Below are 142,582 nucleotides of genomic sequence, written 5' to 3'. Positions count from 1 at the left end.
TACGTTTCGTCATCTCCCGGGAAAGATCTCCCGTTCTTTCGTATTTCCCGCGCAAGAAACTCCGACGACCGCAAGTCAAAAACGACCTTTGACACAGTTTCGCTACCGGAGGATCTCTCGATCATTGGAAAATCGGATGAAATTGAGCTCGTATTCCGCTCTCCAACGCTCAACCAATACTCACCCCTGTACACTCTCGCTCTCTCTTTCTCTCTATGTATGTGTGTGTGTGTGTGTATAGCTTTCTCTCTCGGATACCAATGTAATCACGACGAAACGATACGCGCGACGAAACCAGAGTTCAGGATAAAGTGCACGAGAAAAGAGAAGGAAAAAGCGCGTACGTTTCACATACCGACTAACTATAAGTTAATTGTCGCAAACTCTGCAACTTCTTCGTTAAATATTTTCTATTTTGTACTTTTTTCTCCATTCTCTTTCTGTATATATATATATATATATATATATATATATATATATATATATATGTATATATATACCTTTTTTTTTTCGGGCACATTTTTTCCAACCCGACGTTCCATCGGAATTTTTCAGCCGCTGAAGTTAAGTTGTTTATTATTCGTGAAACGACGCGAGAGGAATGAAACGAAATAAAATAAACAAGAGATAAAGTGAACAAGAGAAACATAGAGAGAGAGAGAGAGAGAGAGAGAGAGAGAGAGAGAGATGAGAAGGTGAAAACACGCGCTTAATTGGTAATAGACATTAACGTTGCACGTACGCGAGAGAAGCTAGGTATCGTGCGTGGTCGCGTTTAACGAGTTTTCTCATGTAAAAAAAAAAAAAAATGAAAAAAAGGAGAAGAGTGAGAGTGAGACAGAGAGCGAGAGGGAGAGAGAGAGAGAGAGAGAAATAAAAAGAGAAAAAGGAAGCAAAAGCGCACGATGCCGAGAGTAACGCGCGTTTAATAAACTTTCAAGTTAACGGAGCTATCGCTAGTCTTTACGGTCGACGTTGTTAATGAATACGTCATCTTCGTATCGTCTTCGTTATCATAAGTAATAAGCCGTTTCGATCTTCAGCATCCATCTCGTATTCCCTCTTTCTTTCTCTCTCTTTCTTTCTCCCATATCCTTCCTAAGAGTCGTACGCACACAGTTTACGGTTCTCTTTCCCTCTTTCTAAGATTTCCTTTGAACTCAACATCGCGATCCATCGGTCAATCCTTTCCATCCCTTTCGATATGTACCCTCTCTCTTACGCTCGAGAGAACGAGCACGTTACTCGTTTCGCGTAGGAATCCTACCCAGAAGAGGGAAAGAAAAAAATATTGCATTACCTTCTACGCTAATAGTTTCCTTTGATGGGCCATCAGCGCTTGCCTTTAATCTAGGCGGCCACAAAGAAACCTCCGTCTCTCTCTGTTTCTCTTCTATCTATCCTCGTGCTATCTCGTTTCTTTCCCTTGTCGCGCTTCTACACCGTCTTTTTCGATAGAACGAGTAGAATAGTGAGCGCAGGCTGCGGGGGGTAGTGAGCGGAGTGTAGGGTGAGCTGGGGTGGGGTGGGGAGAGGATAAGGGAGGAGATGGGGATTAACGAAAGAGAAAAAGAGAAGGGAAGAGGAAATGGATAGGGTACCGCACGCATCGGTCGTGTTCTGTGACGTGGCACGTACGCAGTTGCGGTAGCGAACGCACCAACGATAGTGGCAGTAAAAGAGAAAAGAGAAAAGGAGAAAGAGTAAAAAGAGAGAAAAAGAGAAAGAGAGTTATCGCGTAGGTCGTCGTCGACCAGCAGCGAAGGGTAGCTGGGCCGAAGGGGAAAAAGAGAAAGGAAGAGAGAGAAAGAGAGAGAGAGAGAGAGAGGAAAGAGATAGAAAAAGACAGAATCGTTCTAAAAATGCGAATTCGCCTCGACACCGCGATCCTCTATGTTTTACACAGTCGAAGGTCTGTTCTCCTCTTTTTCGCGTGCCTCGCCTTCTCCACTTCCGTCATTCAGCCTCGGCACCCTCTCTTTGCCTCGCTAACTCTTTTTCTCTCTCTTTTTCTCTATCTCTATCTCCCTCTGTCTTTCTGTTTCTCCGATCCTCTCGCGCGATGCTCCGACTCTCTCTCTCTCTGTCTCTGTCTCTGTCTCTGTCTCTGTCTCTCTCTCTGTCCCTCTTCTTTTCCTTCCCTCCGGCACGAGGCTTCCCTCCTTTTCTCCCTTAACCAAGCGACTACCTTTGGCTTCGAGCAAAGAGGAAATGAAAGCGAAACTGTTCGGAGCGGTGCTCTCACCCTCTTTCGTACGCTCGCTCGCTCTCCAATACCTTCTCTCTACCTACGCAACCACATCGAAAGAGGAAGAGAGAGAAAGAGACAGATAGAGCAAGTGGCGTTTGTATCTGTGTTCGTGCGTACGCGCACTTCTCCGTTGTCCCCCTTTTCCTCCTCGTCGGGCACCATTCCCCCTCGTGCCACCCTTCTAATTTTTCCACCCCTTTCACTAAAATTAAAATCAATAGTAGCACCACGTGCCTGGGGACCCTGCCAGAAACACCGCGCCGCCCTCGACAGCCGCCACCGCCACCACCACCGCCTCCCTTCGATCCCTCAAACTGCTTTAAAATAGTGCCCTCTACGTCCTCGATTATCCTCGATTTTTATATCCACCGCGTTCTCAAAACGATGTACTCTAATCGATACATACATCTATCCATACATATTCCTCGAGAGTCAACGCGGAATACATCGAATATTCGAATAAATCGGCCTCGGGTCGGGTTGAAAGTCATAGATTTAAAGAGTAGACTTTCGTAACTGTTACTCGCGAAACTCGTAGAAAAATGCGCGATCATACTTTACAAATCCGTCTTAAATTGATCTAGTATCAGAGTCAGAGTAGGCGCGAATCGCAACGATCGGTAGTAAGCCGGTTCGCTAGCCGGTTCGCACGGCCCGTTGAATTAACCCTTCGTCACGGATAATCGAGGTAACTCGTGTCGTGAACCGGAAGCGGAAGCCCTCCATCGAGGGCTGAGCCTCCCTCCTCGAAGTGTCGGACGAGTAACAGGTAAGGTTCAATCCGCGGTTAAAGCATACAGGTGGCCGAACACGCTATCCTTTTACGCGTACGTGTGCGTCCTCCTATACACGTGTTAGTGTCTACGTATAGAAGCATTCGAGAAGCGTAAACTCGTGTGTTTGCGAAGTGGGACGAGGGAGGAGGGCGAAGGACGAGGGAAACCCTGCGGAGAGGAGAAAGTCGGATAAGGAGCGACGATCTTCTCGTTTCGTTTTGGTCCTGTTGCCGAGGCGGACCCATCGAAAGTACCACCCTCCCACTCTCCTTAAACACATCCACATCGACCTCCCTTCTCGAACGTACCTACGCTGGGATTCAACCGAAGGGGTGGAGAAGACATCGAGCGAACAGAATTCGTTCTCCTCCCTTAAGATCGGCAACCTCGTTTGTCCTGTTTGTAAACAGAACGTCCACTATAGGGAGAAGTTACAGGAAGGGCTAATTTTTCTTTCACGATTACGGGGACCCATGGAAATAGTGAAACGTACAAGTTACGTAATCATCGTAATATTCATTATATATTGAAGGTAATGGACGTTCTCGGAATAAAAAAAAGATTTCTCATATACATATATATATATAGAGAGAGAGAGAGAGAGAAAGAGAGTAAGAAAGAGAGAAAGAGAGAAAGCTCGAGATTTAAATCGCGATCTTTGTTCGTAAAGTTTCTTTGATCGGAAAACGTAGAAAGGGAATAAGGATAAAGGGAGGAAAAAGGGGTTGGACGCGTGCGCGCAGACGCACCGCGCGACTCTAAGTGGAAGGCTTCGCTTCTAATTCATATCTTCACTTTTAAGCCTAAAAGCAACGTACACCGCTTTTAGCCTTAAAAGTGAGACAAGAATAAGGGGGTTAGATTTCAAACGCCGTGCACGCAGGAGAAGTACTCTCGTTGGCTGCACGAGTGCACTTGCGGTACTTCTAAATGAAACTTCTCCGAAAGTGTGCAAAGCGCCGTATATTTCAGCATGCATTTTCTAAAGGGTAGCGCATATTTTTCCTCTATGAACGTTATCCTCTTTTCGTACATTGTCGTTCGGATCGTCTTGCGCTCTTTCTTTCTTTTTCTCTATCTATCTCCATCTCTCTCTCTCTCTCTCTCTCTCTTCTCTGTCTCTCTCTTTCATTCCCTCTTTTTTTCGCGAAGAGCATTATCGCTCCGAAGGGAACAAATAATTCGCAGAAAATGCTAGAGTAGCGAGATAAAGCGAATTCTCGGTCGAGAGTGTAACAACGTGTGTCTCGTGTGACGATTGAACGTCGAGCGACTCGATGCAACCAGAGGAAGGAGAGAGAAAGAGAGAGAGAAAGAGAGAGGGAGGGAGATAGAGAGAGAGAGAGAAAGAGAGAGAGAGAGAGAGAGAGAGAGAGAGACTCGGATCGTCGAACTTCCGACTTAGATACGAAGCGAACGGTGACACGTTTGCTCGATAATACAGGCTCGATGTGTCGATATCACGGTCACGGTTCATCGTAACTGTTGCGCTTCGTTAATAAGGTCAATTAGAATAATGGACACGAAGCGTGATTCAAAACTGCGTAAGGGCGTAGGGTTGTTATCGGCGAGCGTGCGAGAATAATGATTACGCGTAAATTCGAGCACCGTACGATTTAGTTTACATAACGTATGAGAGATCATCAACGAGTGGATAAAAAAAAAATAGAAAAAAGAAAAAAAGAAAAAATAACAAAACAAAACAAAACAAAAAAGGAAGTAGAAAAATATATCGAAACGTATAGCGACGATAAAATGTTCGTTGAAAATAAACAATGGGTCGTGACTTTTATACGTCCTGTTATTTCATGACTCTCAACGAGATCTATCTGTATCGAATTCTAAATCTCTGCGGTCTCGCGCTTTAGAATCTTTCGAAAAATAATTCACATTAGAAGACTAACAAACCTAATCAATATAATCGTCCTAATACATGTTCCCGCAAACTTTGCAAGATTATTCTACGCTACTATACGAATGATCATAATTAATAATACTAATGATGACAATACAAATAATAAAAATGAACAAAACAAAATAAATAAAACAGAGAAAACAAAACGAAAGAAAAACGATAGAACGACATTGCAACCAAAGTGAGAAGCGGAAGATTGAATGACGAGGAAGAGGAGGGAAAGAAAAAAAAAGGAAAAAATGGAGGGGAGGAAAAAAAGAAAAAGAGAAAAGTGCTCCTCGATAAGCGTCCGCGACTATCTCGCGCGCAGTAATAAAACGCGTGGGCGCCAACAGTAAAAGCGGGATGGAACGTGGCATCGGTTTGATGTTACAAGAAAATGTAACCGTTGCCCCGCGGCCCGTACTTTTCAACTGCCCTCCCAACTTTCCTCTCTCACCCTCCTTCATCTCTTCTTCCTTCTCTTCTACGTTACCACCTTCTCCCTCTTCTCCCTTTCTGCCCTCTACGGCATAGTGAAACTTCGTGGCAGCCCCACTGCCCTCGCTCTTTCTCCCTCTTCCGTACACACTCTCTCTCTCTCTCTCTCTCTCTCTCTCTCTCTCTCTCTCTTTCTCTCTCATACTCCCCTCTGCCCACCACCCTTCAGCCGTGTATATTCCTGGATACAAGCGCGCTGCCCCCACCAACGTCGTCGTCACATCGCGATGGTGGTATTGATTTAAAAGTACATTCGTGTTTTCATAATGCTGTATCTGTACCGAGAGCCAAGCACTCCCCTCGGCCTCCCCCCCTTTTCCCGCCCTCCTTGCTTCCCTCGAACCACCACTTTCCTTCCTTCCTTCTTACTCTCTTTCTCTTCTCCTCCCTTAACCGTACGATCCCTACCACTACCACCCGTACCGGCCGTGCAAAGATACAACTAGGAATCCCATCCCCCTTTTTCTACCTCTTCCATCCGACTATCAAGAATCGCACAGACGGCACAATCGAATCTGCGCTAATCCGTTCGCCCGATAACTCGATGCTCGCAGATTGACCGCGTAAAAGAGAGAAAGAGAGAGAACGAGAAAGAGAGAGATAGAGATAAAGAGTATCGATGTTTCTACGTTCAACGTGAATTTTACATAGACCCCCCCAACGTCGATGAACGTCGACCAATCTTTTCAAATCGAGTAACGATCTTGCGTAACGAGACTATTTCGTTAGAATTAGGAAGAAAATTGAGGGGGGAATGATTTCCTACGTATGCAAATCTCGATTTAACCAAGTACTTCGATTGTCCCTGTAATAATTAATTTTTAAAAGAGGAAATGGTAGATACTGAAAAATTTGTGGAGAATTTGAAGTGGCAACAAAAAGATATATGTAGAAACACGTTTGAAACCGGTTTTCGATCCGGTGAATCGAGGGTAAGTCAGTGACAGATTGTATTACGTGCTCGAATGGACACCTTGTAAATTTATTATTACTAATCATTCGTTCATCGAACAGAAGAGCGAAAAAGTTCTTTTTCGATTTGTTGAACGTTCGTCATTTTACCAATAGGAGAATCGTTGAACGGGAACTCGGAAACGGTAACGAGATAGATTAACGGCTATGATATTCAAGTCTCGCTAGATCCCGATGCAAAACACTTTAACTTGATAAACAATCAGGATAAATAGATCTCTTCGAACGAATAGATTCAACTATTTAAAATCTAGTCGAACAAAAAGATTAAGAAATTAAGGAATTACTATCGCGTTATCCCGAAGGATAAAATCGTATTTTAAAAGCAAAATAATTAATGAATTTCTATTTTTGGAAAGTATTACGCGCACTTAGAAAATGTAGGAAATAAAAAATTATCATAGAAATTAGTAAAAGAAAAATTCAAATAAAGCGAGAGAAGAAGACCGATACGTGCATATGTAAAGATAGGTATCTTCGTCCGTATCTATATATACATAAACATATATGTGTGTGCGCGTGTGTGTATATGTATCTATAGATATTTATAGATATATAGATACCGAGTTTCGAGAGTTTATCGGCGCTCGTCTTACTTCGCGAGAGAGCACCTGCTCGTTTTTTGCAATCGGCTTTAATAAACAGCAATTACGGACCTGCATGCTGCTCCCCTCGGCTGCGTCCCTCTTTCTACTCGACGTGCCGCTTTTATTCGCTTGACTTTCGTGCTGCGACAAATAAATGTTGCAATCACGAGAAATCGACGAACGCAGTTCGGAAAGATCCAGCAGGCAAGATTATACAACGGATAGTACCGCGAGAGAGATGTATTATCTTGAGAAACATTGACGGCCGTTAAGTAATAGACGTTAACTGTACTGTGGGACATATAATAGATCAAATATATGAAACTTTCTAATCATCGTTCATAAACATAAAAGAATATTCGAATTTGACATCCGCTCGGCGATCGAGAAAAGGGTGAGAAAGAGAGAGAGAGAAATAGGGAAAGAGAGAGAGCAGTCGTTCGGCAGCCCCTCCCTTGTATGATCAAGGAGGGTTGTTCGTTGCTGGGCATTGGTGCTCCCGGAGTGGCGGAAAAATGGTGGGGATGTATGGGCGGTTTTTACTATTGATTACCGAATTAAAAACGCGCATGCATAATTCAGTGATATTGTCGACTTACAGATATTCGCGCGGAGAGTCGCCACCGTCGGTTTTAAAACAACCCCTTTTGGAATTTGATGATCCATCGTCAGATGGAGCTTTCCTAGTGTATTTCCAACCCCTCGATAGATGACGCCTGTGGACGTCGAAACTAAACGGAGATACTTAACTACCCTGTAAACTACTCTTTCGATCGTGAGGATGAAGGGTGTGACATAGAAGAGGGTTGATTTTATCCGAACAGTAATGTTACCGACATGGAGATACCGTTTGTAGTTAAACTCGAAGTATAACGTGATAATAACAAGACATTGGTCTGTCTTTTTGTCTCTCTCTCTCTCTCTCTCTCTCTCTCTCGCTCTCTCTTTCTGTCCTTCTCTCTCTTTTTTCTTGTTACTTTTTACCATAGAAAAGCATTACTCTGTTCGCGCAGCTAAACGTAGTCGTTCGTATCGTTCTTTTCAAAGCGACTCGTTACGGGAACGAAGCAAAGAATTCGTACGAGAGAACGTGCCCTCGGGACAAATACTTGGCGAATTCTAAGGCTACCTCGTGCGAGGAAAGGTGAATACCGTGACCTGCCATGCCGTACGCTGTTTTGGCGACGGGCCAGATGTTACGCCAAACTATCTGGCCCATTCTCCGCTAACTACTTCTTGTTTTTTTCCCCTTCTTTTTTCTCTTTTTTTTTCTTTCTTCCTTCTTCATTCTTCTTTCTTCTTCCGTGAGTTGATCGCTCCGTTCGCTAATTTAAAAAAATATAACGTAGGGATAGCTTATTTTGGAAAGGATTGGGACACGATAATCGGTATATATGGACGTACCCGTTTTTGGAGTTACTCTCCAAATGAAACGTGTGCTTGTATTTGGCCGGAGGAAAAAAAAATCGAATGTCGTATGTGCAAGTCCCTCTCTCTCTCTCTCTCTCTCTCTCTCTCTCTCTCTCTCTCTCTCTCTCTCTCTCTCTCTCTCTGTTTCTCTTTAATCTTCTTGCTTTTCTTTCGCTCTCGATCGTTCAACGACACCCAAGAAAGCTGGCGCGACGGGTGCAACGCGCGATAAGGATATGAAACGTAGGGAATGAAATGCCAGAGAGGTTTCGTACGTGTCACCGCGACTGACGCGTGGCCAACGATCGGTATTATTATGGAGAAACCGAAAATGACGAGGCGGTGCCGGGCCCGCTCTGGCCAACGCACCTTTCTTATCCTTTCTTTTCCTCTCTTTCTTTTTCTTTTTCTGTCTGTCTGTCTCTCTGTCTGTCTGTCTGTCTGTCCGTCCGTCCGTCCGTCCGTCCATCCGTCTATCTGTCTGTCCCTTTCTCTCTCGACTCTCCAATGTTATCGCTCGTACTCCCGAAGAAACGATCTTGTGCGAACGCGATTTATTTCTTCCGTAGAAAGAAGCTTAGGAGAAAAGGGAAAGAAGAAACGTTCGACGGCACTCAAACGAAACTGCTAAAACGTGGATGGAATTTATCTCGACGATCGTTCGCTCTTGCAAATTTTTGTATTCTTTTTTTAATTTTTTTTAGTTTTCCCCCCCTCTCTCTCTCTCTCTCTCTCTTTGTTTCTTATTTCCATTTCTTCGATTCCGATAGTGACACGGATGTTAACGGACGTTCACGGGCACACTTTGTCTTTTCCTTATTATATAATAGTTTACAACAATCGTTATAAAATGCAACGGGGAAAAGTTAGCCTCGAATCGTTTGACGCTTCTTCTGCAAAATCAGGTTATGGAAATGAACGAACCGCGTATGCATCCGCGACGTGGCCGCATTAAAGAGCTATTGAATTCAAAGTAAATCACTTAGCATTGACTTTACTAAGCGGGCTCAAGCTTTTTCTTCCTCTTGATTATTAAACAACCCGATACGTTCTAAAATATTTGATTCGCGTTCGCGTAATGTCTACTGCGTTGTGTCGTTCTTATTCGACATTGAAAAATATTTAGAACGAAGGTATTTATACGTACCTATACGTACGTGTGTACATACCGCATAAATACCGAAATAAATAGAAACAGAACAGAAAGACCGAAGATAATCTCAAGGAGAGATCTCTGAAGCGATGAAAAACACGTTAGTCACGTGCCGCTTGGCTAGACGCGGCCTAGACTTACGTTAGACGGCATGTTTATTAGATGGCATGCTTAGGTCAAGGTTGCTACGGTCGAAGAACGGCAACCAGTCACGCTAGTTTCCAACACACGTTAGAATAAACGTAAACCTTCACCTGCTGCCACGTCTACTATTTTACAAATGTCGTCGAAACCATGAATAATTTTCTATATAATTATATAAATACGTGTTATTTTATATTAATGTAATCTTATTAATAACTAAATTCTCAACTCTCGTTTCAACGTTCAACGAGCTGACCTAACGCGTATACGCATGAACGTATAACATTGTAACGTTTCCGGGAGCACGCAGAAAGACTATTAAACGTTATCCTTTGACATCTCGCCGAGCTAGAGAAATTCGGCAAAAGTCAAAAGGACAATTGTATACGACCGCCTTTCCTCGCTACGAACGATGGGACATACATAGGTTTTGCATAACGAGGTCGTTGGTATTCGCTTGTCTTTGTCTACCATCGCGACTTTCGGAAAGGAAATACCTCTTGTTCTTGTTCTTTTTTTCTTTCCTTGTTTTTTAATTTCTTTTTTATCTCTCCGTTTCGTTTTATCCTTCCGGTGACACTTTTATTCCTTTTTCTAAGCCATAATTTGGGCTTGGTCGATAAAAAAGAAAAGGGCATCGATTAGAAGGAAATAAAAAAAGGAAAGAAAAGAAAAGAAAAATCGATCGAAGATCGACGAGTCGCAAAAAAGTCAAAACTCTTAGGACGTATTTCGTCTCGTTCTATTTGACGAAACTAAGGGAAAAGAGAACAGCCAATAGAAAGAGCGGAAGATGGGCGAACGAGCGAACGAACGACGAGCGAACGAGCGTGCGCGCGCGCGCGCACACGTTTTCGTACGGTCGTCTCTCCGTGGTGGACCCGTGCCAAAGGCTACTGACCCTGACCCAAGGGGCATTGCTCCTATATGGTGCGTCTCTCCGTTCCTTTTCTGTTAGATCGGCACACCGAGCCGCAAGTTAGTCACGATGATGATGAGGTAGTACCTACCATCCGGAGATGTTCGATAGAAAAATCAACCTTGGATCTTCCCACTCGCATTATTATTTCGTTTATAAATGTTTATAAATGTTTCCGATTATTATTTCGTTCGAAAATATTTCTTCCGTTCCATCTGTTTCTCTCTCTGTCTCACTTTTTTTTACTCTTACTTTCGAAACAGCTAACTAAGTGCACGTAAAGGAATGTATTGTATGACGAATGATTAACATATAAATGTTAATAATGTTAATAATATACAACATAATAATAATATACAATATAAAACGCAAAGAGATATTAAAATCGTAGAGTGAATTTTGATCGTCGTATTATACGCATTTGTTACACTCTGTTTGTTAAATTAATGTCAGTATCAGATAGACTCTGAGCTATCGAGGATACGCTTCGAATAGAGGGTGAGTCGAGTTCGCATATCGAATAAAATGAAAGGGGCAGTAATCCTCGAGTGAAGAAACTCGAAGGAAAATGCACAAATCTGATAAACGATCAAAAGTTTCCCGTCACAACCAACTACAAAGTATAGAAGATTTAAAAGGCTCTCGTGTGAACACGCGAGGCGCCATGAAAAAACCAAAGGCAAAGGGCTCTTCCTGTTGTTTTTAATTAGATTTCACGAATAGCCTTATCCATCTACGGTATCTCAAGTACCATGAGAGAAGTGGAAATAAACCGGATGGACGTGTCCTTATCCGAGTTCTCGACGTTAAGGCGGTCGAAACGTACGAGTCAAAATTCGCGAATAAAAATCGGCAAGCTTAGATGTACAGCGAATTGAAACATTAACGGGTCACGTCTAAGCAACAACGTTACACGACGTGCATCGATTGTTACAATCGCTAACGGTATGCGCCAAATTCAAAAGTCAGCCTGTTCCACGTAACATCATTCCATTTAATACATGATATTATCAAAAAATATGTAACAAGAAAATGGAACGTGCGATAAGATTGAAACGTAATTTACTCGTTTACATTAAAATTACTTCGTAACCTCTAATGAACGCCTGTTATGAACTTAGATTGAAGTGAAAGAAGAAAAAAAAAGAAACGGGAATGGGGGGAGAGAGAGAGAGGAAGAGGGAGAGAGAGAAAGAGATCGTTTCGTTCCGTTCCGTTCCGTAAAAGGATCGACTAAGGTCCGTTCCTCTCGTATCTTCGTTCGCGAGAACTCATCCCATCCTCTCGATCCCTCAGCCAACACCCCCTCTGCCCCGATCACCCTCCCCTTCAGCGAGCATCACGAGAACGCGTACTACGGCCAACGAGAAAAGGATACCACGTAGACGAGTTTTGCCGGTGTCCCATATTCCAGGCCTTTCACCTTTGCTTCGCATCGACGGTTCGAAACTTCCAAGACGATGCTCGGCCGGTCTTAGGTGTGCAATATTTTGCGAACTCGTTCTGCTCAAACGAGATTGAACCGAATCCGAGGACGGACTAAACCCGAATGAACGTAAAGCATTATTTGCGATCGAAGCGAACGTATATACAAATCCTAAGATAAAGGTAATGATATTTCTAAGAAAAGAAAAACGTAAATATTTCCTTACTGTTTTTCTATGTTAACGTGTTTCTAAGAAAAATACGTATCGTAACCTCGAACTCAATTACAAAGTAACAATAGAGAACGTTCGGAAGAGATAAACTCGGTGTAGGTAAATATTTACGTCGCCAGTGGAGTGGGAGCAATCATCGCCGCAATGAACGATAATATTTTTTTAAGTTAAAAAATGATGGACCATTTGTTCGATAGATAATAACGAGCGTTAGATACCAGTATGGATACACGGTGAAGAGTTCTTTTGTCATCCACATCATCGTCATTCGGAGATTACAGCGAGAGGTTGCAGACGGTCAAGCCACGACGTCGCCGAACGCTCGGCAGATATTTGCTCGCTCTAATTCGGCCTTGAGTCTAATACTCGTCATTGACCAGTGGTCGTAGACCTCGGCGAACGTTCGTTTCGCGAGAGCCTCGTTCGCCGGTTAGAAGAAACCACAGAACGGACGACGTTCCAATATGTATGTATGTATGTACGTATGTGTGTATGTACCTACTTAGATACTGATATATACATACATACATATATACCTACGTTATACATATATGCTAAAAGAATAACAGCCGAGCCAGTTCTGCGCTACCTGCCGTTCGTTTGTTCATTCGTTTGAGAAAGACAGAGAGAGAGAGAGAGAGAGAGAGAGAGACTTATCGAAACGACGAGACCATTTTTCCTCCCTTTGTATCGGATCCTTCTCGATCTTTTTCTCAACGGTCCGTGGACGGTCAACGTTTAATCTCGAAAACAATGGATCGTCTTTCAAGAACGTACAATCTATTCAAGATCGAAGAGGTCTTCTTCTTCTTTGCCAAAACGCGTACGTTTCGTTTATCTTTTTCTGTGATGACGCAGAGAGTTGGCAAGAAAGAGAAAGAGAGAGGTCATCGGAGCACTTCCATTTTGGCGAACAAAGTGGAGGATCTGCCGACTCTGAGGACAAATAGTTTTCTCGCCCACTCGTGGCGAACACGTAGGCAGCTCGGCGTTGTCGTCGACGCTAGTTCAAGGTTCCTATCACAGACGGAAGTCTGGCCAGCTGTCTCTCTCTCTCTCTCTCTCTCTCTTTCTCTGTCTCTTTCTTTCTTTCTGTCTCTAGTGTGTCTCGAATATCATTAGCCGAGCACGAAGGCCAGGAAGAAGGGTGGAAGGGGAGGTGTTGGAGGTGGTGCGTTGGAAATGAAGGAGAGGAGAGGAGAACCGACGGTGGCTCCTCAAACTACTCTTCTCACTCTGTACTCGCGCACTCGTCGACTCGTTGGGACATAAAGAGACGCCTTGTCCGTGTTTCGGCGGGCGCGATAGCGCGTTAGACGACGTCTGCACGGTAACATAGGTTAGTGACACGACGAAGGTCACCGGTAGAGAGGATTACGATAGAGAGAACGAGAGAGAGAGAAGCCCAAGCTCTCGCGATTCTCGTAGGCAACGCACGCGCGTTAGAGAACGCGACGACGCAACGACGCCCGGAGAGCGTATTTAGAAAGCGCGAGATCGCAAGATCACCGGGCGTGGCGATCGAATGCAGATGTCGATTACGATGTTAAAGATACGATCTCGAGCTTTTTTACATCTCTCGTCGGGAGAATGTTTGCAGAAAATTTATCCTCCTCTTTCGGCATCGTTCGAGTTTTCTCTAAGGACAAAAGATAAAACAGAGAAAAAAGGAAAAGAAAAGAAAAAGAAAAGAATTTCCAAGGCTTGGAATTAATGACGTCATTTGTAAACGTCTTCGCTGTAAACGTCTTTCGCTTCGAAGAAAGATATACGTGTACGATTATCTATACCTCGATATATGTATGTAGTATCTACCACTTTAAATTAATCGATTGCGAATTAATCGCGCAAATGAAACGAAAAATAAATGAAGCGTTCTTATTTGTGATAACGACATCCGGAGCTAGACATTACTCATGTGGCTTCTTTTCCATTGCCTCTACTCGAGGCGTGTACCCTTCTAATCGAGTCCTTTTTGTCTTTTGTTAGCAGGTAACAGACGGTGGAAGGACATTCTTCGTCTAGGACTAGACACCGTTAGATCTTCCAGACGGTTGGAACGTCGGAAAGAGAGAGGGAAAAAGAGAAAGACAGAGAGAAAGAAAGAGAGAAAGCGAGAAAGAATAGACGGCCTTGGTTGCTCGATCGAAGAAGACTAACTTTATCTGTCGATTTTTATCAACAAACATTTTATTTATTACCCGTAAAATAAATTTAAAGTTACGTTTGTCTCTTCGGTGTATTATAATTTCATAAGACGATATAACGATTATCATTTTCATGTATTTGTAAGAGCATATTGGTTTTTATCCAAACACACGCATATACTATACCAGCAAAGTAATAAACGTCGAGAAGTATCGCGATAAAAGGCGCGCGCAGGCAGCGGGCTGCTATTAGAAAGAGTCTCGTCGATGTTGCCAGAAGGCCTTAATTCGCCTGCAAATTATGTACGTCGACGGAGAAACGTTGGCGACGCATTAAAATCATTTTAACGACGCGCTCCTTTTCTACATCTTTTGTTCGGGGCAGCCAAGGTCGACGACATAAGCGCGTGTGCGCTCGTACACTCAACACTCGCACGATCAAACACTCGCACGTACACGCGCTCTCATAGCGATAGAGAAAAGAGAGAAAGAGAGAAAGAGAGAGAAGGGAGTCGAGCATTATTTCGTAATTCGGATTACACTGTGAGACCGTTAGGAGTTACAGACGGTCAAAGCACGGCAAAGACGTCGTCGCTGAAAGATAGGACGTGGAGGATTCTAGCAACCTTGACTTTTCGTTCCTAACGCTCTTACAACACGCGTTTGAATCTTCGAGGCTCCTTATTATTCCGAACGGATTGCGCAACGCGACGTCCTTTCGATTTTGGCGCGCCGAGAAAAAACGAGTCGCGTCGACTCGCTCCACCGGAAGTCTATCTATCGAAACGAGTTTTCGTTTTTCTTTCTTTTTTCTTTCCTTTTTTTTGTTTTGTTTTGGATTTTTTGTTATTTATATCTTCTTCTTTTTTATAACGCTCACAGAAATGACCGTAACTATTCTAACTCTTACGTGAGGTCATCGTGAAATTGTTTCATCGTCATATCGTGGATCATAGAAAAAGAAAAAGAGAAAACAAAAAAGAACAGAAATAAATTCTTTAATCCATTCGAGTGAAATTCATTACGGAGCACGTGCATTCGATCGAGAAAAGCATCGAAAGTCACGTAATCGCGTTAGAATCATTTTCTCTTTTTTAAATACGTATGTATTCTCATATCGAGGGATAAATTTAATTTTTTTTTTCTTTTGAAAACTACTCGACAAACTCGCGCTGCTGCTAGTTTCACGCTATAACGATTCTCGACGAATTCGCCGAAACGCACTTCGACCAGATGCATATATAAATGCAGCAATTACGCTTCGAGCGCAACGTCTAGACGGATTAAAGTAAACAGGATGTCTCGTTCCACTCGCAGCGAGAGCCCCTTCCTAGACGAAACGCCGACACGTTCGTCGTACCCGATCCACATATATGTGCCGAGCTTTATCGCTTTGCGGTTACGTTATCGTCTCGTTCGACGGAAGAGGAGAACGTACAAAAATTCGTCATGATTTTTGGTGAAATAGAAACTACGAAAATCGTAAAAAAGATCGGCAAGAATTGAGGCATAAAAAATAACGATAAAGATATTAAAAGGTTCCTTTATCTCCGATATTGTTAACATCATTATTATAATTATCATTATTATTCATTTTGTTTTGATTTCAATATCGTCAATATCGATCGTTGATGCGTGCCTTGATCACGACATCCTGGCGTAAATTATGATCGAACTTAAGAGACGACGGCAAACTCAAAGTTATTCATATTCGTTTCTAAAATTAATCGGCACAATTTAGCATAACTATATTTGCCACGTCATGAAACTGTTCCCTCCCTCTTGAACTTCCTCGTTTCGAAACGAAGAAAAACGATCAGGGTCGATGTTTCGATCGTTCGCCATTAATGAAGGCATCAACATTTTTTCGATCGTATGGAATGAAATCACAAAGGGAAGGAAAAAAGGATGATGCACGGAGTGCATCATGCGTAAGCGCACTCGTGCATGAAGGTTCGCCTTTCCGTTGAACTTGGCCGACTTCTCCGATGCACGCCGTGCCTATCCCCTACCATCGTACGTCCTCGTTTTCTCCTTCTAACGCACGTTCACGGTCAGACCCAAGCGTAACTCGCTTCGCTTTCTAACGCTTCGTTTAAATGGGGGGACTGTGCCAGTCTGGCGAGACACGTTATGAGGCAACACAAACACACACACATACATAAGTAAATGCATATACATATATACACATATATATATATATGTATATACACATGTATATACGTAGCATTATACGATATACACGTTCTTCTAATCTTTTCATCCAAACACATTGTACCAACGTTTCTATTAGAAACAAGAAGTCTTTGAAGAACGAGAAATCTCTTGGTTCGTTATTCAAGGTCGATTCAACGTAATTCCTAATATTAGCTAACGAAAAGTATTTGTGCTACTATGAATGTTAGAAGGCCAAGTCGAACTTGACCGCGTTTGCTCGTCTCTCTTATTGTTAGACCATAGTTTCGCTCGTAAATCCGTCGAAGGACGATCTATCGCTTCCGTAGCGACTCTCAGGGCCGCGTCTCGTCTTCTAACAACGAGATTCATTACCAAGGCCTAGACTCCGCACAAACACGTTCTCGACGTAAAGCAGACGCGATCCAGACACTAGCCAGACGCACAGAGAGGCTTCCTAACCGCCGGAAGTTTCGTCGAACGATTATTATAGTGAAATTTAGATTTTACAAACTGTGTGTGTATATATATATATATATACATTCAACGTATACCCCGAACTGATAAATGAGATAGGCTGCGTAATTTATTAATTATTAATCATTAATAGACGTTTTATAGATTAATTTTTAATTGGATATTACAAGATCTCGTTTTTTTCCCACGTATACGAAAAGATTTTATATCATTTATCATAATGATCGAGAAGAAAAAAAGAGCTAGGAAATATCAACACCAAAGATCGGATCGTATTATTCGAATAAATTTGAATTTGAAAATGAAGCCTCCTTTTATTTTATGGTCGTTCAAAATCACGCGTAGAATCTTCCGCATAGCATTTTTTGATATTTCTGAATCGGCTGGTCAGTCCAATTTAAAAACTTAGGTTTGTCCTGAGCCGTGCTATAATCCAGTACCCGCTATGGTATTTACCGTTAATACAAGACACGTTGTGGTATACCGAGGTGATATTATGCGAACGTTTCTCGTATAATACCCGCGAGCTATCCGAGAGGTCAGCGGAACGAAGATCAAGATGGCCCGTTACGATATTCGCAACAGCTTTTGTTCGACGATCGTCCTCGCTCTCTCGCGAATTCTCATCGATTTGACGCTGAATGAAGAATTACAAGATCGTCTTATCGTCGTCTTTCTTATCGCGAAACGTACGAGAACTCTACCGGATTTCGTTGGATTAAAAAGAGATTACAAAGGTTCTTCGCCAAAAAACAAAAAAAGAAAGAGGAAATGAGAAGAAAAAATGCAAAAAAAATCGTCCATTTATATCCGATCGTTGTTAAACAGAGCGATGCAAATCGCACGAAGTATAATAATATAATAATAAGTATTTTTATTCGTATATAATTGATGGGACGCATATGTAAGAGAAAAGAATTTCCTAAACCACGACGATGGCCATGGTTCCCGGGTTACATCCCCTACTATATTTATTTCCGCCGCGGTTTACAACGCGGGTCAAGTGAATTCGCTTAAAACGAATCAACGTATCACGCTCGACTGGTCGTTTCGAGAGTCGCACGCATAAATGTTACATGAGCGAACCCGAGAAACTGGCATTAATAATTTAAGTGTCGCAACGGAAGGACCGGCTTTTACTACATATGTATTTTTTTTTTATTGTTCCGAGGGGCGAAGAGAGAAGAAGAGAAGGGTAGGGTAGAAGGGTCATGAACTAATAAACATCAAAGAAATATTCTAGAAGGTAATGCTCTTTTCAAATTTGATCATTCGCTTTGGGTAACTTTTATGAAAATCATTTTCGATTGTACCAACTATATTTTTTGATCGCAATATGTGTTTATCATCGCTCGTACTTTATGTCTTCAAGATCGACAGCATCCGCTGCAATTCGAAACGTCATTCGTAACATAGTACTCGTTGAAATAATATTGACATAGTGCTGGCGAACGGAACAGTGGGCTCCTTGTGACTTCTAACGAAACGATAAGTTAATCTCTATCATAGTCTGTAAATACAAGTACCGGCAAATAAACGGGCGCTCTTATCGTTTCGTAGCGACGTCGGGTGACGATAACTTGCCCGATGCATTCTTTCGCGCTAACGAGAACCTAATTTCGCAGTTGTCGCTTATCGATTTTATCGTCATCTCCGTCGCCGTTGTCACTGTCGTCACATCGCTGTCGTTCATCAAGATAGACAAGGAAAAAAAAAAAGAAATATTTTAAAATATTTCTTTTACAGAATAGAACGAATTCTCTCCGTTTCGTTTCATCGCTCTTGATCCTCGCTGACGTATCCTCGGCTTTCTCGTTTGTGAGAAATTTAGGTTTGTGGCAATTAAGAAAGCGGACGATATTGCGCGAGAAATAAAGATAGAAATATAGATAGAAGGAAAGAGAGAAAGAGAGAGAAAGAAAAGGAGTGAGAGCAAGCCGACGTGTTTAGCTCGAGCGCATTTATTTCGCATACTCGTGGAGTACAAGGCGTAGCAATTTTATCGGAGCCGGTGGCATCGTGCACCAGCGATCCAGTAAAATATGACAGGACCATAATCACGCTCGCGCGAGCAGAGAGAGAGAGAGAAAGAGAGAGATAAAAAGAGGGAGAAAGAGAGAGGGAGCGAGAGGGAAGAAGGAGGGAAAGGTAGAGAAAGCTGCACCTAGCTCGGTCCCAAGCTTCTTGTTTCGGCCCATTGCTCGGCCCAACTCTCTTACGTCTCCCCTCCGATAGCCCTCGGTCCTCTTTCCTACACAGCCAGATTTCTTTCGTCTCTCTTTTCTCTTCTACGTTCCCCCCGTCTCCTCATCCTCCTTCTCCCTTACTACTACTACCTCTTCTTTTTCGCCTTCTCTTTCTTCTTCTTCTTCTTCTTCTTCTTCTTCTTCTTCTACTACTACTACTACTCTACTACTACTACTACTACTACTACTACTGCTCCTACTACTACTACTACTACTACTCCCCTCCGTGTTCGAAAGATCCTTTTTCTCTTTCGTCACGTTTCGTGCCATCGCGGCACGACCGCAGAGTTGCATTTCCGTCATGCACGCTTCGTGAATCCTACCGAAAAGACTGCGATTTCTTCGACCGCGTACACACCACCTCCCAACCTTCCTTGCCATACCTTGCCTCACCTTACCTTCCTCTTTTCTTTTACTAGCGGAAACAGAAGGAGAGGAGAACCTCTCGGCTCGATCGCTTACTTAATCTTTTTGCTCTCTCTCTCTCTCTCTCTTTCTCTCTCTCTTTCTCTTTCTTTCTTTCTCTCTACCTCTCTTGTGCATGTATACATGCATAGGAGCGAGTATACGTGCAAATATCTATCTAGAATATCTACCTATGTGTATTTTTCTTTTATTCTTCTACAATTGCACAACGTTTCTAGATCTTCGAATGAGATTAAAAAACATCAGCCGATGCATCTACGAGGCTTAAAGTGTTTAGATAATGTCAAGACAAGTTTACAAAGAACGAGATTCCTCGAGATCGTGCCAAGTAGATAGCAACGGCGACACTACGATATCTATCGCGTTGGAAATTTGTTTTTTCATCGAATACGAGAAGAAGGAAGAAGGAAGAAGTAGTAGAATTTAGAAATAGAAGGTAGAAGTAGAAGAAGAAGAAGAAAAATAAAGAGAAACTTCGTTCTCCGTAGAATCGGAGATGGTCCTTTCTAAGACCCCTCCCTTCACCTCAGTCCACTCCTCTTTTCCCTTCGATGTCTCTTTATTCATCTTCCTCTCGCTCCGATCGGCCCTTCCTCGCGTCGCGATTCTTATCCCTTCTTTAGTGGTGAGCAAAGAAGTTGTCTCTCGGTTCCCAAGTCGAGTTATGCCTACAAGAGAGAGAACAACTACCGCGAAATAGCCGACTATCCGAAGGGGCCGCCGGTAAATAACTATAATTTCTTTCGGAACCAGCTACATTCGGGGGTTGAGTAGGCCGAGAAAGAAAGAAGGGGAGGGGCGGAGAGAGAAAGAGAGGAGGAGAAAGAGAGAAAGAAAGAAAGAGAGAAGACAGATAGAAAGAAGGGGAGAGGGGAAGGTAGAAACGAAGGAGGAGGAGGAGGAGGAGGAGGAGGAGGAGGAGAAGGAGGAAAAGAAGACGAAGAAGAAGAAGAAGAAGCGAGGTTAGGTCCGCGGGGCTGACCAGATGAAGTAGAAAGTGGAGGGGATGAAAGCGGGCCCAACCGAGTGCATCGACCCTTACTCTTAGGTCAACTACCCCACGAACGGACGAACGAACGAAACCGCGGACGAACGAGTGAGCTCTCGCGCGCACATGCACGGACAACGAACACGCGAACGAACGGCAGAGGTGCAGACGTATGTACGAACTCGTAGAATGGACAGACGAACCGAGAAACTCGAAGGAGAGACGTGTAACGTGCATCGGAGTAAGGTATATATCTACAAGAGAGAATAAGAAGCGCGTGATACCCGAATGCGAATACCGTTGCTCCGGCGCGATACTAAGAAAAATCTACCGTCTTCGAAGGGAAGGCATCTCGCGAAAGGTGCCGAGGGGGTTGGTGCGATCGCAAATGCGATGCGAGCTGATGTAAGAAGAGAGAGGGAGGAAGGGTGGGAGAGAGAAAGAGAAAGAGACAGAGAGAACAGGCCTTATAGGAGTTACGAAGAAGATCTTTCGATCATAAATCAAATGCCACGCAACGACTCGCGCTATCTCGCCGTTGCAATAAGTTTTCAATAAGAGATAATGCACGTTAGTCGATCCATTCCAAATCAATCGATCTCCCCAATGATGAGAGAGAGAGAGAGAGAGAGTTTTGCTTTTCGGTGATGACGAAAGAATAAAAAAATGTTTCCTTCGAATTCCTTTGAAGCCACGCTTCAAAGATTTCGAAGAGGATAATGTTACCTATTAACACGAACATCGACTTTCAAGGATACGCTTGTATTTAAATATTAGTATCTCTTACGAAAATTGTTATACATATAGCACCGTTCTCTCTCTCTCTTTCAAACTCTCTTCCAACTTGTTGAATTATACATGCTGCGAGTTTACATCTCGCTTTGAAAAAGATTCCTCGGCGATCTTCTACATGATCCATCGAATCAAATCGATCTCCACGAATTCCGTTGACGGCAGAAATTCCGACTAAAGTTTCGCGGCAGATCGTCGTTCCTTAATTTCACCTCCGGAAGAAAGTACGCTCGAAATACACGAGTAAAGGCAATCACCAGTCGTAACGGTAGTAACGTAACAAGAGAACGTTGATTGGGACGATTCGGAGAGATGCAGCAACAGGTACCCACATTCGAGAATACAAAATGCATACAATCGTATACGTAGTACTTTCTCGCGTCGGGAATGAATCGCTCAAGAGAAACAATCGCGATAACGTTATTTATCTCTCGCTCTGGCGTTGTGGCCTTCAAATTCAAATTAAGAGGAACGAGAATTCTCGATGCAAAACGGCTAATTTGCCTTTCACGACTGTAGCGAACAAGAGAATTCGCGCAGTAGCCCGCAGCACTACGGTCTTCCGTGCATCGACGAAAATCGACGAAGAAACCGGCAAAGATCGAGGTTACTGCCCCGAACTTTCTAATATCGCATGCCCGCCAGTTCGACTTTATTGCATTGGTACAGCGCGTCCAATGTTGCCAGCGGGCAACGGTGCTTTGCAACGAAATTTTCGAAAGCCACTATGACTTTTGACAGGAAGATAATCGGGAGTGCTGCGTGCATACATAAAGATAATATTGTATGCATACATACATATATAATTCGGAGCGTAAATTAGAAATTAGGACGGCAGAGTCGATACTCTCGTTTTTATCGTTGCCACGAGTGTTACGTCGGTGCTATCGAAGAGAACAGAATAGAGGGGTGGAGGAGAAACAGCAGAGCAGTAATCGCGAAGCGTCAGATACCGGATGAAGGTTATAAATAAGCCGTTTCGACGACGGCATCCATCCGTCGCCTATGCAAATGAAAGAACTACGATCGGATCGACGAGCTCCATCTAATTATTCACTTTCTAGACGCCCTTCTTCCCCTCTTGCTCCGCCATAACTATCGATCGAGAAGTAGGCCACCAAAGGGGAGAAAGAAAGAAAGAAATAAAGAAACAGGCATAAGAAAAAAAAGAAGAAGACGTATATAACACGGTTGATTGCTAGAAACGTCATTACTCATGTTGTCATTTTATTAAAGCATTTGTTACGATAGAAGCTTACTCTTGGGAACTTTCGAACAAACGACGTGCCCGTGTTTACGCCGTACGGAGCTAATCTTTCCGTTTCGAAATCATCTCGTTTCTTCATCTATTCGATTTTAAAGTAAAAAAGAAGAAACGAAACTTCGCGAAAAATAACGATAACTATCTATTTGTCTGTCTCCACCAATCGTTTCTTTCGTCGAACTAATAATGCGCAAAAAGGCAGATTCGCTTCTCCAACGGACGAGCTCTCTCGTGCAACAGTGAAACGAAGTTAAAAATAACGATGCTGCTGGTTGTACCACTTTCCAGAGTTATTTCAATCGCCCGTAGTAGTGGTAGTCGTAGTTTACTTCTTTTTTTCGCGGATTGTACGAATTTAAAAACGTCGATCGGACGTATGTAATATCTAATAATATATATGCATCTACATATACATATGTGTATGTGTGTGGAGCATAAGCCGAGACCATTGTGAAACTCTCCGATTGGGTCGTAACGCGATAGGTCATCGCGAATCAAATCGCATATAGAAAACCGATATATTGTAAAAGAATGCAAAGAAAAATGTCGACGTGGCGAGCGACGAAATCTAAACCGTCGAAAATCGTGGAGGGAACGTAGAGTCCGCGCGCACGGCCTCACCACGAAGGAGGAGGAGAAGAGGAGGAGGAGGAGGAGGAGAAAGAAGAAGAAGAAGAAGAAGAAGAAGCAGAAGAAGAAGAAGAAGAAGCAGAAGAAGAAGAAGAAGAAGAAGAAGAAGCAGAAGAAGAAGAAGAAGAAGAAGAAGAAGAAGAAGAAGAGGTGAAGGAGGAGGAAAGGAAAGGAAAGGAAAGGAAAGGAAAGGAGTGGAGAGGAGAGGAGAGGAGGGAGGGTAGGAGCAAAAAAGCAAAGTGGAATCGGGCACACGCGGTTCGTGCAGACGGTTAAGGTCTAACGCAATTGCAGTTTGCCTCGTGGCTGCGTGCAGCGCGCGGTGTTGAAGGGGGTAGGCGAGGGGAAGAAGGCGGGGTGGCGGCGGGGGCTGGAGCGCAGCGCAGTGACGGCAGCATAGGGGCAATAGAGGGCAACGCACCCGGTCAGCCTTGGCATGAATTGAGTCTAGCAACGCGAAAGTGAGGTTAGCCGATGCAGTTGCGCCGGCCAGATAGTCCTCTCTTTTGCAAAAGGGCGTATCTCCAGAATATTTCTGCTCGCTTCGATACCACCGCACTTTCCCTTCTCCCACCTTTCTTTTTCGTCTTTCTTCGTTCTCCCTTCATCATCATCATCATCATCATCATCATCATCATCATCATCATCATCATCTTCTTCTTCTTCTTCTTCTTCATCTTCATCATCATCATTATCATCATCATCATCGTCATCATCATCATCATCTTCTTCTTCTTCTTCTTCTTTTTCTTCTTGTTTTTTCTTTTTCTTTTTTCGCGTCGATGAAAATTCAATTTCCTCTACTTTTATATCCTTGTTTTAGACTCAACTTCCCTAATCTTTGAAATAGCAATTCTCTTTCCTCATCTTCAAAGTAGCAATTCTATTTTCTCATCTTCGAAATAGTAATCCTCTTTTCTTCAGTCGATTCTCCACCACATAGCATTTCCATGTTACGTTTTCTATTTTCCCAGATACTCTTTCAGTGATCGTTATCTTTTTTATCGTGACGATCTATGTACTACGTATATATATATATATATATATATATATATATATATATATATATATATATTGGTTGAAGAAAGAAACGGACATCGCGTCCGTGTTCCGAGAAACGCCTTACGATACGTAAACTGCAATTTATGAGACTGCAATTGAACGACATATGTTAATTCCCGAGTCGTACGGGTCAACGGTCTACCTTCGATCAGTCAAAATAAAAATAAAAAAAGGGAGAAGAAAAGAGAAAAAAGAAAAAAGAAGAAGAAGAAAAAGAAGGAGAAGGAGAAAAAATAAACGATGTACTTCATTCTTGATATAATATGAAATATCATATTTAAATCGCATTTAAATCGAAGATTTCGACAAGATTAGTTAGAATCGAGATCGAGAATCAAAAGCACAAAGGAGTTGAAGAGATTAATTCTTCTTTTAATAAAAATATAGAGGATGGAAATAGAAAAGTGTATATATATATATATACACACACACACACACACACACACACATACACATATATATATATTTATGTATGTATGTACATATGTGCAATTCACGCGAGCAAGAATATATCCGATGTTCTTTTGCGAACGAGCGAGTACCGTTGCACGCGCTCTTCCTTCTTCGACGGTGCAACGAGAGGGGAATGCAGTCGTGGTAAAAGCAGACGGAAAGATAGATAGGGAGAAAGAGGGAAAAAGAGGAAGAGAGAGAGAGAAAAAGAGCGAGGTAGCGTGGGGGAAGTGTAGGACGCGTCGAGCGGGATTGGAGAAGACGAAAAGCGCAGCACAGGGTGGGGATCGCAGGCTGCTTTTGAAAAAACCGCGAAGCTTTAAGAAGGCACGCCATGCTCCCCACCACCGAGTACTACGCAGGCAACTAGCGCCCGACATAGACAAGCGCCGCGTTTTCCTATTACTCTTACAAATAGTTTCGCGTACGGTGATGATAGTTTTCCGATAGTCGTGCTGAACTTTACACCAAGTATCGTGTTTTTAATCATAGAAATCTTTTCGCTTACATAGAAATTTTTATATGATTTTTCTTTTTATATTTTTTTCATTAACATCTATATGTATATATATATATATATATATATATATATATATATATATATACATATTTATTATAATATGCCCTTTTTTATCATTAGGATCATTAGAATGGTCGAGTACGACGATCATTTGCGGAAAATTCTATTTCGCGATATCTTATATAGTACAATAAAAATTATATAGTTTCGATTTAATGGAGAATATTTTCTTAAATTTTTGATATATTTCCTTGATATCGATGTTCTTGATATCAATCGTTGATAATCCTTTACTTGTATAAATTCTTTTCTAATTCTCGCGAACGCGAACTTAGAAATCGATAAACGTGTGAATCGTATAAGTGTATAAACGTATTAACGTGTTGTAAATGAATAAGTGCATACGACGCGTTTATTGCAAAAGTGTGAGAAAAACATGCACGGATATTCGGTTAGAATAATGTTTTTCAAGCTATTGAGAAAGTGTATCTTTCTAAATAGAACGTCCTTCTCCGCTAAAATTCGTGAAGAACGAGGGGAAGGTATCGTTTGAAAATAGTTCGCGCAAGAATCGTGCCTGAAACGAGGACGAGGATATTTATCTCATACGATTTTAACGGATTATTTCATCTTTCCGAGCATCGCGAGTACGGTCAATAGGTAATTTAGTTATTTATTTAACGTTATCATTCCTACTTTCGAGAATGCTTAAAATCCTAAAAAAAAAAATTTGTCGATTCGTACCAAGATTTGGAAATGTAAGACTAAGTCTCTTCTTGTTCACCATTTTCTCGGTATAATTTAGAACACGCAGTTGCATCAGCTAAACCAAGCCCGCGTGCATATATACATTTCGAAATACTTCGAGTATGCCGAACAAATGTTGACTTTGCGATCGGACGTTTATGCGATTTTACATTATGTACAATCCGGGTCATAGAATATTAAAAGAGCGAAAAAAAAGAAAGGAAGAAAGACATTTTCTTGATCGATTTGATTTCACGCGACACGTGTCTTGTTCTCCGCTCTAAGAAAAAAAAAAAAAGAAAGAGAAAAAAAGAAAGAAAACGGATAACTAAAAAGATAAATATTACATCTAATTCTTTCTCTTAAAATTAACGATAAGAATAATAATAACAATAATAAAATAAAATATAATATATAGATTCATTGATAGAACAACGATTCGTTCGCGGAAGGACCGTTCTTCAAAATTCCATCGAAGGCAAAGTAAAACACGAATTATCGTGCAACAGGTTGTTTCCTTGTTACTCTTGCACAGTCGCTCGACAAGGCGAAACAACAGCACGATACCTGATTCAACTTGACTCATTGTCAGCTCCGAACGCAAAGTCCACGCCGACAGAGCGTAGACTCCTAAGTCAACATGTACCGGCCCTTATCGCGTCGCGAGACTTGTCTGATGCATAGTTTTTTGAACTCCGTTATCAGCCACCCTGTGATTTCTGTCGCAACCGCAAGCTCTAATCGCAAAACTTGTCGTCGAAAGAGTAACGAATCGACAAAATGAGAAAGCACATTTTTATAATCAGTTTCAATAATTTTTAATGACGCAACAATATCTGTTATCATTGTATCATTGTATTAAAAAAAAAAGAGAGAGAGAGAGAAAGAAAGAGAGAGAAAAGGAAGAAAAAAAGAAAGAGAGAAAAAGAAAGAAAGCAAATTCATTCGAACAGAAAAAAATCGTTTTAGGAATCATTTAGATGTCATAAAAGTTGCGGATATTTGGGTACTTAGATACATGAACGTTAGGTGAACACATATGGACACACCTTTATCGCGAGCACATCGCGTGCAACTCGTGCAATTCGTGCAGTCAGCACAGCCTGCACATACTTCGGCCGTACCGAATGCAAGGTGACGGAGATGCACGCACGGCTTTATTCCCTTGCAACTTGACACACTCGTTTAATCATATATGTATGTATGTATGTATAATACCGACTTCGAATCTCCGCTGGTCGAATGTTCGAACATGAATTTCCGAACAAATCGCTCTTTATTCTATTCATATTATTATTTTAAAAACGTGTACGTTTTTACCGCTTGCGGCTGTTCTCGCGTGACTCTTTACGTATATACGTTTAAATCGATAACAATATGGGATAATAGTTTATAAGAGAAAGTGAAATTATTCGTTGAAATCACCGGAGAAAAAGAAAGGAAGAAAAAGAGATAGATTTAATAGAAATAGAAATAAAAATTGGAGATATAGAAAAGGAGGAAACTGATTAGAAAAATGGATTTGTCAACAATTACCGTCATCTTTTCAACGAGAGCGACAATCGTCTTTTCGAAAAATGAATATTTATTTACAAAAAGTCTGTATTCAATTTGAAGATAACTTACAGTCAGTCATATTCATAGATTTTAAATAAGATTGCTCGTTAACGCGTTAAACATCATCGTAAATATCTGATAGTTGGCAAAAACGTGAGATCGCAATATAATAATTTCTCCTGGGCATGATTTGCACTATTGCTTCTCAAAACGTAGTAATGTTTTCGTCATTTGCTTCACTCTTATCACACGTTTTATTTCGAAACAATTTTTATCATAACAGCACGTACATTAATATAGAAAACTCGTAATGGCATTATCATGAGGATATTTAAATGATTGGTCCAGATTTCGTCTCCCATGAGATATACTGGTAAATCATATCGAATTAAGCAAAATTTTCTTAAAGGACTTTTATAAATATATTCAAAAAAGTCGTAACATATGAATTTAAAAAAAAAAAAAGATAAAGAAAAAATTCGAGATCGAAGAACAAAAAATCACGATGGGAGATGCATACTGTCCAATATTTTTCACATCTCTACAGCTGAAATGCTTTTTTAAAGATACAACAAAAATACTATGCATTATGAAGTACTTCTAAATATATGGACTTTACTTTTTGTGTAATCTCAGCATCTTTGTGCAAAATAGTCGCAATACTGAAGAAAGCAAGTAAGTTGCATTTATACTTTATGAAACGATGTGTCTTATAACTAATTAAGCACCCACATAAACATATAACATTGTTAGTTTTTTCAATTTAACTACGTGTAGACAAATTTGTTATTCTAAGTAAACAACTGATCTTTTCGCGTTTACAGAAAACAAATTATCTATCCATGACGGATGCGTAATTTATAGCTTTCAAGATTATACGTATGTACAATCAAATTCTATCGCACGCAATTATTTTATATTAAACTATATGTTTGTACCCACATTGCTATCTAGAAAAATATTAGTCTTTAAAATGGTGAATTCATCCCAAGTTTTGTACCAAATTCCAAACGGGCCCTTTTTTGATATCTAACGTTTAGTCTGAGGACACAATATGAGATATAATTGTAAATACAGTAATGTTTTCGAAATAAATAAATGAATGAATTACTTACTTTATCTCTTGCCATTTAACAAGTTCATTAATTGCAAAAACCAGTGGTAAAGAAATTAAGTACGATAATGGTAGATGTAGTGAAAAATTTTCTATTTGTGGTCCCTCCTCTCTTAAAAATTGGCAGAACACATGCCCTGAGAATGCTGCTTGTGCACAGATTCTAAATATATTACAAATCTTATCATAATCATAATTCTTCGAAGATTTCGCAAAACAAAAAATATCATAGCGATACTTACATTATAAATGCGCTAAAAAACCACAAATAATTGTTCGTAGATCTTTTTTTCCAAATGGAATATTCTCTATGTACAAATCCTATTGATATCGTTACTAAAAGAAAAAACAGAGAAACAATTAAAATATAATCCAAAATACTACCATCACATTGAATATATAAAAATGTATATATCGTGATATATACCATAATGTAAAACTAATATTGCTAAAGCAAAATGCTGTATTGCCAACATAACATTTGGCTTAGAACCCCAACCACCCCAAATATCTTTCCCGTGTAAATCAGGATATATATAAACACACTTAGAATCGGTTGTAACATACATCGGACATAAAACCAAAAAGGAAATATACTGTGATAAAACTACCGTTACAATAGTAGGCAAGAATTTACTACCATAACACCACAATACAAAAATTGCAACCTGTAAATAAAAGAAAATTAATTTGTTAAGAACCTGAAATGAAATGAAATTAAAATACAAACGTATTATTACCTGTCCGTTTATTATGCATTGATTCTTTCCTGTTGCTCTTTGCATTATAGTAGAATCCATAGGAGTAGCTATCATAGATATAGATAAAACTGGTATAATTAAACAGCTTAACCATACAATTTGATTTACAGACAATAAAGGCGGTAATAATAAAATAGCAGATATTGCTTGTGCAAATGAAAGAGTAACTGTACAGCACAACCAAAATTGTACACAATTCCATAAACATTTCATATAATGACGTGCCTGAGGAGAGAAAATGCGATTGTTAATCATTATTATTATTATTAGAAATACAATAAAAAGGTTCTAATCACCTCCATGATAAGATGAAAAATAGTAATTGGATCTTCGCGTTTTACGCTCAATGAACAAGCAATAGAATTTAAAGCTCTACTTAAGTCAACTGGAGATGGCCCTTGATCGGGCCTAGTTTGTGCCAATACTGGTATTTTTTGACATACTTGTGGATACAATGGTTCTACTGCAACCCTAAAAAGATAAAAATAAAGTTTTTAATGTACGATTAAAATACGTAAATTAAAATTTCAAACGTATCGTCCCTTGAAAACATGACTTACGCAGCATCGGCTTGCATAAAAATGGACATATTTTCAGCATTAGCGGATGATCCAAGAACGCATACAACTTCGCCATAATCTTGCATAATGTGCAACATTTCTCGCGTTACAGCAGTAGTGCAATCGGTGAATAAAGATACCAACAAAGGTACATTATCTATTAACTCTATATGAGGTCGTATTTTATCAATACCTCGCGGTAATTTAGCCTGCGGAAAAATATATGATTCATCATTGATAAAATTTACATCTTAATTATAAATTTTACTTACTCGATTAGATAAATCAAAATGAACGGGCGCACTTTGCTCGGTGCTATCAGTAAGGCAACTTAAAGATCGCCAAGCCTCCTGACCAGATCCTAAATCAACACTGTGCATGAGCACACTGTTTTCGCTTCTAACAGTGTCATGTTCCCTGTATCATGATTATTGAAAAATTACTTCGTCATTTAGAAATGAACTTGATAATTAATCTGCAAAATATTTATAAATGGCAATAAAGAACATACTCATAAATCATGCACATAACTTGTTATAAGTGCAAGAGTTGTGAATGAACCTAAGTAAAACTGTTTCATAAGAACGAAAAAAAAATGGGGGGAAAAAAAATGTTCTTTTTTCAATCAAGTGTTAATTAAAATCTTAAACCAAAATAAATCATAAAGATTACGATATTCGAATTACAATAATTCATAAAAAAAAAGAATGGCGAATTTTAAATAAATTAATGTAAACCTATGGCTCATGGTGCTTTTGGCTTGAATTGGCCCGGTATAGTTCCATTCAGCGGGTTCGTCTTCAAATCTCACGGTAGATATATCGGTATTTATAGCACTTGGTGCAGACATACTCATCGCTCGACTGCTGTCCAAGTTACTACTATAACAAAATATTAGATTCGATTAGGCAATATTCAATTACATTTTTTATATTTTTTATGCGGATAAATAGTTTCATATTGCAAGCACATTAAAGCAGCTACATTGCAGAATTATAGAACATACTCTATTTCATACAATATATATCATAATAGTTTTATTTGTTTGTGTTTAAAATAAAAAAAAAAAGTAAAGTTTAAAATTTAATTCTAAACTGAATAAGAACAAAATACTATATTAATATAATAAACATTTTTTTTATTCTAATATTATTTATTAAATATACTAATATTATTGAAATACTGAAATGACATTTTCTAAGCTTACCATGAGTCAGAAAAAATGATAAGATAAAATCTTAAAAAGTCTTTATGATTGATAGTGTATTTATGATAAAAAATAACGTGTAACATACCGAGGAGATATACGATTAAGCAAGTGGCTGGCCTCATCCATGCAAGAGTATTTATGCTGATGGGATTGCGTTGAGGGAGTGGGTGAGGACATGGCTGCTGCCTGGCTCACCCAACAACCCACTGGACTCTCTGACCTGGTATCGACGTGTTAGTTACGTTTGCTTAGTTATGCATTTAATAAATGTCAATTGATAAAATAACAGAAAACATGTAGCTATTGCTAATATGGGATATGTGCATGATTACTATGAATTTATTTATTAGATATATTTTGAAATGCAGAACTGTCAATTTTATGAAAATACCTGAATACTATTGCACTTTGCTTATATGAAAAAAGTCCATAATTTATAAATTAAATAATTCTGTTTTAATAAAACCACTTGAGAGAGGTGACATTCAACTGTAACCAGTTAATGAATTGTTAATGGCATTGAACCAATCATTGTTAAATTTCACAAAAAAAAAATATATAACAAATAATGTTAATAATAAAAACATATAAAAAAATAAGTGTTTATATGTATATATACGTGTGCATTTATAAGATACACAAAACAAGAACATGCCTCAAACTTCTTTTTTAAATTATTTACTAAATCTTTTTCCCATTACAAAAAAAAAAGCCAGAAATTTGCAAATAATAAATATATAAGATTATGATTATTTACCTAGTCCTTTCTGTGAGCAATGATATGTGACAATTCCATCCACTCTCAAGTCCCATTTTTTCCGAGAATACACGAGAACGTAATTCATTCTCTTTACTGAAATGAACGAATCTTATGCAGGCCCTTTCTAACTGTTCAATCAACTGGACCTGGTAAGTACGTAATAGATAAACACAAATAAATTTATGGATATAATCTCATTAACAAACACAATATTTTACCATGTCAGTCTGAGCTTGATACTGCATAGTTACCATTCCTATAAATACTTGATTACATTGAAGTTCAAAACAACTTTCAACATCATTTACATCATCATCATTATTTTCATTACACAATAAGGAATCTGTAATAAAAATATATATAAATATACATTTGAACATAATAACTTATACTAAATATATTAAATACTAATTTTACCTGTAGAATGAAATTGTCCAAGCATTCCTTTTATTTTAGGGTCAAGAACATTTCTAAAATCCCATGGTAGGGGAGTTGGACTTCTGTGCGGAGTATATAAATGTTTACTGTCTGCAGGAAGTTCTATATATATTTCTGACATTCTCTTATTAACACCTTTAGTTAATGGTCTATAAGCAAATGCAGTACAGTATGATGTTAAACTTGTTCTTTGATAAAAATCTTGTACTTTTTTCCTAAAAAATACACAATTAACGTATTTATATAGAAAACATGATTGAAACTGTTTTGTAAACTTATTGTGATGAATTAAGTCACAATTAATATATTAAGATGAATCGTGAAAAATATACCTATCAGACGCAGAAAGGGGACAAAGATCATGGCCGTCCCAAAATTCAATGCACGAATCAAGAATTATATCTGCAGTACCTTGTGTTAACAATTGTAGACTACCACCGCTACGTTCTTTTACCACCACAGCAACCATATGCGGGAATGGAAATTTCAACTTTGTTGCAATACTCAGAGATCGTGCAAATTTAATATCTCTTTTAACTTTGTCTGCTTGCTATAAATTGAAATCAATCAATTATATTTATTAAAAGTTCAAGAATAAATATATATAATGAGCTGTTTTATAACTGTTTATAACATACCACATGTCTGAATGTAGATAATTGCCTTTCTAATTGAAATATTTTTTGTGCTTGATCTCGAAATCCAATTTGCTTCGCCAATTCGCATAGGCATCTAACAACACAAGAAAAAAGATTCTAATACAATTCTTCATGACTCAGCAAATTATAATATAATTATAAAATATACCGTCTGTTTGTGACCGGCACAAGATTTTCGTTATAAACAGCTTCACAAGTAACATGGCAACAAAATTGAGTATAATGTTCTTGAGTTTCCATATTACATGTGTTCAAAAGAATTGCTAAACCCAGAGGTTTTAATGAATTTAAATGTTGTCTCCAAGAATGATCGTCAAATTGCAAACGAAATGGTAAAGCATGGTCATGTGTAAGATCCAATACTTCTGCTGTAGAATGAGATATCTCTGCAAAAAAAAAAAAAAAAATTATCATAATGAAGATTCTTACTTTTTTATTATTACAAATTATTACCATGTTGCACATAACATGCCCTATTGGAAATTTCTTTTGTATTCTCCTCATTGGGCATAGGCTCTGTTGTTTTTGCTAAACTGCCAGTGCTAATAGAAAATAATTATATAGTAAATCCCATGTTTTTTTATGTTATTTTTACATATTATTCAAATATATTTATTATTCACCTTGAAGCTGCTGATAAAGTATTGGAATTATGTAGGAAGAAAACCTTTTCTGCAGTTGGATTAGGCCAAGAAAGAATGCCTTTCTTATCTACACAACATAATGCCTAAAATACATATATTTTATAAGACTTTTTGATACCTTCATATGTTATGATGTTAACACATTCGTGGATATTCAAAGTACTTGTGCTTATTGAATAATATACTATATAAATATACTGTGATTATACAACTGACCTGTATGTTTCATACTTTACAAAATATCATGACTTTTTCTGTGCATAAATTATCTATTCACGTTGTGTCCATGGATGTGTTAACATCTAACATATATAATTCCACATACTGTGACAGAACCCAAAACATGAAGAATATTTGCAGATCTTGACATCATATGCTCTTTTCCACAAAGAATATTTAAAAAGTGTTCCTTCAATTCAAACCAATTATAAATTATTTCAGGATGACTTGGAGTTGAAATATCTGCATCTTCGAAAGGATCTACAAACTACATGTATTATCTTTATTATAAAAGATGTATATATTATAAAAGATACTTTATATAGCTGTATATTATAAAAACAAAAGTCTAACCTGAAGTTTCTTTGAAGACTGATAAAGCTTGCACAGAGCTTTAAAACGTGCCATTCCCATACAGTTTAAAAAAATCCAGCAAGTAGGAAAAATTACTGGTAATAATGGAAGAGTCACTGCTACTGGTTGTAATAGAAACATTTCAACCCAGCTTCCTATACCAAAGAGTTCTGACAGATATAAGTAACGAAACAAATTAATGGCCACAATGATACTTAAAATAAGTGGATAGGCCAATTGTTCTATATAACAGACCATCACAAGAAAACGTTTGCGATTATGATACGTAACAGGCCTGTCAAGAGCCTGATCTAAAGCCATTCTAAGATTTGTCAAATATGGAGTTTCTTGTAATTTGTATAACTTATTTTTCAATGGTAGCCTTGATTGTGGTGTGGAAAATATTTCATTTACACTATGGACTGGTGGGCTATAAACTTCTCGTGTATGCAAAGCTGATGCATCAGGATCCTAGAAATAAAGAGTATTGTACATAAATCATTAAGCTATTACTTTACAAAAAAAGGTTAATTCATGGAAAACTCACATCATATGGAACACAATAACCAGGGGACTGTTGACCAGGTTTCATCACAATTATATCTCCAACAACTAGTAATGCCCAAGGTAAATTAACTATTTGGCCATCGCGATATGTCCATTGTAAGGTTAAACATGGTGATAGAGGTGTACATAAATGTGGATAATTTTCAACATTCCATTTACATCTAGCTTGTGCATCTAAAATATAATAATACAAAATTAATTCTTTAAATAAATTTTACTATTGTATATAAAGTATATAATAATTGTTCTACAAATTAACATACTCTCAAGTTGTTTTAAAAGAACATAAATTCTACTAGGAATCTCATTATGACGTAATTTGTTATCTGACACAACTAGAATAAAATTTAAGATTGTTAAGCAGCAAATGATTAATCCTTCATATGGCAGTGTTGAATACCTATAATAGAACATTTATATATTTCAACATTCATAATACATAGCTTATAAAATGAAGATATTCTATATTTTATATTTCGTACCATGTTTCGCCTATAGACAAATATATAATAATAAGTGTGAGCCCATTGATTAACAATGCAATTGCTGATGTCCAACAAAGAGTTGTATATTGACTACGATGATGTAATGCATCCTTCAGCCAAGCTTTGTATCTTCTAAACATACATATGTTATATGTCAAATTATATAACATATAATCATAACATAAACAAGTAGTCAAAATAGAACTTTCAAAGAAAAATTGCACAAATTGTCGACATTTAAAAGTCTTAACAAATCCTTTGGATCAGCGCTGTGTCAGCTTTTTCTATGTTTGATTAATTTGAAGTTTTAATAATGACACTTAACCAAACTGGACTGTAGTTAACCCTAAATAAATAACATGCAATCGAACATTATTAATCAGTTAAGAGGAACGTTTAATATTCGATTACTTGTTTCTTCTGCATTCATCTTCGTAATCTTGTAAAACGCATTTAATATCACTTTGTAAAATACTCAAAGCCGCAGTTGTAGACAATCCAAGATCTGTCTTATATTTTCTATCTTCAACATTTTCATTTGTTTTTTGCGAGTCGTTCCTTATTCGTTCACTGTCCATATTTTAAATTATAAAATGAAATAAGTATACATAAGACATTTTTTCACCGCAATCGCAATGAGCAACAATGGGCAACGATCGACAACTACCGTGTTTAGTTCATGGTAGGGATAAAAAAGCGTGGGAGTACTGTAAAAACAATAACCTTCTCCAAAGGTAGTAGCGGCAAAAGAGAAGCTGGATATTCGATTATGCTTATTGGTTGGAAGTCATGTGACTTGAATATATCGATTCATAGCCAATAACTAACCAATCGATGAATCGATTATTAGCACAAAGAACGTGATTGGTTGACGTATCTTAACCGCGAGTTAAAAATAATCGCGAATAATTTAAATTTTTTAAAACATACGGAAGGAAATATTTCGAATTATCTTATAATAAAACAAATAAATCAGTACAATGGTCACATAAAAATAATAACGTATTTCCATGATATTTTTATTGAATCATTCGTTGTTTCTCATTTACTATATATGTTTGTATTTATGTATATACGTACGTAAAAATAAAAATTTAATCTATATTTATTGGAATGCAGTTTCTATATCTTTGCGAATAAATAATGCTAAACTTGCAGCTCCAAGACCTGTAGCGTGGCTATCACATCCAAAATCGGTATTCATATTACTTTTCGGTATAAACTCTCCATAACTGTTAAAGAATTTAAAAAATTCAAAAATATTTATTATATGTTAAGAAATCGTAATATAAATGGATATATATACACATACACACACATATATATATATATACTCGCATACCCAAATGCGCTGTAACAACCACTAGGATGAGACCAGCTTAAAATTAAATCCTCATAATGTTTATCCATGAATTCCAAATATCCTTCTGATCCACATAAAACAACTATAATTCAAGTGACATACAAGGATCAATTTTAGAATTATCATAATTATAAGTAAACGTCATAATTCTTTACCTTGTTCCATTAATAGATCTCGTGCATTATAAGGAAATCCGATCGCTTCAATGTCTATCATATCTTGAAGAATACGAGAACAATAAGTAGGTAACAATTTCAAAAATGGTATCATTCGATTTTCCTTACATCCCATCTATAATATTCATTTATATTTACATAACGTTATCGTATCTTTTTCTTTGATGAAATATTTAAACAACTATGTTTACTGATAAACTTACTGCTCTTAAAGTTTGTATAATAAGTAATCTATGCGTAAGAGGATATCCTTTTGGATTATCTTTATTCATTATCATTTGTATGCATTTGTAAGGTATCGAACATTCGTTAAATTTTTGTTTAACAATTCCGACAAGACAATAATCACTTTCGTACTCCTTCGGTCTTCCTTTCATCATTAAATCTTCGCTATTCGCATACGATAATCCTTGAGATGGAAGCGGCAGTGCCGCACCCAAAGTTTGATTTTTCCAAGATATTTCTCGCATCCAAAATTTTGGATCGTTCAATACTTTTTTTACTAATAATCAATATTTTCAGCAAGTATAGATCAACGTGTAAGATATATTGATATATAAATACAAACATAATGTACGAACATAAAGTAATTGAATACTTACACATTTTCATCTCTTCATTTATCGGAATAATTGCATTTGTTAAAATTTTCCGCGTTGTGTAAGAAAATTCCAATAATTTTCTCAAATCATGGAGATACGTTTTGTCAAGATAACAAGTATTTTCATGCAATAGTGTTTTTACTAAAAAGACTATTCCGAAAAATATACATATATATATACATATATATTTATATTGAATATTTTTATATATGTTAAATATTATTAACGATTAACATAAGTTGCTTTTTATGTATATAGAAATACTCTCACCTTCTGTTAAAGTAATCGCATAAATAGTACCAATCGTCATCTGTTGCGGTCGTTTATGTATGTATTTGATAACTTTAAAAAGAGCATTCAATTTGAGATCTGAAAGAAATTATCCATTTACAAGCAATATAACAGATCAATAATATAACAACATTAATAAATGCCCATAAATACAGTTTATTCGTGTATTTTATAAATACATAAATAAGATATTATAAAATTTTATATTTTTTGGAATATGATTTGCCGATTATTAATTTTTATGTAAATAACTAAATACCAGTACTGCAATAAACATATTAATATTTTAAGGAGAGGAAGACAGGATTTTTTCCTATATCATAATTTAGTAAATTATAATTCATAATTTAGTCACTATATCATTTTATCAAATATATATATATATATATATATATATATATATATGTATATGTATATATATATATGTATGCGTAACGGGGTGGGCTTACCATACAATGAAACTAAATATATAATTTTACATAAAATGAAAGAAACAATTTCTCTTATTATTTTTTTTTTTTGACTATTATGTTTTTTTACTATTATGTTTACGATAACGTATAATTTTGTTTAAGTCTACTATCAATTAATTTAAGTTGTAACAATACCAAAATCAGTATAGTCAAAGTCTCTTTTAGCTCCAACTAAGAAGCATCCCAGGATAGCAAAGATCAATAGAAAGCACGTAATTTTCTGAACACTCCACTCCATCGGGGAACATCCGCGACTGAGAAGAGGATCATTCGCAATTCTGGCTTTATAGAGTCTCCCCACCGTTTGTCGTCAACGTACGTACAGCCTAAACTTAACGTTATTTATCGCAAGTAAGTTTATCCTTGAGACGCAGCCGCAGCAATACTAACGATTACAGCTTTTTCTTCATGAACTCGACGTATCTTATTCGAGAAATCTTTCACTTTAAATCCAGACTCCTCACAAGGGATTACCATCGATTTTATCAACACCTACGAGTTTAGAACAAACGTTGTGTCTGAGAACAAATACAAATTCGTAGAGAAGATAAATTTCGTAGAATTAAAAAATAGAACAAGTCAGACATTATATATATATATATATATATATATATATATATATATATATATAACATCAATAAATAAAATATAATTTTATTTAATTCGTGATGGTTAGCATATTCGAAAATTTGTGGCACAATATCTAAGTTTCCATACATATTTTGACAATGATATAACATCGACTTATTAAAAAATTTTGTACTTTTTATTTAAATACCATATATTTTATCTATTCTTTTATAATGCATCTACAGTTCGATAATGATATAATTTTTTTCACATTATTACGTTCTTATCTCAATTTTATTTCAATTTATCTTGCAATTTTAATAATATTAGTTTTTTAATGATAAATATGCTCATATCTACGATAAAAGTTGTTATAATATATATTTGGAAAATAAGTTTGTTTTAATTTTTTTTTAAGATTTTGCATTTCAATTACATCTAATGTTAACTCAGATTCATTCTTTTTTATTTTGATACATACCTTTATTCATAATCATCCTTATAGCTTTATAAGAAGAATACTACACCAAACACGAGATATATCATATTGCGTATATTTTTATCAATACGTCTTTTAGGATATTCCTTAAATACACTGAATAAGTCATTAGTATTGGGCAAATCTAACGCCCAGTTTTATAATATTGTAATAATTGGAATGTCCATAATAATCAACAATATGATCGCTACTAAAGAACTTCGTGAGTACATGATGTATATTGTTATTAGAATTAAATTACTATCAATATTTTTGTGTATAGAAGTATTAATGTATGAATATTCGCACATATAATATTCAATTGGAAGTCAATATCAGAAATTAAGTAGTTTCCTTTTTAATTATACCACTTGCTATACACACATCATCCCAAATCATCATTGATAGTAACATTCCAAAGGGAACGAAGTTTCACCTTTGGAGTCATCATCTCATTTTTATCATCGCATTTTTTATATATCGCAAAATACGCTGTATATGTCAATTTCGCGTGGAGAAAAATTCAAATACCAAAATATCATTTTCCATGCGATTTTATCTTGTCATCGATTGACATTTATCGTCGAATGCGTTTACTATACTGAAATTATTTGATATATTGGCAAAAAATGTTTGCATAATTGGATTAAAATTTTCTTTTACATTATCACGTTGGTTAATAACGTTTTTACTTACAATTGTATCGGAAGTATGCTTATCTTTATCATTAATTAAATGAGGATTATACGGATTTGAAGTGCGGCTGCAAGTAGCAACTGTTGATTCGTCGTTCATTTCCAATAATGTATTTCTCATGCTTGATATTCCTGTGGACGTGGAAGAATCTTTTACATGATTCTTTGTGGCAGTATCCATTTTAATATTTACAGAAAACGTATCATATAAAATCATCTAATAGAAATAAAAAATAAATAATCACTGCAAAAATCTTTATAGAAATATGTCTTACACTTTAGCTAATTTTATATTTTAGAGATTATTATATACCTGTACATTATTAGAATCACAAACTTTAAATTTAAGATCTTGTAATTGTACTGATTCTGGTATCAGTCTAGGTCTATCACAGGCGTTAGGGTTACTTGCAATTTCGGAGAACACACTGCACGCATTTGATGGGATACTGTAAAAGTAATAATTGTCACTTAAATAATAAATTCCGTATTTATGAATCATTTGTTATCTTATAACTTACTGTTCATCACAGCCATTTCCTCTGAAGTCTGAAGGCTGTAATAATTTTGTCCATTTTCTTTTAACTGATGCTCCTTTTGGATGAATCCGATCATCTTTTGTTCTGGCATGGTCGTCTGTTGATTCACTAGCAAAACTGGTGCCTGCATTCCCGTCGCACTGTTAGAATCCCAAGACATACACTGGAGAGGAGGTACGGGGAAATCAATTTGATAAAATTTACTCCCCGCACCATAATATTTCTCATCATATTTTCCATTACGTTAATCGATTGTTAGCATTTATCAAATATAATATTTGCATAAACGAAATATAATATTTGCATTTACATAAAGCACAAAATTACAGCTAAGATAACAATAATTTGTTTAGTGCGGGTAAACAAACAAATATAGAATACATATTATTTATAACTTTATTTATTATTTTTAACTTTCTATGATTATATGATTGTTATAGAATGATATAATAAAAATATATTACATTAAATACTCACCTGTCTCAAAATGGATCGTATTTCATCTTTAATTCCCAAACCATCAGAATTTTGAGATGACATCATTTTAGTATTAGTAAAATTTTGTTCTGTGTTCAATGATTGGTATGTATTACTATTCTGAACATGAGTAACAATTACATCTGCACTAGTAGATTGATCAGAAATCAATGATGAAGTATTGTTAATTTGGTTTTCTGTTATGTTATGATTTGTTAATTGCAGCTTTGAAGGAAATATATTTGTAGTATTGCTTTTATGAGAAATTTTATTCTTTTTATAATTACTTGACTCAAAAATTTGTTGATTCATATAGGTGCTTCTATCTTCCATACTTTTTTGCGACAATTTTACATTAATTGGATTTTCATTTTGCAGTTTAGCTTCATTATAGGAAATAGCGCTACATGAAGCTTTCATATTTTCTTCTAAATCATTTACTTTCACTTTTTTAGATTTATCTATCACCACAGTCTTTATTCCATTCGTATGAGTTCCAATTACACATATATTTGTTTCGTGCTTTCTTTTTGAGTTTATTCCAACTTCATTACAGTGACATTTCGAAGATGATAGTCTTGTATTTTTAGTTTGAAATTCTTCGGTATTACTAAAGTTCATTGAAGGACTAGAATTTACTTCTAATAATTTATGATTACCTGAACTTTTCAGATCAGGTACATTTTCAAAAACTTCAGGCGATACAGATGTTACATTACTAATCTTGATATTCATAACAGGTGAATTATCAAAATTCCTATGGTTTTCATTTCCTGGAAATATATTATTTTTTATATTATCTATAGTTACAGTTTCATATTCTTTTTGTTGCTTTTAAATTACCTGAAAATTTTTTTTCCTCTTTAATTTCATTATTTCTCTTTTCAGTCATCTCTGATTGAATAAATGAAATATTTTTGGATTGATCCAAATTATTTATTTTAGTTTTTGTATCATAGCTAGTAAGATCTTCAATGTTTAATCTTTTTGAAGTACTAATGATCTATACAATATGAATATATGGTTAGTCTCCTATAATTTAATAATATTAATAAATTAATTGGTTGAATTACTCACTTCAATGTCATCTTCATCACTATCGATCAAGATCAAATCAACCTTGCTACTTGAAATCGATACTTGCATACTTTGAAAGTTTTTATCTTTAGTTGTTTGTAATATATTTTTTTCTTGACTTGATTCTAATGCACTTTTTCCTTGATTTTTTTGTAACACATTTTTTTCTTGAACTATTTCTAATATACTTTTTTCTTGATCTGTTTTTAATACATTTTTTTTTTCATCAGTTTGTAACACACTTTTTTCTTGATCTGTTTGCAATATAATGTTTTTTTGATCTTTTTGCAATACACTTTTTTCCTGATCTGTTTGCAATATACCGCTTGTTTTATTTTTTTGTAATACACTTTTTTCTGTTTGTGATAGATTTTCTTCTTGATCTATTTGTGATATATTTTTATCTTCAGATAATGACAAAGCAACAACATTAGTACTTCTTCCTTGAAAATTTACTGATGATGTTGCAGACACGTTTTGACTAGAACTGCTACAGTTATTTTCACATGCAGTACTATAATACATAAAAAAAAAGTGTGTCATCATTAAAAATCAAATACTAAAAATCTGTAAGAACATGAGTGTGTAAATTTGTATAAATATATACATATATATATACATACTTTGTTGAAATTTCATTTGATGTTAGCTTAAAAGATTGAGGTGCAGGACATGCATGTGAATATGATAACATAGAAAGGTTATCTTTATCTTGTGTACCACCCACAGAAATTTCTGAATCACTGGTATCTGTATCTATGTCACGATAGGTAATACTGAAAAAAACAAATTATAAGAACTACAGATTACATTAAAAGACAAAACAAATAATATCATTATAAATCTTTTAAATTTGATAATGGTAAAGCATACATACTTTATTGTTTCTGGTACATTCTTTGCAGACTGCTGTACTTTATCTGTAAAGTAAAATAAGAATAAATTAATATACATTCTATTCTAATTCTATTCTATTCTATTCTATTATAATTAATATATATTCTAATGAATTTTTCCTAAGAATTTAAAAGAAATGAAATCAATAATAACAATAATTATACCACCTAATATGGATATACACTCATCACAACTCCACACAGGATTGGCCCATTTTAATTGTCCACATGCCATATGAATCCCTTGGGAACCACATGTCCGACATAAAGCTAATTCCCATTTTCTAGTAAAATAACATATATTATTCTAGTATACAATATTATACAACATAATTCTAAGTAAAAGTAATAATATTATTGCCTTACAGAAATATAATTCTATTACTAAATTAAATCTACTACTCACGCATTCATGCTTGTATAATTCCTGCCTTTTGGACATAAACATGTTATAGCATCACAGCGGTCATGTCTATATAAAAGTTCTTGAAATGCATTTGGTTCAAGTTCCCAAGATGCATCCCTATGAAGTAAAGAAACATATAATATTGGATAAATAAATATTTGTTATAAATTAAATATTGCATTTCAGTATTAATCTTCCTATATATGCTTGTAGATATATTACTTACTGACTTGGGATGAAAATACCATGTTGTAACATTGCTTTTTGGAATTCTTTTTTATTATTACATAGTGGACACTTAAAGAAATAACCAGCATTCATAGCTAATTGCTACAAAAAAGAAAAAGTTATCGATACAAAACATTTATATTTATTGATATTTTTAATTATTAAATATTAATTATTATTGTATATATTAAATAATTACAAGTTAATAAATAATTAATTTACCTGAACACACTTTCTATGAAACCAAGCATCCTTTTTACAGCAAGGTGCCCATAATGTCCCGATAAAATTTTTTGGATTAACATTATCATAACATATATAACATAATGTATCTGTATTCTCCTTAACTACATTTTTTTTGTATTCGTCAAATTTTTGTTTGGGCCTATGTTTTATACAATATGACCTAAAATTTTTATGACTTTATTTCTATTCTATAATCATTATCAAATAATCAATAATAAATACAATGAATATCTTGATTATTAATCTAAAAATATATGAATTTATATGAGCCAAAAGGCTAAGACTTTTTTAAACACGTTTAACTATTGACAATTACCTAAATTCACCAAAAAATTGATGAAGAGTTCCAGCTCTTAAGCCACAAGGATAATGAAATATCCGTTTACACTTAGTATTGCAACATCCTAATGTGGCACCATTTTTTTTGCAGAAAAAACATATCTTAAAATATAAATCCAAAATATGAATATAAATCTTTATGGAAAATAGAATAATATAAAATAAAATAGATTACAATGAAATAAACCTATCTTAATCATCATCTTACCAATCTTTTTCCTCTACGCAATTCTTTTCGTATATCTTCTACTAAAAATCCTAAAATACCTTCATTATCATTACCTTTCTGTTCCATATTAGAAGATAATAACTAAAAGGTAATGAATATTTATATAGTTTCTATCAATGCTAACACAGAAATAAAGTATAGTTAAAAATAAAATTCATTTATATTTAAGTACTTACCAAACAGTAATAATGTGTAACAATACCACGATATTCATGAAATTTACCAAATTCTAATTCATTGTCTTCTGTAAGACCACAGAAACAACAAACTTTTAAATTATGATTCTTTGTAGACATTATTTCTACTGAAAAAATGGATTATCCATATACGAATATTCACCATGTATACATTAAATAGATTAAGATATTATAATTATATGAATAATAATCTACCTAGAAAGTTTTTCCGATTATATTTATATATTATAAAAGATATCTTCCAGAGTATATTTATATTCCATGTTTCTACAAAACTACAAATTTCATTTTCCTTTATATAAAACGGATCATATATTCTTGCATAAAATATTCAAGCAGTAAGTAAAAATTTAACATTGCAATTTCTTCAAATCGTAAATCTTTCGGATAAATTAACTTTAAGAAAAGAATTATATTCTCGTATTGACAATATGCCATAAAAAAGACCAGAACATCTCTTTTTCGTAAAAACAAGGTACGTTCATGTCATCGTATACCGATCCAACTTCAAATACAAACAATAATACCACAGATTCCTCATTTTTGTGTTTTAATTCTTCGGTAAATTCAATTTTATTTTCAACAACCAATACAGCATTAAATACACCAACATGAAAAATATAAACGATCAGTGATTGACCGGAATAAGAGGAGACACTTTTTATTTCTATTAACAAACTGTACTCAACTTGCCTGTAAACGACATTTTAAACATGGCGGACAGCGGCGTTTTTAAATCTACTATAAAATTAAAAATTATTTAAATTTTTTCCCTGATATTTCTGAAAATCATTAAGGTGCAATCAACTAAATATTTAAAAATCATTAATATATATTTTTAATTTTTTTCTTTAATTTTTCTTTCTTATTCTTACAAATCATTCGTATTCTATTGGTAGATCGAATATCAAACCGCCAATTTATATCACGTGATTTATCAATCTGGTGTCTCAAATTATACGTAACTCAACTGAAATATTAATATTATTGATATCAGAATGATTTTGATCATTTATCGAATCATTAAAACTTATAACTATGAATAATTCAATATGTGATGATAATTTTATATTTTCAATATTCCTATAATATAATACACAGCAACAGTGACTGCAATTTTATGGTTAATCCAGCAATATCTTTGTTTAATTATCGATAAACGAATTCAATAGTTTAAATTTTAAAATATTATAAATCAAAATACACAGTAATGCTCGTATTGAAATTGTAACGTAAAATAACATGGTGAATACTCCTAGAATGCTTCACACTTTGATATTATATAGAATGCACATTGGTTTATTCTAGGGAGGTTGACTGAAAAGTTTGAACACCATTGGAAAAGTAAATTTATAAAATCGAATTATAAAGAAAGAAGTATTTCTTTTTTCAAAAGTATTGTTTTATACTATTATAATACATAAATTCCGTGCATTTCTACTTTATTTCTTATGTTAATATAGTAATGTATATTGCAATGAAAGTTTACAAATTTATATAAATGTATATAGTGATCCATGATTACACATGCGAATGGAATCGTCTTAACTTATTAACAGCGGCGTTTCATTTTAAGAACAGGTATGACTGATTTTAAATATATACGATACAATGCAGGATCATACTAAACAAATTAAAATAAGAAAACAATAAAGCGTACTGAAATAATGTAAACTTCAATAGCAAATTATGTACCGCAAAGGACTTGGTGTATTTTATATATACATATATATATATATATATGTATATATATAGATGTATATATACACATATATATAAAAATATAAACACATAGTTATTGCTTTTTTGTGTAGATTTCACAATAGAAAATCAATCATGAATTTTTGTCGAATATTTTATCGTATAAACGTGAACGCTTTCGTCTTTTATTTAGGTTATGTTTACATCATATACTTTTATTATTGGTAAAGTAAACGTAATCCGTAAAAATACAACTATAAAAAAGTCACGATTAGTAATATCTTCATATTTTAAAATTTTATTTAGATTTAATATTTTTTATATCGAAATGAAATATATGTCGAACGATAATTTTTTATATAGAAATTAAATCAGAAATTAAAATACTATGCCAACGCCGTAAGCTAAATATATATACATTCTTCGATGATAGATAAAGGAATTCTTAAAAACTTTTCAAATTTTTTTTTTACGGACATTACAATTTATTTATGCAAAATTTAAATAAATTTCAAAAAAATAAATGAATTAGCAAAGAAAACAGTTTATTTTTCTAAATTTCAAAACACACTGGCACGATTATATTTACATACGTCACTGGATATATTTTATGAATGGAATAGTTTAGACAAGCAATGAGTACACGTTTTCTAAATTAGTTCTATATTTGATCGTAAAAACGGTGGTTTTTATAGATTGTAAATATCATAGATATTATTATGAATAAATATTTAATTACTATATAGTCTTTAATAAAGGAATACACTTTGGCATAGAGATCCCACTAGTGTTTGAAAATAATTCAATATAAATATGACATATGTTTTTGTTCTATATAGTCTAAAATGTAATACAGAATTATTTCTTTGCTATATGTAAAATATTACTATTAATTGTATGTTTATATATATTTACAAGCTAGAATATATTTATTGGACCGTAAAAAAATTGTTACCAGTTAATTCTTGAATGAATTCTACTAAGAAATTTTAAATTATAACATACACAAATAATATACAAGGATATAAAACAATAATTACAGCAGCAGTATATAACATTAAAAATGAATGGGATCATTCCTGAAATGGAACAAATAATTAGTCAGCTTGAACGTGGAACTGTGGTAACAAAATTTTTCTCAAGGAAACGACCAGAAAAAAAAACCTTAATGATACGAAGAGAAACTAGACAAATTGTTTGGTCAAGGAGTTCTACCTTTAGACCTTTTGACGGTTCTGGTAAGAAGTTTTAAGTTTCTAGTTAACGTTTAAAATTAATTTGTCATATTTATATTTGATCATAGAAAAGATAAAATACTTTTCTATAAAGGGTTGTTTTACATTAAACTGTTCTTTATAGATTCACATTCACAAGCACACAAAAAATAAATTTTCCACCTAATATTTTAGGCACACTTTATACATGGTTATGCAGTTATATATCTACAGCAAAAATGGGCAGAATATTATCTGAAGATACTAGTTATAGGCCAAAAACCAGAAGGAAAAATCAGTGTCCATTTTGTATATGGGTGAGTTTATGATAAAGATAAAATCCATATCAGTTGTTGGATCTCATCCAGAAAGATACAATGAACTTGATAGATATTTGTAGACATATTATACTTGTCATTTATATTAATGTTTATTCTATTTGAAATTATTTAAAATTTTTATTGATGTATAATTAATTATACAAAAATAGAGTTTTTATTTCATTTATATAGGTGGTAGGTATAAAATATTAAAATGTTTACAATGTTTTGATCTCGGATGATTTAAAAATAAATAATTATAGATTCTTATTTTATCTTTCCATTATTGCAACTTCTCCTTCAGTTTTGGTCTATCAACAATTGTGCCCATTACTACTGTTGATATATAGGATAGAATATTGAATACTAGAGGTATTATAGTACAATAAAAGTTACAGTATTATATGTCATGATACTGCATAAATATTTAGATAATATATTCAAACAATATTTTATTGAAGTTGTAATATGTAGGTAAAAAAATAAAAAATATATGTATATCAATTTTTTTTAGTTGAAATAAGAGAGGTCAAAGAAGTTAGGATAGGCAAGCATTCCAAAGATTTTGAGAAATGGCCAGAAGATGCAAAGAGGATAGAAAGCTTGAGATGTTTTGTTGTATTCTATGGTTCTGAATTCAGATTAAAAACTCTTTCAATATCAGGTGAATATAAAATACTTCTAATTATAAATCTTGTTGTTATAAATTTTGTTGATTTTTCTGTAATTTATTCATTCTTGATTAATATGTATTTTAGCTCTAAGTGAAAAGGAATGTGAGTTATGGGTTAAAGGTTTACGTCATTTGGTGCAAGATACTATTAATGCTCCATATCCTTTACAAGTTGAAAGATGGCTTAGGAAAGAATTTTATGCAATGGAGAATTCAAGAGAAACGTAAGGAATTTAATATCTACATTGTCATTCTTTTCTATAGCTTAAATTAATGTTTGATTTTGACTTTAAAAACTGATAGTAAAACTGATTTAACAGAGTTACATTAAAGGATGTTAAAGCATTTTTACCTAGAGTTAATTGCAAAATTGCAACTAACCGTCTAAGAGAATTATTTCAAGAAGTAGATACAAGAAGCAGAAATGAACTTGGGTTTGATGATTTTGTTATTTTGTATCATAAACTTATGTTTGATCAGAATGTAAGTTATTTAAATTTAAAAATATTTGTCGTAAATATTAACACTTAACTTCATAATACAGATTAGTATATAATTATATCTTTTTATAGAATCTTGCAGATTGGAATAAACTATTGAATTATTCTAAGTCAGGACAAACTATTACCCTTCAGGAATTTCAAAACTTTTTAATCACTGAGCAACAAGATGCTTTAGGAAACAATGATATAGAAGCTTCACGTTTTATTAGAGACTACCTTCAAGATCCGCAAAGAGATATACAAGAACCATATTTCACATTTTCTGAATTTATAGATTTCCTTTTTTCCAAACAAAATGATATTTCGGATCAACGATATAATCAAGTGACTCAAGATATGACTAAGCCTTTAGCTCATTATTGGATTGCATCATCACATAACACGTAAAAAATTATAAATAATCGCAATAATACATTTGATATTCTTTCAAATATTATATTTAAGAATCTTATTATTAAATATATAAAATAAATACTTTCAGATATTTGATGGGTGATCAAATAAGCAGTGAAAGTAGTTGCCAAGCTTATGTACGTGCATTAAGAGCTGGTTGCAGATGTATAGAACTTGATTGTTGGGATGGTCCTGATGGAATGCCTTTTATATTTCATGGACATACATTAACAACAAAAATAAAATTTCTAGATGTTATTAAAACTATCAAAGAACATGCTTTTGCTACATCTGAGTATGTATTATTTAAAAAAAATCATAGAACTATGATATACATGTACTGTTTGCATGCTTACATGCATTTGTATATAAATTGATCTACTTATTTATTTATTTATCATATATGTATATATGTATATACACATTTTTGTAGATATCCTGTTATTTTATCCATAGAAGATAATTGTACATTGCCACAACAAAGAAAAATGGCTATTACAATGCAAGAACTGTTTGGAAATATGCTATTAGTTCAATCAGTAGATAAAAATGAAACTTGTTTACCATCTCCATATGCATTACGAAAGAAAATATTATTAAAACATAAAAAACTTCCTGATGGAGCTGATGAGACATCATTTCTTATTCGTAGTGATGAAAGTAGACAAGAAATGGATCTTAGAAATACTGTAAAAAATGGAATATTATACTTGGAGGATCCTGTTGATAGAGAATGGAATCCACATTTTTTCGTATTAACGCAGCAAAAGCTATTTTATACAGATACATTCTCAAGAGCTCAAGAGACAGAGCATGATGATGATGATGAAGGATGTATTCGAAGACCAACAGATGTACGTAGTAATACATTTATAAATATATTATTTAAAATATCTATCACATATATCAAATATCAATTATATGGTATATTTGTTTTATAGGGAGTACCAAATGATGAACTACATTTTGGTGAGAAATGGTTTCATGGAAAGTTAGCAAAAGGCAGGGAAGAAGCTGAAGAATTATTACAACGATACTCTCATCTTGGCGATGGTACCTTCCTAGTTCGACAATGCGTTACATTTGTTGGTGACTATAGTCTTTCCTTTTGGCGTAAGGGCAAAGTAAACCATTGTCGTATAAAATTAAAACAAGAAATGGGTCAAACACAATATTATCTAATTGATACAAATTGCTTTGATAGTTTATACAGTCTAATAACATATTATCGCAATAATCCCCTTAGAAGTCAGGTAATTGCATTAAAAATGAAGTATCGCACATTATTTATATTTTCTTTAAGAAATAAGAAATAATATATATTTATTTAATATATAGGAGTTCTTAATTACACTCCAAGAACCTGTACCTCAACCAAATAAACATGAGGAAAAAGAATGGTGGCATGCAGAATGTACTCGTACTTTAGCAGAAGAAATGTTAAAATGCATTCCCACTGATGGTGCATTTTTAGTGAGACCTAGTGAAAAAGAAAGTAACTCTTATGCTATATCTTTTAGGTATGTAAATACAATAATTTAATTCTATATATACATATATATTATACAACAGAGAAATAATTAAAAATTTACTACATTTTATTTAATAGGGCTGAAAAGAAAATTAAACATTGTAGAATAAAATTTGAAGGACGTTTGTATACCATAGGAACAGTGCAATTTGAAAGTTTAGTTGAATTAGTAAATTACTATGAAAGGAATCCACTCTATAAGAGAATAAAGCTAAGTCATCCTGTCAATCAAGATGTCATCAGAAGAGTGGGTTTGGTATGTGACAGACTAAAAGCTTTTGCTAGTATGTATAATTACAAAAAATTAAAAGTTTATGTATAAACACAAATGTGGAAGAGGTCATTTTTTATTAAACATGATATTAAAAAAAAATTAAGTTTATATCAATGTTATTAAAAATTACAATTACAATCTTTTTAAAGGATGCAGATGATGGATCTGTTTATGGTATACCTGGATACATGGACCCAACAAGTTTTGGATCTAAAGTAAGTTATATTTCACAATGAATTCAATTATTACTAAATGTTATACATATTTCTATAATACTTATAATGCTACAAATAATATATTTCATAAATAGGTAACAGTAAAAGCTCTTTATGATTATAAAGCAAGAAGAGAAGATGAATTGACATTGGTAAAACATGCTATAATTACTAACGTGACGCGACAAAGTGGTGGTTGGTGGAGAGGAGATTATGGTGGTAAAAAGCAGCATTGGTTCCCAGCAAATTATGTTGAAGAAATAGATTATCAAGATAGTCCAGGAGATGTGAGTAATATAATTAGTTAATATACAATACAATTTTATCATATCAATTTTAGTCTACAGATTCTATGATGCTTGGTAGTCTTCAAAAGGGTTCGTTAGACATTATGGGTGCAGTTGTCGAATTAACATTAGGCGAAAGACCTGGTTTGGAATGGATTTTACGAATACAAAATCCTAGTATGTGTTCTGTATTTGAAGTGGCAACACCATCAAAAGATAGTGCATTAGAATGGATGTCAAGTATCAAAGAAACAGCACAGAATGCCAGTGTTAGAGTAATAAACCCATTTATATTTATTCGTATTTAACTACGATTAATCTCTCCAAGTTTTGAACTTTTTTTATATTGATTTCCATTTATAGGAAAATCAACACAAAGAGATGGAGAGAGCATGGAGGATAGCAAAAGAAATGTCTAATCTTATAGTATATTGTAGATCAGTTGCTTTTAATGTTGAACGAATTAGAGCAAAGGGATTTATATTCCATGAAATGAGCAGTTTCCCTGAAACTAAAGCAGAAAAACTCATGTGCCAGCAAGAAAACAAGTTTTTCTTAAAATATCATCAGGTAATGACCATTTAATAAAGTATAGGCTTCTTTTTTACAAAATTAATCTTATGCTTACAAATATTATTGATTTAAATTATAGATGCAATTTAGTAGAGTATATCCTAAAGGTCAACGTATTGATTCATCTAATTATAATCCTGTGCCAATGTGGAATTCTGGTTGTCAAATGGTAGCTTTAAATTATCAAACTGGAGATAAATCTATGCAATTAAATCAAGCTAAATTTAAAGAAAATGGTAGCTGTGGTTATGTGCTGAAACCAGATTTTATGTTCAGAGATGATTTTAATCCTTATGACAAAAATTGCTTGTATGGAATAGATGCACTTAAAATTAGCTTAAAAATTATTGGTGCAAGACATTTGATTAGATCTGGAAGAGGAACAGCTAGTCCATTTGTTGAAATAGAAGTAATTGGTGCAGATTTTGATAATGGAACAAAAATAACAACCAAAACAATACGTATGTATTTTTTTAGGAAAAAAAATATGTTATGTTTTAATTATATTCACATATTTTTTTTTATATTTGAGTATTTCATTTGTTTAGATGACAATGGTTTTAATCCCATGTGGAATGAGTCTTGTGAATTTGAAATATACAATCCATACTTTGCTCTCATAAGATTTGTAGTACAAGATGAAGATATGTTTGGTGATAGTAATTTTATAGGGCAAGCTACTTATCCTGTATGTATTCATATTTGTTATTATATATATTTAATTTTTTATATTAACAGTATTTAGCCTTATTCCTTCTAAAATTCATTTATTTTATTAATTATTTTTAGGTCCGTTGTTTAAGAACAGGATATAGAAGTGTTACTTTAAAAAACAACTATAGTGAAGATCTAGAACTTGCTGCACTTTTAGTACACATTCGAATTATAAATTTTTCTGTAAATGTAAATAGTGATCTCTCTTCTTGTTTCTTTTTTAGTTAATTTTATGAATATTTAATTTAATTATATTATTTATTTTTTAGGCAACATCGTGAACTAATGGAAAAAATTATTAAATGAGTAGATCTGATACACTGTCCACAATGTTTGGTATAGTGTTTCACATGTACATATATTTGATGAGTGTTTCTGTGTGTACATTGTGGTGAAATAGAACCACGAATAATAACATCTTTTAAAAAAATGAAAATGATAAAAATGAATGTTATTTTTTACTGATTTAATTTGAATGAAATTCAAGTAAAATCTATTTTTTAATAACTATAAAATATCATTGTGAACTTGGTTTTCTATTGATTAATCAAAAATAATATTTTATGTTATTGATTACTTAATTTTATAATCAGTGGACAAATATAATTCTTTGAAGTAGCATTTACTAGTTATAAAGTTAACTTCAATGGATGAAGTGGTACATATCTTTACACAATCAATAATTTTTAGTACCTTGTTACTATCATGAATTTTATTAATTTTTTTATTTCATATATCATCGCATTTATTTTGATTATATGTTCCCATATGTATAGCTTTATAAAAAAATATACATTCAAATAGTATTTCTATAATACTTCCAATGTGCATTATTTATAACTAATAATCTACATTGTCTTATATTTATATATCAAATCTATTATATTATATAAAGAAAAATGTTTATTTAAATGTGGTCAAATAGAAACAGCTACATGACTTTTGCACATATCAACAAAAAAATACAATATAAAGAAGATGGATAGTAACAAGTATTTTTGTGTAGTATATATGTTGAATTGTGAAATAAAAAAAAAATTTCCAGTAAATATAGGTTGTTCATTTTTTATAAGGAAACAATTCTACTGAATATTTTAAGAGTATAAAATAAGATAGCAAAGCTTAAATTATATATATGTTACATATTTGTGTGTGATGTGTGCGTGTATGTATGTATGTGATATTACACAAAAGAAAAAAATATTTTTGGATATTTATTCTTCCTAATTTTATATATTACAAATCGTAAAAGAAATAAAAACTGAATAGGAGAGACACAAATATCAATAAGTGCATTATTTATAATGATTTATAGAATTTGTTGATTTATGAAGATTTACACAGTTTTCTTAAGATATTCATCAAATAAGAATACAGAAATAGAAGCATCATGATCTGTCAATAACAGTTTTTTCAAATCATTTATATGTCCAGCTAATTGACGCACACAATCAGCCTGTTGTTCCATAAATTGTTCTTCTACATAATGAGCTATAGATGGATCTTGCTTGGTGTGATGTTGTGCTTTTGAATGAATATTTAAAGCTTCTTCTGCAAGTTGTTTTTCAATATCAAGTGCTTTAGCTAAACTATTAATTTCATTAAACTGTAATATTTTACTCTCCTTCCCCTGCAAAAAAAATTAATCAAAATTATATAAAAAAAACATACAATTAAAAAACCTTGTATATTTACATTTTTCTTATATCGTGGCAATTGATTGAAATTCATTCTACCACCCCTTTTGGTAATGAATTTTATTATATTAATAGCATCTTCCCATGTTTTATCTGAAAGTTTACGATATAATGCTTTAAAGCCATCTCGATTTGATTCATAATTTCCAAACTGAGTTGACATTAATAATAATTCATAGCTAGATTCAATATGAGCATTTGCGTATGCTTGAAGATCGGCCTGTAATTCCTTGATACTCCCAAATGTGGCATTACAATTCGGGAACAATGAGTTTTCTAGAAATATGATAATTAATAATATTAACAATTAAAGACACTTTATGATAATGTCATATTTTATTAAAATATTTTAGTTTTCTTTTTTTTTTGTTTTTATACAATATAACCTACTATTTGCAGGAAGTGCAGATTTACAAGTTTCTTCAACTTTACTATAACAAGAATCTGCTGAGACAGTGATGAAAAGGGCACACAATATTCCTAGTAGAAACATCTTTGCTAAAGAAAAAAATATAAAAGTTTATAATTAAACACAATCATATATAACTATATCACAGTAGTGAACAAACAATTTTAACACCATACTACTTATAACTCAATATAATAATAACTGTTTTTAAAATAAATACGAAAGATTGGTTATATTATAGATTATATATATATATATATATATATATATATATATATATATATATATATATGCACTAAATTGGGACTAAATCAACGAGCGTAAACAAGAAGAAATATTATAATTTTGTGGATTTTTACCAAAACGCTTTAAAAACCAGAAAGGTAATCGACAATGAACTTATTTCCCAAATAAAGCAAAATTGTTATGTCGATTGGAGTGTATGGTAAAAACGTATTTTGACAAATGCGAACTAAATGAAAACGGAGTGATAAATCGGGATGATATAGACTGTAAATATAATTTTGTTATTTTTATCAATCGCTTATATATTCACTTATTGCGTTATCGCATACAAATTACGCAGTAGAAAAAACATTATTTACATAGAAACTTGGATGAGTGACGAATTAGTTTTACCCGCCATTATTATAAAAGTCAGATTGGACAAAAAAGAAACATCGAGAAAATGCTTATCTTCTATACTGTACTGTAGAAAATCTATGGTATCTTATCACGTACCTCTCTGAATGATGCTCTTGCACTGTTGGATAGAACGTGAATACTCTCGCTTCGATGTTCTCCCAACAATGAATTACTAATTAACTGATGCGAACATTGGACTCCCGAGTAGTAGGATCTTGATGTAGAATGTGGTAAGGGAAATTTATGTAGCAGTCATAGTCACCTGATACGCATTCGCGCATGTGCAGTAGCTCGACGTTTGAGGGAAAAGTGAAAATTCCAATAATTCTGGTGTGTCTTTGTCATAATTGAGAGCTGCGAATGTTACGCATTTACGTACAGATTATTAGATGATCGATGGTTGCTCGTCGAGCTTAGTTCGTGAACATTTTGTCATCTTAAATTGGTTGAATACAGCCTTCTATACCAGTGCGTATAAAGGTTGTATCCGAAAGAGATCGTCAACAGTTCCCCTTCTTCAATTTACGCACTATAACCCTGCAGTAAGAAGTAATCGATGATGAAGCTCCTTTGTGTTCTTCTTTTTGCATCAACCTGTCTTGGTTATTCTGATAAAAGTGGATTTCATTGTAAGTTAATTTTTTATTTACAAGATTTACCGATTTTTTTTTCTTTTATTCTCTTTTTTGCTCTCTTTCTTTCTCTTTCTCTCTCTCTCTCTCTCTCTCTCTCTCTCTCTCTCTCTCTCTCTCTTTGTCTCTCTCTTTCTCTCTCTTTCTGTTTCTCTTTTATCATCGACTTATCTATTCCAAGTTCTCTTTTTTATCGATACTATGGAAGTTTATTACGTTGCTATTTTCTCATTATCTTCAATGTAAATATTTTTAGCGTAAATATTTTTCATTTCAATTGGTACATTGTGCGTTTTGAAGATAGCGAACTTAATTCGAATATGGAACTATTGTCTAATATTTATATTGATGGCTGACAATGCTTACAATAACGTTTGACAATAAATCATTTGAACCCAATATAAAAAAAGAGATATTATTTGCTTATTTGCTTGCTAGTAAACAAGGGAAAATAAATTATTTGACGTAGTTTACTTGATTTAACGCAGGCAATTAATTGTATTGTTTGATTATTTTTAGGTTATACGCATTAATTTAACACTGCTTGATGTTCTATTTTTTAATTTACACATTGTATATAAACAAACATAATTACAATGTGTTTTATATTAGAGAAAATAAAATGTAATAATAATATAATTTTTAATTTATACTCATTAAGAATATCGATTTCAACATCTAATTTATAATAAGACTATTTTGAAATAACCCAATACTAAGATCTACTGAACTATTTTCCTTGAAAGATAATTTAAAAAGTACAATCATGATAATCTGGAGCACAAGATGTTCTTTGAACTATCATTTTTATATTAAATAAAATTGTTATCAGAAATATTTTTATCCAATTGAATGACTTTAATGAGACTTAATTAAAACATATTTATACATTATTACTTACAATTATATATTATATTCAATGCTACTTTAATTAAAATCATAATAACATTATTTTCGTATCTATAATTTAGAAAATTGTATCAAGTTTTATCATTTATATTATTTTTATCTTTTCTAATCTTTCTTTAAAAGATAAAAGAAGCACTCAATTTTATCATTTATCTATAGAACGTGACTTTAAGCTATTGTAACACAATATAGAAATAATATCATATAGAATATGCACACATGAACAATAATAGATTTAAATTTGATTTCATCTATTCAATTAATTCAGTCATTGAGTTTTTATTTAATCTTTAATTCTGTGTATTTTATATATATTTTTTAATTTCTTATTATTAACTTCTTTTTATAATTGCTTATTTGTTAATAGATATAATAACATTTACAATATAATAAAATATAATAAATACATAATTTTTTAATTACATGATTATAAATATGCTGTGTAACTAAATAACTATATATATATATATAATTATTTATAATCAGTTAAGGATTAATTAATAGTGACAATATCTATATTTGTAATATATTTAGAAAGCCAATATTGTAGATCATCTTGTTTACACAATGCCAGCACTCTGTTTGATAAGAAGTGCGTGATGATGAACATGCGTTGATTAATCCATGTTCCAAAGTCCATTTCCCACTTGTGTAATTTTCTTTATTGTCCTCCAGTGCAACTTTATATATTTGGAAAGATAAAATTATTACATAGTTGCTAATATGCACATACTATTTAAATTTTCATTATTAGGCTTTTGATTTATTCTCAATTTTGTATACTATTATGACAATATAAAATTTAATTTGTATAAATTAAAACAAGAAATATCAGTATGATAGCTATTAATTTATAAAAGCTAGTAAAATATTAACATTATTAATATTGTTGGATTATTTAAATTGAATTTATATTGCTTTTTTGTTATAGTTATATTATTAATGGTTAATTATATATATTCTTTTTTGTTTTATAACTTTTCTTTTTTATGCAACTTTAAAAATAATAAGTACAATAAGAATAAGCTTGTTTTAATAAATTTTATTGATTTTATTAATTATTTATTATAGTATTATTATTTTGTATACTATTATAATATATTCCATATCATATTTGCAAGATAAAAGAAATAGAACATGTCATTTAAACTGTACAATGGAAAGCTGATTTTGTCAAAGTTGCAGCTAGTTATCATACATATAGGCGTTCTTTTTACTGACATGAGATATACACATATATAATCTTATCTGCAGAAAAATATATTTAATACTTTAATTTTTATATATTTGGAAAATTTATTTGTTAAGTTTTTGAATTTTTTGTAACATTAAAGCAATATAAATTTTTATAAATATTTAATTTCAGGTACAATAGGAACTGCAAATGTACCATTATCATGGATGGATATGGTGGATCCATGCATAAAAAATTTAACATCCCAGATCAAAACTGAGGTTGAAGCTTCTTTGACCTATCTTGCAATGGTATCTAATTTATTGAAAATTTTTTAAATAGATTCCTTTTTCCCCATTATTTTAAAATTAATAGATATAAACAAATTGTGAATATTTTTTCAGGGTGCGCATTTTGCACGTGATTCTATAAATCGTCCTGGATTTAGCAAATTTTTCCTTGAAAATGCAAGTGAAGAAAGAGAACATGCAATAAAACTTATAGAATATTTGTTGATGCGTGGTCAACTTATAAATGATGTTAATGATCTTTTGAAGTTCCCATTGGTAAAAATGGTATGTTATATAAATTTATTAAAATACTTTATAATTTCATAATTTTATAATGATAAATATTTATTCGTAGAATCCAGTGCGAGAGGAATGGAACTCAGGAATGGATGCACTTACAGATGCTCTTAACTTAGAAGCTAAAGTTACCCGTAGCATTCGAGATATCATTACAACTTGTGAGACTCCTGCAAATTATAATTTTAATGATTATCATGTAAGTATAATTTCTAATAAGTTTTTGAACATATAAAAAGTAAATAGAATTATATTGAGAATTACTCCTTAATTATTGTATTATTATAGTTGGTTGATTATCTTTCTGGAGAATTCTTGGAAGAACAATACAAAGGAGAACGTGTTCTTGCTGGAAAAATCTCCACATTGGGTAAAATGATTGTAAATAATGGTCCTCTTGGAGAGTTCTTATTTGATAAGAAACTCTTGAATGGTGAAGTTTAATTTTTATTCTATATATGATATAATTTTAATTTAATGCACATATACAATAAACATAATAAAAGTGTGTGGCCATATTTAGAATAGTATATATGTCATTTAACATGTTTATACTAGATTTATAATTTTGTTACTATCATTATATCTCAGTAAGCTTTTTCATATGAAATATATTTCTAAATATGGCCTTCAATAACTTAGAAATTCATAAAATAACGTTTGCAGTGTTTGTTATTCTATGATAAATATATTATTCCTAATGATCAAATAAATATTATTTTGAGATTGATGTTGATGTCTTATTGTGATTCCTTCCAGTATAAAAAATTTAATATAAGTTACATAATAAATATGAATCTATAGATAGTCTTAATTAATATATAGTATATTAATTTATTACAATAAAAAATGCTCTTGACGATATTAGTTATTCTTCAATTATTTTTTGTTGACAGAATAACACAATATATATAACCTTATACTTGTACAAAGAAAGTCTCTTTGTTAAACAACTTGATTCAATTTAAATACAGGATTGTTACTCATAATTAGATCATCATATTAAATCATCGTTAGTATACAATTAGAAAAAACTAATGCTGATAGTTATATCAAATTATTATGATTCATCGTTATAAATCCCTAAGTTAAACGAGATTTTTTATCATCCGGTTATAAAGATGAATACATTTGTACAGAACGTACATACGCAGCGACAGTAATATTTATCAAAAAATCTTTAAATCACAGTAAAATTATGGGTTTTACGATATAATAGCGCCTATAAATCTTTAAATAAATAAATAAACTCACTGATCAATCGTGAAGATATTAACAGGCTGCACATAAGATAATCAGATCTATAATTATTTTTTATAAAAGCTTTTGATAAAGAATTAAAAAGACAATTCTATCGCTGTACACAGCAAGAAATAATTTTTATTTAATTCTTTATATATTTCATATACATTTAAAATTTAGAGTATTTTATTTAATATATATAGGTCTAAGTGTTATTGAATTTCAAGAAGTATTCGAATTTTCCTACGCTTGACTTTATATAAAATGCTTTTCTTATTAATAATCGTAACGTCACTTAAAAACTATCATCTATATATGTGAGTATATATATCTTATATCATTAACAGTTTTTGTAATCAAAAATTTTTGTCAGAGTCAATTCAAAAAATACCGCTTTTTGGGAAAATACCCAGCCATTGGCAATACTGGTTATACTCAATGCAGAGAGCGGGAAATTTTTAACATATAAAATAGTAATATACACCGATTAGTTAAGTGAAAATACTTTTTCTATGTTCATTCTAAACTGTTTAGAACTGAATTGTTTTGTTCTTTGATAATTTAGCAAATTCATTTACGTTCTTCTAATTTATCTTATAACATTTAACCAATGAAGTTTGTTATATAATTGATATAACGAATACGATAGAAATTCTGTGAACGTAAAATGAAACTATAATAAATTATAAACATCCACTTTCAAAAAGCTTGGATAAATTGAAACAATTTGAATTATTTTGAAAAATTCCAGACATGCATTGCCACAATTAAAATATTAGAATCACAAAGTTCCATTGTAACGTTAAACATCACACTAAACTAAAAGACGCTAGTTCTAATGTACGCCGCGGAGTGTCGACACATTAAAGTCGAATGGAAGACACTTGGTACATGGGTCATAACCTATAAAAGGCATGCGCTATATATTTGTACATACGGCTTCTTTCTGTTGTTAACTGCTTAAACTTCTTATTCGTGAATTGGTATTTCATTTTTATATGTCAATTAATTTATTTTCTATAATAACGTCTTTTTTATATACTATATTAATTACGAGTTTCTAACGTGTACGAAGTTCTTCATCAGGTTATTTTGATCTGCGGTAATAACTTATTGTTAATTGCAACAATGATCTAAGTGTCATAATTGATAATTAAGGACATTACAATTTTGTTTATTTATAATAGTTATTCGATATTTTTATTTTATCGAAATTTATATTTTATTTTATATATCTCTACTAAATATATTATATATATGTTTAATTCTAACTATTAATATTAAAATTTTTTTTATTATAAAATTAGTATTTTTTGCAGATTATAGTTGAAAATATCATATTTAGAATTAAACTCATAGTATCTCAACTAGGATGTGATAATTACAAAACAAAAATTATATTCCAAAATGAACGTTGTTAATAAATGTCCAATTTGTGGAAATCATTTACTATATCAAACATTATTTTTACATATAGATTTGAAAAATGGCAAATGCAGAATCTTTCGCAGAAGTAACGGATGTTGTACAAATTTTACGACAATGGGAAGAAGAACATACATCACCTACATATGATCCAATTCCAACGCTTCAAAGGTTAGCTGAGATCATAGAGCTTGAAACAGAAAATTATCTAAAAATGGATCCAGATCCTTTTGATGAAAGACATCCATCACGTACTGATCCAGAATGTAATTTTGGACATATTCTTAAAGTTCTTTTTAGAAAAGATAATTTTATGACGAAGGTAAATATAAAAAGAAATTTGCAATATATAAATATCAGTAATCTAATTTGAAAAATATTATCTAGTTATAATTTTGAAAAGTGTTTATTCAAAATTATTTTTTAATAACTTATTAAATAGAATATTAATAAATTATATTTTGTTTCTAATATAGTTGATAAATGATTACCTAAGAGACACATATTGGTCGCGAGCTGGTATCACAGGCAGAGATGTTAGAAAACTAAATATTGCTGCTTGTCGTCTCATGTTAGATATACTCCCAGGGTTAGAAACTTCGGCAGTATTTCAACCAGATATGGAAGGTCTTATACACAGATTATTTTCTTGGGCAGAAAAGAGTATAGAACCTTTGCAAAGTTATGCAACTGGTCTTCTAGCTGCTGCAATGGAAGTACAAGATATTGCTACTGGATTTAGAGAACAAAATGGTAAAATGGTGCCATTAATGTTACAACGACTACATAAATTGCAAGAAAAAGCGCAAAAAGATAGACAACTAGCATCTAATGCACGTCCATTTGCACATTTTGCCCAAGATACAAATGACACATGTGATTCCGAGAATAAAGGGGTTCCTGGAAAACGAAAAGTTCGTGAAAAAAAAGAAAATGGAATTCTGAAAAATTCATCACAAGACATACACTTTTCTGATGAAGAAGTTGGTGATCAACAGTCTAATGAGATGCCACCTGTTAAAAAATTGAAAAATGATTCTGATTGTGAAATAATTTCACCTACAAAAAATAATGATAATTCGTATCCGGAAATTATGTCTCCCCCACAAACTATTCCTAAAGTTACTAATAATTCTGTTAATTTACAAATAACACCATCAAACAAACAAAGTGGCCAACAAAGTACACGTTCAACAAATATAAAGTCAGCTAAACCTGCTTTACAAAAATCTCCAAATTTATCTCAGACAAATAATACACCTTCTATGTTATTAGAAGGTAATTCTAATTCATCTTGGGCAGAAATGGAATCTTATGTTATTGGTAATATTCAAATGCATCCACCAACTTTAGCTACACGTCAAATGCTTATTTTAAGATATCTTACACCAATGGGAGAATATCAAGAATTCTTAGGTCATGTTTTTGAACAGAATGCACTTGATTTAATATTGAAATATATAAATGTTCGTGAAACAAAAGATAGCCGACTTGCTTTTGAAGCATTGAAATATTTGGCATCATTATTATGTCATAAAAAATTTTCAATTGAATTTTTAAATGTTGGAGGATTGCAAAAATTATTAGATGTTCCAAGACCAAGTGTTGCTGCAACAGGCGTATCAATATGTCTTTATTATTTAGCATACTGTGAAGATGCAATGGAAAGAGTCTGTTTACTGCCAAAACACATAATTTCTGACCTAGTCACATATGCTCTTTGGCTGTTAGAAAGAAGTCATGATTCAGGACGCTGTCATGCAACAATGTTCTTTGGTTTCTCTTTTCCATTTAAAGTTATACTCGAAGAATTTGATGCACAAGATGGTCTGAGAAAATTATTTAATGTGGTAAGTATTACATTGTTTTATTCTATAATCATAGTATCAATGCTTTCTAAATTAAAACGGGCTTTGTATTATAGATATCAACTTTACCTATTTTGAATATTGAAGAAGAACCAGCTTTAAATGATGATGAAGAATGTGCATCACGGCAAATTGTAAGGCATGTAGCTGTTGCATTAAAGCGATATATGGAAGCACATTTACATTTAAAGGCTGAACAATTGCAAAGAGTGGAAAATGTAAGAGCAGAACGAGATACTTGGCAGCCCTCTCTACCTCCCTATAAGGTGATATATTTATTAAATTACTAATATGATAATAAAAAATTGAGTATGCATATATAAAATTTACAAATATTAACATTATTATGGAACTATTTCTTCAAAGATTAATTATTTTAGGCTTGTAAACTGACTAGTGAAGAAGTGCAAGCAAAAGTAGAAATCTTGCAGGAATTAATGTCAATAAGAGCTGTATGGCCACCAGTAGAAGAACTCCATCGTTTAGGAGGCATTACACTTTTATTACAAATCATTGCATTTGCTCGAGAATGGAACTACAGTGGGCGGTAAGTGTTGATATTTCTGTAACTGAAATATTTACTAATAATTAATGAACTATTTTTTCTTTAGAGTTCATTCAACATCAAGCGCAGAAACAGTTCGTTCTTGTTTGGATGTGATTGCAATTTGTTCAGTAGTTCCTAAAGTAATGCTATTACTTTGTGAAAGAGTTGATATGCCAGATATGTCAATGACTATGGCAATCAATCTTCTTCTAGCTGCTGCAGAATGTGAAATAATTGCAGATGCAGATGTACAAAGAGCAGCACTTAGAGCTGTTGTTAATTGTGTCTGTGCACCTATAAATAGGGTATAAATATTTAAATATATTAGCAATATTCGTGAGAAAATCTACACATTTGATTTATGTTATTTTTTAGTATATTTTTTAATTTTTAATATATTATATGTATCGTTTCAAGGTTGGTGGAAATGTAGCTAGGTATTCTGTAACTGGTTCAGCCAAAAAAAAGACTAATATTCATAATAGTGAAGAACTTATACAAAAAATTTGGGAAAGTGTAAGATCTAATAATGGTATAATGGTAAGTTCATAATCAAAACATCCTTTTTTTTTCAAATATAAATAATTTTCATATTTCGTATATTGTTACCTTGTGTAAAATTGTTAATCTTATATATCTTTTAAATTAGGTTTTACTTCAATTAATGATGGTAAAAACACCAATCACGGATGCTGATAGTATACGAGCATTGGCTTGTCGAGCACTTGCTGGTCTAGCAAGAAGTGAAAAAGTTAGACAAATTATTAGTAAATTACCAATGTTTACAGATGGTCAAATACAAGCACTTATGAAGGATCCAATTTTACAAGAAAAGAGGCAAGAACATGTCATGTTTCAAAAATATGCACTTGAATTGATGGAAAGAGTATCAGGTAAAGCAAAGCCTACAGGTGCTGAATATGAAATCTCTTTAGTCAGCTTACATAGAGTAAGTAAAATTTTTATATAGAAGTTTACTAAATATAAAAAAAAATTATTTTATATAAGAAGTAAAATTATTTCCTGATTTTGTTTATGTTATAGGCAAATGTTGTTGCCCAAACAAGAATTCAATACAATGAACAACAGCTCAATCAATTAATATATCAACATCTTGTGTCAAAAGGTTTAAGTGATACTGCTTCAACATTATACAGAGAAGCCAATCTAGATTCACCAGCTGTTATGAAACCATTAACAAATTATCAACCATTTACTTATAGGAGTCCTGCAAATGTAGGAGTAAGTAAAAACTTTAAAAAGATTAGTTATTCTTTATAATTTTTTATAATTTAATAATATTTATAGTATAAAACAATATACGAATTGATTTGCTGATTTCTCAGTGATATTGATTTTGTAATTATTTATTACATTTATAGATGAGAAATGGATTTTCTCCTGGTGCTCCTGTTAATTTGTATAATACAAGCAGATGTAATCAAAGAGAAACTAATTGTAGAAATACTACTCCTTCGTCTTCTACTCGTTTTATTTCTCATTCTGCTTCCTGTACCAGTTCATCATCTAGTAATAGTGGAATTCGAGTAAAACTAGCTGATACTCTTAATCAAAATGCCACTAATAATATTAATCAACCAATTAAGTTACAGATTAATCAGAAGTAAGAGTCAATATACTTCTTATTTTAAATATATTGAAATTTAAATGATGTAATGTGTAAAATAATGACTATAATTTCATAGGAAATCAGTACAAAATGACAGGCCACCATTTCTACCAGTAAACAGTCAATCCTCATTACAATTACAATCAAGTAGTTGTAGGTCATTACAAAAACAAATTTCTAGAGATCCTGGGGGTGGAGGAATTACTGGAGTTGCTACTTCCAATCTATCTACAATTACTCTTGATTCAATTATAACAGAATACTTAACTAATCAACATGCTCTCTGTAAAAATCCTATGGTTACGTGTCCTCAATTTAATCTTTTTGAGTAAGTTTGCAAGATTACAGAAGTAACCGAATTGATTAAAAAGGAAAAAATATTTTTTCATAAATAATTATATATTCTAGGCCTCATAAGTGCCCAGATCCATGTACAAAGAATTCCACACCTACAAATGTAACTGTAAGACTAACAAGAAGAGCACTAGGAATGGACGGTAGACGATTAGATAGAAGGTATATATATAGTCGTTTCTGTCCTGTGAAAACCTTTCGTCCAACTGATATTGATGGGACGTTTACTTGTTGTATTTTTACGGTAAGTAATAAATTTATATTGTGTCTATAGATTTATATAGATAAATAATTCTTATTTTGTGTTACAGCCTTGTCAACAATACCTCATGTTAGGCACATATAATGGAGATGTGAAAATGTTCAATGCTCATACAGGAGTAGAGGAAGCGACATATCAGTGCTATGAATCATATGTATATCATATGGAATGCAATCAACGAGGTAATCTATTGTTAACATCAACTGCTTGGAGAAGTCCTATGTCAGCTCTTTGGAGTATTGGAGCATTCTTTGACATGAAGTTATCTTTAGAAAATGAAGATTATGTGGAATTTGGAAAGATGCAAGATAGAATAATTGGTACACAAGGAGAAAGTGCTACTGTAAGTAATCTCTTTAATAACGGATTATATTATTAATTAATTAATATATTTATTATTATAAATTATCGAATATACTCATATTATTTTTTATTGCAGATATACGATATAGCAACTGGTAAACTTCTAATGACATTAACACCTTCTATTTCCAATCAATATACAAAAAATCGGGCAACATTTAGTATGAACGATGAATTGGTCTTAAGTGATGGAATATTATGGGATGTCAATTCTGGTAAAGAAATACATAAATTTGATAAACTTAATCAAACTTTAAATGGAGTATTTCATCCCAATGGTACAGAAGTAGTATCAAATACAGAAGTATGGGATTTACGTACATTTCATCTTCTTAAAACTGTCCCTACACTTGATCAAATGGAAGTTATCTTTTCACCTGTTAATAATATCATATATGCAGTATCATTAGATCAAGAAAGTGAAGACGAATCACATTATGTAACATCGTTCAAAACATTAGATGCGTTAGATTATAGCAACATTGGTATGTAATTTTTATTAAAGCAAAAGTATTAATTAGACATTTCTTTAAATATAATAAAATATTAATTTTATAAACTTGTAGCAACATGTGATGTAAAAAGAGGAGTTTACGATTTAGCATGCAATAAATTTGATACACAAATTGCTATAGTTGAAAATTTGGGAGAATTTGATAGTATACAAGAATCCTGTGTCAGATTATATGATGTTGGAAGGCGAAGGGACGATGAAGATGAAGCTGAAGAAGATGATGATGATGATGATCTTGATGCTAGTGATGATGATGGATCAAATTCTGCATCTGATGATAACAATGCAGATGGTACATTTTTGCTTAATCACTATTATATTAAAAAAAAAAAAAAAAAAAAAAAAAAAAAAAAAAAAAAAATCACATACATTTGTGAATTATGCTGTTACAATATTTATTAGAATGTGTAATATATAATTTTATTACTATCTTAAAATTATTTTGTCAAAATAGATGGTGATAATGCTGATGCAGCAGCTGAAGAAAATGGAGAAGATAATGAACAAAATGACAGAGAAGATAATGAAGATGATGAGGATGAAGATGAAGATGGTGCAAATGGTGATGATTCAGCAGATGATAGTCCAGATTATGAGCCCAGTCTTGATATCAATGATCTCTCGGATGATATTTCATTATCGGACATGGATGATTTTGAAATTTTATTTTCATGAACATTATTACCAAGGATCTGTTCATTCCGGATCAAAAGATTTTTTGATGCATTCTTACATGAAATGAAAGTAAAAATATACTATGATTGCTCTATAACTCTATATCATTGAGTTATAATTGATGTAGTCATACTTAATTGAAGTATGATATATAGATCTCTTAAGAATCTATATGATGAATGAGGAAATGAACTGTAACTGTTAACACGAATTTTTTATTGTGCGATAATTACAGGGACTTGTGTTCAAGCTTAAAAGAAATCATTATTTTCGTTCTATCGCTTTTGGTTCGCCAGTAAGAAAATCTGTTGACAGAAAAAATAGAGAGAAACTTAAAACAGAGTAGCCAAGGATATGTGAAATGAGTAATTTTATAAAAACGGCATTTCCATTTTATTAACGCCATTATTGTAAGTCGTTAATCATTAAAATGTTCATACTGAAAGTTAATAAGATCCATATTACCACTGTATAAAGTATCAAAAAAAAAAAATATATGTTAAAGTTATGGAATTTACAAGAAATATAAGTTTAACGAACTTTGGATGCACGTATTATTTAATCTGATGGTTTTATCTGACATTTCTTATATCTTCAGGGATTTAAAATATAAACTTATAATATATATTTTTTAGCCACTGAAGATTGCAACAATAATTCATTCCTTTCTGTACAGTATCATTAAATTTTAGAATCTTCTGTTACCAAAGTACCAATACTGCTTATGTAAAGATTACGCTTCGTCCGTAAGTAAATGGATTTCTTAACTTAATTGTATTAATGAGAAACTTTTTAAAACATTGTGTACGTTCCTAAAACCTATTCTCAAAATTGGATTAAAAATTAATAAATCTTGAATTTTTTTTTCATATATTCATGTGCCGATAAGTGCATTACTTTTAGATTATAATGTATAGGTTTATATAAATATTTCAATGAATGGAAATGAAGATCACGTATTAAGCCATGCAAATTCTTACAGAGATCCGATACATAAATATTAAAAAAGCATTATATTTTTGCAAATATGTATATGTTCGAAAATTCTCACAAGTAAATATTTAAATACTTAATTGTTCTAGCAATAATCAAAAAACTTAATTATGGAACTACAATAGATTAAACATTCTATATGTTTTTTATTTTGTTTCCTTTTTAAACTTTTTCATATTTTGAAATCTCGTCTCAATAATATAAAAAAAAAAGAAAGAAAAACAAAAAACATTTCACCTCAATGAATGAAAATTATTTCTATAAATAAGGAATAATAAATATATATAAATATATATATAAATTATACCTTGTAAAAAGTCAGTTTAAATTTGTCATTCATATTAATAATTATCTAATTTGTATAGATTATGACTATGTAATAAAATGAATTGCAATTTGCCAGTGTAAGGTTAATTCATTTTTGATTGCTGTAAAACCTATGATTTTTTTATTTTTAATAGAAACGTGATTCTCCTTTTTTATTTATCATCATTTATTTATTAGGTACTAATTTACTAAATTTTATTTATTATTAATTAATTAATTAGTTAATTATGAAATTTTTTATATAAATATAAAACTGAAAGATTTCGGTGAATTTTTTCATATAATAAAAAAGAAGGTTGAATTTATTTGCGCTCCTAAATGAAGTTTGTCACATCTGTTAATATTATAATAATGTATGATTTGGTACTATATGATCTAATATTAACAATTTCAAATGTGTAAATAAAATAAAGAAAAGAAAATATTAGAATTGCAAAAATAAATACAATTTTATAAAGATTAACCATAATTGTAATCATATAACTGTCATTATTGCATTATTGCATATACAATTTTAAAAATGTGCAATATTATCAAGTAATTCAGATGAATTACATGCGTGGTTTAAAATTTGCTTTCATTTCATTCATATACGATTTGTAATGCTTAAGATTATAATCTTCAATAAAATCATGATCTTAGAATAAATAAGCTAATATTACATTTATTATGGTATTTTTATTTTACTTTGTCCGATCTATAAAATGTATTTTTCGCCAGAAGCTAACATACGTGAGTATATGATTTTGTTGCTGTTAGGTTAGATTCTTTGCTGAAACTAAAAAGAACTTTTTTCAGTGTCATTAGAAAATTTGTTATTATTAAATATATAGAATATAAAATAATTAAATATTTATTGAAATTGTAATTAACAAATTATCATTTCATTAAGTTTGAAATAATTGTTGATCACTTATTTGCAGCAAGATAGCATATTAAGATATTTATGTACAAATAAAAGCAAAAGAATAAGGATTAGAATGGAAAATGAAATACAACCATCATCACGAGACAATCCTATCATCATGAAATTGGATGTTCCTATATTTCATTCTATTTTCACACCAGAATTAAATACTTTATCAGAGTTATTTAAAAAATACAATTATCCATTAAGAATTGCAGGAGGTGCTGTACGTGATATTCTAATGGATCTAAAGCCAACAGATCTTGATTTTGCTACTACTGCAACGCCAGAACAAATGAAAGATTTATTTACAAAAGAAGATATAAGAATGATAAATACAAAAGGTGAAAAACATGGTACTATTACGGCAAGGATTAATGACAAAGAAAACTTTGAAATTACTACTTTGAGAATTGATCTTGTAACTGATGGCCGACACGCTGAAGTCCAATTTACCACTAATTGGAAATTAGATGCTAATAGGCGTGATCTTACTATTAATTCAATGTTTCTTGACCTTGAGGGTAATGTATATGATTATTTTTATGGATACGATGATTTGCAAAAAAGAAGAATTGTATTTGTAGGCAATCCTATAAGCAGAATACAAGAAGATTACCTCAGAATTTTAAGGTATGAATAGTTTTTTTTTTTTTTAATATTAAATAATTCTATATTAAACTTAACATTTATTACAATTTACAGGTATTTTAGATTCTATGGTAGGATCACAAACAACCCTGAAGAATTTGATGAAAATACTATAAAAGCAATAAAAGAAAATGTTTCAGGATTAGAATTTATTTCTGGTGAACGAATATGGTCTGAATGGAAAAAAATTTTGGATGGTAGATATGGTGGAGAATTAATGTTGAAAATGATAGAATGTGGTGCTGCATCATATATAGGACTTCCAAAAGAACCAGATGTAGAAAATTTTAAAACTGTTTACTATCGTGCATTGAATAACTCACTTAAACTACATGCCATAACTTTAATTACTTCATTATTAAAAAATGAAGAAGAAGTAATGATCTTGCACAAGAGATTAAAGTTCTCTGCTTATGAAAGAAACTTAGCATTATTTTTGATTCAACATAGAGAACCAAAACCTTGTGAAAAACCATTAAGACCATATCAGCTTCTAATAATAAATTCAAAACTTAAAGTATCAGATACAAAAGAATTTGTATGTGAAGTATTAAAATATAGAGGAATGGTAGAATTCTATGATGAAATTAATAAATGGATAATTCCAAAGTTTCCAATAAGTGGTCATATGATAAAATCATATGTACCACATGCAAAAATGGTAGGACCAGTTTTATGTCATTTAAAAGAAATATGGTTTGATCAAGATTTTAAAATTAACTTTGAAGATCTTATAAAACATGTAGAATTAATAGTGCATGAATTGAAAGAAAGTAAAAAATAAATGTAAAAAATGATGTGTTGTTTTTTATTATTTTAATTTTATACATATTTCAATAAATTATGGTGAAATTAAATTATTATGCATCATTAAGTCTGTTCATCATTTCTGATTTTATAATGGTTTATTCTAACAATGAGTATAGACTTAATTCTTGTCTGATGTTGATGAACAAGCGTTCATTGTAAAAATGAAAGTTTAAGTGAGAACATGACTTTCTGGAATTATTTTTTTTCTAAAAAGTCGTGTTAAAAAATGATGTTTCTTTGGGAACAGTTTATGCATACAAATAAAGCTTGTTTTATTACTTTTACTCTTACTATATTTAGTCACATTTCTGTAGATGATTTCTTAGCAATATTTAAATTAAAATATCTCCTAAACTGATAATTTTTCGACAATATATGGATTAATATTCTTTTTATAAAGAATCTCATTGAAAATTATTACTCTAACTTGTGTACGTATATAATATATATACTTTTTATGTTTCTTTTTTTATATTCAAGTCATTAATATTAAAAAATTCTCTGCATAATAAAGAGAATTAAACTGGTTTTTTCCTTGCTTTTTTCAGATGTATTACTATTTTACTATATAAAAAAATTTCTGGTTGTATTGTTTACGCGTAGGAGGGATACACAAGCTTATAACCTATTCAATAGGTGCAGAATGTTTCCTCGTTGCACTTATAGTTCATATTTTGTCCTATTTTACAGCTATATCTATCTAAATGTTTAAGAAACGAGAAGTTTTGTGCTTTATCGACAGATGTCACGGTTGTAGAAAATTGTAGTCTCCGTGATCTTCTACAAATGCATTCAATGATTTATGTGATATAAATATGTATATGCGTCACTACATTGTAAGACTGTATATTCGTATATGACTATATACGTATATATGTTCCAGAGAATATTTCTTAGTTCCTACACAAGCTTAGCGAGGTTAAAACAGCTGTTTCTACTGGATGGTTGCATTGACAGGGAGATCGACAGTTAAGCGAATGATTTATCCAAAATTAGTTCTCTTAAATGATATCGCGAATATTCCGTGGAGAAAATGAAAATGTCGCTGTTAAGAGAAAACGTCAAATCGACACCTTGAAAATTTTTAACGACAAGTAAGATAGTATGCCTTTATCGTAACCTCTTATTAACTTTACTTGTAGGTGGAACATTTATAATATTATTATCTAATTATTAATAAAATAATTAAATTATTCAAAATATTCGAAGATATTATAACATTATGATGTGGAAAGGCATTATCTATATTTTAGGAAAGACAGATGCACCTATATATATTTATTAGTTTTTTAATAGATTTTATTTTGCAAGAGTTAAAATAATAAAATATAATAATTTTTTATATTTTTGCATTCTTTAATGTTGCACTATGGTTCAATATAGTAAAAAAATGCTTTCAAGGTCGAACGAATAATCAAATGTTTGTTCTAATTTATTTTTATTTTTTATATCCTATAGTGTAGCAGAATTGCGAGAAGATGTGGAATATCAAGTACAATTTAATGCTGGAGAAAGGCGTATGGCTATCATGGTTTCTTTGTCACCAGAATTTCCGCTTGAAAAACCAGTTCTTAGAGTTTCCCCGCCGATAAATCATCCTTGGTGTAATGAACACAGTGAAATCATTAGTGCACCAGGATTACTTAATGTAAATTACATTAAGTTATGAGCAAATTTTATATTAAATTCTATTTTTATATATATTTCTATAGAGAGATAAATATTATTATATAATTATCATCACAAATGTTTTAGTTTACAGTGCATAGTGATCTTGGTCGTGTTGTTCAAGCTATCATTAGAGAATTCAGTAAAAATCCGCCTCAGGTAATAGAATATGTTTCGCCTGGATCTGCCAAATCACATAGAGGTATGTATGTATCTCTTAAAAGTTCCTTTACTGTTTTATTTTATACTTCTCAATGAATAAATTTTGTCAAATTAATTTTTAATGTATGAACGAATAATTAATCCCGTTACAGACTTACAAGAAAGAAATTCACCATCTTACTCGCTCCAACAGTATGCAGATATTCCACCTACTTCTTACAACTCATATTATAATACACAGTTTCCACAGTATTCAACCTCTGGTACAAATCCTTGCATTTATAACTATAATAATACAAATTCTGGCAGTACATATGTCACAGACAACCAGTCAAAAACATTTGGCTCTACATCACAGCATTCAACATTTATTTCATCCTCAAGAAGTAATACACTTCACAATGCCAGCCCTTCTCGATATACAACAAATCAACAAAGAACAGCATACCTTAACTCACATTATGCAAATACTAACTATCATGCAACGTTACCAAGCTGTGCACAAGCAAAAGCTGTGCAAAGTTTTGTATTTCCTGAACTAAATAATTTGTCCAATGAGGAATTGAAAAAACTTAATGAAGATGAAGATAGGCAGGATGAATTTCTTGAAAAACATTCCCAATTAAAGGATGTTAATATGGCTATTGAAGATACTATTGATTGGGTAGAAAAGACAGCAGGTATGTAATAAAATGAAACTGTGATACTTATATGTAGGTGTATATGCGAAGAAAAAGAAATTAATAGTATATTAATAATAAAATAATAATAGTAAATTTTTTTTATAATATTTTTTTCTATCCTAGAAGCCAATGTAGCAAAGGAACCTGAATTAAAACAATTACAAGCTAATGTTGCAGAAAAAATACGAACGGTAGCTGTATTAAAAGCTAGATATGACCAACTAATACAACGATACAATAAATTGTCAGAAATCTTCACACCAGATCAGATAAAAGAATGCCTAAGGCAAGCAGCGGATGAAAGTCACGAAGAAAGTGAAAAAATCGCGGAAGATTTTCTAAATGGAAAAGTTGACGTAGAGCGATTTCTTAGCACGTATATCGAATGTCGGAAACTAGGACAAGCAAGAAGGACTAAAGAAGAAAAATTGGCCCATCAATTGAACGAATTGAAACGAGCTGGTTATTGAATTAATATATAATCATTTTTTCTATGAAACGAACAAATTGTAAATAATCTCTAGATAAATTAAATAATAATTTGAACTCGAATAGCATTCGTATATTTATCAAATATCTATATTATTAGAGCACTCGCTGGCAGAGAGAGAAATACGATTTTTATAACATAATTATGTTGTATTACTGCCTGTTACACACAATTTTTTGAATTAATTCAAACTGGTAGCATTCCATAAACGGTGTAAAAAGATAATAAATACAGAAGTTTACTAAATGTAAATTTGACAGATACCATGCTGCAATATATGATGAAAGTACTATAAATTTAAAAAATTCTTCAGTATTTGCACTATAATATTATTTGATATAATCCAGTTACTTCAAAATGTACTTACCTTGATAAAAAGAAATAAGAAATTAAGATGAATTTAATGGGCCATTGCATTATATATGTTTTGTTTATATTTTAAAAGAAGCACTTTTTTTACTATGTAAATAAATGTGCAGAAATATAATTAAACCGATTTTTAACAATTTGCTACTCGGTGATATTAATCAACTTATTTTTCCTACGAATGTTCCTAGCAAAATTTCATATTTTCATATATACTTCGCTATCCATCAACTATAGATTTTATGGCTGAATAATGTTGTGACATGGAGCTTTCTAAATATTTGTATCGCGAGAAATAGAAAATACGTTTTCGGAATAAATTTTTATAGCTATTGGTTCTTCTGATTTTTGTTAATACAAAAATCAAATATAATACAAGGTATATTATTAAAAAAAAAAAAAAAATAAACAATTTAGCATTATATATTACAATATTGCATTTACGATTTGCATTAATCTGTATAAACATTCAGTCAACATTGTCATGAATGAAGTATGTGCATTTACAATTATGGTACAACACATTATAAAAATAATACATGGACGATTTTGTATCACTGTATCGTCAATTCAACGTTAAAAGAACACATTTAATTGATATACTTATACAAACCTAAATGGAACTTATAGTTTTCTTCTTTTAAACTTGTCATGGATCAACAAAAGAAATCATTATATAACGAGTACCCTTGGTTACTTTCAATCCTTCATGATAATGTGTCAGTCTTCCAGGATGCATTAACATCCATCCAGGTTTCGTATCGGTAACCGAACAGTTATATCGGATGAATCTACATCCACCGCCTTCATAGTCGACTCCAACTTCGTTAAGAGCAATATTAATTGTATACGTCGAACTATCATGATGCGGCCTTAACGATGGTTGTTCGTCTGGTCGATATCGAACAACGAAATTCATTATGGCGCGTGGTGGCTATTAAAAAAAAAAAAAAAAAAAAATATTTAAACCATTTCATGATATGGTCTACCTATCACTAATAAAATGATATGTAATCTTACATCGTGATAATATCCCGTGAATACTAACTCCTGTAAGGGTCTAACATACTCTTTTAAAAAGTACAACCATTGTGGTTCAAAGTTAATTTGATTCATATGTATATCGCGAGTTGGTACATTCTCATAACCACCTGATAATCTTGGATCCTATAAAAAAGTTTATTATTTATGATTTTTCTTTTCATTCTTTGTTTGTTTATTTTTTAATAATTTGTTTGATCACAGGAAAACTCACATGGTTTGTACCGTCGGACCAATGACCATACGTTTCTACAACATTGATCAGCTCTTTAGTAAATCGTCTATTAGCAATAGGGAACCAATAAACATCTGGACACGGCTAAAAGACGAAGAAGAAGTAGAAGATATGATGGACGTTAAAAATATCGATGGTCAATTTATATAAGGAACGAGTGAAAATAATATCTGTTATACATGCCTGTTGGGATTGATGATTCGGATGAAAATTCAGACTATAATTTTCGTGTATGTATCTTTTCTCCCAATCGAACTTATTATCTAATATTTGATAGAAATCTGGATGCGTTAATTTGATATTGTAGGTATCTGGATCAACCAAATGTCCAAAATCTAATCTGTTACTAACATACATGTGAATGTAACGTTCTCTGTTGATATATGCAAAAGCCATGTCTGGATCCAAATCGTCGACCGAATAGGAAGGACGTGTTGCCTTGTTCTTTATGAGTGTGGCATTGATCAAATAACAATTACTAATGAATGGTACATTCCACAAACCCCTGGAAAATATAAATTCGTATCATTATATTGTAGATCATTAAAGGTTTTTTTGATATTCGTAGAATGACGATCTTTAGAAGAAGAAAAGAAGAAAATATATGAAAGATTGCTTTGAAAGTGCTCTGTCATCTCTAGAAAAGCTTTACATCATACGTTAAGTACCCTGCAGGGTTGTTTGTTATTTGAGTAATATAGATCAATGTGTTGTTTTTCAGAGGTCATCGTTTAAATGTTTTGTACCGTAGTCACTCTGCTACTCTGATTGCTTGATGAGCATACTGACAATGGGTTATGCATAATTATCCAATTGAGATTCATAACTCTGTCACTGGTAGCTGCGTGCCCATCGTACGTGGACCATTTGTATTTTAGGCTGTAGGGTCCGGCGGATCTGATCCCAGAGTTTTGCTTTTCCAATAGTGAGCAGAAGTTGTTCTTTGAATGCTCGGTAAGAGGACATAATGATATTCCTGACATAATCGATAGTAGATCGAAGCTCATCGTACATGTTTGACGGGAAAAATAGAAGCTCGAAAAGTTGTGTGTCTCGAGAAGAAAATAAAAAAAATATAAATGAACACGAAAAGAAAAATATCTTATCAATAAAAAGTCATTTGCGATTGGTCGTCAAACCTCAGCAAGTTAATAAAGAAGATGTACGAAAGATCGTTTCGATTTTAGATCAAATGACCAGATGCAGATTTCTCTCATTGTTGCTGTTAGCAGCTTTGGTGGTGAGTGCGAATGCAGCGAAGGGTGGAGGCCCTCGTGGGGCTGGTAGAAATCGTGGCGGAAGAAGAATGTACGGATCTTCGGCTATACCTATGTCACATCGAAACTCTGCAAGTGTTCGCTATTACGAGAACAAAGATGTGAGTTCGATATTGACACATATGAGGAGAAAGAGAAAGAGAGAAAGAGAGAAAGAGAGAAAAAAAAAGAGAAAGAGAGAAAGAGAGAGAAAGAATATTTCTGACGGACGATTCTGTTGTTCAGGGTGCAAAAATTGTCAAGGCTTCTCACTTTGAATTGGATTATATGTTAGGAAGAAAGATCACTTTTTTCTGTATGGCCACGGGATATCCAAGACCTGAGATTACCTGGCTTAAAGATGGTATAGAACTTTACCATCACAAATTTTTTCAAGTGAGTAGGAATTTTCTTTTCTTTTTCATTCAAATAGAAATTATTCTAATGATTTCTAGGTACACGAATGGCCGGTTGGGAATGATACAATAAAATCAAAGATGGAAATCGATCCTGCCACGCAAAAAGATGCTGGCTATTACGAATGTCAAGCTGATAATCAATATGCTGTTGATCGTCGTAGTTTCAGAACAGACTACGTTATGATATCATATTAATTAATTTAAACTTTTTAATAACTTTTGTAATAATCGAAAAATATTGTTCGAATTTGATAGAAACTTAACATGCACATATAATGATGTTATTGTAGCATGAAATGTAAGACTGACACATATGAAAAGATGTCACTGACAACCCCTTTTCAATCTGTTTTCTTTTTTCTTTAATAAATAAATAAATAAAAAAAAGAATTCTATTATCTTATTATAATGTATTTTAGTATTGGACAGTATGATAAATTGATCTTATTCATCTTGATAATCAAAAGCATATCATTTTAAAAATACAATGTCAAAGTTTATTAGATGATAGAGTTCAAGTACTCTTACCGTTAACATTTTTCACCATATAACGATATAAATGCAAATTCAGATGTCCCCTAGCTCTTTTTCATTAGGACATGATTGACTTCCACAAGGGTTATAAATTTGTAAAGTGAGGTATAAAATATATCGAGGAACGAATCGAATTGATAAATATAGTACGAATTCTGTATTATAATAAAAAATGAAATAAAGCGGGTTAAGCTGTTGGAATTCCAAAAAAAAAAAAGAAAAAGAAAAAGAAACGAAGATTAAGGATATTTTCGATGAACATTAAATTTTCTATGAAAGTATACAATTATTACAATATGTATTTAACTTTAGTATTTTTTTTATCGATATTTTTCTTAAATCAATGCAAATCGATTAAATCAATGCATTCCCACTTATGAAAAACTTTGGACGTATTAAATGTTGCGAATAAAATGAAGAAAAAAACATTTAATATATATATATATATATATATATATATATGAAACACATGAGAGCTAACAGTATCTGCTGCAAGTTCCATAATAGATAGGAGAGGACACTAGGGGAGTAATGAGTAGGTGGCTGTCAGTTACATCGGAGTTCCGTGTGATCGTCGAACGTTATTTGCATACGGTGAGTAAGTTTGACAAGTCCGTGCAAACGTTACGCTATTTCCAAAAAGTTTCACTTACTCAGATGACTCGGTCAACTTAATTCAGCTTGTAATTATTAAAGATGTACGTTTAAACGTTGATTAATAATTTTTTTGTTTTTCATGTGATGGCTTAGAGATCATTGTGATAATGACGAAAAATTACATTTTTACAGAGCACCATGCGATACGCTACATTCTTGATCATTTTATTGACTATTTTATTGTTAAATTCTCGCGAAAGTTTTGGCAGAAGAGGTCGAGCCAGAGCTAGAAGTAAGTCTCGCGTACAGATAGGTCTACCTATCACTGGAAAGTATCGTGATACGGAAAGTGATCAATATTACAACAACGACAATGTAAGTATAAAAAATTTTATAAAACGAAGAAGTACTTTTTATAATCGATTATTATATATTTTTTATTAACTATTAACTTTCCTTTTCAGGGAGCCAAGATATTACTAGCCTCTCATTTTGATTTAGAATACGTATTGGGACACAAAATAGCTTTTTTGTGTGTTGCACGTGGTACACCGAGACCGCATATTACATGGTTCAAAGATGGAACCGAGATTTACAGTCATCTTTATCTGCACGTCAGTAAAATTCAATAGATCATTTCATTTTCAATTAATAATGATCTTTATCCTTATTATCGATCTAACTTTCTTTTAACAATAGGTACACGAATGGCAAGTCGGTCCCGATAAAGTCAAATCTAAACTCGAGATCGATCCTGCTACTCAGATGGATGCAGGTATCTATGAATGTACCGCCGACAATATGTACAGCATTGACCGGAGATCATTCAAAACTGACTTTTCCATCGCTTTCGATTAAAATTGAACGTAACGCTCTAAAGAGGTAACCATAGATTGATTTTTTATTAGATGAAAAACATATCGAAGTGATTAACGTGAGAGACAACAAATAAATCTAGCGTGTTATACATTGAGACGTAATAAAAGAAAAAAAAAAAGAAACAAAAAAGAATTTGTTCTATGAAAATTGAACAGTCACATAACTCAATGGAAATATTATTTTGATTCATAGGAAGATATTACTCACCTACGTTCATTTTTAACAATTTCCATGTAGTCAAAGCTACGAGCATAGAATCCATCGTCCGTAATAGCACCCCAAAAATTACTCCATGCTTTGTACGGTCTAACAAGCAAGGGAGCGACGATATTTCTTTGTTGTTCGACCAATAATTTCAAGGCATGTTCATTATCAAGATGGGCAATAGCATCGACCGAAAAGTATCCAGTACAGTCTTTCAATAAGCAGTAATCCCTGTGTAAGAATTTCTTGAATATTATGTTAATCTTAAAAAGATGAATCTATGCATACATACAGAGAGACACGCAGACACACACACACACACACATTAAATCGATTATGTGATTCATACATTGCCAAATTTCTCGCATGGACTTCATCTATATCATCGCTCGGAAAAATTTGTTTGACGCTCAAATATTCTTCTCCAATAGTATCGATAAATTCTTGTATTGTCTGCTCGTGATAAGGAACATTATTGTGAATGAAAAGATGCAATTTAGATTTTGGATAGGTCTGTCGATAAACGGATAATAAAAATTCTTCTAAAAATGGTACTGGTATATCTACGAACAATGCGACCAAAATAATTGGAAATGCATCAGGTTTTTTAACATCCAATTCGATCACATCGTCCCAACAATTCAAACATCCTTCTTCAGGACTCCAGGCACGTGCCAAATAATTTCCTAAAGAGTTCAGAGCTAGCTTACTGTAACCATTACCATGTACTATCAAAGGTATTGTATTGTACACTGTGTTTTGAAGATAAGCCTCTTGCCCCTTGAATATCAATTCGACGTCGGCTAAAAATGTGAGAGCGAAAGTATATAAATACCAACGAGGCATCACTCAACGCCATCTAAAATAAATATTCATTCGAACTCACATACCTACTGCACCATAAAGATTTTGGAATATTTCAGACTTATGATCGAGTTTAATTTTGTGCTTTTCTCTCAATTCTTCATCGAGATAAATGTTCGTATAAAACAGTTGATCGTCTTCATGGTCTTCGAGCGTAGCAGTGTTTAAAATGGCAAAAATGTCGAAGGCGTAGCCCATAAAACCACCGGAGTTTAAATAACGCTTTCCCCCTGTTACGTGTGGATATTTTGAAGCTAAACTCCGATCTGGCCAACAGGAACCTTCCGCTGAGAAGAGTATTCGTGCTTCGGTTTCTTTAAATTTCTCGATGATTTCGGAAAGCGGAGTTAGGAATATAACGTCATAACTGAGAGGATAGATAGATATCGATATAATTTACATCATTCGTCGTGATATAATTCGTCATTTATCTAATTATTCTACCTGTCCGTAAAGATGACGATTCTCTCCTTATCATCATGATACTTCTTTAATGCATCTTTGAAGAGATTTATCTTATATCCACCACCTCGACTGGTTTTAACATTACCCCCTCTCCATTCCTTTCCTAAACCAAGAACCCGTACGCGGTCACGAAATCCGTAGACCTCCGTGGATCGAATATATCTCTTGAAACCATCAGTCTCATTTGAGGCAACAGTGAAAAGTAGAATATCTGGAATAATAAAAATTAAATATTTATACATACATATATGCAATAGCATTTATGAAAGTCCTCGATTTATAAAATCAACATGATTGATGCTCTGTTTGAACGATGACGTCAGTTACCGATCGTAAAGCAGTGCCCATTACGAAAAAACCGCAGTACGTTCAGCGAATGCGTAGTGATAAACGCGTTCTCTGCTTATGGTCTCGAGAAATCTACAATATTTATGCATCACGCACACTTCTTTAATTCGTGATCGATCGAACCAAAATTTGTCTGTTTTTCTTTTTTGTCTGTATTTCTCTCTTTTTTCTTATTATTTCTTTTACATTCGATTAAATTATTAACTACAGAATGAACGGTGTACATAGCAGACATGATTTCCTCCTCTTCAATGGCAATTATACCGCGGAAGAATACATTCCTATCGATGACATATAACAGCGCTACTTTTTACTATGCACGTATCACGGAATAGTATGTATTTCAGTAGTATGCGCTCATTATGATCCAGCCATTGTAACCAGCCCACGCGTTTGAAACAGTCATCGAGACCGAAAAGATAAACTTACCGACAATGAAATTCTTTCTCCGTTGATGAACTCGCTTTTTTCCTCATTATCTATATTATTATTATTTCTTTTTTCCTTCTTTTTTTATTAATATAAAACAATAACACGAAAGATGAAAAAACTAAATATATTTTTGATCTACATGACGATGGCCTCTTATAATCTTACGTTTCCAAAGTCACGTATACCCTTTCGAAACGAGCAATATCATTTCCGGTTATAAAATGACAAAAATACAACGAGTTGATTAGAGAAAAGAATATTTTCAAATATATATATAATAAAATATGTTTACAGCGAGATGATTTATAAATGGAAATGTTTGGACAACTAAGTTAAGGCAAAATAGGTTGATCTCGTTGAGCCAATTAACGATGTAACTACGATGAAACTATATTGCTCGTTGATACGTTAAAATTTGATGTTTTATTTTATTAGATTTCTATCAGAAACATGAAATTATACTTGATGATTGAAAAAAATAAAAAGAAAAAGAGAGAGTCTTTTATATTGAAATGTAACTGTAAAAAAAGACAACAATTGGTTCCGATCGCGCGATAATCTTTCGAAAGCGTAACAATAGATCAATAGAAAAAAAGACAATTGACGAGAGATTTTACTTCAATACTCGGTGCTTTTTACAAGTAATTTATGACCAATCGAGACATTACATAATTGAGAGAACTTTCGTCTCTTTCCAAAGTTGTTTGCGGTTACAGAGATTATAGCATTGCTTCGAGAAGTAGAAAAAGTGAATGGTACTTAGTTCCTTATTTCTTCTTGTCACTTTCGCTAAATTTTCCTTATTAAATGAACCGTGACATTATTTTAATCGAGAGAGAAATTTTCGATTATAATTTTTAATCGTTTATCGAAAAGTAAACATAATTATGCAAATTTACAAGATATACGTAATATAAAATTCCTTTTCTTTCGAGAAAGTATAAAATTTTAATATAAATTTTATACGGACAATTTAATGTAAAAGTAAAATTTAAAAATTTACATAATAATAAATAATTTATAATTACTTATGTTTCAATAAACAGTTAACGAAAAAAAAGAAGGAAAATATATATATATATAAAACATGAACAAGTATAGAAAGGAATGACAATTAATAAAAAAAAATTCAAATGAGAATTATAAAAAAGAAGGAGAAAACAAATGATAATGTTTTAAAGGTGAGATTTTGAACGAGAAGGAGGGAATGAATTCGATAATGTAAACAAAAAAGATGAGTTTACCATTTGATTCCGACGAGTCCGTGTTCTCGCTGCCCACGTGGTAGGTTAAAAAAATGCTCCAAATCAAACACCATCCGATTCTTTTGATCTGCATTTTCGAAATGGCAGATCGATGTAATCACGAAGAAAATCGTCGACTCTACCTGTTTGACCCTTTTAGGTAATCGTCACGCGACGTTTAGATCGCGATAACGAAATCAACGATACACAACTCGAGCTCACACTTTCGATTGCTGTCTTCGACTGAGAGAATCGCGTTAAATGCTTCGAAGGACCGAAAGACCGGGTTCCTTCTCTCTCTCTCTCTCTTTCTCTCTCCCTGTTTCTCTGTACTACTCTTACTCCCACACTTTTCGGAGGCAAACTACTATCCGTGAAGAGGACGTTAGGCTTTATACAGATATATCTTTTTCATCCCGCGTAGAAAACACGGCGTAGGGATACCGTTTAACATCCCCGAGAAATGTCTCGCGCGCGCATTAACTTCTCATTCATGGTATCACGATTACTCGCCTGATGCAACATTTTGACGATATTCCTTCTGCTTTAAAAAGAACGTTATGATTTTCTTTTCGATGAAACGTATTAACTCGACTTTCTTTTTCCTTTCCTGTTTTCATTATTTTTCATTTTTCTTGTAATATACGTTGATAGCATCTTTTTTCTCCGTTGTCTCTTTCTTTCTTCTGTTCTTCTTTCTGTCAGCCCCCTTCTATCACTGTCAAAGATGTCACTCGAAAAGTGAGGTTAACCGTAATCGTTACGCGCTCGAAACCGGTTTAATACGACCATTAAACGTCTCAGGCAATTATGGGAACGTCGTGCCTTTATTATGGTTTTCTTCTCGCTGCTTGCCGTTCGCCGTTATTTTGTTGTGACAGGATGCGTTTCGTTCCGAGGCCGTAACTCGGTATATACATTCGAGGGTGCATGTCGTCCGCTTCCGTTCGAAATGCACTATCGCGCGCGCGTCATTACCAACATATTCGATTGATCGATTATCGTTATATATCGTTACCGACATTCAATCGATGATCAATCGAATACAATTTAATAATTTGATAATAATTTCGTAATGATAATGGTTCTGTTAACTCTAATAACAGTATAAGACACATTTATTTTCAAAAGCATCACATATGTTTTATAAGTGGCATCCCTTTACTTTATTTACAATTATTATTGTATGTGTGTAAAAGTTCATAATAATAGATCCTAAAGACATAAAGCAGCAAGAATATTTATAATTAAAATTCTCGATGCAATGATCATTGACACAACTAGTAATATAAACTAAATTATTTCACTAAATACATTACTGTTTTACCAATAATGTTTGTGTTGTAAAACGATATAAGAACAGCTGCTGTAACTTTCTTTATGAGGACTATTACCATTAATAAATTAATATGTTATTTTGATGGATTTATAAGAAGCAATAGAAGATAGTGTTAAAATTAATTATAATCTCTCAAATGAATAAAATAAAAAAAAATCACATTATATAAACTTTATCGATTATTAGGATACTAAAATACAGAAGATATAATATATATATTTTTTCCCAAGAATTTCTCACTTTACTTTTCTGTATAGTAGTATTATTATGTGGTTTACTGCCTCATTATAGAAATCGCTACAGCTTAATGTTGTCCATCAAACGCAACATCACGTGAACACATTACCGAGCTGCCCTTGTATATAGTTTGTTAAAAATAAAATCAGACAACACAATATTCACATCATTTTCAAATCTACCATTCAGCATCTCCGTTTGCTTTTTGAAACACATAATCTTTTCCACTTAAGTTCATTATGCCATCCTTAAGATAGAATTTCCATTTATTTCTACTCCTTGTGATCTGAAAAGTAAAATATTTGTATGCATCGTGCATAAATGTTCCTATCATAATGTTTTACGTTAAAATGTTTAAACAGATTCTTCTTCTTTTTTTAATTAAATTTAAGAACTTACTTTATCATATTGACAAACCACTACATTATCTGTATCAAATAGATCAGCTGGATCATCATCTGTAACATCATCTTCAGAATTTAATGGTTCCTGCATGTGAAGAAATACAAGTATTAATATTATACAAGTATGATTTTTAGCTACTTCTAATTTTATAATAATTCTTTTACGAACTTCTTCTCGTGCAGTCGCCTCATCATTTTCTTCTTCTTCCTTATCATCGAGATCTTCATCATCGTCGTCATTATCCTCTTCTTCTTCTTCTTCATCTTCATCAGACGAATCACCTAATGCTCCTAAAGGTCCATCTAACTGGGCTATATTATTTTGCTAAAACGAGAAAAGTTACTAATAATATATTTTCATACTTATGCATTATAATAATATTTAAAACATTTTGTAAATATTTGTAATTTGGAAATTGTACTTACTTGTCCTTGAACAGAACGTTGCGTAACGACGTTATTTGTATTTTGTGTTACAACCTGTAAGGGTTGATTAACTTGAATTGATGACAATGAAGGATGGCCTTGAAGAGTAGAATTTACATGCTGTTGTAATAACGTTCCAGCTACGTCTGCTGGCAAACCCATTGCAGCACTAATTACAGGGCCCGTTAAAATAGTGTGGAGTTGATTGCCTTCAACACAATAATTTATTTCAGTTTCTAGAAAAATATAAAAATATAATAATGAAATGAAATTTATATACTTTGAATCGCAGATGCAGGAACTTGTATAGTTAATACACGTTGTTGAGAATCACGTGCACCAGGTTGTGGAGGTAAAGTAATTTGAATTGGCACTTGTCTGTCAAGTACTGCAGGTGGAGTAGTCACTACTTGTTGCACTGGTGCATTTGAATGTTGTAAGGTTGTACTTGAAGAATGTGATGTTTGCTGTTGTTGCTGTTGTGACTGTTGTGGCTGTTGATGTTGCTGTTGTGATTGTGATTGTTGGGGTGTAGATTGTTGTTGCTGCGCTTGTTGAGATACTGCATTAGAAACAGATGTTTGTTGCACAAAATGATTTCCTATATTAACAGTTATAAAAAAATCATTACATACATATAAAAAATACTAAAGGTACATTGCATGATATAATTTTATCTTATGTACAGTGTTGTGGTAACAGTGTTACAATTGAGCACTAAATGATTTTTCATAAAAAAATAAATCGTAAATGTATAATACAGTTTTTACATATGAGGCTGTGTTTTAGAAAAAGGTAACTTTTAAAATATTATTTTGGCATTTGAAGAAGTACAAAATGATCACAGTACATTACAAAAAGTGTATAATAATTTAGTTGAAAAAACATAATTACATAAAAAATACCATGATCGAAATTTTGAACAATTTCTACAGTAATAAAATTAATTTTTAAAAAATTAATATATAGTATCTATTGTTATTTATGAAATCTTCAAAAATAAATATTTAATAAACCAAACTAACATAACAGCCACAAGAAGAAGTAGATAATAACATTTCAAATGTTCATAAACATAAACATAAGAAGCAGTTAAAATTTTCAAGTAAGTATAAACGTATCAAACAGATTTTAAAAGTTATTTTTTTTTGCGAGAATAGTCATATAAAAAAACTGTACTTTACACTTATTACATACATACCTTTATTACCAGGGACAGATTTATGTGTGTTTAGCTGAGGAACTTGAGGTTCTGGTGGTTCTGGATTTAATTCCACTGCTTTACTTGACATTAATTTCGTTTCCCATATTTGTTTAAGTTCTAATAGTACTTGTTCGTCTACACCTTCATCTATAAATGATTCACGTACTCCTGCTATTACATCTTCTATCACAGTGTTGTATAGTTTCAGCTGTAAATAATATTTTAAAATAATAAAATATAATAATTATCAATAAAGTATTTTGTTATTGTAGCATTAAAAATTATAACATAAGTTTCAATTAATGCATCAATTTCAATAAATGAAATTAACGGAGTTTTGAACAAGAAACGAATAAAGACATTGAATTATATATTCTGTACACTCTATATGTTTTTAGAAAAAATATAAAACTTTATATTTATAACAAATATAAAATAAATATGTATTTCTTTTGTGTCTAATTATGATCATTTATATCAGAAAAATGTTCAAATCATATGCTTTTTAATCTAATTTACATAATGTGAACATTATTAATTTGGAATCTACATACAAATTTATAACCAACATCTTAACCTATTAAATATTTGATAACGTATATATTAAACATTATATTCTTTTATATAACAAAGATTAACAATTTTGAATTATGAAGATAAAGGTTAAATATATTTCAAAGTCATTACAAGAATAAAATAATTTACATGACGAATGTTTCGTATGTTCATAACAACGTAAAAAATATGATTAACGTAAACATTACAATCAAATGATAAAAACATTTAATAAAGTATTAAACTGGAAAGGATTTCTCAAATTAGTTGACAAGTATATTGACAACGTGAATAATTTATTCCTTTACAACGTGGCTTCGCATAACCGTGTCAAATTATTTTTTAGAACTAACACGTACACGTTTTATTATCATAGTCATATTTCTGTGGAGTTGCCATAGTTTTCTCCTTTACTCACCACGCTGGTTTGACTGAGGGCCATTGCAGGATAATTCGTATTGTCAATCAGGCGAAAAACAATACCAATAATCCCAATTTGACGGTGCCCTCAGAAGCCGGACTGTTGCATCGCTCCGTGCTCTTTTATACTTTCTCAACGTCTCCCATTCCACCTTAATGTGACCGTAGTGGTCGACACAACTGCAAATCACGTTTGACAAAAAGCTTAATTTGTTCAATTTAAAGAATTTATCTATTAATATAACAAATAAAAAATATATATTTAAAAAAATTTAATTATATTTAAATAATTATTAATTTATCGACGTATAACGATCAAAGATACTTTATCGGCCGATAATATAGACGCAATTTGACACGTGGCAAAAGCTTTACTTCGACTAATACGTTTCTATTATATTACGTCATTAACTACATCATATTTATACATATGTGAAAAAAATATATTTTTTTAATATAATAAATAAAAATATAGTTTATAAAATAAGCCTATAACGGAAACAATTAAGTGTTCAATAATGCAAGTTATTTAAATTTTTTGTGGCGCCATCATCGAAAAATTCATTTCATTTCTGCATGTTTTTATAAGTTCTTTTATATGTGTCGTTTAAAGCAATAATTATTTATATCCCATATAAAGTAAAATTTTTATAATTTAATTAAATCTTATAATAGAAAATGTTTTAAACATTAGGAGATCGATAGTCATATCAAGGTGTGTACAAGCATTCGTCAGGTTGGCATTAATGAATGAGCAGACGCCATTGCTGTTACAACCAATCAGATGTAAGTTCAATATAATATCATATAATGATTGGTGAATATTAAAGGAAAAAAATTAACCAATCACTATTTAAATAGAACATTGTTTCTGAATTATATAGATATGTAATTCTTGAAAAAATTACATGTAAATCAACGTACTATGATACAAAGGGGGCAGTTTTATTTTTATTAAAATTTTGCTTGTAATTATTTTCTTATCAAATTAATTGCATACAAAACAAGTAATGTAGCTTGTAAAAGTTATGTTTTATTTCCGTCACTTCTCTCTCTCTTGCGTTAAGTATTTATGTTTGATTATTTAGTTAGCATACATATGACTTGGAGAGTTTACAATTGTGGTTTAATAAAATGCTGCGCAAGAGGACGAGTGTTGTGTAGCGCGTGCGTGGTGCCTTTCTTCGAAAGCTTTGAAATTTTACCTCAGTTGCATTAAGATGGACGGCGGTGGAGCGTACGGTGGAGGAAAGGCAGGAGCGCCTTTTGATCCGATCGCATTCGTTCAAAGGCCTCTAGTTATTTTAAGGGCACTATGCTTGGTAAGTTCACGCGTTATAACAAACTTTAATTTTCCTAAATGTTTCCTATCCTATATCTTGATACATTGAGCTAAATTTGAGATGGTAAATACATTGATTTTAAAAGAACTTGAGCCCCCACCCCTACCTATGATGGGGTTCTATTGATTTTTCGCGAATTCAAGCAGTACGCCCCATAATACGGGATTCTATGAGATTTGGAATTCAAATCCGTTACAACTTCGATTGATTTAATTCTTTTCAAATATCGATTATAATCATGTTTGATGAGATCATATTCTTAAACGTTTCTTTTAGTACGCAGATTTTTGTTCCAAGTGCGCTCATGTACATTATCGACTAAATCGAAATTCTTGACTTCTTAATGCTCGTTACATCGATTTTATCTTGCAATAATATCATATCTATATACGATGTCTTTTTATCGATTTTATCCCATTTTGTTTTATTAGTCTGATATATAGAAGAAATATATGTAATAATATGTTACCCACCTTATATCTTGAACTAGTTGGACTCATATTACATGTATATATATTTGAAGATCATTAATCTTTTTTAAATATTTTAATAAAAAAGAAGTTAAGAAAAAGATAAATTTAATGAAGAAAGTTTAATGAATTTCAGCTCTTTGCAATAATAGTATTTGGATGTATAAGCAGCAAGGGCTATGTTACAAAACAAGACAAAGAGGTTTGTCTTTATAATGAAGACAATAATGCCTGTAATTATGGCATTGGTATAGGTGTTATAGCATTTTTAGCCAGTATTGGTTTTCTTGCTGGCGAATACTTGTTCGAACAAATGTCCTCTGTAAAAACTCGTAAACATTTTGTCCTCTTAGATCTTGGGTAAGCTAGTTATTTAGTAGAATTATTAAATTTGTTGATAAAACAACAAATTTATAAAATGATAAAGTTTGAAATAAAATCTTCAATTGATTTATAATCATTACTTTCACATATTTGTACTTTATTGCAGTTTTTCGGGTTTTTGGGCATTTTTATATTTTGTTGGCTTCTGTTACTTGACAAATGCATGGAATAAAACTACAGTATCAGATGGGTATGGTGTTAATAATGTACAAGGAGCTATTGCATTTTCGTTTTTTTCCATTTTTACTTGGGTAAGTGGATAATTTATGATTTTTTATTCGCCATGAAATGGGAGTGACTTAATAATGTCAAGTTTTTTATTATCTTTTGGAAAATTTGTAACAATATTTTCATATAGGCTGGCTGTGCTTGGTTTGCATTTCAAAGATTCAGACAAGGTATACAAGATGCAGCCTTTGCTCCAAGTTACGAAGCAGATCCTGTAGGTGGAACAGGATATACAAGTTATCCTGATGCTACGGATGCTGCTTATCAAGAACCACCATTTGGTCAACAGCAGCGGGGAATGGGGGATTTTCAAGCCCCTGCTTATTAAATGTCATCCATAGTCATTACCGAAATATATTTTCACAAGATGCACAGCGAACTACCAACGAAGAAAAATGGATTAGGTTAATCCATCCTGTAAACACACTGCTCTCTCTAGTTTGTTTTTCTCTGAGGTAATTTTGCCTACTTTTCTTTAATAATATAAAAATAATGTAACTCTCTAATGTAATTCTTCTATTGTTTATTTCTTACAGAAAAGGGAAGAACTTTATTTGCTGATAGATCGCTGGGCAGCATTAATTATAGAACAAGTTTTATGACAAATGTAGAGGAAGCGTTATTTGTTACATTGTGCTTCTTATTGTTGACCACTTGTAAGTTATACTTATTCATGCGCCCAATGACACAAAGAAACATTAGGTACATTCAAAGTATGCCATTCGAGTTTCTAGGTACGAATTATGATGACCATTCATCAACTGCAGAATTAAATATTAAATCTTGTAATGAATAAATATAGTAATTCCATAATGTTTAAGAAGTAGCACATGCACAGGTTATGTATATTTTAACATTGTGACGTGTTCATAGCAAACGCGAATATTAATAATGTGCATTGTGAGACACTAATAATGTGTAGGTATGATCTGATGTTGGAAAGAAAGCTCATGGTTTATTAAAGTCATAGAAAAAAAAAAAAAGAATATATACTGTACAGTAATTTATTGTTTTGTCTATATATTTATAATTTACTAGTCGTTGCACTTAGTATTATTATTTTAGAATGTGAATGCAGTATTTGTCATATGACTTACAAGCGATTGCTCTTTGTCACCAGTTTACAAATATGATGGTACTAAATGTATGATAGCTTAACAACTGGTGTCCTGGGTTGCAAGTTCGAAAAAAAAAAGATTTTTTCTTATATAAATTTTAAGATTCATATTTAATATGACTTCTTTTTTATTGTATCTCAGTTATTTACGAGAGCTTTAATAAATATGCTTAAGATATAATTATTCTAATTTTTTTTTTAATATTTGATTATGACTAATTATATTATATGTTATATGTAATTCTCCAAGGTTTCCCAACATGTTTTTTATTAAAATTAATTACTTTATTGATTTGATGGAAAATGGCAATTATTGTTAATTATTTAAATTATTTTTTATGGAAAAAAAATATTTCATCTAAGAAACTAAAAATTTATATTTTAAGTACATTATAATCGCCATATTTTTTTCTTTGAACAGTGCAACCTTATCTAAAATACTTTCATTTTACAAATAATAAATAATAAAATATTCAAAAGTATTTACACATACGAAAGATACAAACTAATTACTTTTTGTAGGAATGTTCACTTATATAAATGTGAGTAGAAATTCTATGTCAAGTTGAAAACATGTTACAGAGAATTACAAAAAATTATAAATGGAAGTGCAATGCCATGGTCTCTTTCTTACTCTCAGAGTCATAAATAATAAATTATTTCATTAATAACAGTTCAGATTAAAAGAACTCGACAGATTGTAGTAAATATTACTGAAATGTCTATTAAAAAAATGTAAAGGTATAAAAATGTCTGTTAAGATAGTATCAATAACTAAATAATTATTGTATTCTACTTAAATATAATGTAGTTACCTTGCATTTGATGCAATACTTAAGACGTATGTGTCTGTGAAGATCTCAGTGTTTAGAGACAATTGCTATCTAATTTATGATTTACTACATAAGAAGTGGTTAATAATTCTGTTATGTAAATCAAATGATTTTGTTAATGCTGGTGATAGATATTCATAATCGAATCGCTTCATTGTGTTGTACAAAATTTTCTTAGACTTAAGCATAAGATCTACATTTTCTTTTTAAGTAATATAAAATGCGAACAAACTTTACTGTTCTATTTCAATAAGCAGCCATAAAAGGGAACAACCGAAAATATTGACTTCCTTTTTGTCGAAAAATGTTTGTTATACATTCATAATGATTACTTTAATTATTAAGTGATGTAATATTAATATTATGTTCGGCATGATTATTTTGAAATTATACCTTCGTATTTTTCAAAATTATTCATTTACGAATTACAAAGTATTATTTTTCTGTGAATTTTGAGTGTTTAAACGTGCGAAGTTCTCCTGCAAAGTGTATAGAATATAAGTTAATAGATCTGTTTCAATGATTCGGGCTATGTGTATCAATTATGGTTAAACAATGTACTGTTTTGTATTGTGCTACATATTGAAACAATATTGATAGCTATATACAAACCATGTCATTATAATTAGTAATAAATGTACATTACACTCAATCTAGATCTCTTTCTGAAATTTATCTCCAGGAGGAGGTACAGGAAATACTATAATTTATTATACCTGACAACGCTATAACGCCTGCTCGATGTAGTTCAATTCAGAATTACTCGTTTGTACAAATTATCCTGACATAAATTCATCCTGAGATAACCGAAAATTAGGATCGTTATATATCCGAGCCAGCATTTTATGCTATATGAATAATACAAAATGCAGGAACATTGTAAATCATATCTTTTATTATTATATTTTGCATTTACTCTGATCATTTTCGTGATTCGTTTTCTTTTTTTTACATATAAATGCTATGCGGTTTCATAATATTTTGAGAGCAAAAACAAAGTAAACCATATGTGGGAGGTATGTACATTACTACTTCCTTATAGTATATTATTTCTAAAGTTTGTGACGCACAGTAAAATTTAAGTTTCTCCACAATGTATCATCATATACGTAAACATAGATGAAAGCTTATTTAAATTTCCTATGAAATTCGTATATGGAATGATGCGTCATTAAACTCTTAATGCTGCGATTATATCTTAAAAGATACATATGTACAATATCTTACATCAATATCTTAACACAAGTTAATGCGTTTGAAATAGCAGCATTGTCAATCTTATTTTTTTATAAAATGAATTATTTCAAACAATGCAATATTGTCTCGATAAATAAGTTCCTTGATGATTAGAAAAAAGGAATGAAAGATTCAATATTCGGTAAATCAAATTTATTGATGCAACTTATCAGAATTAGGATATTTTGTGGGGATGGAATTTTATTATTCAGTATTTTAATTTAAGAATTTCAATTTGTTATTGTTCATATCAATAATCATATGTTGTTTTTGTAACAAGCGTTATATCATATATCTATATATATATATATATATATATATATATATATATATATATATATATATAATATATATATATTTATTAAATTACAAATAAATGTTATAATATATTGTGTTAATTAAATAATCAATGTTTTAACTTTGGTTTGGATTAGAATGATGTATGATCTAAGTAACGTTTTAATAATTCATAATATTGCGGGAATAATGATGATTAAAGAAAAAGTTTATGACATCGGAAAAGTCTTTTATCACTTATTTTAATAACTTGGGGGGAACAGCAGCATATACATAAATTAGTATATATTTTGGAGTTCCTGTTGATGAATATATTAAATAATCAAAGTACTACGTTATAACGAAGTGATAAATAGCTATTGAATAACATGCGTTCAAAAATACAAAATGCAATACTAACTTTGAAAAATAAAAGCGGAAGTTATATAATATATTTTAATTATTACATAAGTGATTAATAATCCTGGGAATTAAACATTTTTTATTAGATTTTAATAATTTGAAAATTTTATTAAGAATATATGTTAGAGCTATCTTTTTTTTTTGTAAATCTTTGTATATCTTATCTGTAATTAATGAGTTCATTTAATTATAAGAAAAATGGTTACAAAATATTTTGACGAATTACGTGTCATTAAGTAACTCACGACTAGTTGAGTAGCAAACGTAAATCGTTCAGGTAAACATTCCTATTTGGATGATGTGCCAAATAGCTTCTTACGAAAGTATTGACCCAATAGTTTCCGCAACTTTAAAGTTCAACCAACAGAATTTCTTCATTTTTTTCTTCAACTTCGAGAAAGATTAATTTTTTTAAATGAATATTTACGTCTGATTAAAAATATAACTGCTTCTTCGTTATAGGAACTACTAATAATTAAAACTGACATGATTCATAATGATGATATCCGATCGATAGTTTTTACGATATTTTTATACGAAACATATTAAAAACATTTTTTTTTATAACAAACGAAAAAACGCTTATCAAGTATATAATATTTTATGTAAGAGATAATATTTTTTATTGAATAATTCAAAGTGAATGAATTGGTTCATCGGGTTATTTTTCGACGGGATATTCATTTTTTCTTTAGAGATAAATGTATAATTGGCATTTAAATGATAGCTTCGATCGTGGCCACGAATTCTTTTTAAATTTCATATCGTAATATATGACATTATTTTCTTAAAAAGTGGAAGTTACAACTATATATAAAAAAAATCTAATTAAAGTTGCAAAAGAGATAATGATGATGAGAGTGATATGAAAATAAAAATTTCAAGATTTAAAAAGAAAAAAGGATGTCAAGGCTGCAAGAAATCAAAAAGAGATCAGCTTCATTAATTTTTTAATTTCGCAAAAAGTTAATACCAATTAATTATTGTTTAACTTTGATATTGTTTACAGAATAGTATTTTAATGGTATGTCTACTTAGTATTCATTGGTATAACTTTAATCTATATATACACCGTTAGCTTTAACATTTCTCTATTGAATGAATAGAAATTGATTGTCCGATTTTATATCCTAATAAGAATAAGATTAATTGTTTCGTGACGTTGAGAAATTGCTTATGATAAAAATAAATGTTCGTTTTTGAGTTAGGCTCCCATCCATTCTCCTCCTTTAAATATATTTTTACATCTTTTTTTTCAACTTTCGAATATTGAAAATAATATTTTTATTTTTTATTTCGATTAAAAGTTTGGTTGATTAGCAAAGAAGAAATAAATCGAATTCCTGTAAAAACTAATCGAACTTGATGGCAATGACTCTATCTCGAGTTGGTTTGCGACCGGAAGGTTTGCGAGATTGCATCGAGAAACAAGAAACTTAAATTACACCGCCGATTTGATACTAGCAGTGAAAAAGTACATTTCGCATCGTCTTCTATTGGTCCGACCAACGATCTACGATTCACGATTATGGTCTTTATGCCTATGTAGGTAAGTACATTATACATACTTACATATATATGTATGGAGGTATGCACGAGATATACCTCGTTTATTTCAAAGGAAGTTCTTCGAATGAGCTGCAATTCAATTGCGGATGAGAAACTATATGTTATTTATTTTCATTGAAAAATCTCTTTCACTTTTACTTTTCTTTTTTATTTGTACATTCGTATACGAGATAAACGTGAGAATGCTATGTCAAGGTTTGATTTTATTCTATAAAAACAAAAGATTCAAAGTCATTCAAAGTCGAGGGATTTCGATTAGATCAAGATAATCGCACAAATAGCGCCAAACAATTAGCGTAAGAAAGTTTATTATCCTTACCGTTATTATTACCATTGACTGAAATTATTTTAATTTTTATCTAGAAACGATAGGATCGTTGTTATTTTAAAAATGAGTTTTGTAGGGAAAAAAATCCATTTATAACTTTGTAAGATATTGGCTGGAGTATATATATATATATATATATTCCTTTTGAATACGATTTCAAAGAATAATCTTTTTTCTCATCTTCTCCATTTTAAAACTACGATTCTAAATGATTGATATTCTACTTAATATATGTATATTATATATACATCGTATTTTAAATTTATTAAATCATTAGATATCTCTTTGTTTTTGCGAGTTATTTATAAGATTAATCGAACTTTTACATATGCACACTGCAGATTGATAAAAAGTTTTTATTGTTGTATTAATTATTAACAAGTTAATAGTGTTTTGCTAATGTAATTTAATAAAATCTGCACGCACACACACACATACACACAAATTTTAATTTCTTACATTGAAATGATAATTGATGTTCGATCGTTAAATGCTTCAGTAACAATGACCTCGATATGACGAACTTTCCTTCACATCTTTCTCCTTTTCTCTCTCTTTCTTCGTTTCTCTGATTTTCTTTTGTAATATACAATTTCTGCAATGTCACCGCTATTCGAGCTTCTAAAATAAATCGTTTAGTTATAACAAAAAATGCACAACGAATGTTAATAAATTTAATTTTTCTTTATTTATCGACGTTTCATTTTTGACTATTTATTATATATGTTTCTTACACCAAATTTGTTTACTGTCACATATATGTATATTATTTGCAAAATAATAATGTTTTTCTCTTTCAACAGTTGCAGTTGTCTCAAAATAAATGCATCGAAAAATTTTTTAATTCTATAGTTATCTTATCAAAATAATATCGCTAATGATACTTACGAACAAAAAACACACGTTTTAAAATATACGATTAGACACGTATGGGCTTACTTTTGTTCGTAAAAGACAAGATCATCGTCGAATAGCCAGAAAAAATGTTTGCAATATCGAAATTTATTGTTCTATTTGTTCAGATACGTCCTACCTTTTTGTCTATATTGTTATCAAAAAAATCATGATAGAATACTGCGTCTCCGTCATTTTGTATTTTTCATTTTTTATTTTTTTACAGATGACTTTATTTACGTCGTTCAAAGTCACATATGAGTAGTTTCAATGTTAAGTGTTGCAGAATCCTTTTACTCTCTCTCTTTCTCTTTCTTTCTCTTCGTAATTGGATCGATCTAATATCAACATTAAGTAGAAAATAAATGGATGTTGGTATAGCGTATTCTTTATTTGTTTTTTTTTTTTTTTTTTATAATCAGCTTTAGAATTGTCGAACTGACATTTAACAATATAATGTTTTTTTTTTCAAGTTACATACTATACAATCTTTATTGATCTTACCAGAATTTTACGACTTTTCTCTTTACTTTTCTTTTTTATCTTGCAATACCCATTTACCCCGAAAAAGTAAGAAGACCTTGTACTCGTTATGTACGAGAGATCCAGTCAATAAATATGTACAATACTTACGTCAATATATAAAAAGCCTTACAATGATTTGAAAGACAGTAGTATAATTACTATCAATGATGTTACGTTACCTCTGCTTTAAGATAAGGATTTATAAAAAAGAAACCGATCTCTGATAAATTGAAAATTCTACGTATATAAATACATACATAAATTGTTACAGTAAAAAACTGTAGCAAAAATCTAAGTTTCTTTTTCCACACATCTGTAAATATCTGTTACGAAAGGATTATCCGTGTAAATTAAAATAGCGAAGAGAAAAATCGTGTAAGTTATTTGTCCATTTTCAAATATATATAGTATTGTATAACATATGATTTTGATCCATGTTTACTTATCGCGAATATTCCACGAACGAGGCGTAGAAAAATGTCGTCGCTAAGTTTGACCTTCAATGGTCTTGATGTAACAAATCCTAAAAGATTTTTTAAGAAAAGACGATTCACGGGAAGAACATATTTAACTATGTCGAACGATATATCGTATATTTGTAGAATATAATCAAAAGCGGATTTTATAAGCGGAAGGATTAATGAACTTCTTGGAGTAACGAGCAAGGCCAGGTTAAATGCATTCGATAGAAACGCTAACGTGTAATTATGAAGCAACGACTCGTATAGCATAATCAAGGGTTAACCTTTGGGCCGTACTATTACTATAAGATACACTTTGACGCAATTAAGTATGTACAACATGTCTCCTTCTTGCAAATGTATAACGATAAGAAAAACTCGTTTATCATTTGTCAATTCAATGAGAAAGAGAACGCAACTAAGAGAAAATTATTCATACGTCTTTTGATGACGTAGATCGCTATTGATTATTGATTTTTATGAAATATTTTATACGTTCTCTTCTTAGTTGTTTATGCGACTCATTCGAACGTCGATATTTTTTTACAACAGGTGACTCTATGGAAGGTTTCGGTCACGTGTATAAGAACTATAATTGTTTAAAGAACGCCTAAGAAAAAAAATTGACCAGTCCTAAACAATTAATCAGTGTATGAATATCCTTGTTGATCTTCCCAAATTTACACAAATTTGATATAATGTATATATTTATATATTCAGGAATTTATCTTGAATTTATTAGTATCATTCAATCATCTATACAAGATTAAATAAAAAGAAGAATCAGAGGGGAAAAAGAGAAGAAATAAAAATCGACATTCGAAGCGAGTTTCTTCAAATTTTATCTCCCGGCCATAAAATACATAAAAAGGAGTTCGCCAAAATAGTACACCTGAACCATCCTTGACACGTAAAAGATAAGATGGTGTCACCAGGCTGTTTTCAATATCCGAAGGAAACGTTTTCCTCTCTTTTTCCTCTCTTTTTTCTCCCCTCTTTCTCTCTTTCTCTCCCCCTCTCTCTCTTTCTCTTTTTCTTTTATTATAATGCTGCATTTTAAGCTTTTTCACTCGGTCGCACGATATTGCCGTTCGTGGCGCTTCGCGGTCAGTAGACTCTCGAACGAAAGGAGTCATTCATTTTACTAAATAGAATCGTACTGTACGCGACATACACATGTGCATTGTTAAACTGAGATAACCTTCGGGACGTACGTTTACCTAGACGTCCAGCAGCTCGTTGAAAAAGTCGTGTCGTCATTACCACCACTACTATCTTCTTCTTCACCACCACCATCCTCATCACCACCACTATCACAACCACCACCACAAGTATTTGTAGCGGGAGCATCAAACCCACCACCATTGGCATCGTTACCACTACCGTTGAGTTCTCCTTTGGATACGAGGTGGGTACGAAGTAACGTTTTACCGATGGTCCAGACCGTTTCATTTAATCACTATCTCTTCGTCGTGCGATCGTAGATCATCAATTGTCGCGCGTGAATCTTAAATCGTGCACATCACGTTCGTTTAGAAGAACAAGAGAGAAAAGGTATTTAAAAAGAAAGAAGAAGGGAAGAAGAGAAAGAAATTACGTTTATAATAACGGTCGAATCTGCGAAAGAACGTTCGATTCATTCACCATACCGACGAATCTCTAGACCCGTTTCTGTTTCTTTTTTTGTTTTTTTTTGTTTTAACTTTTGTTCTTCTTTCTTCCAATTTATCAGAGCATTTAATTCACAATCATCATCAGTGTCCGCTTAGAGATCGATCGCGGCGGTGATTTGAACGCTTGGTCGAAAGCTTATGTTTCCTTTTCATACAGTTTGAGCCGATAAGGATAAAAGAATTCGAACGGTGTACGTAACGGTGATATCTAGGGAGAAAGGAATTACACGTCCTCTATTTTGCCGGAAATTCACGTCGAAGGAAAATCTTGGAGAGGATCGCGGAAAAGTTGTCGAAAGGAACGCGACGAACTGTTTGGTCATTGGTGATCCACGAGAGAAACTTCGTTCTTTCGCTTTCTTCTTTTTTTTTTCTATTTATCTCTTACTCTCTCGCTCTACGACCACGACCCACCCTATTTTCACTCCGACTTCTTGTGTATTACATAAAGAGGTACATTTTACTGGCCAGTTAACGAACCCGCGATCGAGTGCGTACTTCCGTGCGCGTGTGTGTGTTTGCGCGCGTGCTCGCGCTTTCAAACCTACGCTTTTCGAAGACGACAAAAGATCGAGAAAGAACTACTAAAGAACGAAGAAATCTTATGTAAGTAAATATGCCGATTCAAAATTAAAAAAAGAAAAAAAATGAAATCTTAGGTCAGTACTATTATCGAAAATAAAAACGTTATTTTTTAATTTCTTTTTTTTGAAAACCTGTTCAAATATCGATATGGTTTTAACTCCATTTCTTTTCATCGATCAGTATTGTCAAGATCGCGTCAAGTGATACGAGTCAATTACTCATCGCTCGGACGTGTTTATACGGTAATGCTTTTCGAGATATATAGGAAGCCTTAGAAATATCATTGGTAGATAATTTTTTATATTTTCAAGGTTGATTTACGTGTCTAATTCTCCCTTATTTTAGAGACGAATTAAAAAAAAAAAAGATAGTTTGATGAAATAGATCATACGCGTAATGAGGAAAACAAAAAGAAGAAATCTCTTCTCCTGTTAAGAGTAAAAATGCTACAGAATACCGAGCGTTGTAAGCATGATCGAGAGTACTTACGAAACGTATCTGCTTTCTAAAAAAAGAATATCTTGATTGTACCTTGTACATATCTGCTCTTAGATATATTTACTTATAAAATATCGTTAGAATATAATCTGTTAGAAGTAGTGATAGTTTCGAACACAGCAATAGTTAAAAATTCGCTATAAAATTGCCTTTTCGCAATACGACAAAGTACGAAAAGGTGTTCTGAAGTGCCACGTGGATAAGCTTCAATGAACACGATGAATCGTGTATACGTATTTCATTCTCATAGTATGTATAATGTTTCGTAAATGCATTTTCACGGTAAAGTAGTAGTTCGGTTGAAATGACAGTCATTTCTAAGATCTCGATCAACGTAGATTTTGTTAAGATCTCTCTCTCTCTCTCTTTCTTTCTTTTTGTTTTTCTTTCGAATTCCATAATTATGACAAGAATTCGAATTATTTCAAGTTTGACGTTATGAAATTCATGTTTTATTTAATATATTGCTCTGTGTTTTTATTTTCAATTGTTTATTTACATAACGCGTGGAGTTCGTATTCTCTTTGACACAACGTAATATAACGATTACGATCGCTTCATTAAACGAGAGAGTTCTTTACGATTACACAGCTGTTTATATGTTACATCATGAAAAAATACCGTTGTAACTTACATCGAGATTGTTACTTTCTTATGAAGAGAAGATTGCGTTTATTACCCTCGGTGTTTATTAATGCTATAATTGTGATTATTATCACCGGCGGCCAGTTATATCCTACAATCATCTAATTGTAAATGCTCACTACCGTAGACTAATCGCACATTTGTAACTTTTTAAACATACTATCAATGAACAAAGGTAGATAGATTCATATCTCGCCAAAAAAAGGAAAATGACTTCTTAAAAAGAAAGAAAAATATTTAATTTCGAAAGAAAAAAATGACATGTTATTTCTAGACAATGATTTCTACAGTAAATAAATAGAGGTAGCGAATATCTTTATGATATTCCTTGTTTTAACTGATTTCACTTCCTTTTGAAATGTTGAAAGATCGTGAAAGCTTGATCTAGTTTAGGCACTCAATGTAATAGCAGACGGAAGTATGTGCATTTCATACATGTTTCTATTCCTAGTATCATAGCTAAATGGAAAGTCAATGATTATCGATTCTTCTCAGTTATTTTTCTATTTTGCGTATAACTTGTTTAAATTTAATTATTTTTCAAGTTTGTTACTTTACTTAAAACTTTAACAACGATTTATGTCATGGAAAAAGAAGAAATTTCTTTCGTTTTTTATCTTATACTTCGAAAAACTTATCTTTAATGTGCAAATATGTACATACTCCATTACCGATAATTAGTGAGTCTCACACAAAGGATTTTTGAAAGAAAAATACAAATTCGACGAGCAAATACCGTTAAAATTCTTCTCTTTTAAAAAGGTTTAGACTCTTCAGATTCATAACGTAGACTATTCGTATGCGTCCTCATAAAAATAGTCGAGTTTAAACCATAGATAAAAAAAGATTGAAAAAGTGAATTTTTAAACTTGGACTTCTCATAACGGATTATTAAAAATTTTTGAAGATCGCAAAATAATTATCGAATCATGAAATAAGGATCATAATTTAATGTTACGTATATTATTCTTTACGTCGTTTCATGTAAATAATACGATATATAATTATAAATATCTGAATACCACGAGAGTTTAACGTAACTAATCAAAAAAATAATAATAATAATAATAATAAAAAAATAAAAAAAAAGAAAATAAAAGAAAGTAAAAAAAATAAAAGAAAATAAAAAAGAAATAAAATAGGAAATATCATTTCCTGGTATTTCTCAGATGAGTACAAAAAAGAACACGTTGGATTTCGAAAGCGGAATTAAAAATATTATTAAAATCATGCTTGGGAAACCTCTAATGAAAATATTATCAGTAAGGAAATATTTCAAGATACTCACTCTTGAGCGATATTTAATAATCTTTTCCCTATCTTTGTTTTTAAGTCGGAACACGTATTAAATTTTGACGAGTTTAAATGATTCATCTGTTTATTACTTATTATTACTTGGGATTTTACATCGTTTTTTTTATTATATTTTTTATTATAATTAGTATATATATTATACGTGTGTGTGTGTGTGTGTGTGTATATATATATATATATATATATATATATATATATATATATATATAAATAAACGTATATATATATAAAATCATCCTTTACACATTTACATGTATGTCATTGTTCTTTTAATGATAAGGTATGCGATAATTGTTATTTATTGAAAGACGCATTATATTAATACGTGAATTATATATTTATCTATAATAAAACGATGTATCATTTACGATGACAAAGATTGCTAGAAACAATATTTTTATTGTGTAACATTATTTCTATCGTTATCGAAGATCAAATGGTCGTCTCGAATTGCAAAAAAAATTGGCGTTTTACTTCATGGACACGATTATAAATATTTTTGTAAGCAATAAATTTTTTTTGTCAATAGTATGTTAATACTTATTGGCAGATCGTCAGACTGAAGAAACTATTTATTTAACGGGCGATTTCAGCATCAAGATTTTTACGCGGAACGTATGAATTTTAATAGTTGTTGGTCAACAAAAACACAGTTCCTGTAAAATGAATTCAGGTTCCATCGTTTTTACAAGTCTTTGATAACGGTCATCCAAGAGCGTATAGAAGAATAATGACATAGGAAGTTAGATAATAATACTTGTTGTCGTGATACGTCAATTCGGTGACTATCCTCTAGATGATTTCTTGTCTCCAAAGATAGGGTAATTGTACATTGCGATTCGTGGTAAGGACAGGTCGAGTCCGAAGGTAAAAAACTTTATGTGCTTATTATATTTCATTTGCTTGGTTATTTTATTTAAATAGTAATACGTATATTTTATCTAAATAGGTACTTCATTATAAAAAAATAATAGATACGGCAAGTATTGCCAAGTAAAAGATCTTTTTTTTAACCTTCATGTGTTTCTTCGTTGATGAAAAACAAGAAAAAAGAAAACATCCAAGAATTGATAGACCGAACATCCTTCGATCGACGACATTGACGTCTTATCTGACCCCTTTCACTTTCCTCTGCATTGTCTTCTCTTATAAATCTTTAAGACTATGAAAAATGGATAGAGGAAGCGGAAAGTATCCAGTTGTTTTTTTCTTTTTCTTCTTCACCGGTGATTAGATTTTGTCCTTGTTAATCTAACCGCGTTGTTATATACGCATTGAACTACACGTGTATCGTTGCTTCTATCCGTTAATTGTTAGATGTCATAATACATCTACGAGTAAGCTAGAAGTTTAGTTTTTACTAACATAAGTCAATATGACACACGAAAGGGAAGCGGCATTTAAATAATTTAATCTCTACGCGACGAGTCAATGCGAGATAATAGAAATGCATAAGTGTATATATCTGTGCATGTAAATCAATAGAGAGAAAAATCTTTCATATTGATCTCGATAATTTTCCATCTAACTTTTTATATGATTGAATATGTAAATTATTGTTTATATTAACTCAGTCATTATTGAACAAAAAAGACAATTATCACTGATATTGGCGTTTCAACGATTTTCTTCAATAATCTTTTTATTGTGAATAGATAATCGATAATTAATAAAATTTAAAATCGTTAATTGATTAATAATAAATCATTCAATATTAAGAAGATCTCTTGCAAATTTACAATATCAATCTCTGTATACTAAGATCCTTTGTTCGATTAAATAATAAAACTGTCTTAAATTTATTTTGAAAACTCGTCGTATTATCGTTGTCATTTTATCGCATTGTCGATACTTATGTATATTGAAATTTTAACAAGGAAAAAGAGATTATTCAACAAAATTTATTTATATTGCGTAAATAATTTTGCTCAATAACAATAATCCCCGATCGAAGTTTTTAAATGAATTCGACGTAGCGAGAAAACATTAGCGTTTCTTCGTTCGTTTCATTTGAACCTATTACCTTCATTTTTACGATGGTCTAAGTGGTAGCATGAAATCTCACGTAAAATATTTTTTTTCCAATACCCGGCTCTTTGCGATGAGAGTTGCATTGGCGAAATGTTGAGAATTTTTGCGGTGTTCCTTCAATTAATATATCCTGCCATTAACCAGAGCGTAATAAAAACTATTCGTAGTATGCAAGTATGCTCGAGCGATTACGCGTTCCGTAAAATAAACGCAAGATCATGCTATCAGTTCAGTAGCCATTTCTTCTTACGTTCTCGTTTCGTCTCTCCTGCAAAGTGACTTAAATGTCGAAGAGTATAACGTAAAAAAGTATTTCTGATTTCAACACTCGCTACGATTTACAAGATGAATGTGTGATAATCACGTTGTAAATTTATTTCTAATATATCATTGGTTTTTGCACGGTTTTTGTTGAGATGAATACTATCAATTCTTCAATGAACTTACATTTGCGAGTCAATGTTACATATGATTAGAGATACAACATTTTTTCTGAAATAAGAGACACTACGGGATGACCCTAGTGAGATTTGAATATTCATGGATCTTTGTAGACTGCGAGATGACGAAGCACTTTACGAAAAAACACTTCATTATTCGAACATCGATAAAAATACATAAGACAATTTATTCCATTCGTTTGAAATATATCTATTCTTAAGATAAAAAGATCGACGTTTATACGTCGAATTTATTACTCTTTATCTTATAAACATTCACCTTTTCAACTCGATCTATTATTTTTAGATGTTTTATCACTTCTTTTTTTCTCGACTACGATAGATCTGTAAAAAATTGTTGTGAATAGAACGATGATGAGTAATCGAAAATAAAGTAAATCCGTATGGCTTCATTTCTCTTCGAAATTGGTAGTAGAAAATAGTAGTAGGCATATGATCGTTCAAGCTTTTTGTTTTTCCTATCAATTGCTTCACATCGCTCTGCTCGGTTCGCTCCTAGATATGTAATAATCCGAACGTAAAGAACCGTTGCGATATGCCAACTTTCGCCGTGGCGTACGTTTACATTGCATATTGTACATATTGCGGTCTCGTAAGCCAATTCCGGATAACCAGTTTCTTCGTGCACGTGTGATCTTCTTTTTTCATTCCTTCCTTCTTTCTATCTTAAATTTATCTTTCGTGTTTTAGGTAAATTTGTGTCGGAGTCAAGGACAAGCAATTGTTTTACTAAGCAAAAATAAAAAGTACAAGAAGAAAAAGAAGAAGGAAAAGAAGAAATAGAAGAAGAAGAAGAAGAAGAAGAAGAAGAAGAAGAAGAAGAAGAAGAAGAAGAAGAAGGAAAAGAAGAAATAGAAGAAGAAGAAGAAGAAGAAGAAAGGAAAGACGGCCGAGAGTGAAAGTTATTTTATCACTCGTTAAAAATTTCAATTCGCGGTCAGATCTATGATCTAATGTCGTTTGCCAACGTCCTTTAGATTCGTCCCTTCTTTTTCTCCTTTTCCTCCTGGAGAGGCGCGTGAAAGCGTAGAGGTCATCGTTACCTCTCCTTGATCTCTCGCGAGATTCTAAGTTGCTGGAACGACATAGTTCGGTCAATCAGAAAGAAAGCAAACAGAAAAGAGTGGTACGAATCTAATTCTAAGACAATTTTCGATTCATCGTCGATCCAAATAACGTGATATTATGAGTTTTTACATCTGTCAGACAAACAATATCCAGAAGTATTCCCTAACACGATGTTGGGAGAAGTAACATGACGACGTGCTTTCTAAACGTAACACATCGTGGATTAGCTGTAACGCGATTTCTACGTATTGTCCAATAAACAGAGCACAAAGCATCCTGTCGTATATCCAATACGTGCATCTACGTGTGAACTATCGACAAATCGTATTGGCTTACGCTCGCCGAGTCTTCTTTTTCTTTTTTTCTTCGTTCATCGACTCTTCGACGAGTTCTTTTATTCATTCTTTTCTGGAAGGACCGGTTAAGCAAGATTTGAATTAAGGATGAGGTTTATAACGTCGTTGTTTGGAGATGGTTCGCCTAAGACTATGGGAAGGCAATACATGAAGGTTGGAAGAAATGCACTTCTTGGTATAAAATCTAATCAAAAGGATGGCATCTGTTCAGAGAAAGTACCAACACCATTGTCTATGCTCATTTCAAGAGGGGGCAAGTTAAAACACAGTGAGTACTAATATTAGCTTCACTTTTTCTTTCCTTTGTACATACTTCGACATGTGGTTTACTTTTAATAATAAAAACTGCATTATTACCTTTAGTCATGGTACAACATATAAACACTATTCCGAAATACCAAATTATCGGAGATTAAGATCGGGTTTACACAGGTACATTTTAACGGCAGTCTGCGTGTTAAACGACCCGATTCTATCCAGTAATAGAATTAGACGTAATCACCGTTGCGGATTATGTTTGCCAATCTGCTATTACAACTGGCCGAGCGAAAATGTTCATTAATTCTAATGAGAATAGAGAACTTCAACAGAAATGATTATACGATTAGAATTTTTAAAATTTTGTTTTATGCCTAAGTATCAATTAATTATCGTATTTGTATAAGAAAATTCTAAGAGATTGAACCTTGTTTTGTCGTACGAATAACTCTTCGATTTCTCTCCTTCTTTCTTTCTCCTTAATTGTTTTCGCGAAGTACACGGTTCCAAGCTATCACGAGTCACGGCAAGATTCTTCAGGGCAAGACTCCTTTTACTCCTAACGGGAGAGTTCGAAACGATAGACGTTAAGTATGTTGCCGATAGCAAAGCGTAATCCTACTGTTGCGTTATGGAGAACACAGTGGGGCAACTTGTCCTCTATCACCTGTTCCACTGGCCTACTGCACCCCGGCCTACTCTCTCTCTCTTTCTTTCTCTCTCGAATCGTTATTTCTACTTAATGCCGTATCATTTATATCGTCTAACGTGACCCGATTTCATAGAATTCTTTTAGGAGATATCAAGAACCGGATTCTAATTTCTTCAAGTACAGGGTGAATCTCGAATCTAGGTCGAACACATGTTCGTATTTATGTTATTAAACAGAGAAATGAGAGTGATTGAAAGGATAATCGTTTCGTTAGAATTTCGCTTCTCTCGAAATGAATAGAACGACCGCGGTTTATATGTCGAAAGTTTATTTTTCTAAAGAAAATATCTATGCATATGACATTCATTTGAATGTTGCGTGCATCTCGAGAAAAATGCTATAGATATGTACGTACATACATACGGTCCTACTTACGGTTCATGGTAACATATAAGAGGACACGAAAGGATATTAAAAAGTTCCCAATAATTATCATTCGTTAGAGTATGCATTTATTGCGAATAAGAGAAGTCTAGCTGAAATCAAGAATGACTATTATCATTCGTAAAATCAACTAACATTTATTCGGCTTATGTAATATTATCCTTTGATCCGTTAAACTATCAACTATGTGCGGTGTATCATAACCGCAAGCAATTGTTGGACCGTTATGACGTGTCTAAACGAAGCGTAACGATTGTTGAGGATCCGATGCATGTTCGTAGTTGACACAATACCGGTAGTCCGGGAAGTTAGGGCAGCTTTAACGTAAGTAAACATCGTAAAAGTTGTAACCACGCCATTCGATAACTCTACGTTCGACGACATATTGACGATGGCAAAGTTAGTCCGCTGTATCTACCAGATTTGCCGCAATCGTCGACTTTCTAATATGATAGTTACTTGCACCGGCAGCATACATACGTTCCTTCGTTAGAATGTATTCTTATAAGAAGCACGTGTATTGTAGATATAGGTCATACACTTGAGAGATGCAGTTAGCTATTTCAATTACAGGGTAGGCGTGAACTTATAGTTTGTAAGTGGAAACATACGGTTCGCTTTCTTCCTTTCGAAATATCATTCTTGTACGAACTTCTTAAGAGAAAGAAAGAGAAATTGTAATCTCGATATCGTTCATCGATTTTTAAGAATTTTATCGACGATGACTCTGGTTTTTTTCCATGGAACAGTTTACATCATTAGGATCCACGTATACATATTTCCCAATTATTAAAGAATTTCGTATTAAAAAGTGTTAAATGGTATGCCATGAGTTGTCTCATTATCATCAAACTTTCTTGCCTATTTCTCTGACGTCAACTATTCAGAGAAATCCTAAGTAGGCGTGTATTGTTCTTAGACGACTCTCGCAAAACATTTAATTACTTTTTTTCCAATACTTCTCTCGTCATAAATCAATAATGTAAATGCTTCCGTATTTCATATTCACAAAAACTGTTTTCTTCAATTTCTTCTTTTCTTTTTTTTTTAACCTTAACATATATATACAAGCAATTGATATTCACGTATTGTATGTATTTATTTAAATTCATTAAATTATCACAAAAATCCGCTTGTTTTTTTATCGAATATTTAAATTCTTCCGCACGGAATATAAATATCATCAATTTGAATGGGCGAGATGAAGTTATTTTCAAAAAAAAAAAAGAAAAGAAACAAAAAAAACATGAGTTAATAATTGTCATACGTTCACACAAAAAAGATAAAGAATTGTTTTTCTATCGACAACTTTTTTGTTCTACAATTACTTCCCGTTGAACTTTTCTACTTTACACTTCCCAGTTCATGTTTCTTATTTGTACTTCACTGTTCAACCTTCACCGTGCAAGTTGCTTTCTCATTCAATACTCCAGTTCTACTATAGTGTAATTTCTATTCTCTATGTAAATAATTATGAATGAAGTCGCTTTTCCGCAATTTTTGTCAACCGTTCTTTTTCAAATTTGATATTTTTATAACTTATCTATTTTTTACTCAGCAATTAACGCTGTAAATATATACAAATATATTGGAAGGATTTTAATTACAACCATGTAATTTAACTTTCGATTCTTAATTGTTCCGCATACAGTCGACTTATGTTAATAGTTCTTATCAATCTTTTGATAATAATTACACTCGGTTTCTCTTTTTCTTCTTTTCTTTTTCATTAAAACAAGACGAAACAAGAACTTTGCTTGTAACTTATCTGATCGAAAGGATATTTCTTGCAATTATGCTTATTCTTCGTGTCGAATGTCAAACGAGGACGTAATGACGGTAGTAGAAGTAAAAAAAAGAGGACGTAGAAGAAGATTCTTTAGAAGAAATGTTGCGGAACCGTCGACGATTTGTCACGTTTCTCGACGCTTGGACGATTTCGTACGGTATATCGTATTTAAGATTAAGTTCGAAAGATGGATAAGATAAATGAAAATAAGAAGAAATTTCAAAAGTTTTCTTTAAAATGCAGCAATTCTTTTTCTTTTTTCTTTTATTTTTACCGTTACAAAATTCTTCGAAACGGTTCGAAAGATTTTTCTTGAGAATTGCAAAACTTACTGACAAGAAATTATTATTCATAAACATATGACCTACGTGACGTTTCCATGAATAACACAGAAGAGAAGTCTTCTTCTTCTTTAGACAGATACAGGCAATCCGACTGGTCATTCGTCAGACATTTTTTGAGATCACTTTCACTGTCTCAGCATTTTCAGCGTCCGTTTATAGTAGCTGTAAAACTCTCACGTTCGAACGTAACGCATATTCTGACGAACTCGACCCTGTCTCGAACCGAAACGTCCTCGTCTCTTGTTACGTGTCATTAGTCTTGGTTAGGCAATCTTAGTTGTTGAGTTAATAACCGATCGAAATGTTTGAAGTTTAAACGAAGTAACAACGATCTCGAGTTTGAATTTTTATAAATAATTTACGATGATTTTTAAGTCAGTTAATTTTGCTAAGTAAAAAAAGATTGACTAGCTTTAGCATTTCGTAAAGCGAATAAGGTAATAGTAGGTAGTACCTATGCCCTATGTGGTAATTTTTCACACGTGTATGTAAGTATGAACGTACATATATGGACGTACATGTAAAATGCATTTCGTAATGCAGTTTCTTTTCTTTTTATCTTCTTTTAATCAAAGGTCTATATTTCAATAAGATACACTGTTCGATTCTTTTTTTCTTTCGATTTTCGAAATTGTTAGCCGAGTCACGAGAAATCAATTTAAATGTCTTCAACTTTTCGTATATTTTTGTGTGAAATGTGCGAAATTCTAAAATCGTTTTAGTGAAAGTTTACAACCATACGCAACTCTATGATCGTTCGTAACATTATAGATAAACATAATACCGACTATAAATTTTATAAACGGCTAATTCACGGTGATTATATTCGATATACTATGCTCAGGTGTCATTTTTCTTTTATCTTTTTGTTTTATGAATTTTAAGATAATATATCTTCATCGTTTATAAAGTATGTATCTACGTATTTATATTCTTACTTCCTCTGAGGGATTGATGTTACCGTGATGACATGGTTTTTTTTTATCGTATTAACATATTGTTTTTTTGATTTGCAAATAGAATATTCAAGGTGCGAAGAAAATACGTCATGGATTTTTATGGTTTGATACGATGACGTGGATTAGTCTAATAGTAAAATTAGATACTTATCAGAAATTTGTAGAATTAATTATACGATATTAATATTCGACCGATTCGATCAAATTTATTAGATATTTGTTCAAGAATATCTAAATATTTGATACGTCGCAACAACTAGCTTAGGTAGGGATTGAAATTAATCGAGAAAACGCAGAGATTTAACGTCACTCAAAAATAAGTTACAGAGTTCGATACTTTCAACTTTGAGTCTTGTTAAACTGGTTTTCATTTACTAGATTAAGTTTCATATAGGCATATAAATAAGCTTCTCGCTTTTTCAAGTAAAATCATGCATGAGTAAATACTTCGTATTATGGTTCGACGGATTCTTGTATCTACAGATTGATAACGTTTACTGGCGAGAAAGTTGTGCAATACTGTTCCAGATTATTATACCGTGATCCATTCTCGATCTTGTAATAAAAAAAAAGAGAGGAAAAAGTATTGGTAAAGGAACAGGGCCAAGTGTGCTTCGTCGATTAAATTAAAACGCAGTTAAACCTTTCACATATTTCTGTAACGAGTATCATTTAATCGATTGTTACACTGACGCTAAGAAAAATTTTAGAAAGTAACCTTCCTTCTATAAATTAATGACAAAAAATTTATATATTACGGTGTTTACATTCATTAAGTATGATTAGTAAATTTACTTTTCCATGTAGTAGTTATCATTTTTTATTTTGCAATTTAATGCCATACCTGTGACAATATAATGCAGATATTTAAATGACAACCTTGTATCTCATTGAGTGACCCTAGTAGTTAAATTTTTTTTGCTTGCCTTTTCCGATAATAAAAAAAGCTATAAAGACGTATTTCTTGTCCTTGTGTCTGGTTTCGAAGAAAGAAAGGAATCAGAAGAAACTGGTTATTGGTATTTCTTTTTCAATTTCAATATTTGTAAATGCTTCAGGGATGATTTTTGAAGACATTACCCTTCAAAAGGTATTGGAGTCACGACCGAAGGTCAGTTACTGTTTATAAGTTATTCGAATTGTGATAAATTAGTTTTTTCTTCTCCCATATACATTCTTTTTATTTTCTTATATTTTTCTCTAGTAATATTCATGTTATTGTTACATTTGATGAAGTCGAACAATAAACTATTGTTGATTTAATCGGATTAAATCGATTGTTGAATTTTTACATTATCTGTAGTTATTGAATGGATTCGTTTTTGTTAAATAAATTTCTTTTCTAAATGAATAACGTCGTTAATAAAAAACCAAAAAGAAAAGAAAGAAAATTGTGGTCATTTCGATTGAAAAAAAGCACGACTGACCTTAATGATGAGATACGTTCTGGCGCGAATGAAAAGAATCCTACGTAAGACAAACGAGTAATACGATAGATCATATTCTGTCGCGAAAAACAAAATTAACAATATCTTACGCACTAGACAATCTAAATCAATCAAAAGTTTCGTATATTTCAAACTGACATTACGATTTTTGTCATCGCTATAAAGACAATAATAATAATAAATCTTTAATGTCTATCCATAACGTTGACACCAAATTATCTGATGCTTAATTTAAATTGTCGTCGCTTCGATTAAAGATGAAGTAGCATAGAATTTTTATTGGAATTATATATGACTATGTAAAAAAGATATAATGAGGATTAAGAGGAAGATACAAGGATATCTTCTATTTTCTATTAGCATAAGTTTCTTATCTGGAGGAAAATAATCAGCAAAAAATTCATATCAATAAATGGAATAATAATAATACAAAGAGAAGGGTTTTTATAAAATCGCATTTGTTTCTTCCATTCAATGTCATCGAAAGATCAAATAAGTTGCCATCTTACGAGTATAATTCGAGATGTCAAATATCGTTAGAAAAATTTTTTAAATCATTGAAATTCGTTTATCCTCTGGGAAGGGGACGTGATTAAGAAATCGAACTTTAAAATAGCTGGTGTCTCACTTTTCGTGGAAGGAGAGATCGCTTCATTATATAATGCACTATGTAATTTATACCATTCAGTGATTAACAAATACCATCAACCGAACCTTTTTTGGTAAGAAGTTGGAATACTTTCTCTGCGATGTTCACAATTCGATCTACACTATAATGCAAAAATTACACTCGCGATGATGGATGTGTCATATTTTCTTATTTATGAATCAATTTATTTTTTCGGAATTGAAATCGTCCTTGCTCTATTTTATTTGTCTGTTCTGATTATAAATAAAGAAGTAAGATCAATGTCGAAAAGCAGTAAAAATTGTTAATGACCGCTTTCAGACTGGTAACTTGATCTTAATTGATAAATCTATGTATGTATATGTGTATATATATATACATGTGGAACGAAGGACGAATTGATACATATATGAAGTTCATTGAATTGTGCCGCAGGCTGTATCCTTGATTTCGGAACGAAACTTTTAACTCGCTCGTAAAGACGAACCATCAGCAGTTTTTTTGTCAGATTGTAGGACCCAAGACAGAGGAATCCCAAGGTTGTTTGGTATTCTCCGTTAGGTATTCATGTTAATCGTTGAGAGATCGTTTCATTTTATTTTGTTTATAAAAAACACGGTTGAAGTGATGTTTATAAAAAAACTTCCATCCGTCCATTATTTTATCTTTTATCTTCTCGAAAAATATAAAGATTGTTTTGAATCGATGCTAAAGTTAGAGATGTTAAAGTAATTCTTACGTTTTTTTCCGAACATGTTTAAGAGGCAATTTATTTTTCATTAACATTTCAAGTTTATCGTAAAATTTGTGAGGAATCAAATGAATTCTAATTTAATAATGAAGTATTAGTTAAATGACCTGACTACTGAACATGACTCAAGATCAATTATTCGGTCTTACGTGTTCGGAATGCAGTAAACAAGGATTGGTTATCAAATACAGCTAATGGATATTTCCGTGATTGTGCAAGTTTCATATTTATTAGAGGGCTTACACGATGACATAATGCCAGGGTCGCTCGTTACTTCGTTGACAGATGTCCGAGGTCTATAACTTTCTTTTCATCCTCGACGTATTCCGTATTTGTCTACGTGTCTGTATTCGTATTTGATTTCGTTCACGTATTGTTATCATAGATTACTGAAAAAGATACGCACTTTCTTATATGTTTTAATGTTAGTTAAGTCACACACCTATTTGTAGAAATCTACACGTATGGCTTTCAGGAAATGCAGGTTTAATTGACCTATCGGGTAATATTGCCTATTGCGAAATGCGGAATTTCAGAGTGCGACTAGCATCTTACATGGTAATTGTTTGTTCGTTTAAAAGACACAGCAAATTTCACTGTTAATTAAAATGATGTATCTATATTTTCACGAATTATTTTTATTTCGTATAATTTAATGTCTTTTTTATCTTTTCGACTGCAAAACGATCAATTTTTATTTGGATTAATGTACGTAAATCATTTCGTTTTTACAACGTAGCATATCGGTTACGATGTTTAAAATCAAATTAAATTAATATGTGCAATTTCTGTTTGTGAAATTTCATTTCTTTCGTGACTACTTCTTATTCCTTCGGCTAATTTTGGAAAGTAATTGAGAATCGTTATATAAACAAAAAAATAACTTTTACTTAAGAACCTAGATCACTGTATCCTTTGAATGACCTTACATTTTCGACACATTTGCATGCGAGGATATTTTTAATTTCTTTGAAGAAAAAAGTACCAACGGAATATAGTATAGATGAATTATTTTTGATTTAATATAGATTTATACTTCACGAACAGTATATGTGCTATAATATGGTTACGTTCATAAATATAAGAGATTTTAATCGTTCCTTATAAAAATTGTTAAAAAAATCACAGTATTGCATAATTATATAAATTTTTATTCTACTAAGAATTAATAATTTCTCATTAGCATGAATGATTGCAAAATTATATAAGGTTAGTTCATAAATGTTACGAAGTTGTTAAAAAAAGTTATCACGCTCTCCTTAGATTAGAGTGCTAGATGATATGGATAGTACACATAAATTATTTCCCCAGGCAATTTCTTATATAATTTTTTTTTACATAATAATATATTAAAAATGTAATACCAGTTGAGGTTAAAAGACTTTTAAATTTCAAATAAATTTTTTTAACAAGCACAATAAACACGTCTGTTTTAAGCCATCCTTAGCATTTTAATTCTTTTTTCTACTATTTTTTATTTCCGTTTCTTTGTTGTCTTTTCAGGTAGAATAGCAGCAATTTGTTTTGGCCTGCTTGCTCTTATCATCGGCATCGTTCTTAGCAGTATACCATGGGTAGATTACGTTATTTTGAAGGTAAGTTATTTATATTATAATTTTATGCAATTGTATCCGTCCATTAAAACTATGATAAATGACCATTTTTATTAATATAACGGAATAATATAATTTTCCATCATTAGGCATTTCGTAATTATTATTTTATTAGCCTTGATATAGACGTTTTATTTTAAATGGATTATTATCTTTTTTTTTTGTTCATAAATATGCTCGTTAATATCATGGAACGAATGCAAGTGGTGTTTCAATGTTTCAATAATAATCTAGTTCCGTCCGACCTTTCTATAACTCATTAATAGATATATAACGAGTAGTTCTCGTGCTTAACAAATATACAGTGTTAAAGTACATGCAAGTGTAATTGTCCACACTCTAATAACACTTTTGCTATCGCCATTTGTGAAATATTTTTATACTTCGATAAACGTTTTGAAATTTCTCACTTAATTACAGGAATATTTGAGTTGTCATTTTAATATAATCTTTTTTGCAGCAATTACGTTTATGGAATGGCTCGCTCTCTTTTCAATATTGGCAGAAACCCGGAGTTGTTCGATTGACCAAAGTCTATATATTTAATATGACCAATACCGAAGGCTTTTTACAATTCAACGAAAAGCCGAAACTACAAGAAATCGGTCCTTTCGTTTATAGGTGAATATTTTAAAGGCAAACAAATTTCTATAAAATAAAGAAAATTGATTTTAAATTCGTTTGTAATTTACAGGGAAGATATGGAAAAAGTCAACATAGTTTTCCATAATAACGGTACTGTGACCTATCAACACAAGAAAATTCTAAATTTCGTTCCTGAAATGTCCAGAGATGGAGATCTCAAAGTAATGGTTCCTAATATTCCGCTGCTTGTAAGTTAGAAGTATGATCAGGTTTGATCATTTTTCATAAATTTCTTATAAAACATGATTCATGATCATTGGATGGATGATGAGTTATTATATTACGGGAAAGCAATTATCATGATACGGTACTTCATCACAAGAAATCATTACAATTTGATCGTTATGAAATTTAATCGAAATAAATTATATGATTTTTCTTCTTCTTCTTTCTTTTTTTTTCCTTTATATAAGTTTTCTTTTTCATCCATTCATCATCTATGGATTTCGTATATTTTTACAAAGATTATCATTTGTGGTTATACCTGCGGTTTCTCTAAAATCGATTTCAACAGAAACTTTAAGAACATTTTTATGTGAAGTTACGTTAAATTTCAGACACTTTCGACACAAAGCAAGAGCCTACCTCGATTTATAACGATTGGTTTATCGATGTTCCTAAGTGGAATGAAAATGAAACCATTTATTCCTTTAACTGTTCAGGAACTTGTATTTGGTTACGAAGATTCACTCGTTAGTATAGCACATCGATTTTTTCCTGTAAGTCGACGTCCTATGAGTAAAATGGGACTTCTAAATGGCGTAAGTTATTATACAACCTTTATTTTTATATCATTTTCATAGGAACGATATATACGAAACTATTTTTATTTAAATTAATATTTTTTATTGTAGCGAAACGGTACGTTAAGTGAGGTATCGACGATATATACGGGACACACAGATATGAAAGTATTCGGTCTTATAAATCGATTAAATGGATTGGATCATCTACCTTATTGGCCAGAAGCACCGTGCAATTCTATCACAGCTTCTGAAGGTAAATTTGTTATGGCGGCTATAAATATAATTTTTGTTGATCTATTTCAAATATGTTTGCCCGTCTATTTGAATTGCAAAAAATTATGGAAACGAGTTTAAGCTGACATATCCGAGATTACAAAATAAACAAAAATAAAAAGAAATAACGTTGATAAGCTACTTACTGAAAGTATATTTATATTTGAAGGTTCGTTTTTTCCTCCGCGAGATAAAACTGGATCAGACATTGTTCATGTTTGGGACAAGGATCTCTGTCGTGTCTTGCCATTACAATATCGTGGACCAGTAAAAAATAGTTGCATAAAAGCAGATTTATATACGCCACCGGAAATGGTTTTTGGAAAGCCTGATGATAATAATCCGGAAAATAAATGCTTCTGCTTGGATGATCCTTCTACTTGTCCAAAAAAAGGATTGCAAAATATCAGTCCTTGCCAATACAGTAAGTTTACTTTTATGGAATGATCGATCGTTATGTCTTATCCTCTTTTTAATTTGAAAGATAAAAATATGTTTTTTGCAGCTGCACCAGTCTACTTATCTTTTCCACATTTCTATCAAGCTGATGCAGAACTTTTAGACGCGGTCGTAGGATTAAAACCAGTTCCGGAATTACACGGAACTTATTTTAAAATACAACCGGTAAATATATGCTAAGTAAAAAAGAGAAATTTTTCATTTTTCTTTTTTTTTTCTTCTTACTTTTTTTTCTTCTTCTTTACGAAAGAATTTTTATGGGAAGAAAATACGATGAAGAATGTTTGAAAAGACGTTCGAGCCATTCTTATTATCATATTAAATTTTCTTTTCAGAAACTCGGTGTACCTATAGAAGGAAAAGTTAGAGTACAGATAAATCTAAAGGTAGAACGTCAGCCGAATATCGGCGTGGTGGCGAACTTTCCTGATATAGTGTTTCCAATAATGTGGCTTGAAGAAGGTATCGAAGAATTGACGCCATCGATCAGAAGATGGGTTTACTTGGCGACAACTTTCGCGGACGTTGCAGTACCTTGTGTCAGTTACGGGTTGATTCTAGTCGGTTTGATAACTATAATCGTGGTCTTCGTCAAGGCTCACAATAACGTCGTGTTTACGCACGAGGCGATAGAGTTAGGAAAGAGGACTATTAGAAGAGGATCGTCCTTCTTAGTAAATCAACAGCATCGATTACTCGTCAACAAGGACTCCAATTATATTTTATTGAGTAACGATATCGAAGAGATATCTACCGATGTAGTTGTATGATTGAAACTTTTAGATAAAAAAGCGAAACGATACGAAACGAAACGAAACGAAAGGGAACGAAACGGAACGATATGAAAGAAGAAAATAATAATACCAATGACATTAATATTAGACTATAAGACATTATTCCGTAAGACGAAACTACCATACGTTCGATATGTTACACCAAAGTTTCGTAAAGATTTGTCGTCGAGCTAATAAAACGAACGATTAAGTGTGCTACAAACGAGACAACACGCAACGCGTTCATTACTTTCGTGGTTCAACAACGGTTTAAAAGTACAGGTCGTGATAAACGTCCCGAGAAGATCGTTTCATTTTTGTCATGTCTGTGATTCCGTCCCTTTATTTATAATCCTCAAAATACAAACTAACGCGATTTAGGCCGTATCGAATTGGTCGACGATCGAGACAAACGTCTTCAACTTGTCTTTTCTCTTATTCCATAATTAAATTGTTATGTTTCTCTTCGTTGACCAGTTGAGATGCTCTCGGTTAAAATCTAGTGCAATATTAACATCATATATTTTAATATATTTTCTATCAATGATTACCAAATTCTATTGTCAAACGAATATACATATGTATATTTATGTCCTCTATTAAAAGATCTAACAATCACTGAAATATTTCAAAATATATGCAGTTTTTAGATTAGCTACGCTGATCTAACTTATAGGGATTAAAAAAAGGTTCTAATAGCATTAAAGAATAAAATAATATTTCTATTAACATCATCGTATAATTTTGATAACGATGATATTTTTGCATTCTTTTTTTTACTTCGATAATGTAATAATTAATTGTTAAAAAGGGTGGTGTTTTGTGAGAATTAATTGCATCCGTAAACATTCGAATAATCGAATAATATTTTATAATTTTGTAATTCGTATTTAGGAAGTGAACATTGCTCATTAAATAAATGTGGTATTTTGCTGTTATATTAGAATAATAATTCAAAGTTCTTCATTTATTTAGTGTACGACTTCTTATCAGTTTTGATTTTATCAATTTCTATTTAGATTAACTAAACCGAATTAATTAAATAAACTTGAAAATTTGTACTTCGATTTTATTCTGAATTCTCGTCGAGTACTGTAGAATTCGAAATAAATTGTATTAATCGGCGAATTAGATTATAAATACATTTTTTTTTTTTCGAAAATAAATAAAAACAGTTTACTCTGAACTTTAGCAAATTAAGAATTTACTTATTAATTTCTTTATTTTACTATCAGTTAGTAATCAAGAAATCTATTTTACGACTTATTGTAAAATTCGGAATATATATTTCATATTTTATAAAATATATATTATTTCCATATTTTATAGAACAAGAGCCTATTGTTATTAACATGAAAAAATAACTTCTTCTATTACCGACACATCGGTAAAGTGTAAATCTAGTATTATCAATATTCAGTTAAATATGGAGTTCATTAAAAGTGTGTCGGTATTACATAGATCATCTGTAATGTACGAGTCGGAAACTCAGCGATTGACTATTACCGATTAGTCGATAGGAGAGAAATTATTTTTAACATTGCTCCCTCTATTATAGCGCTATATTACCACGGATAATATTTCATTTCGTTGATAAAACAGATATCTGTTGCACCAAAAAATTCTATAGATAATGGAAATTTTCAAAATGTTTTACTTAAAAATTATATTAATTACTATTATAACCACTTTCTTTGTTTAACATTAAGATATTTAAATATTAATATATTTATAAATAAATTGTTTAAATATTAGGAAATTATCTTCAATGTCTCGCATAAAAATTTACATTGGTATCTGTTCAATGCAATTAATTTTAAATAAATAATACATCAAGATCTATTCATTTAATAGAGAAATAAAAAAGAAATGTTACAACCTATTGAATTGTAATTAGTTACAATCAATCAACCAAATCGATTTTATACGAAATTTGAATTGCATATAAATACCACATTATATACTCGTCTAAGATGATATAAAATAAGATTAATTAGCCGTAAATGATTAAATCAAGCTTATAAAATATTATATATATAACGTAAATAAGAAATTATACGAACCAAAATTGAAGAAGCAGGAACCAGTCTGAACACGTCTGATCGGCTGCTGATACAAACAAGAACTGCAAAGAGATGAACTAGGAAGGTCGTCCTCTTGATCGTCCTTAGATTGTTTACACGTGTTATTGTCGATACTGCCTAAATACTACATACAGAGCGGCGTATACAACACATGTATATAAATATACATATGGTAGAATATTATCACGTACCTATGTTTTTTCTTTTGTTGCTTGCCGGAGACTCACTTCCAAGAATTATTTGGCAATTGGTGGGGGTACTTTAAAGGTATTATTTATATGCTATCTTTCGCTCTTTGTTTAGGAGCTCACTATATGTATTTAAAAACAGATTTTTAATATTAAAATATGCGCATATAATCATGAACATAAGTAGAATAGAAAATATAATATTTCACCTGAAAAGCGTTAATAAAAATAAATAAAAATAATTCAGAACAAATAAAAATAAAAAAGAAATTAAACATTTTCAGTGCGTTTCTCTAAGAAATAATTTAAAAATTCTAATATATTTGATCTATTTATCTACTGAAATATAATTGAAAATATAAAATTTAAGATACTTTACTACTCTAAGTTAAAATTGTAAAGAAAATATTTTGAAAACGCACTGAAATAAGCAGCCATTCGCCATAACTGGTATTAGTTGTATAGTATTATCAAAAATAATACTATCAGAATAATAATAATTAAATAATTCATAATTACATATTAATAGATCACAAGTAATACCGACCTAGGTCCCACCGCATGGAGATTGCTGCATGTGGAGAGTGATTGTGCACAGACTGAAACAGCATACTAATTAATTGCGTTTAATGAATCTTCTATCGACTCAATCGTAGACGATTGAAGATTCATCAACAGCGATTTTACCCTAACCTACCCGTGGGAAAAAGCCTGGATTCTTTACTAATCATTTTTAAAATATCTGTAAAATTCTACAAGGCTATCGAGACATAATTAATTGACATAATTTTTACATGCAATTTGTACATTCTGGAAATATACAAAGTACATGTATTTTATAATCACTACTATATTACATTTATAATTAACATATTATGTCATATAATATATTGATAAATCTCAAGTTGGAGATTCAAAAGTTAACTAGGATAATTAATTCATAAGTAAATACCATTTTACAACTAATGGAACTTATTCATGAATCAATCCAACATGCATCCAAGCTTTTTAAACTATCTTAATTACTAAATGGCAGATAGTTAACTGATATGCCATTTTTTCCTTAAATTAATCTTAAAGATAACTTCATTTTAGAACTAGATCCTTAATATTATTCTTAATATAAATGTGCTAAAGCATAAAAAATGAAGCATTAGAACCCCAACATGTATCATGCATCATAATTATACTCTTATGAGTAAACATGCAATAAAATTATGAAATTTTAAAAAACTTATTAATATACTTTACCAATTTGTAAAATAGTATATAATATGAAATTATTCTGAGTTAGTTATATATAATCTTATTATAATAGCATAATTTTATTCTAATTCTGTATGACTCTTTATAATATCAATTTTGTCATTATCAAGTACTTGCAAAATTAAACATAATGTGCATAAAACAAATTATAAAAATAGACAGAATAAAACTGTAAAAGAATGCAATTTCATTCTGTGTGCCTATCAATATTATTAATATAAAAAACAAACCACACATATGACCCATGTAGCAATTAAGAAGGTTATAGAACTGAAACATATCTTTTCATTGATTAAATCTCCTTTTAACAAACATCTTTAAAATCTTTAGTATCCTACAAATATTTGAAATTATATTTGTCATAATTACTATTGAAATTATATTTATGAAAACAAATTGAAAATAATTAAAATTACTATTTTGTGTTTGCCTTCAGAAATGCATATATAAATATATTTTTTAAACAACAGCTATTTCAGGTACTCACAGGAATATCGAAAAAGCCTGATGTTAACAGATCCAACGATGATCACCTGTAACAAAAAAAAAAAAAATACATTAATCCTACAATCAACATATAAAAGTATGAAATATAGTATGTCTATTTGACGTCCCAATATGTAGATGCACTTTTCAATTTAATTTCCTATCTATTTATATCAATCCCTATATCACGTTGCAATAAGATAAAATTTAAACACGTGACTCTACATTATAATGATTAAACAATAGAAAAAAATTTTAAATATTATTATGAATAAAAATAAAATATATATGAATTATACTATCAATTATTTATCATGTCTTTATAAAAAAATTACAAATAATATCCAATCAAAATTAAATATCGTATAAGAATAGTTACTATAATGTCAACTATAGTCAGTTAATTTACAAAATTTAATAATATGTGAATCTAAGTATTTTGGACTCTAACTAACTAAAAACTTGTGCATCTATTGGACGAATTAGGCATGAACTTTACATGCAAAGGAGAAGGAATAAACCATCATCTTCAGTTATAACAATTACTACTGACGAGCAAGATGACAATGTGGTACAAAAATAGAAAAATATCATAAGACGACGAGCCATTCTCAGAGGAACATATGATCCTCTGAAAAGATGACTTGTTGTCAATAGTTGCCCTCTTGAGCCACAATTCGTGGGGGCCTCTTCAGCATATAGCCTCTTCTTTTCTTCGTGCCTTAACAATTGCTAGAGCATTCCCTAACAATAAATGCAACATACAAAAAGAAATTAAAAATAAAAGCTTATTATATATTTTACTGACTATCCTAGCATGTGCACGATTAATGGATCAAAAAATTCACTAATCGTACACATTTACACAGATACATTTACTCGAATGCTCAAGCACATATTTAATCTAATCGATGAACCTATTATTAACACTTCACATTTGAAAAATTAAAAAATATTGAAAAAGAAAACTATAAAATCTATAATACATTTCATGGTCTTATCCTTTTATAGGATTATGTTCACTTTGTATTTTTACTATTTTTACTTTATTATATCTATATGTATAAAAAATTATATATTCTTTACAAAAAAACAAATCACGAAAGAGAATGTGAAGTGTTAATGTACTTAATACTAAGTATCCAACACGTTCAAAAATCTTTACTAATTCAAAAGAAAGAAATTTTTAAGCAAATGCAAAGACTTTTAAACTGTTTGATACTGATAGATATCTTACAATACAGAGCATCAGCAAAATATGAAAGAAAAAAATAGATATGCTGAATAATTTAAAAATTTGCTGAAACTTTGCTTAATTCGGATATGGAACATTCCACTCCTGAGTGGAAATTAGAACCCATTGTATCCAGTCCTACCTACTTAAAATTAAATACACAGTCACACAGAAAAAGATATGCTACCTGCCTGCCTATACCCTATATTTAAAAAATAGCAAAACATTCGTTCCAACACACACACTCCACGATTCTCTCACATACCACCAGGGTGCAAAAGCCTACACTAGAGAGTATGCCCCGGGACACCTCTGACACCCTAGCTCAAACGCATATGATTTTTAACTAATAAGGGATACGTACCAATTGCTGTAATCGACTGTCAAGGCTAATGATTATTGCGTAAATAACTAAAGAAAATAATACTAGTACATGCTAGTATATATACATACTAGTGATATACGAGTACTTCCATACAACTTGTGATAATTCTACTACGCAAAACGATAAAAATAATAATATATTACTATAGTAGTATATATATTCATTCAGAAGTTATCGCGTAACGATGTACAATACACCACCTACCACGAACATACAGATGCAAGGTACATCGTGCGCAATCACTAACGCTATGACAGTCGCCAATATGGGAAAACTTAAAATTAAACCCATACTAACTGTTTCTCACCCATACGAGTAACACCTGGGCACACGCATAGATGAGAACGCAGAAAGCATGGAGGGGAGAAACGGGAATTAGTTCATTAGAGGCTGAAAATCCTGATCTAAAAAATGATTAACTTATTCTAGGGCCTACGGACTATGACTCTACAAGTCTCTTTGTTTTGTATTAACAATGACTCTACTCGACTTTTTTCTTTCAAAAACAATGACTCTATTGAGACTTTTCTTTTGTGAAAGCAGATTGAATATTTCATTAGTTTTTCATGTAACAATGATCAAAATACCTCAGACAATTCCTTTTAACAAGTGACTATTCTAATTAAAGAACAAAGTCATGATCCATCACTTGTCTTCCGGAATCTATCCGTCGCGTTTGTCTTCTTGTTCATTTTTCACTACATGCATATCGATATATTGAAGTAAATCGCGTTACGAACAATGCATGAGGTAGATTACATGCTTTTCTGAAGAAATAGGATATCTATATATATATGGGTATCCGATTACAACACTGGCATCTCGAGCAAGTATAAAGAGTGCTTACTAATCGCACTATTAATTAATGGAACCGATTAAACAAGAAGACCCTATCCTGAGCTAATAAAAATAAGCATGCACAATAAATATAGACAATGAAAATACATAAACGATTAAAAATTTACCACTCGCGAGTAAATCCAAAAGAGGAATTACTCACGGTCGTGCTCGTCAATAATTTATTTAAAAAATTACAACCAGTAACCCGTGCTGATATGGACCTTTCATCCTCAGCATGATGAGCACTGGAGGGACTTAAAATTTTTCACTCACTACTTAAGAAGTTCTGCGATGGCTCCAAAACACTCGTACTCCATGTAACTCGATATTGAAGAAGGATGATTTGTAGGAAGTTGAAAATGAAATAAGTTGATATCGAAGTAAGTTGAAAATGAAGTAGTCCAAATGAAGTAGTTACAATCCAGACGCAACCCAGACTTAACCCAAACGCTCTGTATGTAGAAATTCTTAGAAATCTGAAAAATGTAAGATCATATTACTATAGAAAGAGATTAAAAGTGTTACGTAATTGTGTAGGGAATATCAGGTTATGTGTGTGTGTTTGTTACTTATTGTCATTATTGTTTACCTATATATATATATATATGTTCTTATACAATTATATATATAGATTGTATACCTACAAGTGTGTGTGTGGTGTGTGTATGTGTGTGATCGTATACCCTTCTTTGTGTGTGTGTGTGTGTGTGTGTGTGTGTGTGTGTGTGTGTGTGTGTGTGTGTGTGTGTGTGATCATATATGAAAATCGAATTTAATACAAAATATCAATCGATCACAACTATTAACGCAAAATTATTGATCAGAACATCATTAAATAGCGAGAGAAGTATCAATATTGTGAAAATAAAACACAAAAATTAAAGCAAAAGTGTGACGCAAAAGTTCCACAGGAGATCTCCGAGAGGCTAATTTTATTTTCGTGAATATCTTTTAAACGCGATGATGCCCAGACTTGCGAACGCGGCCTCATGAAAATCGCGCGTTTGGCTATCGATTGATATATAGGAAGAGGCTGTACGTTAGAAAAAATGTATTAATTACCTGTAATTATGCGGAGCGACGAAACACCGTGTGCACTTTTCACCGCGTCCAAAATGGCGACTAGATGACTAGCAGGAAGGAAAGTAGATCCTGTGACGTCATCCCAGGTACAAGGCGGGTCAAATCAAATATTATATTTTTTAATTAAAAATAATGAAAAATATAATAGAAGTGTATATATAATACGATATGGATGACAAATATAATTAATTCGAATTTTAAACATAGACAATAATTTTCTAATGAAATAATTAAATTTTCTAACGATATAAAAACATTAAATAGATACGCACTTGTATTACAAATACCTATTATTATCTCTATGCTTTATATATTACGCGCGAAATAATGAGCAATTTTTAAATCGAAATAATTGTATGATTTGATGTATTTACACGTATATATATCTAATATATAGGAATCATATGTATATTGTAAAATGAAAAAAATAATACTTCTTCAGATTTTTATTTACACATATCGAATAATTACGATCGAAGTAATATGTCATGTGTCGATAACAATTGTATATAATCGAGAATGCTCGACTATCGAAAAGAAAGGAAAGAAAGAAAAAACGATACATATGTCATAAGTATATAAAGAACTCACATTTTAATGTATATAGGTGACAAGCATTAAAAAATGACCACGAAAAGTATGCATTATTTTTGGACAATACTAACCTATATGAATTCCAAGAACTGAACTGGCTTACTGACATATATTATTTCTTAGAAAGTACTTGTATTTGAAGCGAAAGCAGACAAAAAAAGAAAGAAACAATACATATATTTTTACATGCAAACAGTACACACATGCAAATGCGGCACAACGCACTGACACATTCGTAATAATCGTATCTCTACATATGCACAGATATACGTATATTATACACACTAATCTTCGAAAAGTCCGAGCATTCGATCGCATTATATAGAATTACGAATTATGTTTTTTTATCCTTCACAATACTCAGGAAATGACAAAGAAAGAAGTTGACTTTCCGGCATCAGTAGTCGTTGATCCTTCAAACGACGAACATCCTCTAGATTTCGTCACACGAAAAACGATGCACGAACACTGATTCTAATTCGATACTCTGCTGTTCTATCTCGTGAAATTCTTGAAAATCTGAAAAAAATAAGATCTCGTATTAATACAAGATAAAATTAAAAGTGGTGTGTGTATGTGTGTGTGTGTATGAATATACATGAAAATGAAATATAATACGAAATATCAATCGATCATAATTATAAACACAAAATTATTGATCAGAGCATTGTTAAAAAGCGAGAGAAAGTTCGATATTGTGAAAATTAAGCTGGAAAATTGGAAAAATAGTATGATACTATAGCTCACTAGGGATCAACTAGACTGATTTTATTTTTGCGAATATCTTTTAAACACGATGATGTCCTAAATTGTAAACGCGGCTTCTTACAAATCACGCAATTAGCTATCGATTGGTGTACAGTAATTAGGTGTAGGTTATAGAAATTCTGCTATTTACCTGAAATTGACGAGAGCGACAGGGAGACGTCTTTCGTTGGTACGAACTGAAACAGTAATGACGTTATATATATTAATATGTCGGTATAGTTTTGGAATTAAGATAGTATATCAGTCCAGCTCTTGAAATTTATGTTGGTTAGTATATACGTCTAGTTTTGGTATTTATATTAGTTAATACATGCGTCCAGGTGTAATCTGTAAAATGCGTCCAGGTGTAAATCCGTAATTCCATTTATGTAATATATTAGTGCAGTTATTGGAAGTCCGAAAATATATATCAATATTTTCATGTTGATTTTTTATTCCGATCGCAATGTACAATCAGTGTATTACATATATTCATCGAATTATTCGATGTATTAATTACTCATTATTTCATACATAATATAGAAAGCATAAGGATGATATATGTAGGTTTGATACAAGCGAGTGCCTATTTTATATTTCTACATGTTTGAAAAATATAATTATTTAATTAGAAAATTATTGTCTATATTAAATAGTCGAATTAATTACATTTTTCATGCTTTTCATACTTCCATATAATTATATTATAAGGGTTTATTATTTTTAATTGTAAAAAATAATATTTAACTTGATTGGCGATGTATCTGTGATGACGTCACAGGATCTACTTTCCTTCCTTGTTAGTGGCTAGTCGCCATCTTCGACGCAGTGACAAGTGTACACAGTGTTTCGTCGCTCCGCATAATTACAGGTAATTAATAAATTTTTTTCTAATGTACATTTTCGAATATATCAATCGATAGCTGAACGCGAGATTTTTACGAGGCCGCATTTTTAAGTCGGCACATTATTGCGTTTAAAAGATATTCGCGAAAATAAAATCGATCTCGTAAATCGTCTCGCAAAACTATTGCATCATACTTTTTTTCCTATTTTCTAGCTTTATTTTTACGATATCGATACTTTTCTCGCTATTAAACTTCGTCTTGATTAATATTTTGTGTTTTTTTATTGTTATCGATTGATATTTTTATATTATTTCAATTTTCATATATAGTCATATATACGTACACACACACACACACATACACATACACACATACACTTTCTTATATCCTGTGTAATATGATATCAATTTTTCAGTTTCCAAGAATTCTACAAGCGAGGATAACATACTACTACGCCCGTTTATAGATGTCCTTTTCTCTGTTTACATACGCATAGGTAAGTTTATTTCTTTGTTTAACGTAGAGTGAGGCTTAATAGAGAGAGATGGATATATTTGTATACATAGTACTAATATATTTCCAGAAAATTTTCCGGTCAAAAAACAAACAAAAACAATCGAGCCTTTGACTCTCTCAAGGTTACGAAATAAGTCTTCATTTTTATACAGTACTTTAGCGAATATAAATCTACGAAATAGTTAATTAATTTCGATTTAATCACGCACTTTATTACCAAACATTTTTATTTTAATTTTATCAAGATTAATTTGATATTATAGTAAATTCATTATTATATAGAATAGTATACAAGTTTACATAGTTTTTAGGTTATTCATTGTCGAATTTACTACTCTTTAATCATTGTTTTAATATATTCTCGAATGTGTTGCCTTCAAAGATGATTTACAAAAAATATTTTATTCTTTCTTCTATAATTTGTTGTATGTTTCAGCTCTTCAGTACTTATAAAGTATTAGAATCAGTGTTTGTTCGTATATTTTTATATTTATATAAGTTGATTAAGTAAAATTATATTTAATATAAAATCGCGAATTAAAGTCAGTGTTTGCTCGTAGAAAGCAGTATTTTTATTTTTAAACAGTCACACTGACTGTTCGAGTATTAAATTCAGTGCATCATTGAAGATAATAGAGAAATTAATACACTTCTAAAGAAAAATATTGGTAAGTAACTGTGTAAATTTCATATCTATTCATTTTACAATTTCTTTTTATGACAATAAATTTAATAAAAATTTTTTTATAATCTTTTTACAGATTGTCATTGGGATTATGTCATATCAGTCATTGCAGAGTTACTTCATTTTCAAATATGATGTCAACCAAGCTCATTTTCAATTCCTTATGGATCAGCAACTTCAATTTCAACAGTGAATGAGTGTTTTGGAGCCATTGCAGATCTTCTTAAGTAGTGAGTGAAAAATTTTAAGTCCCTCCAGTGCCCATCATGCTGAGGATGAAAGGTCCATATCGGCACGGGTTACTGGTTGTAATTTTTTAAACAAATTATTGACGAGCGCGACCGTGAGTAATTCCTCTTTTGGATTTACTCGCGAGTGGTAAATTTTTAATCGTTTATGTATTTTCATTGTCTATATCTATTGTGCATGCTTATTTTTATTAGCTCAGGATAGGGTCTTCTTGTTTCATCAGTTTAATTAATAGTGCAATTAATAAGCACTTTTTGTTCTTATTTGCTGGTGATGAAAATCGAGCATTCATTTAATCAATATTGTCAGAAAAGCATGTGAAGTGGTCTAAGTCACATGCATTGCTTTGTAACTTAGTTTATATAATCACAATTTGCTTCGATATATCGATATAGATGTAGTAAAACATGAACAAGAAGACAAGCGCGACAGATAGATTCTGGAAGACAAGTGATGGATCATGACTTTGTTCTTTAATTAGAATAGTCACTTGTTAAAAGGAATTGTCTGAGGTATTTTGATCATTGTTACATGAAAAACTAATGAAATATTCAATCTGCTTTCACAAAAGAAAAGTCTCAATAGAGTCATTGTTTTTGAAAGAAAAAAGTCGAGTAGAGTCATTGCTAATAAAAAACAAAGAGACTTGTAGAGTCATAGTCCGTAGGCCCTAGAATAAGTTAATCATTTTTTAGATCAGGATTTTCAGCTTCTAATGAACTAATTCCCGTTTCTCCCCCCCATGCTTTCTGCGTTCTCATCTATGCGTGTGCCCAGGTGTTACTCGTATGGGTGAGAAACAGTTAGTATGGGTTTAATTTTAAGTTTTCCCATATTGGCGACTGTCATAGCGTTAGTGATTGCGCACGATGTACCTTGCATCTGTATGTTCGTGATAGGTGGTGTATTGTACATCGTTACGCGATAACTTCTGAATGAATATATATACTACTATAGTAATATATTCTTATTTTTATCGTTTTGCGTAGTAGAATTATCACAAGTTGCATGGAAGTACTCGTATATCACTAGTATGTAAATATACTAGCATGTACTAGTATTATTTGCTTTAGTCATTTACGCAATAATCATTAGCCTTGACAGTCGATTACAGCAATTGGTACGTATCCCTTATTAGTTAAAAATCATACGCGTTTGAGCTAGGGTGTCAGAGGTGTCCCGGGGCATACTCTCTAGTGTAGGCTTTTGCACCCTGGTGGTATGTGAGAGAATCGTGGAGTGTGTGTGTTGGAACGAATGTTTTGCTATTTTTTAAATATAGGGTATAGGCAGGCAGGTAGCATATCTTTTTCTGTGTGACTGTGTATTTAATTTTAAGTAGGTAGGACCGGATACAATGGGTTCTAATTTCCACTCAGGAGTGGAATGTTCCATATCTGAATTAAGCAAAGTTTCAGCAAATTTTTAAATTATTCAGCATATCTATTTTTTTCTTTCATATTTTGCTGATGCTCTGTATTGTAAGATATCTATCAGTATCAAACAGTTTAAAAGTCTTTGCATTTGCTTAAAAATTTCTTTCTTTTGAATTAGTAAAGATTTTTGAACGTGTTGGATACTTAGTATTAAGTACATTAACACTTCACATTCTCTTTCGTGATTTGTTTTTTTGTAAAAAATATATAATTTTTTATACATATAGATATTATAAAGTAAAAATAGTAAAAATACAAAGTAAACATAATCCTGTAAAAGGATAAGACCATGAAATGTATTATAGATTTTATAGTTTTCTTTTTCAATATTTTTTAATTTTTCAAATGTGAAGTGTTAATAATAGGTTCGTCGATTATATTAAATATGTGCTTGGGCATTCGAGTAAATATGTCTGTGTAAATTCGTACGATTAGTGGATTCTTTCGATCCATTGATCGTCCACAGGCTAGTATAATTCATAAAATGTATAATAAGCTTTTGTTTTTAATTTTTTTTTGCACTTCTTGTTAGGGAATGTTCTGTAGCAGTAGTCAAAGCACGAAGAAAAGAAGAGGCTATATGCCGAAGAGGCCCCCACAAATTGTGGCTCAAGAGGGCAACTATCGACGACGAGTCATTTTTTCAGAGGATTACAATATATTGTAATCCTCCGAAATGGCTCGTGGTCTTATCATATTTTTCTGTATTTTTTACCACGTTGTCATTTTGCTCGTCAGTAGTAAATTTTATAATTGGAGATGATGGGCTATTTCATCTCCTTTGCATGTAAAGTTTATGCTTGAATCGTCCACAATTTTTATGCACAAGTTTTTAATTAGTTAGAGTCCAAAATACGTAGATTTGCTATTAGTACTATTAGATTTTGTAGATTAATTAACTATCCTTGACATTACAGTAATTATTCTTATACAATATATAATTTTGATTGAATATTATTTATAATTTTTGTATAAAGAACGCGGTAAAGAAGTAATTGATGATATAATTCATATATATATATATATATATATATATATATATATATATATTTTTTTTTTTTCATAGTAATTATATTTGAAAATTTTTTCAATCATTTAATCATTATAAGTTGTAAAGTAAAGTCACACGTTTAAATTTTATTTTACTGTAACGTGATATAGGGATTGATAAAAATAGATAGGGAATTAAATTGAAAAGTGCATATATCAAGTGGACGTGCTATATTTCATGTTTTTATATATTGATTGTATGATTAATATATTTTCTTTTTGTTACAGGTGATCATCGTTGGATTTATTAACATCAGTCTTTTTTTATATTCGCGTATTAGAGCGCCTGAAATGGCTGCTATTTAAAATATATATTTATGCATATATGCATTTTTGAAGGCAAACACAAAATGTTAAATTTAATTATTTACAATTTGTTTTTCTAAATATAATTTCAATATTAATTATAACAAATGTAATGCTAAATATTTGTGGGATGTACCAAAGATTTTAAAGATGTTTATTAAAAAAAGGTTTAATCAATGAAAAGGTATGTTTCAGGTCTACAACCTCAATCGTTGTATGGGCCGTATGTATGGTTTGTTTTTTATATTAATAATATCGATCATAGAATGAAATTGCATACCTTTATAGTTTTATTCTGTCTATTTTTATGATTTGTTTTATACACACTATGTTTAATTTTTCAGGTACTTGATAATGATGAAATTGATATTATGAAAAGTAACATGGAATTAGAGTAAAACTATACTAAATAATAAGATTATATATAACTAACTCAAAATAATTTCATATTATATACTATCTTATAAATTGGTTAAGTATATTAGTAAGTTTTTTAAAATTTCATAATTTTATTGCATGTTTACTCATAAGAGTATAATTAAGATGCATGATGCATGGTGGGGTTTTAATGCTCCATTTTTTATGCTTTAGCACATTTATATTAAGAATAATATCAAGGATCTACTAGTTCTAAGATTAAATTACCTTTAAGATTAATTTAAGGAAAAAATGGCAGATCAGTTAACTATCTGCCATTTAGTAATTAAGATAGTTTAAAAAGCTTGGATGCATGTTGGATTGATTCATGAATAAGTTCCATTAGTTGTAAAATGGTATTTACTTATGAATTAATTATCTTACTTAACTTTTAAATCTCCAACTTTAGATCTATCAATATATTATATAACATAATATGTTAATTATAAATGTAATATAGTAGTGATTATAAAATATATGTATTTTGTATATTTCCGGAATTTACAAATTATATGTAAAAATTATGTCACGATAGCCCTGTAGAATTTTACGGATATTTTAAAAATAATTAATAAAGAATCCAGGCTTTTTCCCACGGGTAGGTTAGGATAAAATCGCGGTTGATGAACCCTCGATCGACTACGATTGGTTCGATAGAAGATTCATTAAACGCGATTAATTAGTATGTTATTTTAGCCCGTGGATCTCCATATGCAGCAACCTCCAAGCGGTGGGATCTGGGTCGGTATTACTTGCGATCTATCAAAATCTAATTATAAATTATCTAATTATTATTATTCTCATAGTATTATTTTTGATAATACTATACAAGTAATACCGGGCGAATGGCTGCATATTTCAGTCCGTTTCCAAAATATTTTTTTTATAATTTTAACTTGAAGCTTTGTAAAATCTTGAATTTTACATTATTGATTATATTTCGGTAGATAAGTAGATCAGATATACTAGAATTAAAAAATTTCTTTTTTAATTATTAATTAGAGAAACGCACTGAAAATTTTCAACGTCTTTTTTATTCTTATTTGTTCTTAATTATTTTCATTTACTCTTATTTATTTTTATTGACGCTTTTCCGGTTAAATATTATATTTTCTATTCTACTTATGTTCATGATTATATGCGCATATTTTAATATTAAAAATCTGTTTTTAAATACATATAGTGAGCTCCTAAACAAAGAGCGGAAGATAGCATATAAATAATAACTAAAGTGTCCCCACCAATTGCCAAATAATTCTTGGAAATGAGTCTCCGGCAAACAATGAAAGAAACAACAATCGTACGTGATAATATTCTACTATATGTATATTCATATACATGTTTTTGTATACGCTGCTCTGTACGTAGTATTTAGGCAGTATCGACAATAACACGTGTAAACAATCTAAGGACGATCAAAAGGACAACCTTCCTAGTTCATCTCTTCGCAGTTCTTGTTTGTATCAGCAGCCGTCCAGACGTGTTCAGACTTGTTCCTGCTTTATTAATTTTGGTTCGTATAATTTCTCATTTACATTATATATAATATTTTATAAGCTTGATTTAATCATTTACGATTTATTAATCTTATTTTATATCACATTAGACTTCAATATGCTGCATTATATGTTGAATAGCCGACTTACATTTACACATGTGTGAACAGATTCATATATATAAATTTACTTAATCTTTTTCTCTATTAATAATCTTGTTGGATTTTGTCTAGTTCTTATTCGTCGTATTTAATTAATCTTGAAAATGATTAACAGCAATTATCCTGTAATTTCTATTAATCTTCGTCCTATACGTACAATGTATAGACTTTAAGAAAATTTAAGATGTAAATCACATATATAAATTATATGTAATCTGTACATACACTCGTATATACACATATTTATACATATAGATATGCCATCTTATTCTGTATTAAAAATAGTTTGAATATTTTCAGGTTATTATTCGTCATATTGGCCAATATAATATTCATCGTTTCGGTTGGACGCCTACACATTTGATAGCAGTTATCATATACTTCCTCCTGCTCTTCATATGTAAGTGTATACAAATAAGTTTATCTTTAAGATATTTTTATTTCATTTCAATTAATATAACAAATTCGATATTAATTCTAACGAACTATCTATCGTGTTATACGACTTCATGTCTTTTGTAGTAGTCTTATTATAAGTTTCTATACTCTATTATATCGAGAACTTTTATTATATAATATTTTATATGTTTTTTAAACAATTTTTATATGGATCTCCATACGCAGCTACCTCCTTGTGGTGAGATCCGGAAATCGGTATTGCGAACGTTCGTATATTTTATATTATACAACGTACGCACTACCGGGCCAAAGGCTGACGTTCGGTGTATTAGAAAATAATTTTGATTAAATTTTAATTTATTAAAAACTTTTTGAAACATATTTTACATTGAATTTAAAGAGTATTAAGAAGCACCGAGAATAATACAAATTTAATTAAAGTATAATAAAAGTTAAAGTAGAATAAAATTTCAAGATACGTTTAATCGTTTAATTAATATTATAAATATTATCAATTTTACTGTTCCTTGGCTAGTTTTATTTTAATGCTATATCTATTCCGATATATAGGTATCCACGCCATTAGTATACTTCTGTGAACATATCCCTATCGCGATTATATCTATTTTTAAACGATAAATACATCGTGATTTTGATCGTTTGCTTCTACATATTCATTTATTTTAATATAGCTTACAAGTATTGCAGTTACATACTTTGGATAGTATTTTTTTTTATTATTATAATATGCAAAAGATGAAATATAAGTTCATAATTTAAAATCATGTAATTTGAATGATATGATATATTTGATATTTAATATTTACTATATATAAATATATAAATTAATATAAATATTTAAAAAGATATATAATATGATATAAACATTCAATATTTAATATATAATATTTAATACGATATAAATTGTAGAAGTAAACGCCACAACTTGCTTTAATAATTTTTATTCAACAGGTCTTCAGTTGTAGATCGCGCGCAATGTGATCTTAGAGTCAGTGCTTGTGCGAAGTAATTTGATTGTTTTGCAACCGAATAGGTTGGTTTAAAAATAAAATAAATAAAATCGCGAATTAGAGTCAGTGTTGTTCGCCGTTCAGAATTTCTCGGTCGCGTTAATAAATGCAAAGCAAGAATTTATGTCATATTCTTGTTAAAATCATATGTTCGCCGCGTTGTTAGAATCATTAACACACTTTCGGCCTATTCGGGAGAAGAGGATTGCGTTGCGATAAATATTGTAATGGTCGAAAGTGTGAACTTAAAAATTCATCCTCTTCATCTTTACCGACGATCGTAAAGCTTCGTCTGGATATAATTACATGTAAGTATATTTCTTTCTTCCAATTGTAACTTCTCTCGTTGGTCGTATAAATCATATATTTTTTTTTAATCATTTTCATTCATTTTCATCACTTTTTTTCAATCATTTCATTCATTCACAAATATATTGGTTTGATATACAACATATAATTAATCTTTTTTGTACTTTTTTATATTGCAGATTCATCGATTCAACGATTCATCAATTCAACGATTCAACGATTCATCGATAATTTTAATCAACTTCACGACATCATTCGACCTCCTACGAGGGGGACGAGTGTTTTGGAGCCATCGCAGAACTTCTTAAGTAGTAAGTGAAAAATTTAATGTTCCTCTGGTGCCCATCATGCCGAGGATGAAAGGTCCTTATCGGCACGGGTTACTGGTTGTATTCGCAGACGTCCCATGTCCGAAACGAGCAAAAGTGTCCGTGATTAAAATCTTTGATTTTATTCACGAGTGGTTCCCTATACGTGTAGTTAGATATTTTCTTGTGAATATTTTATTATTATTATTATTATTATATATATATATAGCTCAGGCCAGGGTCTTCTTGTTTCAAAATCGTTTAATTTATAGTGCTGTTTATTAGCACTTTTTCTCTCTTCGTTTTTGCTCGCGATATTAGTAATGAAATCGGGCATTAATTTACCCGATTTCGTATAAAGCATATAACGTGGTCTACGTTACATGCATTGCTTCGTACTTAGTCCATTTAATCGCGATTTACTTCGATATTTCAAAATATCGATTTACCAACAAATGAGCAAGAAGACAAACCCCTTCCGCGACGGATAGATTCTGGCAATTAAGTGGTGGATTATAATCCCGTTCTTTCATTAGAACAGCCATTTGATGAAAGGAGTCGTCCGAGGTTTTTTATTAAAATTATATATTCTTTAATAATGAAATTTCATAACTGCATAATGCGTATGCATATATATGAGCTATGTGCATATTTCATCCCTCCATGTCAACGACTGCCTACCGCGGGTCGCTCAAAGGCCCTTAAGCGGTGTATACAGGTGGGGTTGCAAAACTATTTTTGCCACTTATTATTTTTTTACCACTTTTAGTGGTAAAACCCATATGTGGTGGTCACACTCATATGTGGTGACCGCCTACCATCATCCATCCTTGCTTGAGCTCTTGCTAATAAGACGTGCAAAGAGACTCTAGAGTCACAGTCCGTTTATATTTTATATATATATATATTTTTATATAATTTTTTTAATATATTTTTGTATATATATATTATAAATTAATCATTTTTTAGCTCAGGATTTTCAGCACTAATATATTAATACCCGTTTCTCCCCCCATGCTTTCTGCGTTCTCATCTATGCGTTTAACCCAGGTGTTATTCGTGTGGGTGAGAAACAGTCAGTGTGGTTTTAGTTTTAAGTTTTCCTCTTTAGCGGCTGTCATTGTGCTGGTGATTGCACGGTGTACCTTGCACTTGTATGTGCGTTTTAGGAAGTGCATTGTACATCGTTTCGCGATAACTTTTAAATAGATATATTATATATCTAATATACGATTATATCAATATCGATTTGCATAATAGTTACCACATTCTTGTGGAAAATTTTAAATACTCGTATATATTACTAGTATCTATATGTGTACTAGTATGTACTAGTATTTTTTGCTTTAGTCATATATGCAATAATCATTAGCCTTGGCAGTCGATTTCAGCAAATGGTACGTACTCCTATATATATTAGAAAAAATACGTGGTTGAACTAGGGTGTCGGAGGTGCCCCGGGGCATGCTCTCTAGTGTAGGCTTTTGCACCCTGGTGGAGTGTGAGAGAACCGTGGAGTGTATGTGTTGGTGTGAATGTTTGCACTTTTTAAATATAGGTCATAGGTAGGCAGGTAGCATACTTTTCTGAGTGAATGTGTCAATTAATTTTAAGTAGGTAAGGACCGGGTAAGGATGCGATTCCCACTCAGGAGTGGGAAGTCCTTTCTCCGGGGATTTGTGAAGTTTCAGCAAATTTTACGATCTTTCAGCATAGCTGAACTTTATCTTTTCATCTTTTTTTTTTTTTAATTTTTTTTTCTTACATCTTTTGCTGACACTTTGCATACGCAATAAATCAGTATCAAACAGTTCGAAAAACTTTGCACCCAATGAGAACATCAGATACATCCCATATCTTTTGAACTTAGCAAAGGATTTTGAATTAGTTGGATACTTAGTTTTAAATTAATTCTTGCACTTCGCGATTCTTAAAATATTTATTATCTATATATTTCTTATTTAGAAATAGAATATACCTACATATGTAAAATGGAAATATTACAATTCTTGTGATCTTGACATTTTACCGAAACTATATTCATCTTTTAAGTGCAACGAGTTAATATTAGTTTGTAATAGGTTCATCGACTAGAATGAATATTATATCTGCTGGAGCATTCGATTAAATGTGCCTGTGTTATTGTGTACGGTTGTTGGATTCTTTGAGTCCATTGATCGTCCACAGGCTAGGATAGTTTTACGGTTTAGTTCGAATATTTATATACGAATATTTTACTTTTATTTTTATTTTTTTAATCGGATAAATAAATAAATAAATAAATAAAGATCGTTAGAAAATTGAGACGCACCTAGGCAGAGTAGAAAACGCAGTTGAGAATACGTGTTGGGACTCGTCAGTGCCGTTTGGGGTGATTCATTCGCGAATTTTGCCATACTGCAATGGTTATACTATTTAGAAGAAATCGATACTTTACGTCGCAAGCGCTTACCGCTCGTTAGGTTAAGAAAAGAAGAGAAAAAAAAACAAAAACAGCATAAACCTGCGTGCGAAAATGTGTTTTTCACTTCCCAACCCCTTAGCTTGCGATTATTGCGTCTCGTTCAATGCGTGCGTTTATACGAGTGGTTTGAGTCTTGTCGCGTAAAGTGAGATCAGGTCGGGATTAGGTCGGTTTAGCTTAGGGACGATTTCATTCTTGTAGTAGCAATCACTGCAGTATGTCAATCTTTGTGGGTGCGTTGCTTCGAACGGTAGGGCGTTTTTTGATGCGTAAACTTATCTTGCGTCGCACGTAAGGAATGCTCCAATGCAGTGGTTAGGGCACGAAGCAAGAAGAGGCTATCTGCTGAAGAGGCCCCCACTTATTGTGGCTCAAGAGGGCAACTATCGACTACAAGTCATTTTTCAAAGGTGATCGGTATGTCGAACCCTTCGTTAATGGCTTGTGGTCTTATCAAAACCCTTTTACCCTTTTACCACGTTGACACTTATGCTCGTAGTAGTTTGTTCCTGGATGGAGATGATGGACCATTCCATCTCCTTGCTACGGCGTTCCGCATTCGTGTTCGTGAAAAATCAGAGTCTTTGCTATTAGAGTCAAGCTTTTGCAGTTAGTTATTAGTTAATAGAGTTTTTGCAATTTTTTCTTAAAGTAAAGTCGAATCATTGTATATTTTCAAAGTAGAGTCAATTTTTCATTTCAGAGTAGAATCGAGCCCTTTGCATTTTTTATCTTTATTTTTATTTTTTTTTCCCGAATTAAAGTCAAGCCCCCCCTCTTTGCATTTTAGATTAAAGTCGAGTCATTGCATTTTTCTTTTTAAATTAAAGTCGAGTCTTTGCATTTTTTCCTTTTTAAATTAAAGTCGAGTCCTTGCATTTTTAAGTTTTAAGATAAAGTAGAGTCTTTTCTTGCAGTAAATTTTTAGTTACAAAAATAGAATCACGCTCGTTAAGTATTGTGTGGACGTCCGTGGCCTGCAGCAGCATTGCACTCAGGAGTGCATTTGGATACCCAAGCATGTTGATTTTTAATTCAGAATAATCATATTTTAATCATTTGTTTTCTCTTTCATGTTCATAATTTCATAATGTGTATGTATATATACGAGATATATGCATATTTCAATGTCAACACAGCTTTACCACGAGTTGCAAAATGACTCTTATGTGGTAATCATTATCGTTATCATTTCCATTCTCACCCACATTATCTTTTTACAATATAATTCTGATTATTCTGATTAATCCGATTAATTTGATTATTCTGATTATTCTGATTATTCTGTTCATTTTGGTTATTCTGATTAAAAATCTACAAGACTTGATGACGAATTGAAATGCCTGCATTCAGGAATGCAGATGAATATATAAAATGGCAGCCAGCACTCAGGAGTGCATATTAAAATATGTCAAGGGTATGCATTTTTATTCCAAAATTATCAACAAATGAATATGAGATGAGAGACTTAATAAATATATATGAAAGAAAGAAAGAGAAAGAGAAAGAGAGAGAAAGAGGGAGTATTTTTATTATATATATGAAAGTTTCATAAGAATTATTAATACATATTTAAAAGAAATATAAATATTTTTTGGAATAAAAAGGCATAACTCTTGATATATAAATGAAACGATTGAAATGGCTCGTCAGCACTCAGGAGTGCATATGAAAGGTTCACAGTAAGTACATGATTGCATTCAGGAATGCAAATGAATATATAAAATGGCAGCTAGCACTCAGGAGTGCATATTAAAATATGTCAAGAGTATGTATTTTTATTCCAAAATTATTAACAAATAAATATGAGATGAAAGACTTAATAAATATATATGAGAGAGAGAAAGAGAAAGAGAAAGAGAAAGAGAAAGAGAAAAAGAAAGAGAGAGAAAGAGGGAGTATTTTTATTATATATATGAAAGTTTCATAAGAAATATTAAGAAGATATAATGAATGATATAAAGATTATTAATAAATGTTTATACATATTTAAAAAAAATATAAATATTTTTTGGAATAAAAAGGCATAACTCTTGGTATATAAATGAAACGATTGAAATGGCTTGCCTGCACTCAGGAGTGCATATGAAAGATTCACAGTAAGTACATGATTGCATTCAGGAATGCAAATGAATATATAGTAAGGCTATACATTTCACATCGGAATGATCAAAGATGAATAAATGAACGCATTAATAGGGATATTTAACGAAGAAATACATAAATACGTCTATCTCTGGTGATATTTTTTTCAATATATTAAACTTATTTAGCAATAAATAAATGCAATTTCATTTTATTCTATATACATTAATCGAATGATAATTAAATGGTGCAAATAAATTAAAAGAAAATTTGAATCATTCTGATAAGAAATGTGTAAGCTTTGCTAAATGAATGAAGCGACAAAATGGCAGCCCGCACTCAGGAGTGCATATTAAAATATGTCAAGGGTATACATATTTATTCCAAAATTATTAACAAATAAATATCAAATGAAAGACAATAAATATATATGAGAGAGAGAGAAAGAGAAAGAGAGGAGAAAGAGAGAGAAAGAGGGAGTATTTTTTTTATATATATGAAAGTTTTATAAGAAATATCAAGCAGATTATTAATGAATGATACAAAGATTATTAAGAAATGTTTATACGTATTTAAGAGAAGTATGAATATTTTTTGGAATAAAAATGCATAAGTCTTGGTATATAAATGAAGCGATTAAATTGGCTTGCCTGCACTCAGGAGTGCATACGATACATAGTAAGTACATGCCTGCATTCAGGAATGCAGATGAATATAGTAAGGATATACATTTATCGTTTCGAATGATCAAAATGAAAATGCACTTATGATAGTAGATAATAAATAAATATTTAAATATTTCAGTCTTATCTTCTTTTTTTAAAGAAATAATATTTATTTCATAATAAATAAAGATTATTTCATATTCCTCCTAATATAATAATGTATTTATATTTAAATAGAGTGCAAGTGAATGAAAAGAAAATTTGAATCATTCTAAATGAGGAATGTATAAATCTTGCTGAGCGAGCGATATGATACAAAAATAACAGCCTTGCACTCAGGAGTGCATAAAATATGTCAAGGGTATACATTTTTATTCCGAAATTATCAACGAGTGAATATAAAATGACAGAATTAATAAGTGTATATATGAGAGAGAAAGAGAGAGAGAGAAAGAGG

The 142,582-nt window shown here is 31.8% G+C and overlaps 14 protein-coding genes and 3 long non-coding RNA genes across 38 annotated transcripts; 10 read left to right on the top strand and 7 right to left on the bottom strand.

Moving 5' to 3' along the window:
* Window positions 1-13,094: 13,094 nt before the first annotated feature.
* On the top strand, window positions 13,095-14,496 carry LOC127065047 (uncharacterized). 2 transcript variants are annotated; one of them, XR_007781935.1, is made up of 3 exons: window positions 13,095-13,278; window positions 13,368-13,604; window positions 14,255-14,496. It is a non-coding gene; the product is annotated as an uncharacterized LOC127065047 (long non-coding RNA). The 2 variants fall into 2 exon arrangements; XR_007781934.1 differs by having other exon boundaries at window positions 13,095-13,604.
* Window positions 14,497-25,568: 11,072 nt separating this feature from the next.
* Window positions 25,569-28,424, top strand: LOC127065050 (uncharacterized). The gene is made up of 2 exons (XR_007781938.1): window positions 25,569-26,105; window positions 27,162-28,424. It is a non-coding gene; the product is annotated as an uncharacterized LOC127065050 (long non-coding RNA).
* Window positions 27,758-36,394, bottom strand: LOC127065036 (transmembrane protein 94). Its single transcript, XM_050996855.1, has 24 exons — window positions 35,932-36,394; window positions 35,518-35,652; window positions 35,299-35,435; window positions 35,016-35,209; window positions 34,469-34,939; window positions 34,221-34,382; window positions 33,875-33,978; window positions 33,705-33,793; window positions 33,400-33,637; window positions 33,231-33,324; window positions 32,925-33,142; window positions 32,572-32,807; window positions 32,373-32,497; window positions 32,152-32,300; window positions 31,480-31,614; window positions 30,922-31,065; window positions 30,457-30,601; window positions 30,185-30,393; window positions 29,921-30,095; window positions 29,604-29,849; window positions 29,291-29,531; window positions 29,106-29,199; window positions 28,865-29,026; window positions 27,758-28,790 (listed from the first exon to the last, which is right to left on the bottom strand). Exons 1-24 carry the CDS (start codon window positions 36,096-36,098, stop codon window positions 28,718-28,720), a joined length of 4,143 nt encoding a protein of 1,380 aa, XP_050852812.1. The 5' UTR covers window positions 36,099-36,394; the 3' UTR covers window positions 27,758-28,717.
* Window positions 36,395-36,523: 129 nt separating this feature from the next.
* LOC127065040 (uncharacterized) lies at window positions 36,524-39,625 on the bottom strand. Of its 3 annotated transcripts, none has more exons than XM_050996867.1 (8): window positions 39,477-39,625; window positions 38,561-38,943; window positions 37,932-38,030; window positions 37,662-37,811; window positions 37,263-37,561; window positions 37,039-37,174; window positions 36,833-36,965; window positions 36,524-36,752 (listed from the first exon to the last, which is right to left on the bottom strand). In XM_050996867.1, the coding sequence occupies exons 2-8, from the start codon at window positions 38,661-38,663 to the stop codon at window positions 36,626-36,628; spliced, it is 1,047 nt and encodes a 348-aa protein (XP_050852824.1). In that variant the 5' UTR covers window positions 38,664-38,943; window positions 39,477-39,625; the 3' UTR covers window positions 36,524-36,625. The 3 variants fall into 3 exon arrangements, with proteins under 3 accessions (XP_050852824.1, XP_050852825.1, XP_050852826.1); XM_050996868.1 differs by having other exon boundaries at window positions 36,839-36,965; XM_050996869.1 differs by having other exon boundaries at window positions 36,863-36,965.
* Window positions 39,626-40,024: 399 nt separating this feature from the next.
* On the bottom strand, window positions 40,025-45,505 carry LOC127065037 (uncharacterized). 5 transcript variants are annotated; one of them, XM_050996856.1, is made up of 16 exons: window positions 44,998-45,505; window positions 44,782-44,909; window positions 44,585-44,686; window positions 44,354-44,478; window positions 44,014-44,197; window positions 43,790-43,893; window positions 43,564-43,680; window positions 43,326-43,441; window positions 43,139-43,181; window positions 42,885-43,037; window positions 42,262-42,775; window positions 42,028-42,187; window positions 41,185-41,957; window positions 40,690-40,847; window positions 40,482-40,617; window positions 40,025-40,385 (listed from the first exon to the last, which is right to left on the bottom strand). In XM_050996856.1, exons 2-16 carry the CDS (start codon window positions 44,899-44,901, stop codon window positions 40,029-40,031), a joined length of 3,162 nt encoding a protein of 1,053 aa, XP_050852813.1. In that variant the 5' UTR covers window positions 44,902-44,909; window positions 44,998-45,505; the 3' UTR covers window positions 40,025-40,028. The 5 variants fall into 5 exon arrangements, 2 of the variants coding, with proteins under 2 accessions (XP_050852813.1, XP_050852814.1); XM_050996857.1 differs by having other exon boundaries at window positions 40,147-40,300; XR_007781932.1 differs by having other exon boundaries at window positions 40,170-40,300; window positions 40,690-40,870.
* Window positions 45,506-47,372: 1,867 nt separating this feature from the next.
* LOC127065359 (1-phosphatidylinositol 4,5-bisphosphate phosphodiesterase gamma-1) lies at window positions 47,373-54,585 on the top strand. Its single transcript, XM_050997553.1, has 17 exons — window positions 47,373-47,741; window positions 48,552-48,701; window positions 48,796-48,934; window positions 49,031-49,193; window positions 49,283-49,596; window positions 49,695-49,901; window positions 50,040-50,460; window positions 50,548-50,859; window positions 50,945-51,126; window positions 51,216-51,393; window positions 51,561-51,626; window positions 51,722-51,913; window positions 51,967-52,188; window positions 52,277-52,483; window positions 52,566-52,947; window positions 53,035-53,174; window positions 53,276-54,585. Exons 1-17 carry the CDS (start codon window positions 47,567-47,569, stop codon window positions 53,426-53,428), a joined length of 3,603 nt encoding a protein of 1,200 aa, XP_050853510.1. The 5' UTR covers window positions 47,373-47,566; the 3' UTR covers window positions 53,429-54,585.
* On the bottom strand, window positions 54,402-55,949 carry LOC127065361 (ferritin-2 heavy chain). The gene is made up of 4 exons (XM_050997555.1): window positions 55,912-55,949; window positions 55,288-55,395; window positions 54,896-55,173; window positions 54,402-54,830 (listed from the first exon to the last, which is right to left on the bottom strand). Exons 2-4 carry the CDS (start codon window positions 55,388-55,390, stop codon window positions 54,537-54,539), a joined length of 675 nt encoding a protein of 224 aa, XP_050853512.1. The 5' UTR covers window positions 55,391-55,395; window positions 55,912-55,949; the 3' UTR covers window positions 54,402-54,536.
* A 262-nt stretch (window positions 55,950-56,211) lies between these two features.
* On the top strand, window positions 56,212-59,983 carry LOC127065360 (ferritin subunit). Its single transcript, XM_050997554.1, has 5 exons — window positions 56,212-56,580; window positions 58,859-58,977; window positions 59,071-59,241; window positions 59,312-59,452; window positions 59,542-59,983. The coding sequence occupies exons 1-5, from the start codon at window positions 56,508-56,510 to the stop codon at window positions 59,695-59,697; spliced, it is 660 nt and encodes a 219-aa protein (XP_050853511.1). The 5' UTR covers window positions 56,212-56,507; the 3' UTR covers window positions 59,698-59,983.
* Window positions 59,984-61,315: 1,332 nt separating this feature from the next.
* On the top strand, window positions 61,316-68,679 carry LOC127065358 (protein mahjong). Of its 3 annotated transcripts, none has more exons than XM_050997552.1 (16): window positions 61,316-61,407; window positions 61,973-62,242; window positions 62,397-63,770; window positions 63,845-64,054; window positions 64,169-64,335; window positions 64,400-64,640; window positions 64,753-64,875; window positions 64,985-65,284; window positions 65,380-65,577; window positions 65,718-65,959; window positions 66,042-66,293; window positions 66,374-66,563; window positions 66,631-66,924; window positions 67,021-67,429; window positions 67,511-67,750; window positions 67,913-68,679. In XM_050997552.1, exons 2-16 carry the CDS (start codon window positions 61,982-61,984, stop codon window positions 68,131-68,133), a joined length of 4,722 nt encoding a protein of 1,573 aa, XP_050853509.1. In that variant the 5' UTR covers window positions 61,316-61,407; window positions 61,973-61,981; the 3' UTR covers window positions 68,134-68,679. The 3 variants fall into 3 exon arrangements, with proteins under 3 accessions (XP_050853509.1, XP_050853508.1, XP_050853507.1); XM_050997551.1 differs by having other exon boundaries at window positions 61,326-61,478; XM_050997550.1 differs by having other exon boundaries at window positions 61,354-61,597.
* Window positions 68,680-69,868: 1,189 nt separating this feature from the next.
* Window positions 69,869-71,808, top strand: LOC127065298 (CCA tRNA nucleotidyltransferase 1, mitochondrial). Of its 3 annotated transcripts, XM_050997432.1 has the most exons (4): window positions 69,869-70,185; window positions 70,377-70,884; window positions 70,948-70,993; window positions 71,066-71,808. In XM_050997432.1, exons 1-4 carry the CDS (start codon window positions 70,123-70,125, stop codon window positions 71,793-71,795), a joined length of 1,347 nt encoding a protein of 448 aa, XP_050853389.1. In that variant the 5' UTR covers window positions 69,869-70,122; the 3' UTR covers window positions 71,796-71,808. The 3 variants fall into 3 exon arrangements, with proteins under 3 accessions (XP_050853389.1, XP_050853388.1, XP_050853390.1); XM_050997431.1 differs by having other exon boundaries at window positions 69,872-70,185; window positions 70,377-70,993; XM_050997433.1 differs by lacking the exon at window positions 69,869-70,185 and having other exon boundaries at window positions 70,192-70,993.
* An 865-nt stretch (window positions 71,809-72,673) lies between these two features.
* LOC127065299 (vacuolar protein sorting-associated protein 37A) lies at window positions 72,674-74,886 on the top strand. 2 transcript variants are annotated; one of them, XM_050997435.1, is made up of 5 exons: window positions 72,674-72,915; window positions 73,280-73,469; window positions 73,577-73,691; window positions 73,804-74,331; window positions 74,461-74,886. In XM_050997435.1, the coding sequence occupies exons 1-5, from the start codon at window positions 72,827-72,829 to the stop codon at window positions 74,802-74,804; spliced, it is 1,266 nt and encodes a 421-aa protein (XP_050853392.1). In that variant the 5' UTR covers window positions 72,674-72,826; the 3' UTR covers window positions 74,805-74,886. The 2 variants fall into 2 exon arrangements, with proteins under 2 accessions (XP_050853392.1, XP_050853391.1); XM_050997434.1 differs by having other exon boundaries at window positions 72,681-72,915; window positions 74,458-74,886.
* A 711-nt stretch (window positions 74,887-75,597) lies between these two features.
* LOC127065296 (procollagen-lysine,2-oxoglutarate 5-dioxygenase) lies at window positions 75,598-84,095 on the bottom strand. Its single transcript, XM_050997424.1, has 9 exons — window positions 83,709-84,095; window positions 81,664-81,895; window positions 81,246-81,586; window positions 80,705-81,158; window positions 80,359-80,586; window positions 76,650-76,971; window positions 76,446-76,550; window positions 76,211-76,357; window positions 75,598-76,124 (listed from the first exon to the last, which is right to left on the bottom strand). The coding sequence occupies exons 1-9, from the start codon at window positions 83,800-83,802 to the stop codon at window positions 75,840-75,842; spliced, it is 2,208 nt and encodes a 735-aa protein (XP_050853381.1). The 5' UTR covers window positions 83,803-84,095; the 3' UTR covers window positions 75,598-75,839.
* Window positions 77,319-80,909, top strand: LOC127065303 (immunoglobulin domain-containing protein oig-4-like). 3 transcript variants are annotated; one of them, XM_050997444.1, is made up of 5 exons: window positions 77,319-77,844; window positions 77,969-78,118; window positions 79,465-79,647; window positions 79,737-79,886; window positions 79,972-80,909. In XM_050997444.1, the coding sequence occupies exons 1-5, from the start codon at window positions 77,479-77,481 to the stop codon at window positions 80,128-80,130; spliced, it is 1,008 nt and encodes a 335-aa protein (XP_050853401.1). In that variant the 5' UTR covers window positions 77,319-77,478; the 3' UTR covers window positions 80,131-80,909. The 3 variants fall into 3 exon arrangements, with proteins under 3 accessions (XP_050853401.1, XP_050853399.1, XP_050853400.1); XM_050997442.1 differs by lacking the exons at window positions 77,319-77,844; window positions 77,969-78,118 and adding an exon at window positions 79,110-79,269; XM_050997443.1 differs by lacking the exons at window positions 77,319-77,844; window positions 77,969-78,118 and adding an exon at window positions 79,206-79,373.
* Window positions 84,096-84,364: 269 nt separating the features above from the next.
* Window positions 84,365-121,001, bottom strand: LOC127065301 (transcription initiation factor IIA subunit 1-like). Of its 4 annotated transcripts, none has more exons than XM_050997436.1 (8): window positions 120,857-121,001; window positions 88,292-88,473; window positions 87,316-87,526; window positions 86,395-86,715; window positions 86,115-86,323; window positions 85,858-86,013; window positions 85,684-85,773; window positions 84,365-85,570 (listed from the first exon to the last, which is right to left on the bottom strand). In XM_050997436.1, exons 2-8 carry the CDS (start codon window positions 88,313-88,315, stop codon window positions 85,463-85,465), a joined length of 1,119 nt encoding a protein of 372 aa, XP_050853393.1. In that variant the 5' UTR covers window positions 88,316-88,473; window positions 120,857-121,001; the 3' UTR covers window positions 84,365-85,462. The 4 variants fall into 4 exon arrangements, with proteins under 4 accessions (XP_050853393.1, XP_050853394.1, XP_050853395.1 ...); XM_050997437.1 differs by lacking the exon at window positions 120,857-121,001 and adding an exon at window positions 88,619-88,731; XM_050997438.1 differs by lacking the exon at window positions 120,857-121,001 and having other exon boundaries at window positions 88,233-88,656.
* Window positions 89,448-93,320, top strand: LOC127065302 (synaptogyrin). Its single transcript, XM_050997441.1, has 5 exons — window positions 89,448-89,615; window positions 90,243-90,466; window positions 90,597-90,741; window positions 90,849-91,173; window positions 91,255-93,320. Exons 1-4 carry the CDS (start codon window positions 89,514-89,516, stop codon window positions 91,044-91,046), a joined length of 669 nt encoding a protein of 222 aa, XP_050853398.1. The 5' UTR covers window positions 89,448-89,513; the 3' UTR covers window positions 91,047-91,173; window positions 91,255-93,320.
* Window positions 99,472-119,945, top strand: LOC127065297 (scavenger receptor class B member 1). 5 transcript variants are annotated; one of them, XM_050997427.1, is made up of 11 exons: window positions 99,788-99,934; window positions 100,211-100,659; window positions 106,278-107,279; window positions 115,788-115,879; window positions 116,358-116,518; window positions 116,592-116,730; window positions 117,100-117,303; window positions 117,397-117,541; window positions 117,731-117,985; window positions 118,067-118,185; window positions 118,356-119,945. In XM_050997427.1, exons 3-11 carry the CDS (start codon window positions 107,099-107,101, stop codon window positions 118,788-118,790), a joined length of 1,731 nt encoding a protein of 576 aa, XP_050853384.1. In that variant the 5' UTR covers window positions 99,788-99,934; window positions 100,211-100,659; window positions 106,278-107,098; the 3' UTR covers window positions 118,791-119,945. The 5 variants fall into 5 exon arrangements, with proteins under 5 accessions (XP_050853386.1, XP_050853384.1, XP_050853385.1 ...); XM_050997428.1 differs by having other exon boundaries at window positions 99,795-99,934; window positions 100,505-100,659; XM_050997429.1 differs by lacking the exon at window positions 100,211-100,659 and having other exon boundaries at window positions 99,472-99,788.
* Window positions 121,002-121,390: 389 nt separating the features above from the next.
* LOC127065304 (uncharacterized) lies at window positions 121,391-126,433 on the bottom strand. The gene is made up of 4 exons (XR_007781996.1): window positions 126,339-126,433; window positions 125,550-125,752; window positions 122,819-122,864; window positions 121,391-121,664 (listed from the first exon to the last, which is right to left on the bottom strand). It is a non-coding gene; the product is annotated as an uncharacterized LOC127065304 (long non-coding RNA).
* Between the last annotated feature and the right edge of the window lie 16,149 nt (window positions 126,434-142,582).

Source organism: Vespula vulgaris, chromosome 7, assembly GCF_905475345.1.
Source record: "Vespula vulgaris chromosome 7, iyVesVulg1.1, whole genome shotgun sequence".
Classification (NCBI taxonomy): Eukaryota; Metazoa; Arthropoda; class Insecta; order Hymenoptera; family Vespidae; genus Vespula; species Vespula vulgaris.
Note: the sequence above shows the minus strand (reverse complement) of the source record. Positions and strands in the feature narration are given on the sequence as shown.

Excerpts from the sequence above, each read along its gene's own strand:
- LOC127065036 (XM_050996855.1), bottom strand. The coding sequence starts at position 36,098 with ATGGACAGTGAACGAATAAGGAACGACTCGCAAAAAACAAATGAAAAT. Across the intron at positions 35,210-35,298 it reads TCTTTTAAAACAACTTGAGA|ATGCACAAGCTAGATGTAAA; the intron begins GTATGTTAATTT and ends ATTATATTTTAG. Across the intron at positions 33,325-33,399 it reads GTGCCGGTCACAAACAGACG|ATGCCTATGCGAATTGGCGA; the intron begins GTATATTTTATA and ends TTGTGTTGTTAG.
- LOC127065040 (XM_050996867.1), bottom strand. The coding sequence starts at position 38,663 with ATGGAGTGGAGTGTTCAGAAAATTACGTGCTTTCTATTGATCTTTGCT. Across the intron at positions 38,031-38,560 it reads CTTTGACTATACTGATTTTG|ATCTCAAATTGAATGCTCTT; the intron begins GTATTGTTACAA and ends AATTTCTTTCAG. Across the intron at positions 36,753-36,832 it reads ATATATATATATATGTGTGT|TTATGGAGAGTTTATACCGA; the intron begins GTATGTGTATAT and ends ATTCTTTAACAG.
- LOC127065037 (XM_050996856.1), bottom strand. The coding sequence starts at position 44,901 with ATGTCTACAAAGAATCATAATTTAAAAGTTTGTTGTTTCTGTGGTCTT. Across the intron at positions 44,687-44,781 it reads TTACACATTATTACTGTTTG|TTATTATCTTCTAATATGGA; the intron begins GTAAGTACTTAA and ends ATTACCTTTTAG. Across the intron at positions 43,442-43,563 it reads AATTATACAAGCATGAATGC|AAAATGGGAATTAGCTTTAT; the intron begins GTGAGTAGTAGA and ends TTATTTTACTAG.
- LOC127065359 (XM_050997553.1), top strand. The coding sequence starts at position 47,567 with ATGAATGGGATCATTCCTGAAATGGAACAAATAATTAGTCAGCTTGAA. Across the intron at positions 47,742-48,551 it reads TAGACCTTTTGACGGTTCTG|TTGAAATAAGAGAGGTCAAA; the intron begins GTAAGAAGTTTT and ends AATTTTTTTTAG. Across the intron at positions 48,702-48,795 it reads AAAAACTCTTTCAATATCAG|CTCTAAGTGAAAAGGAATGT; the intron begins GTGAATATAAAA and ends TATGTATTTTAG.
- LOC127065361 (XM_050997555.1), bottom strand. The coding sequence starts at position 55,390 with ATGTTTCTACTAGGAATATTGTGTGCCCTTTTCATCACTGTCTCAGCA. Across the intron at positions 55,174-55,287 it reads ATCTGCACTTCCTGCAAATA|AAAACTCATTGTTCCCGAAT; the intron begins GTAGGTTATATT and ends TCATATTTCTAG. Across the intron at positions 54,831-54,895 it reads TGCCACGATATAAGAAAAAT|GGGAAGGAGAGTAAAATATT; the intron begins GTAAATATACAA and ends TTTTTTTTGCAG.
- LOC127065360 (XM_050997554.1), top strand. The coding sequence starts at position 56,508 with ATGATGAAGCTCCTTTGTGTTCTTCTTTTTGCATCAACCTGTCTTGGT. Across the intron at positions 56,581-58,858 it reads TGATAAAAGTGGATTTCATT|GTACAATAGGAACTGCAAAT; the intron begins GTAAGTTAATTT and ends ATTTAATTTCAG. Across the intron at positions 58,978-59,070 it reads CTTTGACCTATCTTGCAATG|GGTGCGCATTTTGCACGTGA; the intron begins GTATCTAATTTA and ends ATATTTTTTCAG.
- LOC127065358 (XM_050997552.1), top strand. The coding sequence starts at position 61,982 with ATGGCAAATGCAGAATCTTTCGCAGAAGTAACGGATGTTGTACAAATT. Across the intron at positions 65,285-65,379 it reads CTTTAGTCAGCTTACATAGA|GCAAATGTTGTTGCCCAAAC; the intron begins GTAAGTAAAATT and ends TTTATGTTATAG. Across the intron at positions 65,578-65,717 it reads GGAGTCCTGCAAATGTAGGA|ATGAGAAATGGATTTTCTCC; the intron begins GTAAGTAAAAAC and ends TTACATTTATAG.
- LOC127065298 (XM_050997431.1), top strand. The coding sequence starts at position 70,123 with ATGGTATTTTTATTTTACTTTGTCCGATCTATAAAATGTATTTTTCGC. Across the intron at positions 70,186-70,376 it reads TTCGCCAGAAGCTAACATAC|CAAGATAGCATATTAAGATA; the intron begins GTGAGTATATGA and ends ACTTATTTGCAG. Across the intron at positions 70,994-71,065 it reads GATTACCTCAGAATTTTAAG|GTATTTTAGATTCTATGGTA; the intron begins GTATGAATAGTT and ends TACAATTTACAG.
- LOC127065299 (XM_050997434.1), top strand. The coding sequence starts at position 72,827 with ATGATATCGCGAATATTCCGTGGAGAAAATGAAAATGTCGCTGTTAAG. Across the intron at positions 73,470-73,576 it reads GTGCACCAGGATTACTTAAT|TTTACAGTGCATAGTGATCT; the intron begins GTAAATTACATT and ends CAAATGTTTTAG. Across the intron at positions 74,332-74,457 it reads TTGGGTAGAAAAGACAGCAG|AAGCCAATGTAGCAAAGGAA; the intron begins GTATGTAATAAA and ends TTTCTATCCTAG.
- LOC127065303 (XM_050997444.1), top strand. The coding sequence starts at position 77,479 with ATGTTTGACGGGAAAAATAGAAGCTCGAAAAGTTGTGTGTCTCGAGAA. Across the intron at positions 79,648-79,736 it reads AATATTACAACAACGACAAT|GGAGCCAAGATATTACTAGC; the intron begins GTAAGTATAAAA and ends TTTCCTTTTCAG. Across the intron at positions 79,887-79,971 it reads ACAGTCATCTTTATCTGCAC|GTACACGAATGGCAAGTCGG; the intron begins GTCAGTAAAATT and ends TTTTAACAATAG.
- LOC127065296 (XM_050997424.1), bottom strand. The coding sequence starts at position 83,802 with ATGCAGATCAAAAGAATCGGATGGTGTTTGATTTGGAGCATTTTTTTA. Across the intron at positions 76,551-76,649 it reads CGAATCATCAATCCCAACAG|CCGTGTCCAGATGTTTATTG; the intron begins GCATGTATAACA and ends TTCGTCTTTTAG. Across the intron at positions 76,125-76,210 it reads TCACGGGATATTATCACGAT|CCACCACGCGCCATAATGAA; the intron begins GTAAGATTACAT and ends TTTTTTTAATAG.
- LOC127065301 (XM_050997436.1), bottom strand. The coding sequence starts at position 88,315 with ATGGCCCTCAGTCAAACCAGCGTG. Across the intron at positions 86,324-86,394 it reads TCCTGCATCTGCGATTCAAA|GCAATCAACTCCACACTATT; the intron begins GTATATAAATTT and ends ATTGTGTTGAAG. Across the intron at positions 85,571-85,683 it reads TGGTTTGTCAATATGATAAA|ATCACAAGGAGTAGAAATAA; the intron begins GTAAGTTCTTAA and ends TTTACTTTTCAG.
- LOC127065302 (XM_050997441.1), top strand. The coding sequence starts at position 89,514 with ATGGACGGCGGTGGAGCGTACGGTGGAGGAAAGGCAGGAGCGCCTTTT. Across the intron at positions 89,616-90,242 it reads TTTTAAGGGCACTATGCTTG|CTCTTTGCAATAATAGTATT; the intron begins GTAAGTTCACGC and ends AATGAATTTCAG. Across the intron at positions 90,467-90,596 it reads TTTGTCCTCTTAGATCTTGG|TTTTTCGGGTTTTTGGGCAT; the intron begins GTAAGCTAGTTA and ends ACTTTATTGCAG.
- LOC127065297 (XM_050997429.1), top strand. The coding sequence starts at position 107,099 with ATGAGGTTTATAACGTCGTTGTTTGGAGATGGTTCGCCTAAGACTATG. Across the intron at positions 115,880-116,357 it reads TAGATTACGTTATTTTGAAG|CAATTACGTTTATGGAATGG; the intron begins GTAAGTTATTTA and ends TCTTTTTTGCAG. Across the intron at positions 118,186-118,355 it reads CTTATTTTAAAATACAACCG|AAACTCGGTGTACCTATAGA; the intron begins GTAAATATATGC and ends TTTTCTTTTCAG.